This window comes from Schistocerca piceifrons, chromosome 6 (assembly GCF_021461385.2).
Source record: "Schistocerca piceifrons isolate TAMUIC-IGC-003096 chromosome 6, iqSchPice1.1, whole genome shotgun sequence".
Classification (NCBI taxonomy): domain Eukaryota; kingdom Metazoa; phylum Arthropoda; class Insecta; order Orthoptera; family Acrididae; genus Schistocerca; species Schistocerca piceifrons.
In genome coordinates, this window is record NC_060143.1 from 108,744,756 (window position 1) to 108,888,934 (window position 144,179).

Genomic DNA, 144,179 nt, shown 5'->3' on the forward strand with positions numbered 1-144,179 from the left:
GTCTTCCACATTTGTAAAGCAGAACAAAGAGGTTCGTATAGTCCATGCACCTGTTATGTTGTAAGGAGCGTGCCAGAACTCTCCATTACACTGAAAACAACATCGTCAACTTAATGCTATTCTTTGCATTCTGTAAGCACTCAGATATCGATAGTAACAATCGGAGGGCGAAACATGGGGGCGCGATTCTAAGCATTGTTCTGAGACGGGGTCTGTCTGCGAGAGTGGAAGCAGTAGTGTCGTCGAAAGCTCGGGGACAGAAGACGTGTCACGCTGCCTTCACGTCGGTGATCGCAGATCTTACCACACTCAAGGCCTGATTTCATTTACATAGCCATGACAGATTTAGACGGCTTAGCTACGCTTGAAGATGGAATTTAAGGTAAAATTCGCAGGCATAGAGCAGAAGCATTTGCAGGATTAGGATCGTGATTGTTAGTCCGAGTTTGCAATAAGCCCTTGTTTTGCTTGTCAGTTAAAGAAGCCTCATTATCCTCCATATAATAATAATTATTCTCCACATCTAAATAATACGCTGTGGTTATTAAATGTTTATGTAACTTTGAAATTGAAATAATTTGTTAATCTGGCATTCAGCCATGATTGATACCTATGTCATTGTCATTGTCAGTGTCTATTATTTATGAAGTTTAAGACAGACTTAATTTATAAAATCCCTTCTCACAAGTTATTTAGTAGTTATCAGGACCCAAACAAACTCCTTTTTATTAAATTCATTCTTAGTAACAATAAGCGTCAGCTGCTGCTACTGCGAAAATGGTTGCATATACGTTACAATGTTGTATAGAGATCTATCCACAGGAGCAGCACTCAGCTCGTTGCTTCGTATTTCTTGAAGTGAAGCAGCACGAAACTTACTATCGGGTAGCAGGGTTGCCACATTTGACACGACAGTAGTTATGACACTTCAAACAAAAGGTAATGGTGATTATGTCAAAAAATAGCTAAATGTTCAAGCTGTAAACTGACGTAAACCATTTTAGAAATAAACAGGTCTATGTACCTATAAAAATGAGAGACCTTACTTTTGGGATTACCGTGGAAATTTTAAATGAAGTACCTTAAGCAAAAAAGGGCGATAATAGTAATAATAAGTACACTTTACTCAAAACAGTTAAATCTTAAATAGATAAATTTTCATCTATAAGGCTATTTAATTTGCTGTACGTTTCTTTCCCCCAAAATGGCAATAAAAATAATGTAAGAAAACCTCACTAAAAATTTCGATTAGTTAAAATTTCATCTCGGAGCATTATTTTTGCGATAGATACGCTTTGTCCAAAGTAGCGACAATAATCAAGATACAAAAACTTGTACGGAAAATAATCAGATTCTAAAAGGCTACATTTTAATCTCAAAACTAATTCAATTTATACTGTACATTTCGTCCGAAATAGGGATAACAGTAATAATGAGAATTTACTCAAATCCTTGAACTCTTAAATAGTTAAATTCTCATGTGCAGTGCAGATTTTGCTGTAAGTTTCTTTCGCACAGAATGGCGTTAATAAGGACGGCACGAAAATTTATTTCTTATAACAGGTTTAAATAGTTAAGTATACATCTCCGAAACAATCAACTTTTACCTATAGGCATTGAAATAGCAAATTTATCGGATTATAGTATTATAATAAACGGATATAATGAAACCAACGGCCACTCCGAAGGCCTACCAAACACTTTAGCACCAGGATGTGACACCATCAAGGCTCTGCCCTTGACAGGCTACTGGGAATTCCAGAGAGGGGCCATGTATATAACATGCTAATGTTGCCCGTAAACAACCAGTGAGTGCCGAGATACAAAGCCAAAATACACGTAGGTGTAATTAATATGCATACATATACAAGATATAGCTCTGGGCGAAAGCAAACCCAGTCGACGATGGGTCGGGCACAAGCGACAGTGAGCACGGCTGCGCCACAAGCAAAGAAACAAACAAGGCCGATACACGGCACAGGAGTGCAAAGGGCACGACGTCAGTACCTGAATTCTCCTTACAGACAGACACAAGTTAGTTGAAATTAGGAATGTGCATTGAAAATCGTCTACAACAGCCGTCAAGTTAATGGTTGTATCTCACACAGTGCAGGCCAACAAAAAGGGACTGGAGCCAAACATTATTCAGTACCCCGTCGGAGGTTCAAGTCCTCCCTCGTGTTGTGTTGTCCTTAGCGTAAGTTAGTCTAAGTTACTTTAAGCTAGTGTGTAAGACTAGGGACCGATGACCTTAGCAGTTTGGTACCTTAGCAATTCACACACATTTGAACATTTTACAACTGTGGAGTCAACGTTTTGCTGCAGACGTAACAGAGCCTTATAGCCTCGCAGCTATGGATCCCGTCAGAGCTGGATCCAAAAATTCCGTGACACTGTACACAACTGAAGGGTTGCAACACTCAACTTGAAGACATTCCCCACACTCATTCCACAGAACCAGCGTCCAGCATCTCGAGGGTAAGAAATATAGGCTGCCAGCGCAACACACTAGCCACCATGCTGAAAACACTGGGACCCGCCACGCCGGACCACCACGCCATACAGCCCAACCGAGACGGCGGCCGGAGAGCCTCTCTCGCTCTGGTGGTGCTCATCGCAGACCCTGGCGGAATAAACACCAGAGGAAGAAGGAAGGGTCTGCTGCTCACCGGTGTCCATTGTCAAGTCGCTTTCGGCTCCGAACTATCTCCCTGCCTGAAAGGGCCAGTAGCTGGCTCTACAGACCTATCGAAGCGCGCAACGAAAAGATAGCACAAATTGCCGAACCGAAATGTCGCACACCAACCACTCGGCTCAAAAGTTATCAAAGACAATCTCATATTTCACTGCCTGGACTGCGAATTTCTTAATACGAGAGGCTTCGAAAGTAAACAAGTTATTTAGATAGTTTAGGATTCCCTGATAAACGTTAGCACCATCCTCAGTAAATTTGTCCTTGTCTGATTTGCTCAATCTCTTCAGGTTTTGATTAATAAAGAAAGGAAAAAAGAAAATGTAGTGTACTGCCGGGAACAAGGACACCCAGCGTATAGAAATTTTTCGTAAAAGAGTTGATTATTCTCTTTCAACGAAGTCAGTGATTTTTTTGACTTCAAGAGTTTCCTGCCTAGAAGATGACAAATAGCTACAGACTTTCAGTACTGTACTGTCTGCGTACATTTTAATCATTTTGCATGCATTTTAATTGTATTGCGAACAACTTCACAGATACTATTAGATTCAGTTATATTATTATTTAACATTTTGAACAACCTAGTTATGTTTCTCTGAGTTCACCGCTACACTGTCTATTCCGAAACGAGATGTATCAGAAACTTCTAAACAGAGTTCATCTGAAATAAACTTAAGTTTTGCGACAGCTGCGTCAGCTATTTCATTACTATCGTCATACACTGAAGAGAAAAAGAAACTCGTACACCTGCCTGATACCATGTAGGGCCCCCACGACCACGCAGAATTGCCGCAACACGACGTCACATGGACTCGACTAATGTCTGAAGTAGTGCTGGAGGGAACTGACACCATGAATCCTACAGGACTGTCCATAAATTCATAAGAGTACGACGGGGTGGAGGACTCTTCCGCACAGCACCTAGCGAGGCATCACAGATATGCTCAATATTTTTAATGTCTGGGAAGGTTGGTGGCCAGCGCAAGTGTTTAAACTCGGAAGTGTGTTCCTGGACCCACTCTGTAGAATATCTGGACGTGTGGAGTGTCACGTTTTCCTGCTGGAATTGTACAAGTCCAACGGAATGCATAATGCGTATGAATGGATGCAGGTGATCAGACAGGATGCTTACGTACGTGTCACCTGTCAGTGTCGTATCTAGATGTATCAGGGATCCCATCTGCACACGGCCCACTCCATTACAGATGATCCACCAGCCGGAACAGTCCTTTGCTGACACTCAGCGTCCATGCATTCATGGGGTTGTCTCCATACCCGCACACGTCCACCTGCTCGATACAATTTGAAACGAGACTCTTCCGACCAGGCAACTTGTTTCCAGTCATCTAAAGCCCAATGTCGGTGCTGACGGGCGCAGGCGCAGCGTAAAGCTTTGTGTCGTGCAGTCATCAAGGGTACACGAGTGGGTCTTCAGCTCCGAAACTCAAATCGATGATGTGTTGCTGAATGGTTCGCAAGCTGAACTTTGTTGATGGCACTAAAATCTACAGCAATTTGCCGATGGGTTTGTAATTCCGTCACTTTCATCGATCCTCTTCAGTCGTCGTCGGTCCCGTTCTTGCAGCGTCCTTTTTCGGCCGCATCATTGTCGGAGATTTGATGTTTTACCGGTTTCCTCAAATGCACGGTACACTAGTGAAATGACCGCAAGGGGAAAACCCTAGTTCATGTCTACCTCGGAAATGTTGTGTCTCATCGCTTGTGCGCCGACTATAACACCACGTTCAAACTCACTTAAATCTTGATAACTTGCCATTGTAGCAGCAGTAACCGATCTAACAACTGCGACAGAGACTTGTTGTCTCGCAAAGGCGTTGCCGACCGCAGCGCCTTGCTTAGATATCTCTTTATTTGAATACGCATGCCTATACCAGTTTTCTTGGCACTTCGGTGTAGAAGCTTAGTAATTTCTCCATCACTTCTGATACCTCAGAAAAATGCTTTGTCGATGTAGGAAACCGCATATTTACGTTTATTGGAGGCATGCCAATGGTCTTGACGCAGTGGCATCACTGGTTCCCGTCAGAACACCAACGCTAAGCTCTGTCGGGCTCGGTTAACATTTGGATGGGTGACCGTTAGGGTCTGCTTATTGCTGTTCTCGAGCAGGAAGCACTAAGGCTTCTGAAGCCGATAGAGGAGCTGTTTGATCGAGAAGTGGCGGTTCTGATCACGAAAACTGCCCATTACCTGTCCGCATCCGCACCTAGAAACAGCTGTCAGCTGAGGATGACACGGCGGTCGGTCAGTACCGTCAGGCCTTACTAGGTCTGTTCGGGATATTGTAGGCAGTAGGCATCTGTTGAAACAGAAAAATATGCCATCTTTTGATATTGCGACCAGACGAAAGGACGTTCCCCTGTCCATAACTGTGAGTTTTGTGTTTGCTGTGTGAGAAGGCTCAACTCATCAAAATAGTACACATAAAACATTAGCTCACTTTATCACACAAATGAATGAAAGATTTACTTAACTTTGACACAGTTCTCTGCCACAGCATTCCTTGATAATTTACAACTTTCATTCACTGTGAAAAAGTCCACTAAGTAACAAACTGTTTTCTTGTGGTGCAATGTTCGACACTTATATCAGTGCAAGTTCATCTGAAACTTTACAGTTACACTGTGATATTGACTCCAACAAGAGAGGTGTAGAAGTGGGTAGCAGTCTTGCGTGCTCGACGCTATCTATATTGACCTCGGTGTGTAGGTGCTGCAGTGCTGGGAAAGTCGCGTGGTCTCCATGTCAGTGGTATCGATTCAGTTTACTGACTCTGGTGTGATACCACGATCTCTGGACGATACCACATTTAATTAATTTTATGCGAGATTAGCGAATGCAGCGCCAAATCTTCTTGTACCAGTATCACGTCTACAATGAAGTTTTGAACTTAACTTATACTGGACTGCTGCTAGTAGCATGCTCCACTCGACAGATGCTGGGTGGCGATGCCAGTGTTACGCTCTGGAGAACATTCATTTCGGCTTCCAATGACCCTTGTGTTATTATCGAAGGAACCATCACAGCCATGGATTATGTGAACAGTTTTTCAGACCACCAATATCCCTTGATGCTTGATGTCTTCCCTCACAGCGATGGCATCTGCTAGCAGGATAACAGTCCATGCCACAAGGTCATCATCATGGTATAGTGGCTTCAGGAACAGGAACAGGATAGTTTACCGATCTTCATGTCTTGGCAACCAAATTCGCCTGGTCTGAATCGATGTAACACTTGTGGAGTGTTATTGTGCGCCCAGGTCGCTTCGACGAGGCACTGTCCCGTTATTTATGGTGGCCTCATGACCTGTAGATGTCAGGAAACCTTCCACGGTTGAATCCGCGCAACGCGGAATCGTTGTCTACTGCGTTCCAAAGGTTGCTAATGGCGCTGTCAAGCAGGTGGTGGTAATACTTTGGCTCATCATCATGTATGTGTAGAAGAGTTATTCTTATGCATGATAGTACCCGCGAAAATACTGTACTGTGGATCTAGTTATAGTTGTAACTAACTAACTAATACATGGGGCACTAGTGCCCCAAAGGAACAATACCATTTCATTTGCGTGCCACCAGGTCTTGTGTATCTGACACGCGAGGCACCTCATCTCTGACATGTTCTGGCCACTTGGTTTTTAATGGACTACCATGTCATGGTATCCTCTGAGTACTCGGAGTAGGAGAAAATCCAGCGCGTGTGAACTCTGCTGCTGTGAATACGAGTATAATATGGCGATGATAAAATTCGCTGTTAAGTACAGTTTAAGGTATTGTTGGATGCAGTCTGCTGTAATTGTGACTTTGTTGCTGAGTGATTGTGCAAATATAGGCATCTGTGGGTTCATCTGTGGATATTGGTTATAATAATAAATTCCAAGTTAGAATCTGAAATACAGTGTCAATATTGTTATGCAATATTCGCCATATTGTATTAATTGCTGTGGCTGGAAGCGACTGCAAGAGGTGGCTTTTGTAAGCATGAATATGGAACAAAATTCTATCACAACAATGGTGGAACCATCCAATACTTGATTTTAAGAAGCAAAAATAGAAGAGATAATTTACTTTCTGAAACTCAAAATCTGATGTGTAAAGATGCTTAGTGATTAAACGTAGTTGTAAACACAGCCACATAAAACCAGCTGGCATTTGCAGATTACATAAGAGAATATTTATTTTATCAGTTAAACAATACTTAGTACAGATATATTTAGTGCACACCTTTTCAAAATTTTGTAGGTAAGAAGTGTATTGGCATTTGACATCAGTGTTCATCATTAGTCTTTCTTATTTTTTTTACACACTGCAGTTGTTTGTCAGAAAGATAAGTTAGTTTGCGTCCTTTTTTCGATTTCTGATTGCCACAATTTGTGTTACTTTCTTTTTTTACATTTCTCACATAGAATCTTCATAACTTTTGAATATAAATTGGCACTGCTTTGCTTTTCCAGATTACAGTTATTCTGTTTCTCTCAAAAATTTTCAGCTCAAAATTACCGTAATTTTCATCAGAATCAAACCACTTACAGCCTTGGAATTGAATCCCATGCTTCTTTACAGAGCGTGAGGGAACGATGCGGGAGAATCGCACCACCATACTAGGCAAGGTCCTAGTGGAGGTGGTGCGCCATTGCCATTCTCCGACCGTAATGGGAATGAATGATGATGATGAAGACGACACAACAGCACACAGTCATCTCGAGGCAGGGAAAATCCCTGACCCCGCCGAGAATCGAAGCCGGGACCCCATGCTCGGGAAGCGAGAACGCTAGCTCTGTTATAATGTTGCTTGTAAACGTTCTTTTTTTTCAAATTTTTTACCAGTTCTCGAAATTTCTGTGTTTAAATTGGATATTTCCGAGAACACCCGGGCTAGTCTGCATTTGTGTAGCCAATAGAAAGCTCTTTAAAATTCGTTTAGCAGTAAAATGATAATTATGTTTTAAAATTAAACTATAGAACACTGGTAATTTGTGAATGTAATGTACTGAAATTGCAATTTACATTGTTGTTGACATAACATGCTGTAGTTTTAACTTATAGCATGTTCTAGATACGGAAAATTATAATGGATAGAAGTAATTATTATTAAAGTCAACATGTTAAAAAAGTGTTACGGTAATACGGAAATAATCTAAAACATAGATTGCAGATGTTTTAACTGTCTAGAACCAAGCAGATTTTCTTATCAGTATAATATTAATAACTTGATTATGGAGTACTAATCTTCTGCATCAGCATTTATTTAATAGTTCCTTATGAGTCGTTAATTAAAATAAACACCTAATCGCTGACATTAGTGATGAAACTAAAGGATGTATCCAATCCACCTAGTGTGAAGCTGGTTTTATTTTATATTTTCAGTCTGTCTTCCAATATTCCTATCGCAGAGGCTATGGAAATTTCACCAGTATTTTTACATAAAACCAGAACAAATCCCGCAGGGACAGAAGATATAAGGATATCATCTAAAACATGCTTATTCACAAATTATTTCTAATTTCAATAGGCTCTGCACAGGCAGGCAGATGAGTTAGCAATGGGACCTCCCTGATCCTCTTATTTGCTGAAATGTTTATGGATAATTTTGAGCAAATGTTTTTAAATAAACAGCCTCTTTGTTCTAAAATACAATATTTGACTAAATATTTGGATGATGAACTGTACCTGTGGACAGGTACCACCTGACAAATAAATTTTTTTCAACATTTAAATTCATACCACGGTAAAATCAGAATTACAGTAGAGTTGGGAAGAGACTATCAACTTTTTAGACCTCACCTTTAACGTCAGTAAACAACAGCATTTAGTTAAGTAATAAATAAATGTAACTTCAAAGAAACACTGATACTACATAGTTCCCAGCGACCCTTAATACACAAACATGCAGCCTTCCTCTCCATGGTGCTCACAAACCAAACCAGAATAGATAATGGTTAAATAAATAGCACACAGCAATGATTATAGTCCTAGCCTAACAGGAAACATACTCCACAAAAAGAAGAGGCATAGGAAAAGATCAATCATTCATTATCTTCAGACAGCACAAAACTTCGTTGACAACAAATGAGCACTTGCCGGTAGGACTTCACAAGTTCTTGCCAGAAAACTAAAATCCAGTGAATACACAAAAGCTTTTTTACACAATGGATACGGTTGTCCACCTGTTGTTCAAAAGTAAGGATAAGATTCCTACTTTAGAACAGAGTGGAATTTATAGAATCTATGTGGCAAGTTATATGTAGGTCAATCAGGTAGGGCTATAGCTATTAGACTGACTGAGCATGAAAGGAGTTGGAGACTGAAAAACAAAGATTCCACTTATGCTCAACATGCTCTGAATGAGTGTCATTCATATGATGTGAAATGTGATGTTCCCCACAGAGGAACTTATAGCAGAAAACCAACATTAGTCGTAACTCTGGCCATTAATAATCACCAAACAAAGATTCATGACCTGGCCCTTAATGACAAAACACAGTTCCATCTTTTGCCCTTGTTAATTTCTTTCAGCATAATATAATAAACACACTCCATAGAGAGAGTTTTCTCCCCCCTCCCTTTTTCGATATATTCATCACCTTCATAAATTTGACCATATATCATAGTAGCATGTGTCATTACTCACTTGTTCAACATTTTTGGCTTATATATTCATATGGTTTTAATATTTCAATATACTTTAATATAAGATTTATTTGTTCAGTGTGTCTTTAGGTATTACATTATACTGTTGTTTTGTATCGATATAGTAGTAAAATATCACATATCTTTCTAAAACAGTCTTTGTACAGCTATGAGTTCTCGCTGAAGCTGTTTAGACATTCCGGTTAGTTTTATGTTATCTGTCGGTTGCCTAAGAAGCAGAAACCAGGTGTATAACAAACTATTACATCAACATTATTGTGGAACATTAATAATGTGTATTCAAATTGTTAATATATCCATGTTCCTCCAAGAACCGACAGAACATGCCAGCAAAAATATAATAAGTCTGGAGCAGTATATGGAGAAATATCCAGGTGGGACTAACGTTTTCAGTTTACTCATATTCGTCTATTCTTAGTCATATTAGATCACAATACATAACTAATGAGGAGGTACTGAATAGGACTGGGGAGAAGAGGAGTTTGTGACACAACTTGACTAGAAGAAGGGATCGGTTGGTAGGACATGTTCTGAGACATCAAGGGATTACCAATTTAGTATTGGAGGGCAGCGTGGAGGGTAATAATCGTAGAGGGAGACCAAGAGATGAATACACTAAGCAGATTCAAAGGGATGTAGGCTGCAGTACGTTCTGGGAGATGAAGAAGCTTGCACAGGATAGAGCAGCGTGGAGAGCTGCATCAAATCAGTCTCAGGGCTGAGGACCACAACAACAACATGTGATATATTACTATAGGAGCGCAAAAGGAAAAGATACAGCAAGTAGAGGTCCTAATCCCTTCAAAAGTACTGCCTGGTTATTAGTCTCTCTGAGTATAACACCCATACAATATAAATTACACATGAATAACACTTACATACATAAAAATTTACATACTGCAAATAACATAGTTCATATTAAGTAAGGAAGGAGAAAGAAATATGTATTTATAAACATGGCAGAAAAAATTCCATCTCAGCTGTTCTGGTGCACTTTCTTTTCCCCACCAGTTTTCTTTCTGGTTTGAGTGGCCCACCACGAACTCTCTTGTAACAATTTCTTCACCTCCTTTCTTCGTATCAGTGCTTCTTATTTTAGCACTTCACTTTCTATACCAAACATCTCAATTGCTTCTGTTATTTTATGATTTCCGTACAATCCGTTTCATTTCCATACAATTCCGTGCTTCAAACATAAATTTTCTGAAACTTTTTCTTCCAGTTAAGGCCTAGGTTTGACACTAATAGATTTCTGTTCACCATGAATGCCCTGTGTGGGTTTTGTTTTTCTGCGGTAGGAGAGTTCACTTCATCTACTTAGTGTTCCCTAGTTTTGGTGCAAAGGTTATCACCAATCTCATTCTCTTACTTCTCCTTAATTTCGGTTTACTCCGAATCCATAGGGTGTGGCCTTTAGGCTGCTCATCACATTCAAAAGGATTATCAGACCTTCCTCTCTTCCACCGGGGACAGAAATGCCATCAGTGAATCTTATCATTGATATCCTTTCAACCTTAATTTTCAATCCACTAGTAAACTTTTCTTTTGTTTCCGTCGTTGTTTCCTCAATGTATGGATTCAGAATTAGGGCTGAAAGGCTGTATCCCTGTTTGTTCTTGGTCTTTCATTCTCTTCTTTTCTCTCTTTCTTCTGGTATATATTTCTGTATAGCTTATATTTCTCTATTGCTCACACCTGCTTTCCTGAGACTTTCGATATTGAAGCAATTTACATTCTCGAATGCTTTTCATATAACGACAAATCATATGCAGATGTCCTTGTTTACCGATGTCTTACTTCCATATCAAGTGCAACATCAGAACCGAGTCTCTGATGCCAAAGCGATCAACCTCCAACAGATGTTCAGTTTAATTTCTATTCTTCTATATATCATTTTTGTCAGCAATTCGGATGCAAGAAATGTTAAGCTGATTGTGATAGTTCTCGCACTTATGCGCCATTGAGATCCTTGGGGTGATGTGGACGATATTTTTCTGAAAGTGTCATGGTACATCTCCAGCCATAATCAACGTGAAAAGTCATTTGGTTGCCACTTATTCTAATGATTTAAAATATTCGGAAGGAATGTTATCCATGTCTTTCACTTTATTTACCTGCAGTTCTTTCAGTGTTCTGTTAAACTTTAATACTGGGTCCCCAATGTCTTCTCTACCAACTGCATGTCTTCTTGTCTTAGGTCATCAGACAATTCATGCTTCTCGAAGAGTGTTTTGGTGTACTTTCTCCATGTATCCGCTCTCTCCTCTGAGATTACCTCTTTTGTGTCCCTAATTCCCTTATTAAAGTAACAACCCTTATGTCACTTGTAAGTACTAGTATGATGAAAATTACATTTAACTCCTTATCGGAAGAGAGTCTAAACTACTATTTAGATATTTTTGAGCAACATGAAATATTCCGTCATACTTAGCTGCTCCTCTACATTCGTTCCACAAATTCAGGATTATTAAATAGTAGATTACTATTAACTTATTTCCTCTCACATGTTGTAATAAATGGAGATCAAGCCTGCTAGCTCAGTACATAACTTCAGATTGCACTTTCGTGAAGGCAAGAGAAAGGAGAAAGGTTCTGCAGTTTTGTTGTACAAAGAAAAAGCAGGTCACGAAAACAGAGAATTTTGTAACTACTTAGTTTGCTGAGAATGTATACCTTGTAAATCACGCCTCAGTCTGCTAATAAAACTTAGTCCGTGCGTTATATTTAGCTGAATCCCTCTGCAAACAGTGAAACGACGACTAAAAACTTTGCGACTCCACATAAAGTAAATACCGCAAGTCTTTCCCGTCTCCGTTCATCTTCTGAGAAATTCTAATTACAGTGAGAGCTGTGCACTGTCAGAGTATCACTTAAAATTAGCTGTCACGGTTTCCCAACGTTGTCTTCTTTTTCTGTACAGATCTACGTAGTTGTACGTTATTCTGTAGAGTGACAAGTGCTGCGTTTTATTTTCATTGAATATGCCGTTCAAGAGACAAACAATCAAATAACTCTTTGTTATACCAGTAATATGTCGCAAAACAAATTACCTTATTGCCACCGTATTCACTGGGAAAGACGCTATTTCCAATACTACGTAAAAAGAAACTTTTTTACGTGAACACTACTCAAACTGAAATTAGTGACCTTTTGAATAAAATGTCTATTGAAGACAGTAAAAACCAAAATTACTTGATACAGTTTACTGACTTAGGTATAATGAAATTGAAAAACGACGATTAAAAAAATACTGTTTTTTGATCCATTCACTTGTAGACCAAACTTACTTACTTTCTAATAGCCTAAACCAAGTTTAGAAACTCTTAAAAGATTACAAACAACAGCGATCATGACTCTTTCAACAAATACTGAACTGTCGGAATAATGACCATATCAGCTGCAGCATTACAAAATTTGCCAAAAGAATAATTTTCGAGTTTGGTTAGGAATTTAATCGAGAATTATCGAAAAGTGAGATAAAACTAAGAAATTTCTTAGCCTCTAAAAATTAGTCAACAGGTATAATGAAATAAAATGCTCCAACTCTGTGAAAATGCGGCTAAAACACCGAGAGATACGTTAAAGTAACTGCATCTATAATGTTAAATTTAGGCCAGTTAAAGCAGGAAATAATCTAAAAGGCATGTCGAAACTGTGTGTACTTTCGTATTATTACTGCATATCTTGTGAATCAAAGACGTAAGAAAAAAAGTGAAACAATACTTCAAAGTAATAACTGAAGAGCTATTGAAAGAAACAATAAAACAATGGTTCGATGATCAAATATGTTGTCCAGAGTTTTGAAGGAAAGAAGGAATGAGTAGTTGAGAAGAATGTAAATTAGTATCTAAAGTACAATTAGGTGGAGAAAACAGATGAGGTTTAGGCATTCTCTTCTCCTATAGGCAAATTTGTACAGAACAGTAAAATAAAGATGTATGTATCACATTAACGCAAAGAAAGTAACTTAATTCAAGAGAAACAGGTGAGAATGTAGTTGCAAAGCGTGGGTGTTTATGAAAGTGGAAGTCAGCATAAGGTAAAAGACGGGCTAAATTGGAAATAGAAAGTAGTGAAAATACGATTCAGCAATGGAATGTTAAGAAACTGTCAACGAATAATGTATGGATAAACAACGTGTTAAAATAATGGTCAAAAACTGTTTCAGAATAGTCAACATCTTTTCCAACAGACTAAGACAGCCTTTGCGCCGCCTATCGGGGTGAAGGAAGGTAAATACGGAAACGCCAAAAACCCAGCCCATTTCATTGCCTAATGCGGTGTAGAAAACAGGTTGGCAATCAACGCAGCTTCCAGTCGTCTCATACCCTTATGAAATAAACGTCCCGTATAATTTTCAAAAGAATCATATGCCATTCTTCCTGCTACACTTTGGCAAGTTCAGTTAACGATTATGGAGGTGAATATTTCTCTCCAAAGTAGACCACAAAGGCTAAAGAGTACTGACATATGGTATCCCTGGTGGGCAGGGGAGATGCGACGATTTATCTCTGTACTCAGGAAACCACTCCTGTACAATGCGAACTGTGTGGTGAGGATCCTTGTCATTTTGGGGTACAGCATCACCAGCTGATACTTGCAAAGTATTGGGAACATTGCACCAGTGGCATTCGTGGCCATATACAACAGCGCAAACTACAGTGTTGGCCATTATTTGCATTTATGTTCAAGCATTCATTTTTCTCGGTGTTCCCACGTTTTATTTCCAATCACAGAAAGAGTTAGAACAAATCGACGACAAGGAAAGACATCAGTGCAGAGGAGTAAACGACTTATTGAGTCGGTGTAATGGATAAAGTTTGAAATAAGCACAACGTAGAATGAAGATGTCAGTGTGCACAAAGGAAGCTGTAAAACAATACAGCCATGGTAGAATCACGCTGCAGAGCTGATTGACAACTAACTTGAAGCGGGCTTGCATTTGAATGAGGATAAATATAAGGTGATCTTCAATTTCAGAAGTTTAAAGGGATGAAATACAGGGGCGGAAGATTATATAGATGTACAGGAACAGTAGTGCCGCCTTAAGAGGAGAAAGACGTGGAAGGGAAGCAGAAATTAAATCAGGTAATACTGAAAGAACTACATTACGAAATTAGATACTAAGAGGACTAGATGAGTTTTACTTTTTGCCAAGGAAAATAACTGAAGACTTAAGAAGCAAAAATTCTACCTAGTAATTAAAAGACAACTGATTCTCGAAAAGAAATTAATGAATTTATCATCTAAAGTAAGATTTTTATATTTTCCGAAATCCTTTGGGGAAGTATTTGTTCAAAGTGAAGAGAACAGAAATGTGTCGATACAGAAGAATGCTGAAGATAGGTATATCGGAAAACTATTGGAGGGGTACTAAATCTAACTGGGTCATTTTCATATCTCAGTACGCGTAAAAGAAGTGATCGGTTAATAGCACACATCCTGTGGCGCAAATGTATAGTTAATTTGGCAAATGTAAGGGAATGTGAGGTGTAAATATTGTACACTGATATGAAATTTTGACTGGAACAAGTTACTTCAGTCAGGCGAGGCTTTTAGTAGTTACACAGAGAAAAGACGTGGATGGAATCGACTTGCGTGGACTGCTGCACCTAACCAAACCTCGGATTGATGTGCAAAGGCAATAGTTTCTCGCCATAGTACCAGAAAAGAAATATCCATGTAAACAACAAACCGAAGAAAGAACATCCGGCCACATGCTGTCAGAAGGAAATCTCTTAAAAACAAGAAAAGATCCAAAACATAGCATTGTAGACAATATAACTTACCACGACTCTGGCAACATAAAATAATGAATATGTGTCAGTCCCCTGAAAACCTATTCATCAGTATTACCTGAATGTAAACTTTTCAACATCATCTGCGTCTTTGCTGTGGTAGTGAAGCCGTGGGTACTTTTTGTAACTATGTTTTCGTTCTCCATTTTTACTCTAAACTCCACCGTAGTTGGTCCCAAACCCAGATGAGAAAGGAGGAGGGGGTGGAGTAACACCTCTTTTATAAACCTTGGTTCACCTGGCCCGAATGATAGCACTTCGTCAGGGTCCTTCGTGGCGAAGACAGCTGCTGTCGACGGGGCAACGTGGGACCAGGGGCTCTCTACAATGACTCGAAGAGCAGAAGCAGCAACTCTCTCTGCCGCGGTTTATTTAACAGAGATCAAAGGGTGAGGCAGGTCCCTTAAGACCTGGTCGGTACTCTACCAAGGAGAAGGTACTTTGATTTAAAACCCAGGCCCCTAGGGTGTGGGTTGTGGGATGGGCTGATTACCCATCGATGTAAAAGAAAAAATAAAAAAAAATAAATCATGTTTCATAGGACTCTAAGGAACAAGTTGGATAGTTCTTGAAGTCGACGATAAGACCATGATAAAGAGAAACGAATAGACGTTAAAGATATATTTGGTGTTCATGATATGTTGTGGGGAGGTGCCTGAAATATAAGAGAATGTTTTTAAACAAAGGAATTGGATGTTACAGAAAACTTGAAACAAAAAAATAATATTGCTGTAATAACAGACCCAAAGAAGAAACTGACAGGAACAAAGAATTTAAATAATGGCACATTACTTTACCGTGGAGTCAAGCAAAGGAAACTAGCAGTGGGTGGTGTATGTGTTCTTATACATGAAAAATGTAAAATAAAGACAGATTTTTATGACTACATAAATTAAAGATAATAACTGCTAGATTCAGAATTGATAGAAGGCATTTATGTATCATAAGACTATACGCACCTGAAGGAGAAACACACGAAGAGTCTGCAATATTTTATGAAGGGCTGGAAAAACAAGTAAATAAATATAACAATACTGATCATTTTTTAATATTAGGAAATTATTAGACTGAAATCTAAGACTTGGAAAGCTACCAATACTAGATACAGTGCGCACATGAGGTAAAATAACTGTAAATGAAAATGGCAAGATATTAAGAGATTTTCCTACATTTAATCGCCTAGAAATTACAAATATCTGCTTCAGATAGAAAGACATAAACAAATTCACCTGGAATTCAAGACATTCATGCTCAGTAATTCCCTATGTAATAGCTAATAAAAAAAGCTCTCAAATTTGATAGAGGTAATGATACAGAAGTAATGATATAAGCTCTGGTCACTTCCTACTTACTTCTAAGTTAGAAATATGGGCAAGATGGAGGAACAAACAAAGACAAAGAAAAACCATAGTCAAAACTTGAAATATAGAGTTCATCTTCTACGTGAAGGAAGCATAAGGAACTTATATCAACAAATACTCACACAGGAGTAACAAATGGTCGAAACTAAAGACAATATTGAAGAAGAATTGGGAAAGTTGAAAACAGCTAGGGAACTGTAAAAGATCAAACCACAAAAGGTTTTGAAAACATGGAATAAAGAAATAGCTAACAGTATTATAGAAAAGCAAGTAAAGCGTGATTTCAAAACATGGAATACAGAACTAGCTAACAGTATTAAAGAAAAACAAGTAAAGTGTGGCAAATAAACATAAAGGAAATAAGAAGAAGAATTTAATAAAAGCTGCCATAGGAAATCCTGGGAAAATTCATTGCTAATGTTGAACATGATATTCGCAGAAGACAGATTATAGCGTTTAAACCTATGAAGCATGTGAATAAAACGGGGAAAGGCACTGGAAACATTAATATAACAACATAAAATCAATGAATACACCATTACAGAACTTTAGGGTATGATGAAGATAGTGAATTTAGTTATAATACTTTATAATAGCTCTGCAAATGAAATAGACATAAAAGAACTAAAGGAAGCCTTAAACGTAACAAAAAGTAATAATATAATGGCCTAAATGGGATTAATGCTGAATTAAACAAATATGTAGGAACCATCGCAGAATTTTGCTTTTTTCAGTTTTTAAATATCTAATGGAAGAACTATTCTGTGCCTGAAGAATGCAACGCAGCTAATTTTGTTCCAGAATTAAAAAAGAACAGTAGGAAATACACAGTAAATTACAGAGAATAAGTTTGCTAAATAAAGGATATAAAATGTATGGCAAAATTCTTAATAAAAGGCTACAACTATCGCTGACGTAATAATCTCAGATGATCAAACGTGGTTCAGAAAGGAACGATCGTGTAGTGATAATACGTTTGTAATAAGAACAGCTACTGAAAAACGTCGGGAATTTGGTTTAGAAACGCTTTTAGCATTTATCTGATTTTGAGGAAACCTTTAATAAGGTAAAATTGTCACTTTGGTGGAAAATATTGGAAGCAGAAGGTTTTTTCCAAAACATCTTATTAATGCCATAAAGAATGTATATGGAAATACAAAAACTGTTGTAAGTTCACGTTCGAAAATGTCACATGATATTTTAATAAATGAAGGATTTCGATGAGGGTACAGTCTCCTACCCGTTTTATGTAATTCATATATTTGCAAGGTTGTTACGAAGTGGAGAGATGAAATACACTTAGGGATTAAACTAGGACCTAGCGTACCATTAAACACCCTGTTACATGCTGATGACCAGAACGGGGAGCAGGAACGGAAGGTAACTTACAAAGGGCAGCATGCAGATTCAACCAAAATTCAATATATTACGACTTAACTTTATCTGCAAATAAGGCAAAGATAATGGCATTCAGAGGAAGGAATCCAGTCGGATAGAAAAAATAGCGGATGAGAAAATCTTAGAACAAGTATCCCACCTCAGTGATGCAGGATGCGATATTAGGTTTAACTGACGAAGACATTGAGAAGAAGGTTAATAAATATGTACATTTACATAAATACTCTGCAAACCATCATACGGTACGTGGCAGAGGGTACCTTGTACAACTACTTGTCATTTCCCCTCCTATTCCAGTCGCAGATACAGCGAAGGAAAAGCGACTGTCTGTGCACCTCCGTATGAGCCCTAATTTCTCGCATCTTATCTTCGTGGTCCCTGTGAGCGATGTATGTTGACTGCAGTAGAATCGTTCGATAGTCAGCTTCAATTGCCGATTCTCCACATTTTCTCAATAGTATTTCTCGAAAAAAATGTCGCCTTCCTTTCAGGAATTCCCGTCTGGGTTCCCGAAACATCTCCCGAACACGTGCGTGTTGTTCTAACCTGCCGATGACAAATCTAGCAGCCTGCCTCTGAACTGCTTCGATATCTTCATTGAATTCGACACGCTACGGATCCGAAACACTACAGTAGTACTCAAGAATAGCTCGCACCATCGTCCTATATGCGGCCTCCCTCGCAAATGAACCATTCTTTCCTGAAATTCTCCCAATAAACCGAAGTCGACCATTTGCCTTCCCTATCTCAGTTTTCACATGCTCGTCCTATGTCATGTCGCTTTGCAACGTTGCGCCCACATATTTAAACGACTTGACTGTGTCTGTCAGGGCACTATTGGTCGGCCGGAGTGGCCGTGCGGTTCTAGGCGCTACAGTCTGGAGCCGAGCGACCGCTACGGTCGCAGGTTCGAATCCTGCCTCGGTCATGGATGTGTGTGATGTCCTTAGGTTATTAGGTTTAATTAGTTCTACGTTCAAGGCGACTGATGACCTCAGAAGTTAAGTCGCATAGTGCTCAGAGCCAGGGCACTATTAATATTATATTCGAACGTTACAGGTTTGTTCTTCCTATTAACCTGAATTAACTTACATTTTTCCACATTTAGAGCTAGCTGCCATTCATAACATCAACCGGAAATTTTGTCTAAGTCATTTTGTATCTTCCTACAGTCACTCAGCTTTGAGACCTCACCGTACACCAAGCCATCATCAGTAAACAACCGCAGGTTTCTGCCCACGCTATCCACCAAATCATTTACGTATAAAGAGAACAATAGTGGTCCTATCACACTTTCCTGGGGAGGTCCTGACGATACCATTGTCTCTGATGAACATTCAACGCCGAAGACACCATACTGAGTTTTATTATTTAAGGAGTCTTCGAGCCACTCACATATCTGCGAGCTTATTCCATATGCTCGTACATTCGTTAACAGCCTGCAAGATTAGACAACTTACCACCAGAATTTTATAAATATGGTGGACCAAACATTACGAAGCCACTGTTTGTTCTAACTTCAAAGATTTGGGAGTGCGAAGTAATTCCACAAGATTGGAAAGATGCCTGCGTTTGCAAGATTTACAAAGGCAAATGTGACATTTCTGACTGCTGTTCTCACAGGGGAATCTCTCTTCTCTCTGTAGCAGGTAAAGTCCTGGCTCACATACTCAACAACCGGCTAACGCACCTTGCAGAAAAAGTGGTACCAGAGACCCGCTGTAGCTTTCGCCTAAACAGAGGCACAGTGGATGCCAAATTTGTTGTCAAACAAAAGCAAGAGAAAAGCTTAGAGCAACATCAGCCTCTCTTCAAGTGCTTTGTTCACCTGACAAAAACTTTCGCCCGAGTTCCATGGGAAGCGCTCTGGATTATATTAAAGAAAATCGGCTGCCCTGACAAAATTATTCACTTGATTAGACAGTTTCATGACAACATGAGAGCAAAAATCCACCATGAAAACGAGCTTTCAGACCAGTTTCCCTTGACATGCGGTGTAAAACAAGTCTGTGTACTGGCTCCCACACTCTGGTCACTTTATTTCGCAGCTGTTATGAGAGATGCGACCAAAGCCTGCAGTGATCAAGTGGGTCTTGCCTCGCGAACAGACAAAAGTGTCTTCAACATCTCTCGCTTCAGAACAAAAAGTCGTCTAAATAAAATATCTGTCTTAGAAATTCTATACGCAGATGACGTATGCGTGATGGCTAATTCTCCTGAATCTCTCCAAACATGCATGAACCTGCTAAATGGCTCCTGCAGAAGAATTGGATTAGTCATAAGCATCACCAGGACGCAAGTCCTTCTACAACCACTAAGGGGTCCCAATACGGACGACTGCAGTATTAAGTTGTACAACAAACATTTGGAAAACGTGTCACACTTTAAATATCTAGGTAGCTAAACTAGTAGCGACAACAGCCTGACAACAGAAACTGCAGCTCGTATAGCTAATGCAGCCTCAGTTTTCGGCGGACTGAATCACCGGGTATGGAAATCACATAATCTTAGATTACAAACTAAAATTACGGTCTACAGAGCAATAATTTTACCAACTTTACCCTAAGTCTTGGAAACCTGGTGCTGTTATAAAGGAGGCTAGACACCTTGAAACGTCCCCTTTGAACAATTTATACACGACTGTGCTTAACCTGACACACAATGTTTTTAGCGCAACGCAATCTGACTTTCAAAATTCCCTACTAAAGAATGGCCCCGACTAACGTTAAACTATACCTTTCGCAAATCACTTACCTCACAAAAATCTCCGCTGCTCAAGCTACTGCAATACAGCGAGCGCCACTACTGCCAGCTAAATAAAAGATTCAAACTATGGAAGGCACTAACTACTGATAGGGATAGTTAGCAAATGAAAGATATTAATAGAGAACAAACAATGTATTTACCTTGATATCATCATGTATAAATATACCAGTTCATGACAAATTACAAATCTCCGCCATCTCTCTCCCCACATCCACCACTGCTGGCGGCTCACCTCCAACTGCGCAACGCTACGCGCTGTTCACAGCCAGCTGCCGCTGCCCAACACTACAATGGCAGACAACAATGCAAACTAGCCACAGACTGCACACAGCACAGCCAGTGATTTTCATATTGAGCGCTACGTAACGTTGCCAATAAGAAAACATAAACAGCCTACTTACATAGAGAAAACATAAACAGCCTACTTACATAGCCCCCATGCTCCCCACAAAAATTTTTACAAATTGTTTTGGGCAGTGCCCAATACAGATTTGAAAAAATTTTTTCATAATTACAATAACAAAGATATCAAATGCACACACTTATTGATACAACGTTGGTCAAAAGCTAAAATTTTGTCACAGTCCATAAAGACAATCCTGATTCATCACAGTAAAATAGCAGTGTTTTTCTCAAAGTCTAAGCAGTAAAAGAAAATGCACACAGAAGTAGTGGATTTCCATGCAGTCTTGAAGAAGTAGTGTTGTCCTTCCAACGGAAAGACAGTGCTGGCTCTTGACATGCTGACAGGTAATGGGCCACAATGGAGCAAACCCACAGCAGAGTCATTCGAAGTTTTGAAGAGTATTGGTAGGTAAGTCATCACAGAGCGGACCCACTGTAGTCCTGGTAGGGAGTATGGTATTGGTGGGCCACCAGAGGTGCAGACCCACTGCAGTCCTTGTAGAAATAATGGTATTGATGGATCATCAAAGATGTAGACCCACTGTAGTCCTTGAAGAGATGGCCAGCAGCCATCTGTTGTGACTGTGCAGGTGCACAATTACCATTGAAGAGTCTTGCGGATAATATAGCAAGTCCATAAACCACCACTTGTGCACTCACAAAGTTTTTGAAATTGTCCTTAGAACCAGCAATGCTGTTATCCAGTCCCTTGCTGAGTTATTAACACACGTGCAAACACTAACAGTCCCTACTTCTCATATATTGTCCACATACTATGACCAACAGAAACGTGTGCAGTGAAATGTAACTAACAAGTTAATAATGTCATGAACTGGTGACAATTACAATTTTATAACATAAGAATACAATTACAAAGGTACAAAATACATGATTAAAAACATAATAATACAGATAACATTTGTAGTACAGGCTTTACAAAAGAATAGAAATAAACATATACATGAGTGTTACAAAAATAGTGACATAAGTACATACATAAAATAATGAGAATAGTTTTCGAAACATTAATTTCACACATGAACATTGAAACAGAACAGAATTGTAAACAACTTTACAAAGAAAATAACATATTATTAATGCAACTTATATTTGAGGATAACAGTATTCCTCCTCATAGTGAATATAGCTTAGTATTAGAAGAGAAAAAAATTCTATGAAACAGTACACAGAGACAGGAAGAAAACAAATACTCAAGGGTACACAAACACATAGTGGGATAACACCAATAGGAAAGGACAGGGTTCGTTTTCAGTGTAACATTTGGTACTGCAGTCCAACCCAAAACTTCATATATCTTTCCTCTTATTTCATCCTCTGTTTCCACCAAAAAAAATTCTATCTAAGCATGCTTTCTGTATTTATATGTTCACACATTTCTTACCTCAACATTTATTTCCAAGAAAATCCTACCTAAACCTGTTTTATGTACTTTTTTCGTATTAATTCTCAATGCATTTCTTCCAATTCATCGCAACTCATTCTCTTATATAGTCTACCCCCTCTTAAGCTAACTTAAATCTACTGAGCTCAGATGCTAAACTAAGGGACGAGGCAATGCAGCATCACATAACAAATCAACACAAACAGCAATGCAAAAAATGCAAATTGGCAAAGCTAGCAGCATAAATGAGCAAAAGTCAAATTCAATAACACTATGCCTGGCAAACAGCAGCAACTTATACCTAAACATGACATAGCGCAAGCAGAAAAAATATTACACTAAACAACAATGCAGATAAGGGAAATGTATATTCACATCTTAATGTCTATGTAATTAAAGTGGTGCACCACAAGAAGTTATTCTACCAAAAAGTTATCAATTACTTGAAAAGAAAATTATGAATGCAGTTACTAGTTCCTTCTTATTGTTCTTTCCTTTCCAAGTGCTCCTTTTTTAAAGAATGTGGATCATAAAATAATTATTTAATAGATCTGTTGACAGAAAGTGTTCACATTAGCAAATGCATTTCATTTTATAAAAGCAATGCTGCAACACAGCTGGAAACCAGATATCAAGTGAAATAAGCAATTACGCAAACCAAAGCATAAAAACATCATTCAATAGTCATGTGGCATTTCGTAAGTCAGTAGCTCTCAACTCTCATAGAAAGACACTTGTCATTATCAGGTTTGCAGATGTACGAATATTTCCCATCAATTCATAAGCATTTCAGCAATTAGCACAAAGTGCGAGTAATCATATGTTTTCAAGTAACGAGGGTGTCGCATTAGCGATGAAAGGCACACCCTAATGGCTTGTTCTCCAGGTGTTTTCCTGTGCTCTGAAAGGCACGCGCTAATGGCTTTTTCTCCAGGCGTCTGACACAGCTGGGTGCCCACGACGCATTATGTGTAGGTGGTCCGTTAACTTTCTTACGGAAATATTTACGACAGCCGTTTCCGCTACAGAGACAGTCGCATATAAAGATATTTCACAGGTCAAGAATTTGCGTTACAAATCTGTAGAAACAAAATGCTATTGATATAACAGTGTCCAAAAAAAAATTTTCGTCTGCATTGTAATACATTCACGCATTTACGCACATTTCATAACTCTTAAAGTACGATTCTTGGTTTCCAACAACCTTTTCCACAAATCAGAGTCCCTAAACACTACTCATTATTCCTTACCTCATTATACATAAACATATTCGTCGACACTTCTTCAATATTTCATCATGAGAAATACGTAGCATAATAAACATTCCTCAACAACATAATACACATCGTCGTCGTAATAATAACATCATAGCACCTCAGTCAAATCTCAAAATCGTCGTAACTTCCTCCAATAATTTCCAAGCCTAAAAAAATTCTCTGCTCATGTCAAAAGTGTCAGCTGCCTCAAACGTACTTTAAAAATCATGAATCCATACCAAATACATCATTCAAAGCTCTCATAGTATCACAATGGTTCCAAAAAAAAATATGAACAGTTTACAAAGTACAGACAAAATACAGTTTCATAAGTGTGAAGTTATCCAACTGTGTAATTACGTAAACATCTGTCACTGATATAGTAAAAGCGTTTGTCTGTCTCAGTTAAATGATCAGATAGCTGTGTAATTATGTGTTGGAGAAATATGGTACCGATGTGTAAAGTTGTATAAGCAAATACCATATTAGCTAGGGTTCCTTGTGGTTGCCACACACATGGTACACAAAGTAGGCATGTACCCCCCTGAGGATACTGCTGGCGGCTCACCTCCAACTGCGCAACGCTACGCGCTGTTCACAGCCAGCTGCCGCTGCCCAACACTACAATGGCAGACAACAATGCAAACTAGCCACAGACTGCACACAGCACAGCCAGTGATTTTCATATTGAGCGCTACGTAACGTTGCCAATAAGAAAACATAAACAGCCTACTTACATAGAGAAAACATAAACAGCCTACTTACAACCTCTCATCTTCGCTGTCTGAGATCAATTCTCCGCATCATATGGGAAGACCGTGTTCCAAAAACGGAGATTTTGCGTCGCGTGAAACTGCCTGTCATTGAGGCTCTCTTAATGAAACACCATCTGAGATGGAGTGGCCATATTATACTTATTGACGACAGTAGACTTCCCAAAGCGGTGTTCAACTCAGAGCTCTCGTGTGGAAAGCGGCGGCAAGGTGGCCAACACCTGCGGTATAATGACACCATCAAACGTCACCTCATAGCTTGTGGCATTCCGAGCAAACGTTGGGAGGAGCTTGCATTGCACGCGATCAAGTGGCGCTCAACTGTGCACAAGAGTGTGGAACAATTCGAACATATCCGCCTAAAGAACCTGGACGATAAACGAAGCCTCCGCAAATCTAAGCCCAACCCTAATTACATCTATACGTTTAACTCCACTGGGCAACTGTATTGCACTTCGTACTACCGGATCTTCAAAGCAAAGCTCGGTTTTGCAAGCCACATCCGAGTCCGCCACAATACGGACTAAACGACTGTCGGAGTCGCTGTCGCCGGACCCGGCCAGGAGGACATGAACAGCCTGCGATGGGGTGCCGTGTCAAATGCTGGCGGAAATCTAGGAATTTGGAATCTGCCTGTTATCCTTCATCCATAGTTCTCAGTATATCATGTGAGAAAAGGGCATGCTGAGTTTCGCACGAGCGATGCTTTTTAAAACCATACTGATTCGTGGACGTAGGCTTCTTAGTCTCAAGAAACTTTATTATATTTGGACTGAGAATGTGTTCAAGGATAGTGGAGCAAACAGAAGTTACAGATAGTGGTCTGTAATTTTGCGGGTCCACTTTACCAGCGGAACATCTCGAAGATCTTTTGGATGAAAAACAAGAAAATAAACAAAAATGAAATTCTATGAAGTTATGGCTGTACCTACTCTGCTATATGGTTCCGAATCATGGACAATGACAGATAAAGAAAAATATCTATTTGGACTGAGAATGTGTTCAAGGATAGTGGAGCAAACAGAAGTTACAGATAGTGGTCTGTAATTTTGCGGGTCCACTTTACCAGCGGAACATCTCGAAGATCTTTTGGATGAAAAACAAGAAAATAAACAAAAATGAAATTCTATGAAGTTATGGCTGTACCTACTCTGCTATATGGTTCCGAATCATGGACAATGACAGATAAAGAAAAATATCACGCATACAAGCAGGAGAGACGAAGTTAGTGAGGTATGTAAGACGCTGTAAGAAAATGAATAAAATAACAAATGAAACAATAAGATAAGATGTAAAAAGCTTTCCAGTTCATGAAAATATAGATGCAAGATCATATATTATCGGCCGACAGGGAAGAAAGAACTAGATAGTCCTCGTTAAACATGGATGGATGAATGAGAGAGACCGGAACAGGTGATTACAACATCTAATCCTTGGTAGGAGATTATTATTATTATTATTACTCTCTTGACTAACTAGGAGTTCTAGTAACCCTCTTAAACACACATTTTAATGCGGTTTTTGCATCCTCATCTGCCTCTTCCAACATTAGTGGCGTTACCTGTAATCACACGTGCCTAATTGTGAAGAGCTTGCCCCGCAGCTACGGTACGCGTAAACCGCGGTGCCTTGCTGCGTAGTAAAGCTATAATAGAGACAGTGCTCGAAGTTCCCAGGTTCAGAAACGGCAGTCGAATGAGGCGATTGTCTCTTCAGAATATACGGATGGACTCGGTTATATGCGGTGAATACGTAAAACAAGTGGTGAGAAATCTGGATTTATTGAACGAGTTCTGGTAAAATGCGTAGCGGAAAATCACATACAACATGCTTCTTCGAATATTTTTAAAGCTTTTGGTGTCATTATCATCAGGAAACTACAACATAAATTGAAGAAATTCAGAAACTAATTTATAGGAGTTGTTTAGGGAACTTACAGAAGTTGTTTGTGGTAATTATATGGCAATTTACGGTAGAAAGATGACTCTCCTCTAGCGAAACACTATTAGGAAAATTTGGTGAGCCAGCAGCCGAGAAAAGCAGTGTGATAGTTGTGATGCCCCTTCGTATTTCTGTTGTGGGGATATCGAGAGTAACACAAAAGGGAGTCGACATGCACAGAAGTACATCGTTTCTTTTTGCTAGCTCACTACGTTAACGGAACAGGACATGAATCGACCAGTATTGCTACGAAGATCCTCGTCCACATGTTATGCACGGGTTTGCAGTGTGAAGCGTTTCACCGGCTCCTCAAATTACCCTTGAGCGTTAAGGACATTCGTAACCTACTTTCACGTTGAGCAATAGTGACCAGGGGATCATGAAACGAATGGTAACGCTTTCTGGTAACTTTACTGAAAGACGTGACAAGAGCACAATAACCTTATCTTGAAACTCTTCCATTTGGTCCGTGTTTGCATAGAAAAATAACAATATCAGAATTGAGTTTGCCTTCATGCAAAACACCTTGTTATTGTTTACTTATTTATTTCCCTAACTAGATTCGCCGACAAATATACTCTTGGGGCTGCGGTAGTGTTGTGGAATCCAGTTATTTGGTGCGTACTGGGCTGTTACTTAGTCATTCGTGTACTCACATTCGTTGGACGGCATGTAGCTGATTCTGATTGTTTATGATCAAGAACATTACGCCATTTTGCTGTTCGCGTGTGTCACGAGAAGTGTATCGCATGTTTCGAGAAGGCTATGAAAATGTAGCCGGAATTACGACGGTTTCTGCTCCTTACTTATGTCTCTTTGTGTGATGGGGAAGTGGATCTTTTGCGTGTGTGTGCTTTCTGTTCTATGTCCTTGGTCATTTCTCTCAGAGCGGTAAAGAGTGTGTTGTTACAAAGTGTTGTGTTTTCGTTTATCACATTATTCCCTTCCACTAGAGCCTTTTGTATGTAGTAATTTTCTTCTGTTGTTAGCTGTCAGTATAGTTGTTGCTGTCTTTCGGAATGTATAGATCGTTTCCGCTGTTAGTGGGGTTATTAATTTTTGTTCATTAGGTGTTCTGCGAAAGTTGAATGTGTGTGGTCAGTCTTCAGAGCTCCCATGTCTTCTGTGTACCTTGTTTTGAAGTGAGCACATGACAGCTCTAACGAGTGAGACAGTTGCAGATGACATGATGTACACTGAGAAAAAACGGCAACAGAGAAAGCACAGAAATATGCCACAAACAGCGACAATAATTCATAAAAATTTGCCATAACATACAATAAGTAAGGTAGTATGAAAGTATCCACAGAAAACTTTATTTTACGACATGAACAGTAAAAATATAATAATGTGTTAATGTGTTTGTATAACCGTGCTATTTTTCTGCATGTTTTAGATTAAAGAAAACCCACTGATGATGGTGATATTTGTCGCCGAAACTAGTTGAGGAAATAAATAAGTAAACAAATAACAAGGTGTTAACATGAAGTCGGACTCAATTCAATATTGTTGTTCTTTTATGATAAGACCATGAAATTTGTTTTCTTAAAAAGGAAAAAACATAACTATGCAATTTTTCATACTGTATAACAGATATCTATGAGATCAATTGAGTGATAAAATGTGCAAAAAACACTCGCGCATGCCAATAATGGAGAAACGAACAGCAATCCATTGTGAAAGCCATCGTTTTATTACAGCAGATGTAGTTTTAAACTGTTGTATAGTCACCTTCAGTGCATTTTACCACAGGTGACACTAGTCCAAGTGTGAGGTATAAACAATATTGGTTGCTATAGATCGTACACATATTGCCAGAGAAGGTAGTATTCGTCAAAGCTAGAAAAGAGTTTTCCCCTGTTCAGTAGCCACGCGTATTTCACTTTTACAGTTTCAGTGCCTATTTTAATAATAGTTACCGCATGTGACATGAGCTGGTTAGCCCGTGATTCATGTAATATTTTCTTTTATGTAACCAAGTAACATCATGTACTTCTGAAGAGGACGTTCGAAATATCAGTCAAATTTAAATAAACTGTGGGTTAATGATTGGCCGTTTACCTTGCTGACTGAAGTTTACTTATATTCGTTTTTAAGCGTCATGTTGAAGATGATGAATTGTTTGCATTCTGTTTGTTAAGTAGGAGGAAACGATAGTATCGGGAGAAACGATCATCAAATAAAATAAGGGAACTCAGAGTTCGCACTGAAAGATAATATGGGTTCGTATTTTTATTTTTTATTTTTTTATTATTTTTTTACGCGCTGTTCGAGATTGGAATAAAAGAGAGCTATTGTGAAAGTGGTTCGATGAACGCTCTGCCAAGCACTTACGTGTCATTTGCAGAGCATCCATGTGGTTGTAGATGTAGAAGTATGATTTAAACTATCAGTGTGCAAAGCCATCAGTTCCATAAAAGCTTAGATCCTCCAGCAGTGTATCACGATCTACACAATCAAACATATTAAAAAGATCTCAGAGTATACCAGCTGCTGATATTTTATTATCTAAAGCATATATCAGTTTGTGGATGAATGTGCAAATAGCATTCTCACTTATGTAACCCTTATGGCATCCGGAAATTTTTTTTTCAAATGAAGTGTAACACTGCTCTTGAGTGCACCATTTTTTCTGATATTTTAATAAGGAAGTCAATAAAGAAACCGGCCGAAAATCAACTGAAACTTTTAGTCATATTTCTTACAATGAGTCTTAACAATTGCACATTTTGACCTCTCTGGAAAAATACCATGTGCGAGTGACGCATTACATATGTTAATACGGACATTATTTATTAACTTAGGAGAACGTTTCAGAATTATGTTCGAAATTCCGTCAACACCATATGAGCTTTTTTAGGATTTTTATAATTATTTTAATTTCAGTGAAGGGTGCCGGTGCTACTTTCTGTTGCTCAAACTTCTGCAGAATAAAAGTTTTTGTATATTATCTTGCTGCTTCATCTGAAGCATTTAATCCTACTTTTGCTGCTACATTTATGAAACAACTTAGAAAGTACTTCCAGTTGATGAAATATCAGTCGCAAGATTGTCAAGTAGTTTAACTTACTATTATGCTATCTTATTCAGTGACTGGACTGGCCCGTCTTCCGTTGACGGTATCCCATACAGTTTTAATATTATTGTCAGTGTTATTAATTTCTGTCAGGATGTGAGTACTTCTGGGCATTTTAATGAGTTCCTTAAAATATAACAGTATGCAGTAAAATCAGATCTCGACTTACTATGGCCTTTATACAAATTTCCCTCTTACCCTCATACTTGAGTGCTGCTCAAGTGGATGGGAACTGTATTGGGTCCGAGTAACAAGGGGCAACAGGAGTACAGAAGGGCCACGTAAACGACCAGATGGTTCGGCAAGTGGTAGACCGTAACATGACTGCTGAGGCACATAGGTGCATCTCACGTGAACATGCTCAGATAACTCTAGGCAAGAAAAATTAATATTCTTCAACTCACCTACGTGTCTATTTCGTAGACGTCGCGTAGATTACACCAAGAAAATAGCAGCTAACACACATTCGTACAAGAAGTCATTCTTCTCACTTTCCATCCATGGGTGCCATACACAACCACGTTTACAGCTGCACCTACGTTCATACTTTGCAAACCACTGTTAATTGCATGCAAGAGGATACTTCTTATGTGTATTACAAGCTAATGTGTCATCCCACTACTTTCATGTATGGAACTAGACACGAATTACTGCTTCAACCACTTTTATCGCGTTTATAACACTGATCTTGCTTTAGCTGTCCCTCTGACTGTGATACCTCGGTGTTTCTAGGACATTTCGACGTTCCTCACTTAATAGTGGTGAAAGTTGTGTCACAGTTTTCAGTCAGAGTCGAGGGGCATAAGTGCAATCCTCATTATAAAACAATTATTCACTCATACCCGAAGCGCGTGGACAATGCTCGTTCTTTTATCTGAATTCTTAATATAACAGTGAGAGTAACAAACTTAACTGCGCAAACGGGTAGCCTACCCATGTAAACATTGTAGCACACTGTAAAAGATTTTGGACTCTGAGTCTTGACTGAGAGTAACAGCTATTTATGTCCACTAAAGTGTGAGGACAACGAAAATAAAAACTAGCAGGGAACCAATTCCTCTAAAACTAAAACGATATTACAAAAGTAGGCTGACACTGTCTGGAGGTATCAAAAAGAGTGGAAACCGTACGTAAAAAACCATATCAAGGTCTGCTCATTGGGGCATCTCACGATTTCATTTTAAAATGACACAAATTATAATTAAATTAAGCAAAACAACTTGTGTGATACAGTAAGCTAGTAACGAGCTGCACGTAATATGAATCGCATTATCACAATTGCATCACTTGAATTTCACCAAAGTTAGCAAAGTGAGCACTCATTAGCACCAGTCGCAACTGGTAGACGGGTGAGCCTCATCACGGGCAGCGATCGAGTGGCCTACCATACTGGTCCAGAGCAGAAGCACTCAGAATCTTAATTCATGGTCCTCAACCGCCTAACTTTCGAAAATACTGTATCTCTGGAACTTGTCAATGTGACGCACGAAATGTCGCTTATTTCATGAAAAACTGGAGAACGCTGCAAAACCTTGTCACTCCTGGCGAAAAAATCTCACCTTTAAAATATAAATGGTTCGTACTGGGATGGAGCAATGTCCCATCTATTGGTCAGTTTCTTCGTGGCAAGCATAGTGGCTGGGTGACTGAGTTCGATAGCGGAAGCAATGGACCTCTCCCACGCTGTTGTGGTGGCGCCTTGGTGGGCCATCCTTTAACGTCCGAATGGGATAGGCAAGAATTCCGTGCTCATTTGTCCTCTGGAGATGGTAGTGACGGCACGGTGCCTTCTGCTCAGCGATAGACGACGCGCCGGCTCTGACGATAAAAGCACGAAACAGGTCACAGCTTCACTTCCTCGATAACGGCCCAACTCCCAGCGGACCTTCGCCCTTCCGAATGAGAGTCACTAACCACCTCCGGCCGACAAAGAGGACTCGCAGTCCACGCTGGGATAACATCTTCCCAGTGAGAAAAAGCAAATCTTTCGTCCTAGCAAATATGCACACTACGCTCTAAATAATAATAACCTTCAAATGGTGGCAAAAGTGAATCAGTATCGGAAAGGAATATTTGACGATCATGTCACAATTTTTTGTCATTTTACAACTTCTATGGGATAGGCAACGCGTAAGTGAAGGTGTCTGCTGCTTCAGTGTTTCCAGAATCTCGGTGACACTCTCCTGCTGGTCAAACAAATTTGTGACGAATCCATGCATCCTGCTCTCAATGCGATCAATATTCCATGTCAATCCTATCTGCTACCAGGCCATACACTTCAGCAACATTTTAGGGAGGATCTTACGAGTCCTTTTGTAAGCAATCTCTTTAAAAGAGTGATTGCACCTTCCCAGTGTTCCATGTGCTAAGAAACCGATGTTCACCTACAGCTAACGAGTAAAGTGGTGCAATAGTTAGCACAGTGGACTTGGGTTCCGACTCTAATAACCTCAATGTCGACGTTCCGTTAACTTTACTCTCTCTGTAACCCCACCCCCACCCCCCCCCCACCCCTCTCCGCGGCCGGCCGAAGTGGCCGTGCGGTTCTAGGCGCTACAGTTCGGAGCCGAGCGAACGCTACGGTTGCAGGATCGAATCCTGCCTCGGGCATGGATGTGTGTGATGTCCTTAGGTTAGTTAGGTTTAATTAGTTCTAAGTTCTAGGCGATTGATGACCTCAGAAGTTAAGTCGCATAGTGCTCAGAGCCATTTAAACCATTTAAACCCTCTCCCCCATCCTACAGATGATCCCGTGAGATGATTTCATTTCATGGCCCTAGTAGCATTACAAGCAGCCATTTCTATGTGTTTATTAGTTCGAGTTTTGACTTATTGATATTACGGACAATGTAATAATAACATCAGTGTTTCCACTCTGCATCGGAGTGGCCGCTAATATGAAACTCCCTGGTAGGGTGAAACTGTGTATCAGACCGAGGCAACTGAATACTGTCTGATCTCTCCAAGCACGACGGAGGAATTGTCCGCACAGCTTTACTGCAAAATGAATTTTGGAAACATCTCCAGGCTGTGGCAGCTGATACGAATTTCCTGTTAGATTAACAAATGTACTCCGGACCGGGATTCGGAACCGAGAACTTTTCCTTTTCTTAACATCAATGTGTTTTGTAAAATACACAATTTTAAGTTTCGGAATCTTTAAAGCAATTTCATCTTTGTGCTACATCGAAATGTTTGAAGATCTTATTTGACATTTGTGCAGTTTTTCTTAGATTTCACTAGAGTGAACCACATCATCTACTTGAAGTCTGATAGTATTATTAACATTGTATGCAAGTCACAACGATGCAGATTTTTGTAGAAGTAGACAGGAAGTTCACCTAGTGGTTACAGCATAAATTCACGGAACATTTATATACGCACCACATTTCTGATACGTCTGCAAATTCTCCATTGCTTTACGACTGTAATTTTCCGGATAATAACGCCGGTTTATCGGTCGTATAACACACACTCCATTGTTTGAAGCGCAGCCTAAGAGCAGTCGGCTCATCCGAAGCTCAGTTCTACAAGATTTCTAAGTCTTTAATGTTACCAGCACTGGACGACTCTGCATAAAACCCGAAAGTTTCTGTCTTACGTCGACACAGGAGAGCTCCAGTCGGCAGCGGAGAAGCACAGCTAATTCTGCAAACTCTGCCTCAAAGTTTCGAGGCTGGCGTTCCAAAGTTGGACCCCAAGTTGCGGATAGCGAGAGCCCATTAGCTTTTAACACTGCATCGCGCATTGGCAACTTTCCGCTCGGCGGCTGCTGAACGAATGGAGGCGATGCAGGCGGTAGCGTTGCCGGCTCATAAAGGACGCCGCGCCTGGCGTGCAGGCAACCCTCCTCATTGCGCGGGCCTGCGGCCGCGTCTGCCGACCGGGCGCAGGCCACGGCTCAGCGAGCAATTAGATGCTGGAACAGACACTCAATACTATCAGCGTTAATTATCGCGCAAACTTTGGTCGGGCAGAGCGGGCAGTGCGTAAATGAGCTGCGACGAAGCTGGCGCCGCCGCTGTAGTCGGTATTTTGTAAACAGCACTAGTTGGGGGGGGGGGGGGGGCAGGGGGGGGGGGCGCCGGTGTCGTAAGCTTCGCAAAGGCACTGCGAGCCTGTATAGTGCACTTGTCTAAAGAAGTACTGGTTGTTAGTGTTCAGAAAAGAGATTGTAATTCTCAAACTGTAACCAGGCATTAAAAGTGTACAAGGAAACAGTGTGGAGGGGTGTTCGGACGCAGATGATGATAATGAGCCGGAACCACATTCTGATGACTAATCTAACCACTGCCATAATGTGTTCTATTCGAGTGTACAGATACTTAAAAACACATCAACAAATTTATTGGCATTGAAGCCCAAAAAGGAATGCGTTGGCTCGTCTACTGTCGAACCACGCATGATCATTTGGCAGTAGCTTAGTGTAGCAAATCCTCCCCCCATGAACCATGGACTTTGCCGTTTGTGGGCAGGCTTGCGTGCCTCAGCCATACAGATAGCCGTACCGTAGGTGCTACCACAACGGAGGGGTATCTGTTGAGAGACCAGACAAACGTGTGGTTCCTGAAGAGGGGCAGCAGCCTTTTCAGTAGTTGCAAGGGCAACAGTCTGGATGATTGACTGATCTGGCCTTGTAACTATAACCAAAACGGCCTTGCTGTGCTGGTACTGCGAACGGCTGAAAGCAGGGGGAAACTACAGCCGTAATTTTTCCCGAGGGCATGCAGCTTTACTGTATGATTAAATGATGATGGCGTCCTCTTGGGTAAAATATTCCGGAGGTAAAATAGTCCCCCATTCGGATCTCGTGGCGGGGACTACTCAAGAGGATTTCGTTATCAGGAGAAGAAAACTGGCGTTCTGCGGATCGGAGCGTGGAATGTCAGATCACTTAATCGGGCAGGTAGGTTAGACAATGTAAAAAGGGACATGGATAGGTTAAAGTTAGATATAGTAGGAATTAGTGAAGTTCGGTGGCAGGAGGAACAAGACTTCTGGTCAGGTGACTACAGGGTAATAAACACAAAATCAAATAGGGGTAATGCAGGAGTAGGTTTAATAATGAATAGGAAAATAGGAATGAGGGTAAGCTACTACAAACAGCATAGTGAACGCATTATTGTGGCCAAGATATATACGAAGCCCACACCTACTACAGTAGTACAAGTTTATATGCCAACTAGCTCTGCAGATAGCGTCTTGAAAGGAGGATATAAGATGAACATCAACAAAAGCAAAACGAGGATAATGAAATATAGTCGAATTAACTCGGGTGATGCTGAGGGAATTAGATTAGGAAATGAGACACTTAAAGTAGTAAAGGAGTTTTGCTATTTGGGGAGCAAAATAACCGATGATGGTCGAAGTAGAGAGGATACAAAATGTAGACTGGCAATGGCAAGGAAAGCGTTTCTGAAGAAGAGAAATTTGTTAACATCGAGTATAGATTTAAGTGTCAGGAAGTCTTTTCTGAAAGTATTTGTATGGAGTGTAGCCATGTATGGAAGTGAAACATGGACGATAAATAGTTTGGACAAGAAGAGAATAGAAGCTTTCGAAATGTGGTGCTACAGAAGAATGCTGAAGATTAGATGGGTAGATCACATAACTAATGAGGAAGTATTGAATAGGACTGGGGAGAAGAGAAGTTTGTGGCACAACTTCACTAGAAGAAGGGATCGGTTGGTAGGACATGTTCTGAGGCATCAAGGGATCACCAATTTAGTATTGGAGGGCAGCGTGGAGGGTAAAAATCGTAGAGGGAGGGCAAGAGATGAATACACTAAGCAGATTCAGAAGTATGTAGGTTGCAGTAGGTACTGGGAGATGAAGAAGCTTGCACAGCATAGAGTAGCATGGAGAGCTGCATCAAACCAGTCTCAGGACTGAAGACCACAACAACAACAACAACATAGTGTAGCAATAAACACAGGTGCAGAGATCTGGAATGACATCAGTCTTGAGCGAATCCCAGATTTGTGAAGGCGGTTGTAATTTAACAGGGACAGAGTGTCTGTGGGGGTGGGCTTTTCCTTAACTTCTACTTTAATCTAATTGCTCTCTTTCATTTCTATATTTTTCTATCAATGTAATTGTAGAATTTAGCTGTAAGTGATAAATAAGGTATGGAATACAGAATATAAGATTACTTTACAAAGATGTAGAGGAAATATAGATGAACTGTTTGGTATAGGATTTTTGTGGTCCATCAAATTAGCGAAAAATTCAAATCGGCATAGAGAAGCCACCTAAACAACATTGCATGAGCGATACGCAAGATTTTAGCTACCCTGTCTCCTTCTTATGCTACCGGCTATGTTGGTTCTTGAATATCAAAAACAACTATTACTTGCACCTACAAATTGTAGATTTGACGTTTGCGCAAACTTTTCCTCAAGACTTTGTGAATTTCAGCAGCGAAAGATTAAAGTTCAATCGTTTTCTTCCTCTGGCCTTCTCTTACTAAGAGTCCACTATGTTTGTAGGGGGTTAAGTTCAGATCTAATTGTAAACTTAATTGATTTTTGCATTACGTTTAGAAACGTCTATTAAGGCCTTCTTTGTTAACCTGTATCAGCACGCCACCGTACTTAGTCGTATCCATTTGCAAGCTCCTCAGCAATTTTTGCGTTCCCATTAGTTCGAGCAGAAGATATCGGTAGTAAGCACTTTTGTCCGCTTCTAAATTTCTGATGCCGTCAGTAACAGGTTTTGAACATGATCCTCACGGGAAAGATTAAGTTACTGATTTTAACGTAAGAGAAATGTTTAAAAATTTGGCCGAATTAAATCGGTAGTGTTAGAGGGCCAGATGATATTCAAAATCTCACATGGAGCGCATACTCTGCAACTTGGGCGGTTTGCAGAGATATGCGAAATTGTTCAGGAGAATTATTTAAATTCAAAATGCAAATACTTGGTTATTTTCTCTATTTAAAATGTGTATACGAAATGGTTTTAAATAAAAGTATTTAAATACAAAATGTAAAATATGTTTTCTAAAAATACCATTATTAAAATAAAATACCTTTAGTCTGTGAACTTTTATTTCACTGGTTTGACACCAATTATTTTTCAAATAATTCATCTTTCATGTTCCGCCTCTGTGACCCCATTATCATTCCACCAAAGGAAAATAGTCTTCCAGCCGGAGCAGAGCTTCGTAAACAGGTATTATATATACGGAAATTTTTTTAACAGGTGGATATCTCTTCAGGGAATCTAAATTATTGTCATTATCTTTTAAGTATATTATTGTTTCCAGATCTGTTGTTGTGCTGGCACTCTCACTGGCTACAGAAGAATCAGAGTCGCCAACAAACATGTAACAACACTCACTTTTTTATCAGAACGATGCAAGCTATTCCCGTCTTCTTCTACTAGTTTCATCATACGGCTTCTGAAATAAAAGTTTCCTTAATCCATTCTCTGCTAGCACCGGTATCCATTACAGTCTGAAAATAGGATAGGATAAGGATTCTAATACGCCATCTTCTGCTTTCGGCTCCTCTAATTTGTGTAATCACACAAAACGCCTTTTAAGACTTTGTTTGCTAACTTGTATCAGCACGCCACAGTACGTGGGATTATGCATTTACAAGCTCCTTAGAAATCTTTGCGTTCTCATTACTTTTGGCAGAAGACATCCGTAATAAGTATTTTTGTCCGCTTCTAAACCATTGATGTCGTCGGTAGCAGGTTTTGAACAGCTCATGTATTCGTTACGGAACTGTATTTCAGTTTATTTGAAAGCTGCTAACCCCAGTTTCCTTGAAGTTTGATTTAGAGTAACTTTTAGTTTCAGTAGGTCATGAATAGATATTTAGTACGTATTCCATTGTGTTTGTCATGTATGAGTAGGGGATTTATCAGCTGATTCTAAATGTTGAGTAAGCGTAAAAGTTGGTAGCATTTCTCCACAGCCGGCTGGGGTGGCCGAGCTGTTCTAGGTGCTACAGTCTGGAACCGCACGACCGCTACGGTCGCAGGTTCGAATCTTGCCTCGGGCATGGATGTGTGTGATGTCCTTAGGTTTGTTAAGTTTACGTAGTTCTAAGTTCTAGGGGACTGATGACCTCAGAAGTTAAGTCCCATAGTGCTCAGAGCCATTTGAACCATTTTTTTTTCTCCACAAGTTTAACGAACACAACAGATCCACATAACAGAGATTTTAGTCACCCATAATATACTCTCCGTCGCTAATTACAATGCTGGGGTATATTTTCGATTTTGCGACTGTAAAAAACAATGTGGTTTTGAGGCCGGGAACTCGTCGACTCATCTTTGGAGTGCAGTTCCATCCGGAAAGGCAGTTCCCTGAAGGACGTTGGACACAGAGCGGGAAAGATGAATAAGGCCGTAAGATCAGGTCAATAGGGAGGGTGCGGAATGACTCTCTAACTCAGCACCTTTATAGTGTTTATCTCTCTCTCTTTCTCTCTCTCTCTCTCTCTCTTTCTCTCTTTCCCCAGCGCAGCCGAATGCGCTCGGGCTTTATCGTGGAGTAGCATCACTTCTCGCAGTCTTCCTGGTCATTGTTCTTGACAGCAAATATCAGCTGTGATGGTCACACCTCGGGGAAGCAATTCGTAGTACAGCACACCATCGCTGTTCCACTAGTTGCATGACGTTATCTTTTGTGGATGCGCAACATTTTTGCAGTGGGAGCCTCTGCTTCCTTTGCTATTCCTTTCTTTCCTGATGTTAATATTAAGACACTATTTCTCGTCACTAGTAACAATGCAGGGTTTGGTTTCGTGTTATTCAAGAGTAAGCAGCGATGCACATATAGCCGCCAATTGATTTTTGTGATTAATGGTTTAGAGCTTACGGTATCCGTACACCCAATTTTTGAACCTTTGCCGTTGTAGGAAAATGTCACACGATGGTGTAATGATCGCAATCCATCAGACTTGTCAGTTCACGAGTACACCGATATGGATCATTGGGGATTAATGCTTTTAAATTATTTCTTCAGACACCGAAGGTCTTTCTGAACATCAAGACTGACTGACGTCGAAACAATCCTCCTTAAAATGAGAAAACCATTTTCCTGCGTGTTCTGTCCAGTGGCGTTATCCCCATACACGACGGAAATGTTTCTGGCTGCCTCCGCTATTGTCGCTCATCTATTGAACTCAAAAACAGAAGAATATGTCGGAAATGCTACGATTACTCCAATTGATACTCCATTTTCTACCATCCATAGCTCCACTTACTATATCCAGATAAGAAACGAAAACACCTAAACTCAAACAGCAGCAATGAACTACAAACAAAAAAATGGCACTCGGTAAGTAAATCCGTACCAATAGGAATACCAGCATGAAAATCAGAAACAGTAGGCACCAATACACAACCAAATACATTTCACAGACCTCAGGAGACTGTGATCACAGATTTCAAAGGGCTTGACATTTTGACATAGCTGCATCATAAAATTTTTCCTGTGGATTACTTTGGGATCTGGACTTAAACATATCTCTTGAAGCAGTTAAATGTAATGTGTTTGGCCTCACTCCCTACTTCCTTCACTTCCTTTTGAAGTACCAGGCGCCATCACACGATTTCAGTACGTTGTACATCAAACAAAGAGTAATGGTAAACATAAGGTATGTGTTCAAGCCTAAACGCCTCCTCTAATAACTAGAGCCAAACACATTCACTCGACTGGTACACCTTTGGCGCTTATTGCGGATTTTCTATCCGATATGGAACTATTTTTCTTTAAACAAATGTCTCATTGAATGAACAAAAGCTACGAGGTATGAAATAAAAAAAATCGAGAGTAGTATTTGTCATTATACAGATACAAAATACCTACATTTCAAGAGTTTCAAATAAAACAGAAAACGTATTTTGAAGAAAAGTCTTTCAAAAGCAGAAAAATGGGTGTCTGTTGTGAAAACAACAATAAAAATAAACTGCACAACTGTACTACGAAGTGCATGGTATAAGATACTTTTATTCTAGCATAAATTTCGGTTACTTCTAAAGTGTCATCCTAGCTTGTATAGGTCTACGCATCTACCTAATGTTTGTGATACATTAAAGGTACACTTAATACTTTCGGAAATAATTGAACTTTGAGTTATTAAGTATGTGTAATTGTAATATCTTGGGGCTACTACTTCCACGGTGATAAAATTTAATTTCATAACTAAGTGAAGTTATTCTTGTTAATTTTACGAAGTCCCGACCAATGTAGCAAGGCGTAATGATTCTGTATCATATGACTTAAGTCTCCCAGAGGTCCAGCATTAATCATTTTGTCTGCACCGAATATGGGTGATACAATAAACTGAAGTAAAATTGTGACCTGACAATAATAACAAAACATATGTTATATCGGCTCTTCGATCTCGTAATGCAGTAGAAGCCGCCAATGATCTCCGCTGCCTTTAAATTTGCTGATCGTAAATAATTTCTTATATAGCATTGTAGGATACTGATTAGGGGCTATTCATTTCGCATTTGGTTATATGATACGAGCCTGTAAAGCTGGCTTTCTTAATTCCCGGACTGCAGTTATTAGAATCAGAATCATACATGTACTCACGCTAGCGTCTCTCATAACAGAGTCCCCGTTGATCGCTAATTTTATATGCATGTGATCCGCTTATCTTAGAGAAACTATGTGTCGCAGAGTAAACACTACGGAGTAAACAAATGACAGTAAATTGGCATGGAGACAACAAACGATAAAATGACGGGAACTAGCCAAGACTGTGATATTCTCCTCCACCACTCCCAATGCCATTTTCACAGCTTCCTCTAGCCTGCTCTGAGTGCCCAAAAATAATCGTTGTTCGTGCCCTGAAAGACTGCTCCTTAACTAACTACGCATATTGCATTCGGGACTCAGGCGTAAGTTGCGAATCCAACCGTCTGTTTTGACCGATGACGCAAATAGTCTATGATGTGTTGTGGGACGTCAAGGTGACGAGTTGTCTTTGAGTCGAATCATGTTTGCAGATGGAATTTTGTAGTATTTGGTGGTATTCTCTTGTTTTCGGTGCTTTTTCTTCGAAGTGGTTTGTTTGATATGTTATTTAGTGAGTTATATGACTTTGTGAATTGTGTGTGTCAGGTTGTTTGTCTCAATTTGTCTCAATTTGCTATTAAGTTACTTTGACTTTGCGTATTGTCGTTGGTGGACCCCTTCTTGTGTTTGGAATTATTAGTGAAGTGTGTTTCGTATGCTCAGAGGTTTACTATTATGTTCTTTACTTCTCAGTCATGCAGATTACAAAAATTTACGAATAGGTCATTGCTCGTAGCAGTGGGCGAAGACGTGTTGTTTTCGATGAAGTTCCTGCAGTTTTTGGACTGATTATACACTATTTTGTTTTGTCTTATTTTTTAAGTTGTGTGTGTGTGTTTGTTTGTTTGTGTGTATGTGTGTGTGTGTGTGTGTGTGTGTGTGTGTGTGTGTGAGAGAGAGAGAGAGAGAGAGAGAGAGAGAGAGAGAGAGAGAGAGAGAGCGTGTGCATGTGTGTGTGTTTTGTGTGTTTGTATGCACGTGTGGTTGCCCATCTTAGATTTATGTGACGGCGCATTTGTGTGTTGGGTTGTGGTTGACAGATATAGTGTATCTTGGTTCACCATCTCTGCGTATGTTACGTTTTTCGTATGCCATTTGTGAATGGGTTTTCGTTTGTTGCACTGTGGACTCCGTTTTAGGTACTTATGGTAAGCAAGGTTTGGATGACGGATCTGATGATTTGAGTGTGATAGTATTTGGTACTATGAGCTTTGTTTTGGCTGCCATATAGGTCAAGGATAATTCGCTGTAGCGGGTTTTGGAGTTGTATATGCGTTAATGATTTCGAGAGCTCCGTATGAGCTACATATATCAATTGAAATTTGCGGTGCTGGGTTTTCGAATTTTGTGTGCGTTACTGGTATCGTGGTCTTCGTTTCAGATGAAGCGAAATTTCCGATACCAATAGCTTCCGTTCTGCACTTCTTATCTGTGTTGACTGTTGAGAATTTGGAATCTTTGGTGTTTGGATTAAAATTATTTTGGAATGGTGCTGTTACTCTTTCTGTCGTATACTTAGTTTGACCCCTCCCAAACCCCCGCTTCTTCTCGATGTTTTCCCATTAGTTTCATTCTATTACTGGACTTAAATATTTCGGTGTTATTTACATTTGCTCGCGAGTGTAAACAGTGATGTTATCGTCGCCATATTATATACGCTTGGAAGATGGGCGTCCACCATCTTGAAGACGGCGTGTGTCAAAGCAAACCGTAAGAATCGTAACTGCCCCTTTTGTCGCCTTCGACAAACAGTGATCGACTTGTACACGAAATTCCTTAATTGTACTTCACGGCATCTGGTCACACAAACTTCATCATAACTGGTTTCGATTTATTAGCTAGTCATCAGATAATGTGCTTTAAAAGAACGTCATAGGTCGATAGTAAAATGCCAGGAAACCAAATTAAAAAATGAAATTAAGTTCTACACGCAACTATAAGCACATGGATATGTTGTGTAGCAGCTCGTCATACTATAACTCAGCTGATCGGAAGAGATGGTGATAATGTATTTTGATGTACTGTGATCGGATTGCTGGAACTGAAGGCTGGAGTTAAAGACACAATAATTCACTATTGGCACCTTTCCCGAATTACAAACATAAGTAAAACATATCTACAGTGTCGGTATAATACGTCAACTTTAGTCATGATAATTAAGTTCCACACATAACTGACGTGATTAAAGATGCCCCTTTACTGAGTGGATAAAGTCGTAAAGAGTGATACACTCGTAATTATTCGATCTGGTAGCCGCTCAGGTATGATTCGTAACAGATCTTCTTTGTGTCTGCAATGATTTTCTGTTATTAACTGAGCAAATTTCACATTTGTGATTGTATGTAACGTTTGAACTCATAACGATCATGCAGATTATTCCCAGTAGAGAAGCCATGTAACATAATCGTGAACTCTGTTATGGCTTATACAACTTGACTGTTCCTACTTGGTAACACGTCATTACCACAGAACCCCTGTGCTGATACGGCGAAACAACTGCTGGTCTGGAATTCTCGTGGCAAATTTATCTTCTTGAACCTGAAAAGAAACGATTACGGAAACGGAATTCCTCTCAGTCGGTACAGTTCGTGTGACGTGTCCTTGAACTAATGAGTGAGGTGAAGGCAAAATTATTTTGTGCAGGTCATTAGTGGAAGGTCTCATGGTTTCTCAGTCCCGCCATCATAAAAAGTACACTTCATTTAATGAGACTTATCATAGGAACGAAACACAAATAAAGATAGGAGATTTTCTTTTGACTTGTGATTATTAGCCCCCAATGAATGTAAGTGTGTTTACGTAGGAAAATAAGATTAACATTACGTGAATCTCGAGGTACACACGTCGCTACTCGTCTGGGTATTCGTGAAATGCACATAGCGCAAAACCACTTTGGTGAATGAAATATCATTTTACAAAATTCAGTTACTAACAAATACAGCGTGTAAACGGTAAGGATGCTACACTGCATTAATCGTAATCACAATTCGTTCTACCTTAGTAACTATCACTCTTTACTTTCCCAATATGGCTCACCAAGTCGTAAATAAAGAAAAGAATTTCCTTGTATTGCAGTGGAGAAATATTACGTATAATCCACAGTATCGTTTCACGAATGGAAGCTGTAGCTACCTTCAGATATTGCCCTTCGTGTTTCTCAGTAAAATTCAATACAGTCACGGCAAAAGACCCACCACATCAAACATAAGCAAAAGTACGATTTCAGCTCAAAAGGAATAGAATGAAGAAGAAGGCTTTGATCTCCTTCAAATTTGTATGCCATTTCTAGTATCTCAGCGTCTTCAATTCTCATTAACTGAGACTACTACCCCCTGAAAGATCTTAGGCAAGATAAAATAGTATAGCAGACACATCACTGAGTATACGGTAAATCGATAAGTGGGCAGAGATACGACAGCAAAGACTGCTCGCCTGTTGTAGACGTGTGGGATCATAACACAAAGCAAAGCACTCCGTCATCAGGCCACAAGTGGCCCATCGGGACCTTCCGACCGCCGTGTCATCCTCAGATGGGGATGCGGATAGGAGGGGCGTGTGGTCAGCACACCGCTCTCCCGGTCGTTGCGATGGTTTTCTTTGACCGGAGCCGCTACTATTCGGTCGAGTAGCTCCTCAATTAGCATCAAGAGGCTGAGTGCACCCCGAAAAATGGCAACAGCACATGGCGGCCCGGATGGTGACCAATCCAAGTGCCGGCCACGCCCGACGGCGCTTAACTTGGGTGATCTGACGGGAACCGGTGTATCCATTTAGCTATCATATTTTTTAACTCTGATTCGGAAAGAGGGCCTCTCTCTTTATTCCTTTAATGCGTCGATACTCATGAAGTGCAGCGGCACTATTACTGTTGTTTTTGATAAAACAACATTGCGATTAAAGCTCTGCTCACCTTCTCCCAACTCATGTCGACTATCTGCAGTTGTAATGGACACAGATGTTCGTGTTTCGAAACTACGTCGGTACTACTAGCACCGGCGCTTATCTGCAATTCATGACACTACCGCAACAAACGACGCAAATCCAGCAGCGCACAGTCTTAACATCATTTCTATAAATCTGGGTACCCATACGGTAAACATTTTTCCGTCTACACTGTCTCAAGATATTGATTATAACCACATTGCATATGGGAGTTATAGACACCTTTTAAGCACTTTAATATAAAATTATTTGAAAGGCAAACCCTTCTCATAATAAATCGTTTTAAAAAATTAAAAGAGACTGGAAGCTACAAATGCATTAGAAGCAAGTTAGACGACGACCTCCTACGGAAGTGATTAACGACTGACGAACTGGTCACCGGTGGTAGCAAGGGCCTACCCACTAGTTAATATGAAAGAAATGTAAATTCAGACTACAATGAAGAGCCAACGAAACTGGTACCCTGCTTAATATCGTGAAGGGGCCCCGCGAACACGCAGAAGTGACGCAACACGGCGTGGCATGGATTCGACTCATGTCTGAAGTAGTTATGGACAGAACTGACACCATGAATCCTGCAGGGCTGTCCATAAATCCGTAAGACTACGAGGGGGTGGAGATCTCCTCCGCACAGCACCTTCAAGGCACCCCAGGTATGATCAGTAATGTAATAATGTCAATGCCTGGGGAGTTTGGTGTGAAACAAAGCAAGCGCTGTATCGTGTGTGAGATACAGAGGCGAGCTAATGTGTCGGGACTTACCCCAGTTTACTGCTAGTAGCGTCACGTCACCTTAACGTGGCTGCGCGTATCCCACAAGTATTGCACCAGAATTCAGTACGAAATTAAAACTCAAAATTTATGTTTAAATCTTTGTTAAAAAATAGTTTAGTGTTATAATGTTCCAAATATCAAGTCTTTATGTTCTATACTTAATAGTTTACGTAAAATGCCGTTTTAAGAGAAAAATAAGTGGCCCTAAATAATAAAGCTAGAAAGCCAGAATTTGGTCAGAAGGTGTCTTCAGAAAACATAAGAAAGTGGCGCAGGTTCCCAAAACCATAAAACAAAAATTAATACCGGAACCTAAGTTTTTAGGAAAAATGAAAAGCGCTAAATATTATCCTTAGAAACACGAAAATTTGTTTTATGCTTCGGTTCATCGCAAAAATTGTAACTGAGAGACCACATTAAGCTACCTTTTATAGTTTTTGAGTAATTAAGTAAAAATCAGTTTTGTAACTAAAATATACCCAATAGTTGTAGATTAAGTACATATAATTTTAATGATAGGTTAAAGGGGATGATAAAAGATACCAAATGATAGACCTGTACCAAATTTGACAATTGTAGTATTAATAACAGCCGACATAATTGTTAGTAAAGGTATGGTTCAGAGGTAACGATCTACCGTCAGTTCCACTATAAAAATTATAGAAGGCAAAGTTTTCATTGTAGTGAGCTGAAACCTTTTCTGTGCTTTCAAACAGCTTAACTGTATACAAGTAAAAATTAAGAAGTTTCTGAGGTAATTTGTAACATGTTATTCAAGATTATGTGCCACAGAAAGCGGTCGTTCGGAGGCTGCTGCAGTATGCAGATAGCGTAGACAACAGATGTTCCCTCGGCCGTCCGCTCCGGCACCTATATAAATACAGCCCGAGAGGCAGTAAAAAGGTTCACTTCGCATTCAGCTACTGTAAGATCCACGTCTGTTAAAGGTCGGATCACGCTCTGCCTCGGATGACGTCAGAGCCGAACAGTGCCGAAGTACATATTTTGCAGTAAAAAACTAATAGTGAACACCGTTCTGGATCGCTTAGAATTCGCCAAAGTAACTTAGTGTGCCGTCCGTGTGAATTACAATTTAGCGTGGCAAGTGGTCATTTTATTTCAACTTTATGGGCGAGCATTAATTTTGAACATTTATTGCAAACTTTCAATTAAATAAATTTAGTCAGGGTGATAGACAATCTGGTAGGAACGTACCGTAGAGGTCGCCTCTGAACTGCTAAATGTGCCGTTAGAATAGAAAGACTTGCTTTCAATTGAAAATAGTGAATTTACAAGTGTTATATGTGAGAAACTCTACGTAATATAACTACTGAATGGAACTTTATACTTTTATGTAAAATCATAGTCCCACAAAGAAATAGGAGAATAGAGACTTTATTTCCAGTGGGCTGGACCAGAATGTGGCCGGCCGTGTAGACTGGAAACTAAGGTCAAAATGTTTCCCTTCGTTTTATGGCTGACCACTAAATTAGTTGCCAGGCTCGCGTGAGCAAGACAGTGTATACAGCTTCAACAAACCAATATAAAACTAAATTAATTCAACCCGCCGCCCCACAGCTGGCCAGCAGAAGTGTTCTCGTGTCCACTCTGTAGTTATTTCTGGACGTGTGGAGTGTCCCATTGTCCTCTTGGAATTGTCCAGGTTCGTCGGAATGCACAATGGACATGAACGGATAAAGGTCATCAGATAGGATGCTTACGTATGTGTCACCTGTCACAGTCGTACCTAGACGTATCAGGGGTCCCATATCTCTCCAACTGCACACGCCCCACACCATGACAGCCAAGAATGTGGCCGGCCGTGTAGACTGGAAACTAAGGTCAAAATGTTTCCCTTCGTTTTATGGCTGACCACTAAATTAGTTGTCAGGCTCGCGTGAGCAAGACAGTGTATACAGCTTCAACAAACCAATATAAAACTAAGTTAATTCAACCCGCCGCCCCACAGCTGGCCAGCAGAAGTGTTCTCGTGTCCACTCTGTAGTTATTTTTGGACGTGTGGAGTGTCCCATTGTCCTCTTGGAATTGTCCAAGTTCGTCGGAATGCGCAATGGACATGAACGGATAAAGGTCATCAGATAGGATGCTTACGTACGTGTCACCTGTCACAGTCGTACCTAGACGTATCAGGGGTCCCATATCTCTCCAACTGCACACGCCCCACATCATGACAGAGCCTCCACCATCCTGAACAGTTCCCTGCTGACATGCAGGGTCCATGGATTTATTAAGCTGTCTCCATACCCGAACACGTCCATCCGCTCGATACAGTTGGAAGCGAGACTCTTCTGTCCAAGAAACATGTTGCCATTCATCAACATTCCAATGTCGGTGTTGACGGGTCCAGGCGAGGTGTAAAGCTTCGTGTCGTGCAGTCATCAAGGGTACACGAGTGGGCCTTCGCTTCCGAAAGCCCATATCGATGATGTTTCGTTGAGTGGTTCACACGATGACACATATTAATGACCCAGTATTGAAATCTGCAGCAATTTGCCGAAAATTTGCGCTTCTGTCACGATGAACGATTCTCATCAATCGTCGTTGGTGCAGTGATTCCGAGATCTGATATTTTACCGGATTCCTGATAGTCACAATACACTACTGAAATGGTCGCACGGGAGAATACCTACTTCATCGCTCCTGTGTCCCATCGCTCATGCACCGACTATGACGCCACGTTCAAAATTCCTTAAATCTTGATAACCTGCCGTTGTAGCAGCAGTAAGCGATTTAACAACTGCGCCAGACACTTGCTGTCTTATATAGGTCTTGCCGACCGCAGTGCCGTATTCTGCCTGTTTACATATCTCTGTATTTGAAAATTCGTGCCTATACCAGTTTCTTTGGCGCTGCAGTGTAACAACTACTTAGTGGCATCTACCAAACTACTCACATTATTTCAAACTTTAATGTATTTTTTTGTCTCGCATACCACCCACAAAATGATGAAAGGGAAAAAGTTTATTGCGCACTGCATTTTCCCAGTTTACGTAGCAGTACTTCAGCATCAGACATAACGTTCTAATTTATTACTTCTTTGTCACTAAGCCTACGCACGAAATACTTTGCTATCTATATATACGATTGAATTCACCTGCGAAATTATATCATTGTGCAACACGTAGTTGAGGAGATATGACGTCATAAACAATGAGACGCATGAAAGACTTGCATTTGCATAAACCTTCATTTGGCAACATTGCTCTCATGCAACATGAAACTTGCAGTCTGTTTTATGCAACATGTTTCAAACCACGTGTTTGAATGTGTAATGGTGCTTTCAAGCAATTTTTAAGTTCTGCTATTCTATTGTCTCTGGTGAAAAGTTTCGGAGTACATCTTTAGCAGACGTCGTGCAATGTTATATTTTTTCGATACTGCGGGCATTGTTATTTATTGTGTAATGAAAACTGCTTTATAAACTGAAAGAGGAAGTGTTGTAGGTGAGTTGTTAGACAAATGTGTCCGCGAATTCTTACCTGGGTCTTTGTATATTTATTTATCATTTCTGGGAAGTGGAACCCTGAGTTTGAGTGTTGGATGGACTACAAGACTAGTAGAAGAAGAAAATAGCTGCTGGTGGTTCAGTGAATGATGTACTCTATTGCCAGTATTGATCACTGGCCGCAGTAGGGGCGAAAAGGGAAGGTGCAGACTCTGCCCTCAGGGATAGTCGACTACAAAAATCGGAAAATATGGAATTCATACAACTGAGAAACAGCCAAACTTACAAATTTCATTTTCACATACTTGATGAATAGTTTCGGGTCGGCGCCCTTTCCAAGTTTTCCACGTAGTCAAAATGGTATTTCCGAAAATATAAGATACAAGATGACAAACATATACGTACAATAAAGTGCAAATGAAAAGTTGCAGAGCATGAAATGACATTTGTAACTTTGGCTATTTTTACGTTTTATTAATTAACACAAATTTCTGCCCTGCAATTACTCGAGATTGCTGGAAGTTCGTAAATGTGAAACCGTTGTGTGCTCCGTAAGAAAAAGGAATTGTTTCAAGAAATTTTTAAAACATTTGTAAAGTAATTAGTATGAAACGCATTTACACACAGGAGTTCGAGTCTTTAAAATATCTGTCGTTTGTCTGGTGTTCTCTCAAGCGCTCTTCTATTTGTCCTAAATTATTAACATGTTTTTAACACAGCTACTTGGTATACAATAAGCTGCGCCAGAAGTGCTGGAGATATCACGACAGCAACAGAATGCTATGCCAAGAAGTGCAGTAATCACCGTGCCGTGAATTAAACGGCCAAAGAGGTGTTTCATCGATAACAAATGTTACCATCAGACCACACCGACAGATAATTTGTACGCGAGAGAAAAAAAAAAAAAAGAATACCTCTCTTCCTCCCCAGCGAATCCGTTCTCCTGTAGAACCTCTTCATCCCTCAACCTGCCTTCAGAGCGCGCCTCAGTCTTCACTTTTTTGCCTTTCTATTACGACCGAGAAAAGACTAATAAACACTCTCATTAAAACCGCCCTCTTTTGAAAAGAATAAATAATGAGGTGTAGACTTTGTTCCATCGAACCTCGTTAGATCTGGAAGGAACTTTGGGGCACCGACCTTGCGGCATACCCTGAGAATAAGTATTATCCAATTAAATTGAAGAACACAAATAATTACTGCAGTGTTCTGTTCGTATATGTCGTGATAGGCGCACTCAAAATGCTGCTCTGAAATTCGAGTGTCCATTACATAAACTCTGTCACTTTACAACTTAGTTATGTATGGAGCCTCTACGAACTGATAAAACGCTGTAGTAGTTCTTGTCTATAGATTTTACCATGAATCACCTCCAGTTTTCTCGATCGGTCCGACTGGCGCGCGAAGGACGTAGACCACATTCACATCCTCACAGACGTGAAATGACACATCGACTGATCCACATCATGGAGTTACATGAGCATTATTTAAAAGTTTACCTACTCTACTAGAAGAACTACACTGTGACAACGAATAATAACACGTGTGACTGGCTTTCGAAGTTTTCCACCGTCAGCAACATGCTACGACGCTTTGCAAAATCCGGTATTCTTACGTCGCCTTTATTACTCCTAACATGTGCAGGACGAAGAGGTCCTGTTTTGCCTTATGCAATCGATGAAGCTGCAAAGGTACTTTGGTGCGAGTATCTCCCGTTAGGGAACGACGTTGACATACTGGGTGTAGACGGTAACTGATTACAACGCTTGACACTGATGTAGAGTCAACCTATACGAACAATTAGATGCAAGACACTTGTGGCCAATGAAATTAGAAAACACTTCAAAATGGCCTAAAAAATCTACTAAGCTTGAGTGCTTATGGGTCTCGTGAAATTTTCAATGTTTTCTCGATTTCTAATCACCAGCTATTAGTCCGTAGCAAATAATGAACGGAACTTCTTGTGTTGGCAATATAATATAGTTCAATTTTGTACTGCGATAGGTTTTCGCTGGATGCCAAGGTTTGAAAGTTATTCAAGAAAAACGAACGAAAGTCGCCTTCAAATGTCCCCTTTACCCCACACTTAACACACTCAGCTCGCGCTTTGTAGTATGTTGTTCATGACTCATACCTGCCATTGTACAAAAATGTGAGACTATAAGAATTATTTACCATATTCGATCGTTTATGGTGTTCGCTGACTCGTCTTTTAGCCACCGAATTAGTAGGCCATTTCCTTAACATTATTAATTTAACTTTCCAATAGCTATAATAAAAGATGATGATGATGATATTTGGTTAGTGAGGCACTCAACTGCGCGGTTGTCAGCGCCCGTACAAATTCCCAGCCTTTGCTCAGCCCAATCACGTCAGGTTCATGAACGGCGATGAAATGATGAGGACAAAGGGCTATTATAAATGCTATGCAAAAGTTAATTATGTCTACACTTCGAACTTCGATCTAAACAGAAGCCTTACAAATACTGTACTTTCACTGTAAGAAGGCCAGAGAAATCGAATTATTTAATCATTAATTGAATGCGTTAAATTCCACAAAATCGTGGGCTAAAATATACACAAACGTCAGTTTTAAAATTTGTAAGTGGACGACTAAGCCGATGGCGAAATAGCCCACTCAACGAAGACCAGAAAAGGTGGAATATGGGAAATAATTCGTGTACTTGAAAATTTTTGTACAGTAGTGGATCAGCGAACGTTAGCCTTATGTTTTTTTTTTCTTGAATAACTCGTAAAACGTGACCTATAGTGTAAACGTATACCAGTACAAAATTAAGCTATTTTAAACTTCTTACAAGAAAAGGTGCAATTCATTTTTTGTTAAGGATAATAGCGTGCGCGTAGAGGACGAGTGAATATTGTAAGCCTCGCCAGACGCGCATACACTGTAGCTTATGTAGTTTTTATAGACCAGTTTGAGGTAGTTTCCCGTCTTGATAAAAGACAGGTGTCTCATATCGAATTGTTCGTGTGCGTTTACTCTACACCACTTTGGGACGTTGTAAACAGTTGTTTGCACACTGTACGTGACGAGGATCTCTGCCTTCTCCTCCCCCCTGCCTCACCGTCCAGCTGATCCGTTATACGTTATCATATCGAAGTCAAATCGATTGGTATATTTTCACGGCGATCCAACTCGCATGTAGGCAACAGGTGTAGGGCGTACTACACCCCTTGTCTTTTAATAACTTCATGCTCGATTTTAGCTGTAACTGTTTTCCGTTCACTATTGCAATTACGGATGTTGCGCTATTTTCAAGTATAGCAGTTGAAGTAATATTATCCCAGGAATAAGTTACTGGTATGTAGGTTGAAGTCGGTCAGTGGGACAGATATAAAAGCATAGGAGACGCTTAAAAGCAGAACAAGGACTAACTATGACTGCAATATTGTGTTCAAGGACAAAGGTAAATATTTTATATTCACCTTGCTTCCTTTAGCTTTATCCATTCATCTGGATTTTGTAACCCAATACGCTCTACAGAGTGCTTGCTAGATCATCAGATGTGTCTCCAACCGAGAACATATGGGGCATCATCGGACGAGAATTCCAATCATCGACGAACAGTATTAACCGTCCCTGTACTGACCGACGAAGTGGAACAGGCATTGAAATCCATCCCACAAACTGACGTCCGTAACTTGTACAACACAATGCAACCACGCTGATATGCTTGAATTTAACATTTTGTCGGCTTCACCGGTTGTTAATGAACCAGCATGTCACATTTGCAATGGCTAATATTGCGCTTTCATTAACTTGTGATCTTGCAATGTTAGTCGCTTAAATATGTTACCTAGACAAATGTATTCCAGTAATTTCATTGCTCTAAATCAAATATATTTTGTTATTGTGAATTTCTTCCGTCAGTGTGAATGCTTGTAGCGTCAACGCTTAAACATCAGACTGACTTCTCATGAATTGATGTAGATATAACTTTTATCACAGATTAAAAATATTTTCCGTGCCATCAACTAAATTTCGTGCTAAATCTGAAATCTACTGAACGTCACTTCCGAAGACAGCACTAGTGAATCAAGTGCGCGTGTTTGACTACTGGCGAGATTTCACAATTAGAGATGGCAGCTATGTATCGTAATCTTGGAAATATCGTTATTTGGAAGAAATTACTCCAATATTTATTCATAGATATTAAACATTGATAAATCGACTTCACCATTGCATTATCCGATTTCATAATTGTAGCTTCTATATACTTTTACTTGAAACTGGATTTAGAAATCGATCTTTTGTACGTCCTGTCACACTCAACAAAACGTAGTTTTATTATTTACATCAGGCTGATAAGTTCCTGGGTTAGGCTTCAGTGACCTTTAGTGGCTTCTAGAATTTATTCCCATCATATCTTTGATCTTTCCACACTTCTTCTTTCGTTCCTATTCGAGGCTTTCGTTAGTCTCCTTTCACTCAAACGTTCTAGAGCATTTTCTATTTTTCATGTTTACGTTTACGTTTATATTTGCAACTTTTCTTTAATTGTTTCTGAATCGATGCCGTTTATAACATCCTTGTACAGACCCTAGAGCCTTCATTTCCACTGCTTCCAGGTGAATTTCATCTCTGATTATCCATGACTCACTTCCATGAAGTTGTGTAGGGACATTAAGCTGGATGTCCTTCTCCGTTTTGTTTCTTGACGTTCTTCTTCTGGCGTCTCATATATCTGAACTTATTTAATTTAATGTCTACGTCTCTGTTGGCAAAAAATAAACCCAGCGTGGCCACAGCTTGAGAATTATTCTGTTAGTTGGTTCTTGATCATTATTTTGGCGTTTAGGCAGTTCCTTCCACAGAATGGCATCACCATTCTTTTTTTTACGGAAATATTTAGTTCACATTGAGCTTAAAACGCACCTTACATAACACTCTGTGCAATCCATCTTCTGTTTTATCTATCAGCAGCAGTTCGTCAGTAAATAACGCAGCGTTAATAAATTCGCTTTGTCCTTGGTTAATACCAGACGTTAGAAGTACACTTCTTCACATGTGATTTGTGTCATCCGAGTATGTGTTTAACAGAATAGGAGAAAGACTATAGCCTTGTTTTACGCTTTAATTTATAATTAGTACCTGCTGTTCTCTTCTTTCCGCAGGACTAATCGGTGTGTCTAAAAGATGAGATCGACAGGAAGTGCAAAATGGCTAAGCAGGGATGGCTAGACGACAAATGTAAGGATAAAGAAGCATGTATCGCTAGGGGTAAGACAGATACTGCCTATAGGAAAATTAAAGAGACGTTTGGAGAAATGAGAACCACCTGCATGAATATCAGGAGCTCGGTTGGAAAACCAGTCCAAAGAAGGTAAAGCACAAGGGTGAAAGGAGTACGTAGATTGTCTGTACAAGGAAGATGTACTTGAGCTCAATATTATAGAAAGGAAAGAGGACGTAGAGGAAGATGAGAAGAGAGATATCACACTGCGTGAAGAATTTGACAAGGCACTGAGAGACACTAGGCCTCGGGAGTAGACAACATTCCGTTAAACCTACTGATAGAATTGAGACAGCCAGCCATGACAAAACTCTTATATCTGGTGTGCAAGATGTATGAAACGTTCGAAATAACCTCAGACTTCAAGAAGAATATAATAATTCCAATGGTAAAGGAAGCAGTTGCTAACAGGTGTGAACATTACCGAACTATCAGTTTAATTAGTCAATGGCTGCAAAATTCTAACACGAACTCTTTACACACGAATGGAAAAACTGGTAGAATCCGACCTCAGTTAGGATTTCGCTGGAATACACGAGGCAATACCAACACTACGACTTATCTTAGAAGCCAGGTTAAGGAAAGGCAAACCTACTATTATAGCATAGGTAGACTCACAGAAAGCTATTGAAAATGTTGATTGGAATACTATCTTTCAAATTCTTTATGTGGAAGAGGTAAAATACAGGGAACGAAAGGCTGTTTACTATTTATCCAGAAACCGGATGGCAAATATAGTCTAATAGTTACAGGGTATGAAAGGGGAGCAGTGGTTGAGAAGGGTGTGAGACAGGGTAGTAGCCTATCCCCGAAGTTATTCAATCTGTATATTGAGCAAGCAGTAAGGGAAACAAAAGAAAAATTGGAAGTAGGAATTAAAACTTCGAGGTTTGCCGACGACATCGCAATTCTCTCAGAGACAGCAAAGGACTTGGAAGGTTAGTTGAATGGAATGGACAGTATCTAGGAAGGAGGATATAAGATGAACATTAGCAAAAGCGAAACGAGGATAATGGGATTTAGTCAAATTAAATCACGTGATGCTCAGGGAATTAGATTAGTAAATGAGACTCTTAACATAGTAAATGAGGTTTGCTATTTGGGAAGCAAAATAATTGATGATGTTCAAAGTAGGGAGAATATAAAATGTAGACTAATAACGGCAAGAAAAGCGTTTTTAAATTAGAGAAATTTGTTAATATCGAATATGGATTTAAGTGTCAGGAAGAGTTTTGTGAGAGTATTTGTATATGTGGACGATAAATAGTTTAGACAAAAAGAGAGTAGGAACATTTGAAATATGGTGCTATGGTGCTACAGATGAATGCTGAAGTTTAGATGGGTGGATCACGTAACTAACGAGGTGGTACTAAATAGAATTGGTGAGAAGAGAAATGCTTTTGAAGAAGGGAGCGTTTGGTAGGACACGTTCTGAGGCATCAAGGGATCACCAGTTTAGTACTGTAGAGAAGAGTGGAGAGTAAAAATCGTAGAGGGAGACCAAGAGATGAATACAGTAAGCAGATTCAGGGGGTGTATGGTGCAGTAGTTACTCGGAGAACAAGAGGCTTGCGCATGATAGAGTAGCTTGGAGAGCTGCATCAAAAGCAGTCTTTGGATTGAAGACTACAACAACAACACACATCGGAGTGTTCAAATGTAGTCTATTTGTTGCTGCTGTATGATATTTGGAGCATCTATGTCTCTGTAAAATTTTCCTTATTACTAACCTCTCTACCTTGTCGAGCGCAATCGACGGCTGTAATACATATCGGATACGCATTGATAAGCCAAAACATTGTTCCCAATTTCCACTGCAAGGCTGGATGCCTCCTGGTGGCGTTGCGTACACGTGACGCAGTGAGGTAAGTATGTAAGCAGAGCTGAGATGGATGGGAAATTAATTTAGCGAAGATATGGGTTGCAAATGGAGACATCCACTGACTGCGTAATGGCAAATTATTATTACGCAAAGTCTGTGAACGAGTATCTCGGAACGGCGAAGCAGGTAGGATGTTCACGTGCTACTGTCGTGATCATCTACGGAAAGAGATAGAAGGACAGTAAAACTACCACTAGGTGATAAGTGTTTGGACGTCCACAGCTCTTCACAGAATGTGGGGTATAAAGCTTTGCCTGCTCTGTAAAATAGGATAGATGGTGATCTGTAGTACCTCTGATGAAAAAGCACAATGCTGATAGAGGCTCAAGTGTTTCGGAGCGCTCCGTTCCATAGTACATTGTTGAACGTAGAGCTCCGCAGCATATCACCCCTGCGTGTTCACCTGTTGGCACAGCGACATCGTCAATTACGATTATAGTAGGATCATTGAAACCGTGTCGGCTCGTTGGATGAATGACTTTTTCGCTGCCCCAGGTCGATGTTGTCTTCATAAATGCCGTCATCGAGACGAATGGCGGCTCGAAACGTGTAGCGCACTACATACGCGGACTGGTGAGAGCAGTATTATGCTATGGGCGACATTGTCCTGCGCTTACATAGGACCGGTCGTAGTAACCGAAGACACTATGTCAGCTGCAGGCCACCTGCATGCCTTCGTTCTTGATGTCTTCCCTGACAACGATGTCATCTTTCAGTAGTGTAATTGTCCGTGTCTCAAAGCCAAAGTCGCCCTTCATTGGTTCGCGGAGCATGTTAGTGAAATCGGGTTAATGTCTTAGCCACCAAATTCGCCTGATGTGAATCAGATGATCGCATGCTGGTCGCTATTGAACGCCATCACCACGTGCACGAATCAGCTGCCAGTTTTTTACGGCAGTTACATGACTTGTACTTGGACACCTGGTGCGACATAGCTCCACAAATCTGCCAACGAACTGTAGAATCGTAAGTACGCAGAACAGTGATGTATTGCTTTACAAAGAAGGCCCAACAAGCAATTAAGTAGGTGGTCATAATGTTTTGGCTCATCAGTGCATGGAATCAGTGTATGGCATGCAACAGAAAATATTTGAAACATTTCACAAAATTATCAGTATTTACAAATAGTCATTTGAGACTAGCACAAACAAGTGATACCAGTTTTCTAAGAAGACGTGTCGAAACTCCACATTTTGTGTGAGAGAACGGGTTTTTGTTTCATCCATGTCAGCTGCATTCTTGTTTCCAGACCTCAAGCACCACCCATGCTTCACTGCCATGTAGCTGGAACTAAGAGGGGGAGCTGAAAAGTAATGCCTCCTAATGCTTTACGTAAAAACTCTTAGAGTTTCTTAAATAAAACAAACTTTATTAACATTCTATACTTTTATTTTTCTCGTCTGGACATATGGAGTCCTCTGCCGCTAGAGGGCCACGAATCGTAGCGTGTAGCACGGCGGTGTGTAACGTAACTTTGTCTGTGCCTCCGAAACATCGTCCTGTAATCGAGTTTTGAATTCGAAGAGTTCGTCCTGTCATGGAGCACCAGCACCTTCAGCATATGAGAATGCCAGAACGACCAACGAGCGCTATGACATTTGCAACAATCCGACGCCTCGGGTTCATTGTCCCGACTTGGCCCCATCCGACTGTCACTTGTTTGAAAAAAGAACACCTTCGAGGGCTTCTCTTTCATAGTGATGGAGCGGTGTAAATAGATGAGAGGTTGTGGCTCCGTGAACAAAGTCAAACGTTCTTCAGTGACGGTATCAACAAACTGATCTCTCCTTGGAAGGAATGTATTCGTCACTGGGGTGACTATGTTGAGAAATAAATACTTAGACGAGAAGAATAAATATGTATTACGCCAATGATGTTAGTTTTATTTAAAAATCATTAAGATACTTCACATAAGAAATTAGGAGGAAGTGCTTTTGAGCACGCCCTCTTATTAACAAAAAGTTTTCATAATTTGTTTGTTTAACATGAGAATTTTCAGGTCTAACTAATGTCATACCAAGCATTGTGATTTCACTATTAAACTGTTTCCTCCAATCACAAATTGCACACTCACCCATTTTATGCCTGATCACAAGCTTACAAGTTCTCTTCTGGAGGATTTCGTCAGCATGTGTAGGGAACACACCCATATATTTCTCTGCCTATTTGCGCTACCGAAGGTTTGTAAACAAACATTTTGGATCCAAATTTCCTATTTTTAAAGGCCTGCAGCATCATCACATAGTCAGAAGAAACGGAAACGAGACGACTGTGAGGCAACATAATTGTTTTAGTTTACTACCTCCAACATACTGTATGTACAGATAATACTTGTCATTTTGAATAGCGATAGATGTTTTCTGTAAACAGCGTTAGACTTCTTTAATACACTTAGAAACGGTACCGCGAAACTATCAAAATCAGCTGTAACGTATGTCACTAATCAGCAACTAGTTTCGGTAAAGCGACTTACTTCAAGTCACGAATATCATAAAATCAAATTAAAGGAAGGTTCCTAGACTTCAAGTAGATAATTGTCATTTGCAGCATGTCACTTGCCCATGCGTCCACTATCCTACACATTTTTCAGTCATTCACTAAATACAAGAATTCATCATTCATTACACAATTTAGCATGTTGTCACATTAAAGGCATATCATAAAAATCATAAGTCACCCGAAGAAAACAACATGTTTCGAATTCCACCTGTCATTGCCTGACATTGTGTAAGTAGGCTGTTTATGTTTTCTTATTGGCAACGTTACGTAGCGCTCTGTATGAAAATCACTGGCTGTGCTGTGTGCAGTCTGTGGCTAGTTCGCATTGTTGTCTGCCATTGTAGTGGATGTGGATGTGAACAGTGCGTAGCGTTGCGCAATTGGAGGTGAGCCGCCAGCAGTGGTGGATGTGGGGAGAGAGATGGCGGAGTTTTGAAATTTGTAAGACTGGATGTCATGAACTGCTATATATATTATGACTATTAAGGTAAATACATTGTTTTTTCTCTATTAAAATCTTTCATTTTCTAATTTATGCTGCTTGCTTTGCCATTTATATTTTTTATCATTGCTGTGTGTGTTGATTGTTTTGTGCTGCTGCATTGCCTCGTTCCTTAGTTTAGCATCTGAGCTCAGTAGATTTAAGTTAGCTTAAGATGGGGTAGGCTATATGAGAGAACGAGTTGTGATGAATTGGAAGAAAGACATTGAGAAGCTATAAGAAAATGTTTTGGCAAAAAAAGTATTTTGTTAGAGGATATGAGCAAAGAAGTAGGGTTTACGGACAACAGGTTTACGTAGGATTTTCTTGGAAATAAATGATGAGGTAAGATAATGGAAAATACATAATGAGGTAAGAAATATGTGAACATATAAATACAGAAAGCATGCTTGGATAGGATTTTTTTGGTTGAAACAAATGTTGACATAAGACGAAAGACCTATGGAATGGTCGTATAGCGCTATATGTGCGTCTTGCTGTAAGATAATTCTGTTGAAGTGTCGTAGTTATCGTCCTCTGTAAGCAAAGTTCTGCTGAAGTCAATGTACTCACCTCATCATAAACAAAAGTGAGATGCTTTGCGTATAGATATCGTAGTTATGTTTATTGCCGTGATGAAGAAAGTACTATAATGTAACGTATTATTGTGCTACGAAAAAGGCTGTATCATTGTAGCTATACCACAAAAGTTACTACTAAAACATGTTTTACTTTCCAGAAGAATTCAGAAAACCTGTGCAGATATAAAACAGATACACCACAAAAACAACATTGTAAATTGTCACTCATTAGTGGCGTCGTGATAAAATCGTGTAGCTGTCACATAAACTAACCACTGTGTCATCTGGTATCTCACAGAGAGTACTTTAAATCCAGAATATATTTTCAAGTAAACCAAAATGTTGCATTAAAATCTCATTAGCAGTACTGGTAAATGTTCTAAGTATGTGAGCCTTATAGTTGTTACGTAATCGTGCAACTAACTAGCAAGAAAGTACACACACAATAACACTGTGTCGTCTGTTCACTATAACAATGCATTCGTGATTTCTGTTTAAATACGTTCTCTTGGTTCTTGACTGGATATTTGACTTCAAACATTGTTGCATATTAACAGATTCTAAGTCTGACAAAGCATACTAGTAATGTAAAGTGAAAAGTTATATGGGAAAGACAAAGTTAAAAAGCAGATTATCTTTCACTAAACGGTTTTACATGTGAAATGTGGTGTAAACCTTTACTCTTCCTAGTTCGCAGAGTTCCAACTTCAACGCAATTATCATGTGGTATACGTCGGATTCTGTAAGGTCCATTGTAAACTAGAAAGAATTTGTGACTCAAGTGTTTCTTCTTATGTGACAATGAATGAGCTTTAATGAGAACTTTCTGACCAATATATAATTTCTTTGCATTTGCTTTACCGTGTTGTTCTCTCCTTTTGTCTGCTGCAGATTTTATATTTATAATAGTCAAATCAATTATGTCTTTGTGTCGAAGTTTACGTGTATTCGGGAAAGGTACATGCTCTCTGATTCTGTTCGGTGGTTCTTCATTCTTCAGTACAAGAGTAGGTGGTAAAGCAGTGGAGTCATGAGGCATTTCATTCAGCACGTTTTGAAATAAGTGTAAATATATGTCCATGTGCTGATGCTTTCTGTTACAATAAAGTCTGCAAAGCTTATTGATTTCTTTCATAATCCGTTCGGAGGGGTTACAATGTGGTGAGTACAATGAAATAAAAACACGTTTGATTTTATGATTCCGAAGCATGCGTGACCAAACAGCAGATCCGAATTGCGGTCCGTTATCTGAAATGACTTTACTAACGTGTCCAACTTCACGTAAGAAATTTTTAACAAAGGCGTTGGATACAGACCGTCCAGTGGCTTTGCGAAACGGAGTGAAAGAAACAAATTTTGAAGTAAGTTCAACGGCGACTAGAACGTACGAAAATCCATTTGATGTTCTGACAAGGGGTCCCAAGAGATCAACAGCAGCAAATTCTTTTAATTTAGAAGGAATGATAGGAAACAACGGAGCACGATGTGAGATAATAGATGGTTTCGCCTTTTGACAAAGTTTACAAATAGACAGGACTCTTCGAATTCTCTTTTCCATATTGTTAAAATAACAAGTTGTCCGAAGAATATGATAACATTTTCGTTGACCAAAATGTGCGTAGCTGAAATGAATGTACCAAATGAGCTTATTAACAAATCATCTGGAATGCAAACTAGCCATAGCTTGTCATCTACAGTGCGGCGTTTGAAGAGTATGTTCTTTCTAACCTGATAATAATGTCGAATCTGTGTGTGTGTCTTTTCATGCCATTTGCTCTTGATGTCTTTCCAAATCGGATCTTTATCTTGTTCATGAGCAATGTCCTTTAAAGATGTGGTGATGAAGTTTTCAAAGGCGACTTTCTGAATGTAAAGAATACTAAAATATTTCTCGAGATGGCCTTCTGTGTTACTTTTCTCAAGCCCAGCCGGTGCGCGTGACAGTGCGTCCGCAACAATGTTCTCCTTGCCGGGAATGTACACTATTGTGAAGTGGAATTCTTGCAGAAACAATGCCAAACGTTTTAACCTGTCATGATTTAATTTTGAAGACATAAGAAATTGTAATGCACGATGATCACTGTATACTTTTACGTGCTTACCAGAAAGAGAGAAACGCAATTTGTTAAATGCCCAAACGATAGCTAAAGCTTCTAATTCAGTAACGGAATAATTTTTTTCAGATTTTGTTAGCACTCGGCTAGCAGAAGCAATGGTTTTCTTAACAGTAGTGTCATTTTCTATGGCTTCTTGAAATAAATGGTCACCAAGACCGACTTTAGAAGAATCTGTACTAAGGCAGAAATCTTGTGACAGATCTGGATGAGCTAGTATTGGCGCGTTAAGTAACGCTTCTTTCAAAGAATTGAATTCCAACTGTGCTTGTTCGTCCCAGTTCCAAATAGTATTGATTCCAGTGAGAGAACAAAGTTTTGGTGTAACTAAAATTTGCATATTCAGAAAACGACAGTAAAAATTTACGAGACCTAGAAAACTGCGGACTTGTATTTTTGTCGAAGGAACTGAAATGCCTCTGATTGCTTCTAACTTTTCAGGATCCGGCTGAATGCCTTCAGAAGAAATAATATGTCCCAAAAACTTCACCTTTGCCCTACCAAACTCAGACTTTTCCAAGTTAACTGTAATTCCAGATTCTGCAAAAATATGTAACACGTGTTGAAGATGCCATTGTGTTGTTCCTATGAGGCTTCTGCTATCAGAATATCGTCCACATATAAGGTGATGTGACGTTTTAAGAACTCAGGTAATATGGAATTTAGCCCGCGAATGAATGCTGCCGAAGAAATGTTCAAACCAAAAGGAAGTTTCCGAAACTGATAACAAACGCCAAAACAAAGGAAAGCTGTGTATTTTCTACATTCTGGATGAAGTTCGATCTGATAAAAGCTGGATCTGAGATCAATAGAAGACAACACTTTTACACCATGAAAATTCTGAAGAAGTTCTTCCAACGTTTGCGGCCTGTCTGTTTCAAGAATGATGATAGTAGTGGAACGTGATTGTAAAATCTCAAAAAGGTCCTGCCTATCACTGTCACTACAATTGTCAATTGTTTGAATTTTATTCTGAATTAACTCATTAGTTTCAAAGATGCCGTCGATATCACCCCTGTCAGTACTTGCACAGTGATCGTTAGTGTCTAGTTCCGTATAAAATTCCGAACTGTTGTCTAACAGAAGGTAAAGCCGATTAAATTCCTCGTCATTGTTTGAGAGCCAATCTTCAAATTTCAAAGCTATTGACTTACCTTCTTTCTCTAAACTTATTTCAGCATCGTGAAAGTTTAAGATTGCTTTGTATTCATTCAAAAAGTCTACTCCAAATATAATTTCCGTCGACAACAATGGGACAATAAGAAAGTTCATAGAGAAGCTGTGGCTTTGACAACAGAATTCTAAGTCGGGTTTGTTGGCGTACATCTACACTTTTTCCAAAGATTGCACCTTGTAATTTAATCTTACGTAACGGAAGTGTGAGGCAATCGTTCGATTTGTTGCATTTGCTAAAGGCTGTTTCACTAATCACTGAAATGGGACTGGCAGAGTCAAGTACTGCCGTAAATTTTACGTCATTTACTGTAATGTGAATCACAGGATATGCAATGTTGTTATGTTTTACGTCGTGTTCCTGGAGTTAGATGTCCCTAATGTCTTCCATTTTTACGTAATTCCTAGCTACGGCAGCTGCGTCGTCAGTTTCATAAGTACGTTTAGTGGCTGCCAGCCGTATGAGTCATTGCCTATTGTGTCTTTGTTGGCGCGCGTTGTTATTGGGAATTGGAGACCTAACTTCTACAAATTCACCTTGTCGAGAGGGCCCTGCTCTGTTTGAATCCTGCCAGTTCTGATGCGATTCAGGTCTGTCGTTACGATCATATCGTCTGTCGTCATGTCGGTAGATTCCATAGTTTCTTTCTTGTTGGTCACGTGGTGGAGAATTTCTCTCTGAATCGTAACTGCGTGCTGGACCGTTGCATCTAAAGTTATTCTTTCTCCCTTGATGATAATTATTTTGGTTCCCATATTGTCTGTTTCTCTGATTGTCTCTGTGATAGTCATTACTGCGGAGAGGTGATCTTTCCCTGTAATTATTACTACTCTGCCAACGGTTGTCATATGGGTGGTGTCTGTTTTGGTCACGATTTACGTTGTAAGAATAGCCTTGACGTGTATTATTTCTGTCATCACGGAATTGTGACAGATGTGACCTGTAATTGTTGTGCTCCTGTTTTCTCGTTCTGCGATTGCCAGTGCAAATTTCCGGTTCTTGTAACAGTCCCTGAAAAGCTTCAGTGTCGCCTTTGCAACGTCCTGCTAAAATAATATGTCGTAAATGTTCAGGCAATTTGATTAAGCAAATGCGGATGCGTTCTGAGGGGCTGTATGGGTTTGAAAGATACTGATTCATATGCAACATGTCTTCAAAATGTTTCATAAGACTGGAAAATTCAGATTGTTCGAAACGTTTCATCATTATGATGCTATGTTTTACTCGGTCTTGTGTAGCTTGAGACCAATACGCTGAGAGGAAGGCGTGATAAAATTCTCCTTCACTGTGGCAATCGTGAATGACCGATCGCATTCTTACAGCTGGTTCATTCTGTAAATAGCCACACATAAATTCTAACCTGTGCTCCAATGACCAGTTGGGAGGAAAACAATGAGAGAATTGATGAAGCCATGCTTGCGGATGAATGTCGTTGTCAGAATTCTTAAATTTTTTGAATTTACGTGTAGTAATGAACAGCTTATGGTCAAAATCATGGTGTCGGTGAGTCGCACATAGCTCATTGTTACTTCGTTTCGGCGGTTCCATCTCAAAATCCAATGCGCCTTGCCAATTTCTTTCATAATTTCCGAAGTGTCCTGTGTTATTATTTTGTGGTTGTTCCGTATTTCTATGTCCCTCTTCCCGTACTGGAGCGCGAGTGTCCTCTGAAATATGTAATTCTTGTATTACTTGTGCCAACTGATCTTGTACTTCCCGGATTTCTCTTTTATACTGTGTATTGATTTGATTTTGATTTTGTTTGAATTTTCTAATTTGTTGATACACTTCAGTGTCCGTGAAGGCTACAGGTCTTGTGTCATTCAGATCATCATCTACCTTTGTAGATAAGTTAGTGAACTGATCTGAAAGTTCGGCTACTTTATCCGTTAGTGAAATTATTTCCTCTGTGTGTGTTTCTGAACCAAGTTTCAGAGTGTCCATTTGTGTAGAATTCGTATCTACTGTGTCTTTTAAGTTTTCCTGAGTTTTTGCTAGCTGCATAACCGAATCGGTAGATGCAGCTGAGTCAATTTTAGCTTGCAAGATGTCGTGATTTTCATGAACAATAGTTTGCAGTTCCTTTATGGCTGCTTCGTGATTCTGTAATGCATTTTCATGACGCGAAAAATAGGTTGGAAATGCTCACAAATTTGTGTTTTTACGTCATTACAGACTTTTTGACATTTCGATTCGATTTTATGTAACACAGTAGTTAAATCTTCACGTGTTTGTTCAAGCGTGGTGTGAAGATTTTGTTCCATTGCGTCTAACTTTTGAAGACTTCGTCTCATTTGTTTCTGATTTTGTTCAAGCATTGTGTCTAACTTTTGAAGATTCTGTTCCATTGTGTCTAACTTTTGTAGCCTTTGGCCCATTTGTTGCATTAACTGTAATAACAATGCACTGGTGTCTGAAACATGTTCTTCAGTGCTTTTCGGCAGTGAATTTGCACCGGCAACATTCACATTATGACAAGCGGAAAATGGGTCTTGACTCATTTGAGAAAACGGTGAGAACCCAAAACCTGAGTCTACAGTATTTGCAATATTGTGTCCTGTCATTTCGGAATCCTGAGGCGAGCTTTTGCCGACGGATCGATCGATAATGCTTCCCTGTTCACTAATTGTTCCACTGTCTACACCATTATTTGCCGCCCGCTCCATTTCCCTATGCACAATTACCAAATTACTACTTTGAATGTTTGTTAATTCATTACACAGTGGTGCTCATAAGCTATGCTCATCGTCACTATTATTTCTCAGTTTACTTTGGAGCCTAGTGTTACGTTTTTCACACGCCATTATTGTCACAATATTTCACACGATAACACAGAAAAGCACAATTTGAAGATCAAAAATAAAAGAACACATTAACATAGCACTGAAAAAAATATCTAGTTAATTGCAAGCGCAGCTGCGAAATACTTGGTGCAAATTTACATGCATGCCACAACTGTTTTACTGTACAACAATGAAAGACTGCAACTACAAAGGAGATTCTCTCTACAACTACGCGCTAGCAATAAACTAAAGCTACACTAATTACACAAACTACAAAAAAAAAATCAGAAAATTCCAGTGAGGTATCTTCGGCTAAGGGTCGACATATGGAACATCCCCTTTGAACAATTTTACAAGACTGTGCTTAAACTGACACACAATATTTTTTTTAGCGCAACGCAATCTGACTTTCAGTAATCCCTACAAAATAATGGCCCTGACTAACATTAACCTATACCTTTCACAAATCACTTACCTCACAAAAATCTTCGTTACTCGAACTACTGCAATACAGCGAGCGCCACTACTGCCAGCTAAATAAAAGATTCAAACTACGGAAGGCACTAACTACTGATAGGCATGGATAGCAAATGAAAGATTTTAATAGAGAACAAACAATGTATTTACCTTAATAGTAATAATATATATAGCAGTTGATAACATCCAGTCTTACAAATTTCAAAACTCCGCCATCTCTCTCCCCACATCCACCACTGCTGGCGGCTCACCTCCAACTGCGCAACGCTACGCGCTGTGCACGTCCAGCTGCCCAACACTACAATGGCAGACAACAATGCGAACTAGCCACAGACTGCACACAGCACAGCCAGTGATTTTCATACAGAGCGCTACGTAACGTTGCCAATAAGAAAACATAAACAGCCTACCTACAATTGGTTGCACCGGCCAGAAGAGTAGGTTGCATTCAGGCCGCTCAGTTACTGACCTGGGACAGAACTGAAAATATCTGCCGTTTTCGACTGACGTCTGTCGTTAGCCGAATCGTCCGATATCGCTTCCACTGTTACCGCGGCCTGACGACAAAGATTGAGCGTCGTAGGAGCTGATCGACTGCTTGGCGTGCTTATTACGGTGGGATTAGAAATCAGCGGAGACTTTACCCCGATGTTTGGTATCTGAAGCAGATTGAGCGATTTACTAAACAGCTCCTGCCTCAATAATACAATGGAGACTTATCAACAGCCGAAACATGAAATTTTGAAATGACAAAAATTCCACCGTTGACTGTACTTATTGTTTATTTTCCACTACTGACCTGTTTCACAAATAATTTTCTATCACCTAGGCATCTATCGGAAAGAAGGGGATGAAACCAATATGACGGAATGCCACTAGCTTCATCGAATCCACGCTTTGTGATTATTGATAACTTCTTAAATTATGAGAACATCAACACTTTCACTGGAGTAAGTTCTCGTATTTCAGTGACTGAACATATTCCACATTTTGTTCACTTTCATCTGTCTCGGCGGTAGGAATCCAAGTGCGAGAAGCGTGATAACCTTAAATTCGGTCTGTAGATATTTCTGGTCGCTGATCTTGCAGGCGTATTGGGCCGCATATTTAGCCACTCATACGTACAGAAACCGCGCCACGTTCTCTTAGAACGTTCCACCGTTACAAGCGCTGTACAGGTTATGAGTTATAAACAAAACAAAAGCGTCTGGCTGGCTGCGGCTATGCAGAGGATGAACGCTGTAAAATGTTACTTGTCCTTGTTTAAGCTTCATGTCTGTATTTTTGATGTGAGAAATTGAAGCTGAAAGGAACAAGACACACGGTCAGATTTCGCTCCGTAGGTCGTCAGAAGAAAGGTAGCTCGGTGGGCAGTTAGCTACATGTTCCATAGATAGTTTCAACGATATTTTAAACGATAATTTTACGCGATTTGCATGTATATGTAGTTTTAATACTACTGAATATATTACTTTGCAGCCCTACTCAAGCATGTAAGCTTAGAAAGTATGTCTGCTTTTTTAAAAAAACAGGTTGCTCGTTTTTAAATAAAATTTCCTTTATGAAATAGGAGTTATTCAGAAGATATTATTTTAGTTTGCGTATAAAACATGACGTTAGCTGTATAAAGAATCCTTTGAAAAATGTTCACTGTTGAGGGTAAATACACACAGCGTACACAGGGCGATGTGTGAAACTGATAGCGATTACGCGCTTCCGCTGCAGATGCTGCAGATACCGTGTTGAGCTGAAAGTGGTAACCAAAGTACGGAGAAATATTCTTCGGGGCTCTGTTGCATAGCAATCAGATTGCTTTCAGTTCTGAGATATGTCCAGGTACTATTGTGGATTTGAATGATCCATGAAGTGACTTCTTTTCCGAAGAAAACATCGAACTATTTCACTAGAACTGAACGCTCCCGTCGGAACTGTTCTCAAGCTGGTGTTTATTAGTAAATCACAATAGAAGTATATCGCTGGGTGTATAATAACACGTACCTTCTTGAAATGAACAATATTTTATTGTTCTATTAAATGATTTCCTTCCATATACACTTATATTTTACAATGTGAATCAAAAACTCGCAATGGCGTCGATTTTTACGTCACAAGAATGGCTCTCCTCTCCTAAAAATTTTTTTTTGCTCTTAAGAAGAACAAAAGTTCTATCTCCTCAGAATAATTATGTGAGCGCTGACCGCCACAGAGTAATAAACAATATCTTTGTCTCTCTCTCGCACTGTCACAGCAAGTTACGCTGCATGATACATCATACCCGTCTGACGTATTACGTTACTCGACAAATGATCAAATACTTTTGTTGCAGCATACTGAACGCCTCTCCCATAACATGAAGTTGGTTTTCGGTTGCTAGGTGGGGTCGCTTCAGAGATATGAAGGCCAACTTACTTTTTTTGAATGGGATGTTATAGTTTAGTACTTGTTTTCTGATAGTGGCTGTCGAGACGAATCCAATGATGTGTAACAGTAAGGTGTTTGAAGGCCAACGAAGGTCACAAACGTAGCATGAACGTCCGTTTGCAGAAGATGGGATTTTACGCACCGTGCTCACGGGTATGTCTAATGTTCGGGCAATTCTCCGTGCACTACACGTTTACACATCACCACTCGTCTCCTCCTGCATTGCTGTGGCCACTGTTTCCACCGACGTCGAATCAATTCGTTTCCTCCCTCTACCATGTTGCATATCAAAAGAACCCGTCTTTTCAAATTTCCGAATCATTTTCTCCAGACCTACGGCAGTCATCGGACCAACGCCTTTTTTTTTAAACCCTCCGGTGTTCGGAACTTCTGCAGAGCGACGTATGCACAGTCATCATTCTTGTAATACAGCTTTACAAGCAAAGCGCTTTCCTGCATTAAGACAGTCATGGCGAACGTCGCAGACGCGAATGGAGGAAAATCCGCGTATTCGGCGTTTTTATACCAACTTCAATGGGTCGTGCGCATGACAGGTGCTTGCATTTATGTATTCTGAGACATACAGCGCCATCTATTGGTCAGTTTTCACACTATTATTTTTCTTCTGCAATACGCTTTCCCCCTTATCCGATAATATTCCTTAGCAATTTGACGTCATTCTGACCAGTGGTGTTATTTCTATAGCGTTCTGAAAGTTTAATTTTAATCATCCTGTGTGTATGAGTAGAAGTGGAACTAAAAGTGAACCTTGTGGGACACCCACAGACATTTCTCCCGTCATTAAATTTTTCTCTTCTTCCAACAATGTTGGAGTTGGTCACCAAAACATTTTGCATTCTGTTTTTCTTAGGTATGCTTCAAATTCCTTGTCTCAAAAACCATAAATACTGTACATTCCAAAAAACTGAAGTCTGTCTAAGAACGCAACATCATCTACATAAATAAACACCTTTTAAGTATCAGAAAAATAGGAGCCAGTTTTGTTTTACTTAGTGCTAGTAATATTTGGTGAGTCTGGAATCCTCACTGTGATGCACCAGGTAAATTGCTTCTACTTAATTGTAATTTTTCAATGTTGTGAAGAAGACGGCAGGAAGGAGAATAGGTGACATTTATTTCAGTCTCTCTTGTCTGCTTTCTTATGACATATTTAAATCTGTCTGCGAAATTCCCTGTGCCAATGGTGAATTATTGAGTTAGACAACTCTCAAGAAATTTGTAAGTGGAGTTCCGTTAACATAAAAGGACCATTTGGTTTTGAGGACATTTATAATTTTACTATATGTTGACACTATTTCTAGTTGCTTGAAGTTTTGTTGAATGAATCACTTTTGCGTCTACTTTTATAAAATGATTTTGAAAATACTTGCTCCAATTCGATACAGAAACATCCAACATGGGTTACCTAAACCCATTTTCAAATCGTCCTGGGGGACGGAAAGTTAAAATTACAATTTATCCCGCGAAATGTTACAGAAATTATTGAGTGTATATAAGTATATAGAGAACATATCGCACCAGCATATCCGTACCAGAGAGACAAAACAGTATTTTCCGATAGAGCATATAAACCACATCAATATTATACATATATGTATAACAAAGTCCAACATGATGAAAATTCATTAAAATACTCGCAGCTCATGAATTATCAGCTAATGCACTGACATTCAATGTATTTCTGATAGTATCTTGTACACTGACTTGTTGTCTTGCTTCCCATTTCAAATTATCCCAAAGGGTTTCAGTCCTATTATTTGCGTTACCAGCTTCTGTCATGCATGTTACTGGTCATTATAATCACTTCTAAAATACTACACTTTTTTTTTGTAAAATGCAAGTAACGTCAGATATTGACTTCTTCCGGGTCTATGACAATTTACTGTTCCTCTTATGTCACTTTAGTTATCAGAGCTTACTTGTTGTTCTTTTTTTGTGGATTTTCTGGTTAATTTTGTTAGGAAATAGACTTTCAAATATTAACGCTAATTTATTATGAAATACATTGAATTTCACAATGGTGTATGTTTCCATATGTGCCTCACCTCATGTAACCATGTTAAGTCAGTCTTCAAATATTTTATGCTGGTGTCATTAATGAATCTCACTTCTTCTTGTGAATACATCTCAGAACTTTAGGGTGCCACACTCTATATTTGCATTACCTGTGAATCATGATCAGATAGTCCATTTTCAATTTGGTACTCGGTAAATGCTCAAGCTCTACCACTGTCGATACAAAGGTTATCAGTCAGGGTCACTGTCGCACATGAGTTAAAAAATTAACTGACTGGGTCGTATCTAGCAAGCTTGCATGGGCATGGAGATCGGGGGTTGTTGACGTGTGAACAACTTTATTCCACTCCGTTGACCCAATCACGTGACTAGATGCTCCTTGCACTTATGTCCGTGTGTGGCACCGTTGGTTGTGAGCGGACTGCTTAGGCCATTCTCTGAGCGTCTAGCTACAGCATATACAATAAAAATAGAAGTAGTAGCATAACATTCAGTGACTTTACAATGAGCACTTAATGAGTAAGTCTAATGTGGCCGAACACTTTCATTTCTACCGTGTAGACTCTTGATAATCAAACGATGATTTGAAACATGAAACACTAGTAAAGAAACTGCAGCATAGGCGTGGTGTTGGTGAATAAATCGAACGGTGTTTGTCTCGATGTAGCACAAGTTACAACAAATAGTATGGAGAAGAATGTGGTGAGATAAGCTCGGTGAACACTCTTCATTCAAATTTCAGAATATTTCCAGATTTCGAAGCTCTTTGTAAAACATAATTGGGTCAAAGCATCCATTGGCCCTTAAAGGCCACAATATCTGGTTGGAGAATGAAAACGATTCATTCAAATCTCTACATAGTGTGGACTTACAGAAATCATCTGTGCTTTTATTATTTCAAGGTAGCCTTCTGTATCGTGTCTATACGTCCTGTTGATCTGATAAAAACCTCTCAGTAAAAAAAACTTCTCAGTACTTAGCATCGTACTAAAATCTACAGCTTCAAGATTTGTGTCTAATGAAGATACGTTCTGTAATTTGTCTCTACAGTAATAGTACTTATGCCTTGTTAAAGCTATTCAAAACAGTTCGAGTTTATTAAGAGAACTTGCTCGTTTACGTTTATTCTCGTGCTCGATTGATTTGACATAAAATGAATTATGCTGAAGTATCTACCGCACGACTTATAAGTAACAGCAACCTGCAATAACTGAGGCTTGAATATTATATGTAACAGATTCCATAATGCATTTCATATGCATCACACGCTTTCAGAACTTGGCTACAGTTTTTATTGTATTGGTTTCACCCTATCAGACATTGCTGTATACATTCCCAGAATGAAACTGGAGTCAGCGGATTTTCCCTAATGGTGTGTCTTGCTCACGAAATGATACTGACACTTCACGTTATTTTGAAGAGATATACGCATTTATATCATTAGTGCAAGTATAGGAAAAGAAAAGATACATTCAAAATATCCAAGGATACCATACTCCACAGCCTCGCATGACGATTGAATCATAACGAAGGATTTTTTAAAAAATTTGTATACCTTAATTGTGTCTGTTTTTTAAGTTATCCAAGTTTCATTATGCAGTTAACCATTTTCGAGTATGTTTTCAGTAACATTACATAAGGTATTTAGTAATTTATCGAAAGTTCTTACAGCAATGAAAGCATTTTATGACTGCTCACTGGATTTAACATTTACTTCTCGTTTTGCGTTACAGAGTTTGAGATCCTCAGGCGACGAAGTTGAATTTCAGTTTATCAGCTTTAACGTCAGCCTTTAATATTACGATCACTTAACAATTATTTTATTGGAGCCAACGCCTAGATTTTTAATAGAATGTAGTTACTATCTTTTAAAACATATTTTAACAGTCAATGACGTTTGAAGCATCCCCAACTCTCTTGTGGTTCCCTTTTTTAGGTACTCCACGTAGACGTCTGCCCGTAGATACGTATCGTCGGTAGGTTATCCGGCTTTACTTCCCGACGTGATAGCGACGACTCTCCGATGAAGTGCGGGCCTTGTGTTTTGCTATTACTGCGAGTCTTGTAAATATCGCTTTTATTTAGTAATTTGCCCGGCTAAAACTCTCCCCTTTTATGATTAAGACAGCCTGCGCCACCTTTGGGAGGGAGTGGGGACGTCAAAGAGAGTCAAAAGTTCATATACAGCAGTCCGTAAAAGACGTAAACGTTCACTTCAGTTAGCGTGTTAGTTAATGCCTACGCTTTCCGCTAGATGACTTACTGCTGAATAGCTTTGGTTCCGTAAAACCTTCACTGATTAGTACTAGGTAAATGAAATAGGTACAACACTCTTGTATTTCACTTTCACTCTATATTCAAGGCTTAAATGGTGATGGATGATGGTCTATTTAAAAGGTTCCTAGCCTGGAGGAATCTAAATAGTCCGCAAATGCCGATATGCACTCACTCTACGTCCAGATTCGCAACTAACGGCACACGACACTTTCAAAAAGCCCACACGTTAATATCTGAATACCGGTACCTCTGAATTCACTCGTATCAGCAGATAATTTGAGTCTCTGTTGTCTATACGTCCGTAAAGATACAATCTAGCACTAAAGTCCTAAAATCCCTTTAATAATCCGTTGTTACCAACAGTCAGAGATCGTACACTACATCACTTTTAACCTCCGTAATATTCTAACGGTTTATCATGAATCTTAACACGATAAATTCCAATCTAATTATTGTCTCGCTGACTGACACGAGTTCCCCGCGCTTTAACGAAACAATCAAGGAAAAAAGGCGGCAGTAATGACGAGCAGGCCTTTTTGTAGGTTTTCCATCACAAGAGTTTAACGTCACTGCCTTCTCCATGACGGAGCTTCCGTGGCTTTGCTGTACTTAGATGTTAAACTACTTGCTGATATACTATAATTTTGATCTGCAGTTACATAACTCTGATTCTACACTATTTTACCCTCTAAAAATTCTATTCTTAATTTTAAATTATTCTTTCTATAGCTTTTATCACTGTAAACTGAACCGAGGTGTCACACGTTCTATTAGTCAGCTTACTGAAGAATGATGGAAAAAATATTAAAAGCACAGTGGTTCGTCTAGCGTCATATTTTAAAATCCGGCTTCTCGAAGCAATTCATTTTCTTTTCTGTACGATGTATGAAGCAGTCTGAGCGTAATCTGTATAATTTAAATTTATCAATTATTGCCACCTTACGCTTTCCAGTGTGTCAGATTCAGTACCTGTCGAGTCTAATTTATAATTTTATTTTGTACAGACTGAGGAGATCAAGACTTTCAGATCAGCAGTTCTCAGTCAACTGTTTGTGGCAACAGGGCTTCATGTTGCAATATGTTCATTCGTCATACAATGATCTATTAAGTTCTATAGTTGATTCGCTATGAGATTTATAGTGACTCTTTGGTAAGAGGTCTAACAATCGAAAAACCTGTTCATAATTCAAGGTAATTGAATCATTTCACTTTTACCACCTCTGGCGCGCAAAAATAATAACCTATTTAGTGGACTTCGTTGAATGTCTCACAAAAATTTTCGAGAGTCCTGGTTCTCTAAATTTCATGTAACTAAACGCGAAATATTTCGAGGGGAATGTTTGTAACAAGCTCACTGCAGGTCTTTCTAGGGTATTCGAACACACTTCCCACATATGGCACAAAATTGCGATGGAAAATGTAGTGCAATCAAAGACAGAGAACAGTTCAAACATCTCTAAAAGAAGTTAACATCCTATTAACCATACTGGAACTTTGAGTGTCTTCAAATTGTCGTCCATCCATCTTCATTCGTAGTAAACTGTCTGGTGCCACAATGCAGCTGAAATATAACTACATCTGCCCCATACAGCTATTGTAATAGTTCTCAGCATGCGCTGCTAAGTTCTGGTTTGTGCATAACCAACTCGTTCACCTTTGAATTAATGGTTTCCTTAGAGTTTAATGTTTTTATTTTCCTCTGTTCTTTATCTTCCATTAAACCTGTGGGCTGAAATATTATTTCCATCTCACAGCACCAAGTATGAAATGCTTCAGATTCTGTACACTGCATTCAGTCCCCCATCCTCCGCGTCATTCACAACTACACGTACACACACGCACACACACACACACACACACACACACACACACACACACACACACAAACATCTTTAAGCATCACTGTGGTTCATCCATTTCCTCCAGTATGAAATATGAAGCAATAGTTTCCAGTAAGAGAAATCCATATTATGTGACATTGCCAACCGAAATAGAGATTTGTGATTGCTTTCATTGTTTATTTAATAATTCTGGCTTCACGACTTTATTATTTACCTTTTTATCTAGAAGAGTAGTTCACCGCAGTTTCCCATAACCTCAAGTACAAATACCACATATACCCTTTCATCTGCTCTTCTTCCAACCTTATTCACTTTCAGCATTTCCTGTCAGTTTCTTTACACATTTACTATATAGAAAGTAAAGAGCAATGGTGAAAAGATCTTCTATCAGTTTCAATGTAAGTTTGACATTAACATCTTCCCATACGGAAATATATGCATTTTATCTTAGCAGTGACTTAAGTACTCGTCTTGATGAGACATCTCTTCAACCTCAGGAAGAGCAATGCGTTAATGGCTCAAATGGTTCAAAATCAAATGGCTCTAAGCACTATGGGACTTAACAGCTGAGGTCATCTTTCCCCTAGACTTAGAACTACTTAAACCTAACTAACCTAAGGACATCACACACATCCATGCCCGAGGCAGGATTCGAACCTGCGGCAGTAGCAGCAGCGCAGTTCCGGACTGAAGCACCTAGAACATCTCGGCCACAGCGGCCGGCAGCAATGGGTTATTTACCTTATATTTTCCCATAAATGCTCCTACAACTGTCGGTAGTATTCATTTCATTTGTAAGCTCGGAACCAGAAGTCACGGTAATTTCCTTTTCTGTTAAAAATCCACACTTATTTTTGTAAAACACTTTTAAAACTTTTCTCTATATTTACTGAAAATTGGGACTGTTAATGTTTCCAGTTCAATTGTTCTTACAGCCAAGTGTTGTTTCAAATGGCAAATATCTAAAAGAGTTGTACAGCAGGGGGCTAGGTCTGAGGTAAAAATGTAAGTGGTGCTAAATTGCATATATGAGACCCAAAGCGAAAAGGGACCTTTTACCGGAGAATTAAGCTTTTCAGTGCAAGCAAGATACCTGTTTTCGTTTCTTTGCATATTGTTGTAATTTACTTCATTCTGTAGACACACATATCGATTTGAAAGTTGTTTCAATCCCACAGGAGTCAATAATACCATTAAAGTAATCGATGTCAGTCTGCTGAGACATGATCTTTGCCATTATGGGGAAATAACAGTGGCCCCTCTTCTAAACATCGTAGCTCGCAACAATTCACAAAATAGTATGTCCTAAATTTTATAGACGTATTATTTTGCTCATAATAGCTTTGTATAAGAGAAGAACGTTTTATGAATACAATAATGTCAAACAACTCAAGTGCTCCCTTGTATGTGAGAGGTACAATGGCCTGTGGTGTAAATTTGCAGCTCGCAGCTCTAAAACGCCAACTGACAGCTGACGTTACTGAAGCAACGAGAACCTATATATATAGCAAATGTTTGTTGTTGCTTCTAGCAATGAAATAGGTAAAGTTACAGTGAATTGATATGAGTGGCTAAATGTCTTGGCGAATAGTAATGCTAACACAGTACCTCACATAACTAAATATATGCACTTTGAGTCGATCGATAGCCACTAAGATAGTGTACATTGCGAAATGGACATTGATGGAAATGAATTTGCGCACCGTATGGACCCGATGGGTGTCCTGCTACAGTAATTCCAGCAGGGATGACAAATCAATGGGAAGATTATCTATTTAAAAATATCAGGACCTATTGCAAAGATGAATGAAAAATATTCTGTGCCCTGAAATAGAACAGAAGAACCTGAAGTAAGTGACAATGAGGATCCTGAGGAAGGCCCTGACCAGCCAGAGAAATCAGAACTAAAGAAGAAGGGGTGAAAATGCTTAAAACCATTCCAGAAACAAGTATTTTAGAAGTAGAAAATCAATTGTTCTGCTACTACAATATATGGGGTTTCAGTGATAGATTTTTGTGGGTTTTGTCAGTTAAGAATTTTAGGTGATTGAGCCCTGCGCACTGGCTTCGTAGTCAGAGCAGTGCCTCTCCGGCCATTAATGATCGTCCGTGGTTTAGTCTTAGGATCAGAGACCCTGGTCTGAGGGCCTTTGCTGGACGACTATGTAAGCGCACGCGGTGTGTCGCTTGCTCTCGAGTCCCTCAAGTTTGGTTCCGCGGTGGTGCGAGGAAACTCCGCGAGGTGGCGGCACACGCGGCTGCTGACAGAGTGAGAGAGCGAGCTGTGATTCTGCGGAGCCAGCCCGTGGTCGCTGAGTAAGAGTCTCGCGTCTAAGGGGCCAGTTTGTAAACTAGTGTTCACAAACAGCGGTGACCGTTTGTCAGTTTCTGTGGTCCATTTTTTCAGAGATGGTTGCGGACTCGGCCTCTCGATACAGGATCTCAAATCAAACAGCCGTGTAGTTTCCAAAACTATTTTATTTGGCTACCAGTTTCGGAAATTTACTACTCCATTTTCAAGCCGCTGACCAACGTGTAGGAAGATTCCACGTCGGTTCTGGTGACCAGCATTCCAGTACTGTTATTTGTAGATTTTTGCCGACCGGCAGGTGGTGGTTGAAGTGACCGCTACAGCGAGCAGAAGTCTACAAATACCAGTATTTGAATTCTAATCCCTGTTTTGCCCAGAACCGACGTGGAATCTTCCCACACTTCGCTCAGGGGCCTGAAGATGATGTACTAAATCGCCGATGCTGGTAGCGAAATAAAATGAGTTTTGAAACTGAACGGCGGAAAGTTGTTTCATTTGACATCCTCTTTGTTAGTTTGGTTGGTTCGGTAGCTAAAAGGCTGTTTAAAGCTTCATTATATCCCATAGCCTGGTTACGGTTGAAGTACGAGTACAGTTCTGCGACCGGATTGCCAAACTGAGCATATATGTTATGAAACAGCTGGCTGGTCTAAGAGATGTAATGTTAGTAGTTTTGCCCACGTTTTACTGTCCAAGTTTCTTTCTCCCGTTGAGGAATATCTTAACTTCAATTGGCTGTAACTTAGTATGCTGTTCATATTTAAAGAACTAGCATGTGCTGCTGTTTTACCATACTTCAGATGTTTTTTTTTGCTTTAAAGAGAGTTCCTTGTACTCAACCATTACGTAAAGATTTACTGGGTGGATTATCAATGAATTGTTTATAATTCTGGTACAGTTAAGTGCCTGTTGCTTCTCGTAAACCGAGGTGCTGTTTGTGAACTAACTGTTGACTTTCGGAGTGCGGGTGGAACACAGGTAACAGGCTTAAGTTGTTGGCACTGCTGCTGATCCGGAAAAGTTTCATAAAGTGCTCCAGCCCCGGTCAAACAATTACTTCTGACTAGATGTGTCTGGAAGTCACTCAAATTGTTAGATTGTTAATCTGGAATGGGAGGGAGCGATCATCTGTTGGCTTAATTAACAGACGGCCAAGTTAAAAGGCTAAAATGAAATGCTTTTGTGGAGTAAAACGGCAAGAGATAATTGTAATACTTGCAATAACTTTTCATTGCTAACTTTTTGTGTGTGTTTGCGTGGGCTACGTATTCTTGTGCTGGTATTAAACATCTTAATTAAGCGCTGTGACATCTTGTCTATGGCTAGTGCTAACAGGATTATGTTTCAGGTATAGTAAGTTAGGCTAACCAGAAGGGCAAGGCGTGTACTAGCGTAAAGAGGAAGCCAGCAAGTGCACTGGAGGACAACCCATTTATAGAACTAATACCAATATTGTGGCGCATAAACCCCTCCCCCTTCCCTTCTCTCTCTCTGTCCAACGGGTTAAGTAGCGTTATTTATTCCTTGGTTCTCAATAGATTCGTAAGAATTGTATCTGTTGTTTAATTGAGTTCCTAGAGTGATTTCTGGAGTCAACCGTTTGTGAAATAATGAATGGTAGTTATGTGTTTCAAGGAGAAAGGTCATACTCGAAGGTTCTTGCAATTCTTTGTAGACTTTTTTCAATATTATTTAACTGTCAATCAAAGTTGTAAAGTTAATAATGTTCTTTAATGCCGGTTTTTAGAGTTCGGTTTAACTTTTCAGAACTGAACATCTCTGTTCATGTGTTTAAAGTTTTGAAGCGACTAACATTGAACCTACTTTTAAGGTATGCTTGTAAAGTGGCTCGATACCTTACCGCTCCCCTCCCCCTCCTATGTTTCGATGGTTTTGGGCCCTTTAATGGCTTGAAAATAAAATTTTTGTCTAAGAGAAGCTACAACACAGGGTAAAAACACAATATTTTATCAATAAACCTGTGGAGGGTACGCCCTTTCAGTGTGCAGACAGTTTATCTGCTTTCAAACTGTTGTGTATTATAATGAAGTATGTGCGAAGGGATTAACCACTTAATGTGTTGTGTTACTTTAAAAAAGTCTGTACAATTTGATAAAGGACATTTTGAGGGTAGCACATATGCTGAATTTGTTTCTTAAATGAGTTAAATTAAACGATGGTGATAAACTTAAACTTCAGAATTCATTATCTCAAAACACACATTTTTCATCACCTGTATTCAACTAGTGATAACTCGCTCATATTGAGAAATAGAAATCTGTTTCTTTAAGTTGTTCAGGATTCAAAGCTCAGTTTAAAAATTACAATAGCTCAGAATCAAAAATTTTGGACCAGAGGTCACTTTTCGCTTTCCGTCTCACATATAGTTTTAGAATTTATGGCGCTAACCTAGGAATGCTGGCTAAATTCTTACCATATAAGGCACTATGAAACATAATTTTTTCTGGAAGTGTGCAGGGAAAATATGCTATTTGCATTTCAATCGTGAGGCTTAAAAAACTTAGGCTCAAATTCATTACCCAGCATAACGCTGCTTTTAGCGAAACTGTTTTACGCTAACGACGCAGACAGAATGGAAGAGTTCGCAAATTAAAAGGAACTGCTCGACAAAGACAGCTAAATGCAATGACAATAGCACTCGGCAACAAAGGTCCGGTGAAGCGACATATTTAATGCTGCGAAGTGAAACAGAACTTGTAATTGGCGATTAAATATTAGAGCTGCCCGGAAAGGACGGCAAGGACAGACCACCGACTGTTCACGCACTCCGGGCTGGTGCCTCAAATTGCAATCCTTCCCACACCAGGCCCTGTCTCTCTCTCCCTCTCTCTCTCTTTCCATTATTACTGTTCTCTTCAGTTACTGCGGAAAACAATGTCAGCAAAGACCGGCGTTCATTAAAAACGAGGCCGTCTTCATTATTCCGAGCTGAAATTAAAGAATCTTCTGGGGATGGACGAGGCGCGGTGAATGAAATGAAAAGCCCGAAACGCGAACACGAACGCCAGTGCCAGCACGCCGCGCCCCTGCCCCGTTTTGAAAAGGGCCCGCGCTGAATATTTCGTGTATGAAAACCGGGGACTGGCAACGGGGCAAAGAAAAGGGAGGGAGGTGAATAAAAAAAAGAAGGGAAAAAGGAACCCGAACACGGGTCTGTCAAGCCTACGTCAGCGCCACGTCATCCCACGTTTTCATGTAGTGCGGCGATGTGGTGGGGGGAACACGCCTCCGCGCCCGCCTGCGAAGCCCTGAGCCATGGGCCGACGTGTGGGCTGCCTAAGCCGGGAGCACTGCATGCGGTTCTCATGTTGACGACGACTAACTAGCCATCTTCTATAGCAGTCTCAAAGTAGCATCTTCCCTCTGTTTCAGTCCATACCAGTCAGAGGTGATTCTTTATTTTCTGGGACAAAATAGTCTAGACAGGTTATTACGTTTCCATTTAGTACGAAGTTTCGGCTACTGCCATCATCAGGTGTAACCACAGAACCCCTAAAACTATGTTCAGTACTGGTTGTCAAAAAATGTGTGGCTAAGAGGGGCATCAACTGAAGTATATTATGTTCAGCACTAGTTGTCGAAAAATCAATATCTAAGTGGTGCATCAACTGAAGTATCGCTTAAGTTTCTTTTTCTTTACCGTAATTTCATCCCCTTCGACCCGTGTGGAAGGGGGATGGGCCGTCAGCGGCATAAAATTCCGCTCTTCAGCCAAGGGCTTTAAAAATATAACAAACACGAAAACAATTATTACTAAAATGTGAATAGTTTAAAGATGTTTCTATTAACTATAAAAAGGATGAATTATGTTGGTGTTTACATAAAACATTAAGAGTGTTGTTTTTTAAATAAAATCGAGTGACTACAAAATAAAAAACGAAACATGTGTACTATGCAAGTTGAAGGTGGAGGGGGAGAAAGCAACGGGAAGGAATTATTGATTTCAGGTGCATCGGGACTTTATGCAGCATCAGCTCTGACGAGTGAAAATGTGGGCCATAGCAGGAGTGGAACATTTGAGCTTCTGTTTGCTAGCCAACCGGACACAGTGTTTAGCGCCGTTGCGCAGATTATTTGATCACGCCTCTGGCCGGCCCACATTTTCACCAAGCATCGCCTACCAACAGTCCCCCATCCATATCGCCCATAACCGCTGCTTTGAGATCCCCAGAGTAGGTCGAACATACCTGTGCTGGTAGGAAAAGTTTTGGGGAGAACATAATGTTCAATGGATTCACGGGTGTGGGCATAAAATGTTGGGGTCCGCCAGGTATGTAAGTATGGCAATGACTGTAGGTGTTCGGATGGATAGTGGGAAGACAGAAGCTGGGGAGGTGTTTGGCATGCAGGTGGAGTACTGGTATCAAGAGGAAAAGAATGAGGGGAAATAGAGAGGGAGAAGGACAGGAGAGTGTGACAGGTGGCAAAGAGTTACAGTTAGTAGCACTGGTGAATATCGACGTGGTTCTGTGTTGGAGACGTAGTCTGTGGAAGCTGCATTGGGGCAGGATATGAAGTGTGTGTAGGTATAGGTACACTGAGATGTGTTTGTAAAGGCGAAGCAGAACACAGGGATCGGTGGTCAGAGGGATATTATTGGAATCTAGTCTGCGGATGGATTGGGATGTGCTGAGGTGTTCAGTGAGGCTGATTAGGGGTTGGAATTTGATGAGAAGCTAGAGGATTCACGTGTATGATGGTAAATGTACGCGGATCGTCAGGCAAAGTGTTTAACGTTTAGAGATTTGGAGGGATTTATAGTTCTTTGATGGGAGCGGATATCCAGGCACGAGTTCTTGTGACGATCCAGTAGACGAAACATATAATATCATATTGGGCCACAGTGAGCACGTAGAAGTGATGGAGGGAACTGACACCATGAATCCTGCCGGGCTCTCCATAAATCCATAAAACTGCGAGGGAGTGGAGATCTCTTCTGAACAGCATGTTGAGAGTCATCTCAGATATGCTTCATAATGTTCATGTCTGGGGAGTTCGGTTTCTAGCGGAAACTCAGAAGACTGTTCCTCGAGCCACTCTCTAAAAATTCTGAACATGGGGGGTGTCGCATTGTCCTGCTGTAATTGCACAAATCCTTCGGAACGCACAAGGGACATGAATGGATGGAGATGATCAGACAGTACGTACGTGTCACGTATGAGAGTCGAATTTAGATGTATCAGGAGTCACTTGCGACTGCAGTTGCACACAACCCACAACATTACAGAGCTCCACCAGCTTGAACAGTCTCCTGCTGACATGCAGGTCCATGGATTCATGAGTTTGTCTTCATACCCGTACACGTCCGTCCGCTCGATAAACTTCGAAACTAGACTCGTCCGACCAGGCAAAATGTTTCGAGTCATCAACAATCCAATGTCGATTTTGGCGGACCCAAACGAGACGTAAAACTTTGTGTCGTGCAGTCATTCAAGGTACAAGAGAGGGCCTTAGGCTCCGAAAACCCGTACCGATGATGATTTCGTTGAATGGGTCGCACGCTGACACTTGCTGATGGCCCGGCATTGAAATATGAAGCTCTTTGCGGAAGAGTTGCACTTCTGTCACGTTGAATGATTCTCTTCAGACGTCATTGATCCTGTTCTTGCAGGATCTTTTTCCTGCCGCAGCGATGTCGGAGATTTGATGTTTCACAGGGGTCCTCCTATTCACGATACAGTCTTGAAATGGTTGTACGGGATGCTGTGTCCCATCGCAGACTATAAGACCACGTTCAAACTCACCTAAATCTTAATAATCTCTCATTGTAGCAACAGTAACCGATTTAATAACTGTGCCAGGCTCTTGTTGTCTGTTTACATATCTCTGTATTTGAATACGCATGCCTATACGAGTTTCTTTGGCGCCTCAGTGTGTTAAGCAATCCACGTGGCTTTATTTGTAAAAACCAATAGAGATCGAAAATACATTTAAGGAATTCTTTTCTTTTTGCATGCTGCAGTGTCTGCGCTGAAAGCTGTAGTGTGACGCCTTACATAGTGAGGTCAGTCGCCTCCTAGATGGCGCGCATAACAGGAACTGCTTTGTGCTTCCACAACTCATTAAAACAGTCAAATCAATTGCCAGTAGTTACGTAGGCCTCCATAGAGGGCGGTTAACCCGGAACTATTTAATTCATCGGCCAAACAGACCGCAGTTGCACATTAATACGCCAAGCACTGGCTTTAAATGGCGGCACCGCGACACTCTACCAGTTGCACTTCCAGCTGCTTACAGTGTTTGGACAGTTCTCATCTGCAGTCATCGGCCGACCATTTCTAATCGTCTGACAGTTAACGTTTAGTGCCGAACTTTAATCAGAGCGTTTTTCTACTGAAAGAGAGAACACATAAGCAACCCCTAAGTGCAGTGCGTACCGAATTTCAATTAGAATTGTTGTCGTTATCTACTGTCTTACTTCAAATTAGTTTCATATTGTTAAAAAGCAGCGCCTTCTAACAAAACTAAAGCAGGGGACATTTTGATGTACATAATTTTAATAAATTATTTTTCATGTTTCTCATGTGTTGCCGCAGTTATTCTGGGTATTCTCCTACCTATGTAAGGCATCTGACCGTGTGAATCACAATATTCTTCTGAATAAACTGAAGAATTATGCGAATGATTGTACAGTCAAGCAACCGATACTGCGATAACCACCCAAAAGAATTCAGAAAGCTGTGTTAATAAGTCACTCAATGTAGTCCAAGGACATTATTGTGATTGGTGAGAAATCGTGTATGTGGTTCCTCAAAGCTCAGTCTCTATTCTAAAACCTACTGCACTTATCTTGACTTCGCTGCTTGAACTACTTTTAGTATCTCATTTCCAACTCTGATTCCCTGAGCATCGTTTGATTTAATTCTGATACACTCTGTTGGCTTGTTTTTAGCTTTGTTGTTCATCGTATGATCTCTTTGCAAGACATTATCCATTACGTTTAACAGGTATTCCCTATTCAGCCGGCATGAGTGGCCGAGCGGTTCTAGGCGCTACATTCTGGAACCGCACGACCGCTACGGTCGCAGGTTCGAATCCTGCCTCGGGCATGGATGTGTGTGATGTCCTTAGGTTAGTTAGGTTTAAGTAATTCTAAGTTCTAGGGGACTGATGACCACAGCAGTCAAGTCCCATAGTGCTCAGAGCCACTTGAACCATTTTATTCTCTATTCAAATTTCTCTTTGGTTTCTTGATCTGCTTGCCCCGTGTACAGACTGAATATCATTGGGAATAGCCTACGACCCTGTTTCACTAACTTCCCGAACAGGGGCTACTTTTCATGTTGTTTGACTCTTACAATTGTATTCTAGTTTCAGCACTAGTTGTAAAAACCTTTCGCTCACTGTATTTCACCCACGCTATCTTCCAATTTCATAGAGCTCGTCAGGCATTTGATTATGTATTGACGTACTTCATGACGATCTGTCACTTGAGAATGGCGCAACAAGCTGGACAGAGCTTGCAAATAAATAAGTTTAATAACAGTGTACTTCTACGCATTTCTTTCTTTTAGTAAACTAAGGGATATTATCGTCAGGAGGGAACAAAGTAATTCTCAGAGCGGTAAAAAAAGAAAAAATCTCGATTATGTCGTTATTATAAAGATCGTACAGAATAGCTGCAATATAATTATCAGCTTTCTTCCACGAAAGAACTTTTTCGGCTTTGACTGCCATTTTCAAGCAGCCTGCAAATTCAGTGGTAGTGAGATCATTTCCGTACATAATACGCCTTGCATATTGTAAGGATGCTTACCTCTAGGTGAACTTGAAATCCATAACACATCGATGTCACGTAACTGCTGATGCTGAGTTGTCGGTAAAATTACGTAATTGTGATATTACTTAGACGTTAAATACACGCCTGGAAATGGAAAAAGGAACACATTGACACCGGTGTGTCAGACCCACCATACTTGCTCCGGACACTGCGAGAGGGCTGTACAAGCAATGATCACACGCACGGCACAGCGGACACACCAGGAACCGCGGTGTTGGCCGTCGAATGGCGCTAGCTGCGCAGCATTTATGCACTGCCGCCGTCAGTGTCAGCCAGTTTGCCGTGGCATACGGAGCTCCATCGCAGTCTTTAACACTGGTAGCATACCGCGACAGCGTGGACGTGAACCGTATGTGCAGTTGACGGACTTTGAGCGAGGGTGTATAGTGGGCATGCGGGAGGCCGGGTGGATGTACCGCCGAATTGCTCAACACGTGGGGCGTGAGGTCTCCACAGTACATCGATGTTGTCGCCAGTGGTCGGCGGAAGGTGCACGTGCCCGTCGACCTGGGACCGGACCGCAGCGACGCACGGATGCACGCCAAGACCGTAGGATCCTACGCAGTGCCGTAGGGGACGGCACCGCCACTTCCCAGCAAATTAGGGACACTGTTGCTCCTGGGGTATCGGCGAGGACCATTCGCAACCGTCTCCATGAAGCTGGGCTACGGTCCCGCACACCGTTAGGCCGTCTTCCGCTCACGCCCCAACATCGTGCAGCCCGCCTCCAGTGGTGTCGCGACAGGCGTGAATGGAGGGACGAATGGAGACGTGTCGTCTTCAGCGATGAGAGTCGCTTCTGCCTTGGTGCCAATGATGGTCGTATGCGTGTTTGGCGCCGTGCAGGTGAGCGCCACAATCAGGACTGCATACGACCGAGGCACACAGGGCCAACACCCGGCATCATGGTGTAGGGAGCGATCTCCTACACTGGCCGTACACCACTGGTGATCGTCGAGGGGACACTGAATAGTGCACGGTACATCCAAACCGTCATCGAACCCATCGTTCTACCATTCCTAGACCGGCAAGGGAACTTGCTGTTCCAACAGGACAATGCACGTCCGCATGTATCCCGTGCCACCCAACGTGCTCTAGAAGGTGTAAGTCAACAACCCTGGCCAGCAAGATCTCCGGATCTGTCCCCCATTGAGCATGTTTGGGACTGGATGAAGCGTCGTCTCACGCGGTCTGCACGTCCAGCACGAACGCTGGTCCAACTGAGGCGCCAGGTGGAAATGGCATGGCAAGCCGTTCCACAAGACTACATCCAGCATCTCTACGATCGTCTCCATGGAAGAATAGCAGCCTGCATTGCTGCGAAAGGTGGATATACACTGTAGTAGTGCCGACATTGCGCATGCTCTGTTGCCTGTGTCTATGTGCCTGTGGTTCTGTCAGTGTGATCATGTGATGTATCTGACCCCAGGAATGTGTCAATAAAGTTTCCCCTTCCTGGGACAATGAATTCACGGTGTTCTTATTTCAATTTCCAGGAGTGTATGTTTTGTCAGTAATGTTGCAGTTCTCTTACTATGACGTTATATGTTTACAAAGTAGATACGAATACAGAGAGATGGTGTTCTATGCACACGAGAAACCATCCACAAAGAATATTAACCGAACATACAGATTTCGAACAAAAACTTTACCGAAAAAAGTTTGTTGAAATATTGGAACACGAAGAGGGTTTTATAACAAATAATACACAACAACTGAAGCAGCTTAAGTCGAAATTTAACTAGTGATAAGTAACATCATCTCTGCCTAATTCCATATATTTTCTAAACATATAATATCATAGTAACAGAACTGCCACATTACTTTCAAAACCTATTTGAGGCATAACAAATATTATAATAACGTGAATTTGCCGACAACAGAGCACTGAGATTTACTAACAGTATCAGTAACAAATCAATGTAATATGTAAGGCGTATTATGTACGTAAACAATCTCACCAACATTGTACTCGCAGGGTACTCTAAAATAACAATGAAAACCGAAACAGAGATGTCGTGAAATAAAGACGGATTATTGCTTTATAGCTATTCAAAATGGTTCAAATGGCTCTAAGCACTATGGGACTTAACTTCTGAGGTCATCAGTCACCTAGAACTCAGAACTACCGGATAATCAAAAAGTCAGTATAAATTGGTAAACTGAATAAATTACGAAATAATGTAGATAGAGAGGTACAAATTGACACAAATGCTTGGAATGACATGGGGTTTTATTAGAACCAAAAAATACAAACGTTCAAAAAGTATCCGACAGATGGCTCTTCATCTGTTTTGAATAGCAATAATTAGCATACCAAAGTAAGACAAAGCAAAGATGATCTTCTTTACAGGAAATGCTCAATATGTCCACCATCATTCCTCAAAAATAGCTGTAGTCGAGCAATAATATTGTGAACAGCACTGTAAAGCATGTCCGGAGTTATGGTGAGGCATTGGCGTCGGATGTTGTCGTTCAGCATCCCTAAAGATATCGGTCGATCACGATACACTTGCGTCTTCAGGTAGCCCCAAAGCCAATAATCGCACGGACTGAGATCTGGGGACCTGGGAGGCCAAGCATGACGTAAGTGGCGGCTGAGCACACGATCATCACCAAACGACGAGCGCAAGAGATCTTTCACGCGTCTAGCAATACTTTTTTCTTTGGTTCTAATAAAGCCCCATGTCATTCCAAGCATGTGTCAATTTTTACCTCTCTATCTACATTATTCCGTGGTTTATTAAGTTTTCAAATTTATACTGACGTTTTGATCACCCTGTACTTAAGCCTAACTAACCTGAGGAGATCACACACATCCATGACCGAGGCAGGATTCGAACCTGCGACCTTAGCTGTTGCCCAGAACCACTCGACCGAGAGGACGACGGTTCAAAGCCCTATCCGACCATCCAGATTCAGGTTTTCGTGATTTTCCTAAACTACTTACTGCAAATGCCAGAATGGTTCCTTCGATAAGGGCATGGCATATTTCCTTGCTCAGCCTTAACCAGTTGGAGTATGTGCACCGCCTCTAGTGACCTCTTCGTCGACGACACGTTGAACTTTCATCTTCCTTCCTTCCATTCCTGCTTCCTGATATTTAATGCAGTCTGCCCGTCTTCCATTAAGTCATCTTCTCAATCTTATCTCAAACGATAAAGACACAATTTTGACCGCACCTTCTCTTCACGACTGCCGGTTCCGATCTGTCTTGCAGATCATTTTCAAGTCTCGCGCCGCGAGGTGCAATTGTCAACAATGGTATAAAGGGTATAAAATTCGTCATTTATATACCATTCATAGCACTACCAGCGGGAAATAGGCGAATACATTCTTCTTTATTTGAAAGACTCTGACTGAAACGTGGTGTACCAGCTGCCTCACTCTACCTTACTCAGTACCTTTAAAAAATTTCCTAAATTTGTGATATGACAGCACGTTCGTGCTCCTTTTAACCCGAAACTTATCTCTCAATAAACTACCGTAAATATAACTCGCTCACATCCACTATTCCATCGCTGTAAGTCGCTCATCTCTAATCCACTCCCACCTGATCAATCTCACTCGCACACTCAGCACAACTCATTAAGTCTTGGTGTCTGACTGCCACTGTCTCCAGTTTCAGAGCACAGCCACAGTCTTCGTTCTGTCCTACTACTACTGTCTCTCCTCACTCTCAATGTCTACCTCTTGCTCTCTCTTACTGCTACTGTTTCATTCATTCCTTCCCCTGCATCTGTGTCTTCTTACTGTCACCATCTTTCTCTTTCTCTTTTTTAGTGTTATAGTATCTCATTATGACTGTGCCTCAGCCATTTCTCCCTCCATCTCTTTATACCTCTCCCACTACCACTGTCTCCTTCACCCTTATCCTATCACTGTTCTGTCACTGTCGACTCTGTTCCGCCGTCACTGTGTCGGTCTCTTTCTCTCACAATGCCACCCTTTCATTTGCTCTTTCTTTACTGCAACTACTGTCTACTATGGTACATTACTTATTACATTTCCGTCTTTTCTCCACTCCAATTGTGTCCGTCTCTCACAGCATAAAAATCATGTAAATATGTTTGCATGCTAAAATTTTTGAGAAAAATTTTGAAGGAGCTCACGAAGGTGGAATGAGGCGGTTGGTACTCCACTTTTGAGTCAGAGCCTTTTACATGCGACCATATTCGCATTTTGTGCGTTCCGATTGGAGGGTTTTCCCACTGATTATCTTCTTTTCCTCCTTATATGGAAAGAACGTTATGAGTGAGGAAAATTTTGATATTTTTCGTGAATGAAATTGAAATAACACAAAACTAATTTGACAAATGAGTCCGGAATTTACGTGGAGAAAAATTTTGCAAGTGCTTCGGTACTACTACATTGGGTTCCCAGAACCATTGTGATGTTATATCAGACATTTTACAACATATTACTTCGTGCCTTGTCACTTTATAACTACGTTTTCGCCTCACATCGGATTTTACATGCACCTTGGAATCGGATAAAGGTATCACGAAAATTTTCAAGGTTCTTTGGAATTGGAATCTTAGAAATATATAGTGAAAGTTTCAGGCATTTGCTGTGCATAGCCGTCTTGGAATCGCTGCTCTGATTTGCTTTCCAAAAATCACCATTTTGTGGTGTTTCTTGATAACGGAAAAAGATTTTTGAAAACATGAAGATGGCGTTTCTCGACAGCGATTTGCTGCCTTTATTTATTTTAGATATCCACTGCTGACGGCGAAAAAAACTTTGCAAACGCTTTTTACGGCTTTTCTCAGGAATTTCCCATGAACTAAATGGTGCGCCATAATCCCTTCAAGGCGCTCCATAAACTACATCCCATACAAAAAGAACCAATCGATTTGCTCCATTTCATTAAGCTGGATGAAGTTTTAATATTTAGACTTTGACCGCGTACGTTAGGATTGTTACAGAATTACGGTCCTTCAGTTGGATACACAAATTGTTTCTTGTCCAAGAGCTACCCAGAATACTTGACCATGCCAATAGAACACGAGGTATGAGCCTTGGCCAAATTCCATTTTTACGGGTGGAGAGCTTCGTACGTTCCCACCTTTCTTTTCATTATATTCACAATCACTACTTCTACTGCAGTATGTTGTCGGAGTCAGTTCTTGGTTTTCTTGTCTCTCCTGTTATCAACAAGCATCTACCTACCGATAACTGAGCAAGTCCCCTTTGTTGAATGGTTTCCACATTGAAAGTTCACGTCTGTTCTGCCACAGATCAAAATAAACTAATATTTTGCGGCACTCGAGCAGTAATGATACAGGCTCAGAAAGCGGTAGCGATATTGTTTGTGTGACCCATAGGTTTCGTTTTTGGGCTACTGCGATGCAGCGGGTCCCAACGAGAACACCACTGGTCACAGAAAAGAGACTGCTTCGTCGTGTGTTGCTGTTAGAGACGCTTCAAGCTTTCTGAATGAATTTTTCACTTTTCAGCGGACTGTTAACAGATATGAAACTTCCTGGCAGGTTCAAACTGTACGTGTGGCCCTTGCCTCGAAATCGGGACTTTTATCTTCCGTGGGTAAGTGCACTGCCGACTGAATTGCCGAAGCATGGCTCATGAACCGTCTTCGCAGCTTTACTTCCGCCAGTACCCCTTTTCCTACTTTCCATGGTCACGATTTCGAGTTGCAGTCTGGCACACAGATCTGTACTACCATCGAGTTCCGACTCATCCTTTGTCCGTTGGTATTGATTTTATGCTACTGGCAGTCTACCATATTTTCAGCCATAGACTTAGTGTCGATCTTGGCATGCGTGTACTATATGGTTACAGCGCTGACCTTCCTAGATTGTGTCAATCTATGACACTGAACAAAGACTGGTTGCAAACTGAAGCTTGGTTTTGGAAAGCCTGTTAGATTTACAAAAACTATCGCAGGTGAGTTTTCCTCTTCTGTTTATTTCTATTGCTTTCTGTCCAGTCATATCAGTATTTTCTCCAAAAGCTGGTTTTTCTGTTTTTGAAAATCAGCAAGTAAAATTATGTCTTCTACAACCGTTTTCAGTGAATGTATATTTTCAGATAGTGAAATTCGAGACAACCTACAATTATCGAAACTCCGCAAATATAATATGCCGAAATCAGTGTTTTGTAATAGAGATATGGCATCATGTTGACGGCGAGTGTTCATAAATATCTGAAAAATCTTGCGCGACGTTGAGCGAATGCGCTTCAATGGGAATGTGTGAAAGTCCGTTACCAACTACAGTGGGAATGAAAACAAAATTGAGCAATAGAACTGACATTGAGCATAGTTCAAAATGTGCACTGACTAACACCAAAACCGAATTAGAAACGATAGAAATAAGCAGCACTGTGTATCTCATTGACTCATTATTTCTTGGAAAATAACGAAAGTTTTAATAATTGTTCTTCCATTATCATTTTGAAAAAATACTTTTTAGAGTCTTCTTAGGAGCAAAATTCTGTTTGGTTCTTGTAAGTGATCTCCATCATGATCAATGGTCTCATAAATCTTGGGGACCTGTAATCTAATTCATTTATTTACTTCAGTTTACATTTAATTTCATAAACGATTTTCCTTACGACTATAGTCTATATTGTTCTGTTTGGTTTATAATTCTATAGATTTCCAGCTAATAATGCTTTTTCATGTTCCTGAACTGAGTGGCTTGGTTCAAATGGCTCTGAGCACTATGGGACTTAACTTCTGAGGTCATCAGTCCCCTAGAACGTAGAACTACTTAAACCTAACTAACCTAAGGGCATCACACACATCCATGCCCGAGGTAGGATTCGAACCTTTGACCGTAGCGGCCGCACGGTTGCAGACTGAAGCGCCTAGAACCGCTCGGCCACACTGGCCGGCTGAACTGAGTGGTGTATGTATCTTCAATAGAATATGTTTCCTCAGCTTTTCTAGAACGTTAAGGTAAACGTTTATCAGCTTATGCTCTCCAATTATATATCATCCAATTTATTAAACTAAAACAAAAGAGAATTTTTTTATGTAATGTCATTCCGTACATTTGATTCATTAGGCAAAAGCACTCCGTCTTGAGAATACAAGTGGCCCATTGGGACCATCCGACCGCCTTGTCATCCTCAGCTGAGGATGTGGACAGGAGAGGCGTGTGGTCAGCGCACCGCTCTCCCGGTCGTTATAATGGTTTTCTTTGACCGGAGCCGCTACTATTCGGTCGAGTAGCTCCTCAATTGGCATCACAAGACTGAGTGCACCCCAAAAAATGGCAACAGCTCATGGCGGCACCATGGTCACTGATCCAAGTGTCGGCCACGCCCGACAGCGCTTAACTTCGGTGATCTGACGGGAACCAGTGTATACACTGCGGCAAGGCATTAGGCAAAAGACAGAAAAGAAATGTATTTTCTGGAACTCTAGTAGGTTTCTGAAGTTGGAGTCATAGTACACCACCGATTGCATTATGATACGAGCCGAACAGTAAAGAATACAGCAAAAGACTTATTGATATAATTAAATTGCAAGCAGATGACAGCCTCACTAGAGCACTTTGTGTACACTCCTGGAAATGGAAAAAAGAACACATTGACACCGGTGTGTCAGACCCACCATACTTGCTCCGGACACTGCGAGAGGGCTGTACAAGCAATGATCACATGCACGGCACAGCGGACACACCAGGAACCGCGGTGTTGGCCGTCGAATGGCGCTAGCTGCGCAGCATTTGTGCACCGCCGCCGTCAGTGTCAGCCAGTTTGCCGTGGCATACGGAGCTCCATCGCAGTCTTTAACACTGGTAGCATGCCGCGACAACGTGGACGTGAACCGTATGTGCAGTTGACGGACTTTGAGCGACGGCGTATAGTGGGCATGCGGGAGGCCGGGTGGACGTACCGCCGAATTGCTCAACACGTGGGGCGTGAGGTCTCCACAGTACATCGATGTTGTCGCCAGTGGTCGGCGGAAGGTGCACGTGCCCGTCGACCAGGGACCGGACCGCAGCGACGCACGGATGCACGCCAAGACCGTAGGATCCTACGCAGTGCCGTAGGGGACGGCACCGCCACTTCCCAGCAAATTAGGGACACTGTTGCTCCTGGGGTATCGGCGAGGACCATTCGCAACCGTCTCCATGAAGCTGGGCCACGGTCCCGCACACCGTTAGGCCGTCTTCCGCTCACGCCCCAACATCGTGCAGCCCGCCTCCAGTGGTGTCGCGACAGGCGTGAATGGAGGGACGAATGGAGACGTGTCGTCTTCAGCGATGAGAGTCGCTTCTGCCTTGGTGCCAATGATGGTCGTATGCGTGTTTGGCGCCGTGCAGGTGAGCGCCACAATCAGGACTGCATACGACCGAGGCACACAGGGCCAACACCCGGCATCATGGTGTGGGGAGCGATCTCCTACACTGGCCGTACACCACTGGTGATCGTCGAGAGGACACTGAATAGTGGACGGTACATCCAAACCGTCATCGAACCCATCGTTCTACCATTCCTAGATCGGCAAGGGAACTTGCTGTTCCAACAGGACAATGCACGTCCGCATGTATCCCGTGCCACCCAACATGCTCTAGAAGGTGTAAGTCAACTACCCTGGCCAGGAAGATCTCCGGATCTGTCCCCCATTGAGCATGTTTGGGACTGGATGAAGCGTCGTCTCACGCGGTCTGCACGTCCAGCACGAACGCTGGTCCAACTGAGGCGCCAGGTGGAAATGGCATGGCAAGCCGTTCCACAGGACTACATCCAGCACCTCTACGATCGTCTCCATGGGAGAATAGCAGCCTGCATTGCTGCGAAAGGTGGATATACACTGTACTAGTGCCGACATTGTGCATGCTCTGTTGCCTGTGTCTATGTGCCTGTGGTTCTGTCAGTGTGAACATGTGATGTATCTGACCCCAGGTATGTGTCAATAAAGTTTCCCCTTCCTGGGACAATGAATTCACGGTGTTCTTATTTCAATTTCCAGGAGTGTATAATGGAGCATACTAAGTTACGTGATTTCGGTTGTGCATCCATTTTAAGTTAGTTGTTACACTTAACGTAAGATTGAACAGGTAATTAGCTACAACTAACAATAATTACAGTAACTAACATATATATTACAGTAATTCTAAACGGTTGAATGTAGAAAGCAATATGGAAGGTCAAAATTTAACACACAGCTTAACACACACGGGGGTCAAGCGGGTTTGTATCCGGCTGGACAGAAAGGAACAAAACATTGTAATGGATGTCTGGTCACGAACACTCAAGGTGAAGTGCATGTACATATACCGGAGTTACAGGAGAGTGAAGAATCTAATTTAATTTCCATCTTGTTGCCGAATAAAATATAATGAGTTAGATGGGGATGGACACAACTGAGTAAAGTTGAATGAAAGACATCAGGAAAGATACGACAGCAACAGCAACAAGAAAAAAGGCTGTGAACAGCAGTGTAGAACAGATCGAGCAGAAGGAAAGTGACAGAAGAGCGTAGCTACACGGATACCAGGATAATTCCACAGAATCAGAGGGAACCGGGAGATGCGAGAGACGGAAGACAAACTGAGGAGAAACTTGCTGTGCTGAATAAGTCACGACACTATAGTGCCGAAACTAATTAAGTAAATCAAACATTTTTACAACGTCAGTTCTGTTACCAATATGATGATCACAATTTTCATAGTATAGCGTTAGTGGAAAAATATGATATATTAACGGAAAGGCATGGTAACAAGCACCAAAACAATCTCAGTTGGTGCTAGGAAGAACGGGAGAAGGTGGGAAGAATAGATAATGAAAAGAAAAAAGTTCAGATGCAAAGGACAGAACTGAAAGGAATGTGGATAATGAAAACTGCGAGAGTGTGACAGAGATATGGTTCGCAATTGGTAGTCACCGAGAGAGAAGTTGAGCCGATGGAGTTTTAAGCCATTTGTGAATGCAGCATGGTTTAGCGACAGATGAAAGTTACTGAATAGTTTATTCCACTGATGGGTTTCAAATCCGAGAAGAAATGTGAGCAAAAATTATTTATACATAAGTAAGTTACAGCTGGTGCGCACTGTTGTGGAATAAGAGTAGATATCAGTTTGCAACTATTGGCATTGTGACGCTCACTTACAAAGAAACTGAAGAAGAACACTGAGGATAAGAAAATTACATCACATATCTTCAACAACTCATCTTTATTGAGCTCAAGAATGTGGTACCCGTATGGAAAATATTTATGAGTATCCGTAGTGTTTGACAATCAGTTGTTGAAATATATGTGGGGCCATCAGAAAGTTTCCGTTCGAAGTCCGTCCAGAATCAATAAGACAATCAAGAAAAGTCGCAGTGAACAGGCAAACATCGTACCGATTTAGAAGGTTGAAGATATACTTCTGGTAAAACGCCGTGTTGTGCTGCGTGAAGAAGACCGTAACTGCCTGCTGCCCATCCTCGTCCGACAGGAAGCGTCGAACCTCCAAGGCCTTTTTTAAGGGACTGAAGGTGAGGTAATCACGTGGGCAGAGATCAGGACTATTCTGAGGGTTCCAGAGTGTCTCCCACTGGAGTTGTCGTAGCTTCAGCGTAGCGACGTTTGCAGTGTGGGGACGTGCTTTATCATGAAGCAGCAGCTGTTCTTGTTGCAGTTTTTATTCCACAACGGTGGCACATTCTTGAACTCTGAGTATTTGGGATCGCCAACAGGTCAGATTAAAAGAAGGTACCGAAGAAATTCAGAGACGAGCTGCTGGATTCGTTACCGGCAGGTTAGATCAGCACACAAGTATTGCGAGGATGCTCTGTGAAATGAAGGTGGAATCACTGAAGGACGTTAAACATTCCTCATACACAAATAAATAAAAGATGTTATGTGGACATGTGTCCTGAAACGCTTAATTTCCATGTTAGATCTCATTTTAGTTTCGTCAGTACGTACTGTACTTCCTCGATTCACCGCCAGTTGGCCCAATTGAAGGAAGGTAATGTTGACTTCGGTGCTTGTGTTGACATGCGACTCATTGCTCTACAGTACTAGCATCAAGCACATCAGTACGTAGCATCAACAGGTTAGTGTTCATCACGAACGTGGTCTTGCAGTCAGTGCAATGTTAACAAATGCGGAGTTGGCAGATGCCCATTTGATGTATGGATTAGCACGGGGCAATAGCCGTGGTGCGGAACGTTTGTATCGAGACAGATTTCCAGAAAGAAGGTGTCCCGACAGGAAGACGTTCGAAGCAATTGATCGGCGTCTTAGGGAGCACGGAACATTCCAGCCTATGACTCGCGACTGGGGAAGACCTAGAACGACGAGGACACTTGCAATGGACGAGGCAATTCTTCGTGCTGTTGACGATAACCCTAATGCCAGCGTCATAGAAGTTGCTACTGTACAAGGTAACGTTAAACACGCCACTGTATGGAGAGTGCTACGGGAGAACCAGATGTTTCCGTACCATGTACAGCGTGTGCAGGCACTATCAGCAGCTGATTGGCCTCCACGGGTACACTTCTGCGAATGGTTCATCCAATAATGTGTCAATCCTCATTTCAGTGCAAATGTTCTCTTTACGGATGAGGCTTCATTCCAACGTGATAAAATTGTAACTTTTCACAACCAACATGTGTGGGCTGACGAGAATCCGCACGCAATTGTGCAATCACGTCATCAACACAGATTTTCTGTGAACGTTTCGGCAGACATTGTTGTTGATGTTTTGATTGGGCCCCATGTTCTTCCACCTACGCTCAATGGAGCACGTTATCATGATTTCATACGGGATACTCTACCTGTGCTGCTAGAACATGTGGCTTTACAAGTACGACACAACATGTGGTTTATGCACGATGGAGCGTCTGCACATTTCAGTGGAAGTGTTCGTACGCTTTTCAACAACAGATTCGGTGACCGATGGATTGGTAGAGGCGGACCAATTCCATGGCCTCCACGCTCCCCTGACCTCAACCCTCTTGATTTTCATTTATGGGGGCATTTGAAAGCTCTTGTCTACGCAACCCCGGTACCAAATGTAGAGACTCTTCGTGCTCGTATTGTGGACGGCTGTGATACAATACGCCATTCTCCAGGGCTGCATCAGCACATCGGGGATTCCATGCGACGGAGGGTGGATGCATGTATCTTCGCTAACGGAGGACATTTTGAACGTTTCCTGTAACAAAGTGTTCGAAGTCACGCTGGTAAGTTTTGTTGCTGTGTGTTTCCATTCCATGATTAATGTGATTTGAAGTGAAGTAATAAATGAGCTCTAACATGGAAAGTAAGCCTTTCCGGACACATGTCCACATAACGTATTTTCTTTCTTTGTGTGTGAGGAATGTTTCCTGAAAGTTTGGCCGTACCTTTTTGTGACACCCTGTATATATAAATGCTTACATATAAATGCATACAAAAAATTTTGTTTACAGTTGCTGCTGTCTTACACAGTGATACTAATATGATACGTAATAGCTTGTAGATGTATTTAAATTTAAAAGTGTATTTAGATAAAGGAAAAAGAGATGGAAATTTAGCTTAGTTATGATGTGACAACTCTTCCCTTTATACCTCCTGCGTGCATGGTTACGTCTGTTGTCTTGGCGGTATTGTCGTTGTTGTGCTCTTCAGTCCGGAGACTGGTGTGATGCAGCCCTCCATGCTAGTATATCATGTGCAAACTTCTTTATCTCCCAGTACCTACTGCAACCTACATCCTTCTGAATCTGTTTAGTGTATTCATCTCTTGGTCTCCCTCAACGAATTTTACCCTCCACGCTTCCCTCCATCACTAAATTGGAGATGCCTTGATGCCGCAGAACGTGTTGTGCCACAAATTCCTCTTCTCCCGATTCTATTCAGTACCTCATCATTAGTTACGTGATCTACTCATCTAATCTTGAGCATTCTTCAGTAGCACCAAATTTCGAAAGCTCCTATTCTCTTTTTGTCTAAACTATTTATTGTCCATGTTTCACATCCATACATGGTGGCTACACTGCATACAAATACTTTTAGAAAAGACTTCCTCACACTTAAATCTGTACTCGATGTCAACAAATTTCTCTTTTTCACAAACGCTTTTCTTTCCATTGCTAGTCTACATTTTATATCCTCTCTACTTCGAAAATCATCAGGTATTTTGCTCCCCAAATAGCAAAACTCCTTTACTACTTTAAGCGTCTCATTTCCTGATCTAATTCCCTCAGCATCACCCGACTTAATTCGACGACATTCCATTATCCTCTTCTTGCTTTCGTTGATGTTCATGTTATATCCTCCTTTCAAGGCACTCGTCTACTACTTTAAGTGTCTCATTTCCTAATCTAATTCCCTTAGCATCACCTGATTTAATTAGACTACATTTCATTATCCTCGTTTTGCCTTTGTTGATGTTCATCGCATATCCGCCTTTCATGACACTGCTCATTCCGTTCAACTGCCCTTCCAGGTCCTTTGCTGTCTCTGACAGAATTACAATGTCATCGGCAAATCTCAAAGTTTTTATTTCTTCTGCACGTATTTTGATTCCTATTCCAAATTTTTCTTTTGTGTCCTTTACTGCTTGTTCAATATACATATTGAAGAACTTCAGGAATAGGCTACAACTCCCTTAACTCCTCACTCCCTTAACAACCACTGCTTCCGTTTCATGCCCGTCGATTCTTATAACTGCCATATGGTTCATGTACAAATTGTAAATAGCCTTTCGCTCCGTGTATTTGACCCCTGCCACCTTCAGAATTTGAAAGAGAATATTCCAGTCAAACTTGTCAAAAGCTTTCTCTAAGTCTACAAACGCCAGAAACCTAGGTCTGCTTTTCCTTAACCCAGCTTCTAAGGTAAGTATTATGGTCAGTATTGTCTCATGTGCTCCAGCATGTCTACTTAATCCGAACTTATCTTCCCCAAGGTCGGCTTCTACCAGTTTTTCCATTCGTCTGTAATGAATTTGTGTAAGTATTTTGCAGCTGTGACTTATCAAACTGATAGTTCGGTAATTTTCATACCTTCTTGACGGTGGTAATACTTAATTTCATGTACCGATTAGTTACGTTATTATTCCTGAGATACTACTGCGGTAATTTACAGCAGCGGAATTTGAGGCCGACTGCAGAACGATTCTACTGCTGCCACCATACATTTCCCTTTAGGACCACGAAATAACATACGAGAAATTATGGCCCGTACAGTGACTTTTAGACAGTCGTTTTTCCCTTATTCTGTTTGCGAGTGGAACAGGAAAGGAGATGACTAGTAGTGGTACGCGGTACAGTCCGCCACGCACCGAACGATGACTATGCAAATGTAGATGCACGGATTACACCAACATAATCTGGGTCGCTCAACAAAGTCAACATAGAACAATATGACCCATTACGTCCGGAATGACCATCGTACAGTTGCATCAGTTAACATTTGTTCTCTGAGTGACAGTTTCCAGACTTCCTGGCGCCTCTTTTCAGTAGCTAGGTGTAATTTTCCGCTAACAGAGAAAGCTCCCCACAGAAGTGAAGCTGTCTGTGCAGCCTGCGAGGTCACGGTCCAAATGGCCGTTGGCGTAATTAAGCTGTGGGCGTCACCGCGCAGCGACGCAGGTTACGCCACGCACAGTAAACAAACGACTGGCGCCGAAGAAGCGCCCTGCGCTGGCGCTTGGCCGCAACGGCGCTGTCCGCAGTACCGGAGGGCCATTGCGAGCCACTTGAGGGGCCCGGGAGGTGCAGGGCTGCGCGTGACAGAACAGGGGAGCGCCCCGGGCTGAGGGGTGGGGGCCCAGGCCTACCCGCCATTGAGGACCGCTTCCTCGGCCGTTCCCGCTAACAGCGGGAGAGGACCGTGGACCAGTTCAGCACAAAGCGCCACAAACGCATCAAGCTAAGTGGGGAGGGAGCCGCTGCAGCCAGCATGGCCAAGTTGAGAGGCTGTTAGGTGGCAGGGAGAACACAACGTTTTATTTGCAGCACCACTATATATTACCTCGCTGAAACAATACAATTCCAGTACTATGCTAGTCGTTAAAATTGCAACAGTACGAAGTTTGCAAGCAACGAACGTTAAACTGACATGACGTGCCGAAATATGAATAGTTAGCATTTCAGTATAGGTAGAAGTAAAGCCTTCTGCGCTCTGTATACAGGGTATTATAGAAAGTATTCTATACTTTGAGAGGGTAGTATGAACAGAAACAGAAACAGATGTTCAGCGCCGGCCGGGAAGGCCAAGCGGTTCTAGGCGCTACAGTCTGTAACCGCGCGACCGTTACGGTCGCAGGTTCGAATCGTGCCTCGGGCATGGATGCGTGTGATGTCCTTAGGTTAGTTGGGTTTAAGTAGTTCTAAGTTCTAGGGTACTGATGACCTCAGAAGTCAAGTCCCATAGTGCTCAAAAAAAAAAAATGTTCTGTGAACATCGAACCTAAAGTACACGTCTCATAATCGGCGAACACTTGTTCGGCGGGAGAGGTCTGTTTCACAGTGCGAAGGTAAACAAGTTCTCGTAAGTCTTAAGACTGCACTTCAGACCACATTTTCATTGGACATTTTTTCTTGTTTTGGTATGTGCTGCCACCACTATGAAAAGCATAGAGCTTGCAGTAGAAGACAAGCGTTTCACAGCACACAAGATCAACAAGCGTTCATATTCGTAGTTCTTCAGGTATGCATTTCAGATCCCTAGTTTATTGGGTATTTCTTGTCTTGTTTCCGTCCATACTAACATCACAAAAGACACGAAAAACCATTTTCCGACGAAAAATTTCGCAGCGCATTTCTCGTTCAGAAATCGGCATTTGACAGTAGGCTGTTTGCACAAATGAATTAAACACATTAGCTGCTAGTTGGCATTCATTTATATCAATGGGGCAAGTTCCCGTGTGGGGTTGTTAGTACCCCCATCGGGCGCCTCCCCAGGTGGCGGATAGGGGAATGCCTCCTAGATATAGGTGGTACTGGGGAAATCAAATACCCAGGGCGGACCAAAAACTAACGAAATGTAGCGTCTGAACTCCTAGAGGAGCGGCTACAAACAGCGTCTGTTCTCCGTGTTAGGAGCGGCTGAACACACACTCTGGAACTTACAATCCCAGTTTTAACCTCGGAATGGCCCAAAAAGCCATCTCCCTCTTGAATTTCAAACAACTATGCATGATGTCAATTTCTCTAGATAGGACTACTCCAGGAGGTAACCAATCCTCCGCCGCTAACAGCAGCGCAATCAGGCCTAAGGATTCTGGAGAGCCTGAAGCACCATGTCGTTCAAGAAATTCAAAATCCTTTAAACTGAAGAAAAACAACGTACATTTCTTTGGAATCCTAAATATTAACTCGCTCTTGAAGCCGGGAAAACTGAAGCAGCTCACCAAAGTCTTGAAGGTATATAAAATCCAAATATGTGCACCGCAGGAAACCAGATTTACAGATGAAGATTTAATGGATTATGAAGGATACAGGATATTTAAAGGAAAGAAAGGCTGGAACCCATGTGGAAGAGGCCTTCCCCACCTTGGAACAGGCTTCATCGTGAAATCTAACTGGGTAAACTCAATAACCGACTTCCAGTCACCTAATGAACGCTTGTCTTTTCTCACATTCCGCGCCCTAAATAAAACCTATACACTTATTAATTGCCACGCACCCATCAACAATGACAATAAGAAAAACCCTAAGAAAGCAGATACATATTGGGAATCTCTAGACCACGAACTTTCTAACATCCCAACATCAAATGTGAAACTACTGCTTGGGGACTTCAATGCACAAATAGGCCAAAAAAAAAAAAAAAAAAAACAGTAGGAAACTAGCCGGCTCACAAAAGGACAAACAGAAATGGAGAAAGATTAATAGAACTATGCAAAGGTCATAACTTAAAATTAATGTCTACAAATTTCAAAAAACCTCCTAAGAAACAGAAAACATGGAAATCATCAAACACAAGTATTGGAGAGTTCCAGATAGATCACATAGCCATCACACACTATAATCAAAAAGAAATAATGAATGTGAGAGTTCGGAAAGGGGCAAATATTGTAACTGACCACTACTTATCGATAATCAAATTAAATTTCATACCACAAAGAAAGAAACAAATACAAAACAGGAAAACTCAAAAGATAGACGCAAACATCTTGAAAGGAAAAAGAGAAGAATTCTGTCAAATCATAGTAATATGTTCGGATAAATGGGATGATATAAAAGAAGGAATGATAAGATCTGCTCAAGAAGTCGCAAAAATGAAAAAGAGAAAGAAACACGAATGGTGGGATGAGATATGTGAGGAAGCAATAGAACAAAGGATGAAGGCATGGAAGAAATGGCACTCAACCAAAAGTGATAAGGACTACCAGGAGTTCAAACAGCAAAGATCTTCTACAGCAAAACTCATTAGATAAGTAAAAAGACTATTTGAAAAGAACCAACTTACACAAATGGATAAAGATTTTAAGAGAAACAATAACAGATCCTTTTACAGCACATTCAGACAGAAACTACAAAAATATGTAGCACCAAATCTGTGTTTTAAAGATACCAGTGGAAAACTGGCAATGAATAATGAAGAAAATTGTGAAATATCAGCAAAATATTTTGAACAGCTCCTCAACTGTCAGGAACCTATTGAAAAATTACCAGCCAACACCCCAAACACAGTAAACAATAATTCTGAACCCCCATGCCTCATAGAAATCAGAGAAATCATTAAAAACCTTAAGAACAATAAAGCACGAGGGGAAGACATGATAATTGCAGAAATGTGGAAAAGTGTGGATAATACAACTCAAGAAAAACTACTGGGAATAATCAATGAGATTTGGAGAACGGAACGTATACCGGAAGAATGGAAAACTGCATTAATCCACCCCATCTTCAAGAAAGGGGATAAAACCGATGCAAATAACTACAGAGGGATATCTTTACTTCCGGTAACGTATAAAATTCTATCTAAGGCCCTACAAAACAGATTGGAGAAACAACTTGATCAAGAAATTGGTGAATACCAAGCAGGCTTTAGGAAGGGAAGATCTTGTGTGGAGCAAATTTTAAACTTGAAGTTAATTATTAAATATAGACGATTAAGAGGAAAAGACATCTTTATCACGTTTGTTGACTTCAAGAATGCATACGACTCCGTTGACAGAACAACCTTGGTTAACATCCTTAGGGAGTTTGGAGCAGACAAGAAAACATTCGCAATCGTCAAAGAAACACTTACAGATACCTATGCAAAAGTAAATTTCCGTGGTGAGGTATCCAGACCATTCAAAATCAGAACAGGATTAAGACAAGGAGATGGGTTGTCACCTACCCTATTGAACTGTGTGTTAGAAAAGTTATTATAGAGTGGAGGAAGAAAACGACTGAAGAAGGAATACAAAAAATCATATTAGGAAGAATAAAGGATGGATTAGAAGTAGATTGCCTCGCTTTTGCTGATGACTTAGCGATTCTGGCAGGAAGTTTGGAAGAAGCAGTCAAACAGATCAATATTCTGAATGAAACAGCAGAAAAAGCAGGACTGAAAATCTCCTTTGAAAAGACAGAGTACCTAACCAATGTAAAAGAGGCACCGAACAATATGATTACAAAGTATGGCCAGATAAAGAAGGTTTCTAATTTCAAATATTTAGGGAAAATCATCCAGCCCAATGCTTCAGATAAAGAAGGAAATAAAACAAGAACAAGCAAAATGCAAATGGCATTCCAGCTAACAAAGAATGTGTACAACATGAAATCAGTATCAATTAACGCAAAAATAAGGCACTACAACACTGTGATTAAACCAGAGTGTCTGTATGCATCTGAATGTTTAGCAATGAACACTAACAAGGAAATGGAAGCTATAGCAAAAAAGGAGCGAAAAATCATTAGAAGAGTACTTGGGCCGAGGTTTGAGAATGGGACTTGGAAGCTTAGAAGTAATAGAGAAGTGTATGACAAAATTGAGAAAGTGGGAGATACTATGAGGAAGAGAAGAGTAAGCTTTTACGCCCATTTGAAAAGAATGAATGATGAAAGGCTGACAAAGAAAATATTCATGTTTCTTGACAAGAACCCCAGAACCCAAATTAACTGGTTCAAAGAAGTCAAGGCAGACTTAGAGGAGATGGGTATAGGAGAAGATGATATAACCAACAGAGACTTAATGAGAGACAATATTCTACATTTTGAAGGATTTGAAGTGAAGAAGAGGAGAACTGGAGGAACAGTGTGGACAGAAGACCGAAGGGAGCAGCACAGAGAGAGGATGAAGACATATTGGCAGAAGAGAAAAGAGGAGGAGCGCAATAGGAGAAATGTGCATTGAAAAATAGTTGTTTAACGCGGTCCCTAGACGGCCAAAATCGGAAAAAAATGGGGCAAGTTGAAAATTTGTGCCAGACAAGGATTCGAACCCAGGTGCCCTGCTTACTAAGCAGATGTCATAACTACTATGCCATCTGGACACAATGGTCACCACAACTGCGAGCACTACCCTAGCACGTCTCGTACCAGACCTATAATCTCAGCTTACAACATGCACTACTGATGTGGTACCGTTGCTCATCGGCGTCTTTACTTACAGCATCTCGCCACTTCCCGCAAGAGTAGAACTTGGTTTGTATCTGCAATGAAACGATCATTGACCATAACCACCATAATTACGTGTACACTACGTGACAAAAGTATCCAGACACCTACCTGAAAATGACTTACAAATTCGTGGGGCCCTTCACCGGTTATGCTGGAATTCAATATGGTGTTCGCCCATCCTTAGCTTTGATGATAGCTTCCACTCTCGCAGGCATACGCTCAATCAGATGTTGGGAGGTTTCTTGGGGAATGGCAGCCCATTCTTCACTGAATGCTGCACTGAGAAGAAATATCGTTTTCAGTCGGAGAGACATAGCACGAAGTCGGGGCTCCAATACGTGCCAAAGGTGTTCTATATGATTCAGGTCTGGACTCCGTGCAGGCCAGTCCATTGCAGGCACGTTAATGTCATGTAACCACTCCTCTACAGGCCGTGCATTATGAACAGGTGCTCGATCGGGTTGAAAGATGCAGTCGCCATTCCCGAATTGCTCTTCAACAGTGGGAAGCAAGAAATTGCTTAAAATATTACTGTAGGCCTGTGCTGTGAAAGTGCCACGCAAAACAACAAGGAGTGCAAGCTTTCTCCATGAAAAACACGATCAAGCCGTAACACCATCTCCTCCGAATTTTACTGTTGGCACTACATACCATGGCAGATAACGTTTACCGGGCAATCGCCATACCCACACCCTGCCATGGGATCGCCACATTGTGTACCGTTATTCGTCACTCCACACAACGTTTTTCCACTGTTCAATCGCCCAATGTTTACGCTCCTTACACCAAGCGAGGAGACGTAGGGAATTTACCGGCGTGATGTGTGGCTTATGAGCAGCCGCTCGACAATGAAATCCATTTTCCTAACTGTCATAGTACTTGCAGTGGATCCTGATGCAGTCTGGAATTCCTGTGTAATGGTCTGGATAGATGTCTGCCTATTACACATTACTACCCTCTCCAACTGTTGGCAGTCTCTGTCAGTCAACAGACGGGATCGGCATGTACTCTTTTGTGCTGTACGTGTCCCTTCACTTTTCCGCTTCACCATCACATCGGAAACAGTGGACTTAGGGATTTTTAGGAGTGTGGAAATCTCGTGTACAGACGTATGACACAAGGGACAACCAATCACCTGACCACGTTCGAAGTCCATGAGCTCCGCGGAGCACCCCATTCTGCACTCTAACGATGTCTAATTACTACCGAGGTTGCTGATATGGAGTACCTGGCAGTATGTGGCAGCACAATGCACCCAATGTGAAAAACTAATGTTTTTGGTGGTGTGCGGACACTTTAGACCACGTAGTGTTTAAGTGGAGTGGTATTAGCTGAAAATTAGGGTTGGATGAGATATGTGCTAGGGTATTCGGTGCAGTTGTGCTGCTACAGTGTCTGGATGTCGTAGTGGTCAGCACATCGAAGCAGTAAGTAGGAGATCCGGGTTCGAATTCCAGTCTGGCTAATTTCCAACTTGTCCCATTGGTATAAATCAACATTTAATGGTGTAGAAAAATCAAACAGCTACAGCTGTCGTTTAGATGTTATTTATTGTGTAGCTACCAGTTTCGGCGCTTCAATGCACCGTCTTCAAGCTTTAGTTGCTGTTGAAGAGGTTATCACGATCCTTAAATACGATACATCAATGATCAACGTAAATGGTTTATATAAAATACCTGTAACTGTGGTGTCGTCTCTCCAAACAACTCTCAACTGTTGGAGAGACTACATCACAGTTACAAGTATTCTGCTTAAAACAGTTATGTTGGCCGCTGAAGCATCGTATACATGGATCGTGATACCGCTTCAGCATCAACTAAGGTCTGAAGATGGTGCACTGAAGAACTGAAACTAATAGCTACACAATAAATGATGTCTTACAGACGGCTGTAGGTTTCTCATTTTCTTACAGCAGTGAACGGCTGTAGTCCCCAAGACCTCTAGCCACAAGGATGGACACATAAAAAGCCATTTAAATGTCTTTGATTCTTTTGTGTCTGGAAGAACAGACACCATATATATGGCTGGTTTTTTGTTGTAATATAGCATTAAGCCTTGTGTGAGAAGGTGATATGACAATCAGCACACGTCGGAACTCTGGCACATCAACGCCAGCCTGAGTCGGTATCCTATGACTGTTATGTGTACGAGAAATCGATGCTTTCAGGAAAGCCATACTCAACGTCAAGTACTAGCCCAACTGTCCCAAGCGACTAGCATCCGAGAGGACAGACGTGTTGTTCTCTTGACTCTGCAAGATCCTACAGCCACGATACCCGTCTTGATTAAGGAAATATATTCCTTTGTATCAAGACAAATAACCGCACGAACAATCTCTAGAGCAAGACATTAGGATGAAAATTTTTGCGGTTTCACTTGTTGTGTGAACAAAGAGAGGCGTACCACGATACTGGACACAGTGATATAATACATCATCTCTTCAGATTAGTTCTGGATCAGTGTGCAGCACCGCGGTGCAGGTGTAAGCGTGCAGAGACTCCGAGGAAAATGCAGGTCTTTAGATCCCTCGCATTTAAGGGTTCGTAATGCACGCAGGAACATTGTAGGACATGAACTCATTGCTAATGTCTTTAAGGAAAGGCGTCTTTTCTCTTCGTGTTAATGCGTATTTCTTTCATTTACCCTCTGCAATATACTGTAATGGTTTTTCCTATGTACCAGCATGGTCTAAGTTTCATCGAGCAGTGTTACTTGGCAATGACACATCATGCGAAACTTACTTTCGTATTTACGTTTTGGACAATAGTGTACGTTACCAGTTTCTAACAGGTGTCTCACATAAACGACGACGTTTTCAGTGCTATCATCTTTAGGAAGTAAATCCTGTCGGTTTTTCGGGACTGATATTCAGTTTTCTAGAAAATATCTCAATGAGGAAGTTTATCTAAATATGTTTTAGTTTTCATGTTCAGTGGCGTACAGCGGTCTCATGATCAAATAGTGCGATTCATCACTCCTTTTGCTTAGAAATCCCTTTAACGAGAGAAAATGGATGAGGGCGCCACGGAACTTGATCCCGGAGAGATCCCTCCTTCGATGGGTTTAAAGTTTCTGTTCGCTTTATCAACGAAAGGGCAGAATCTGTTGATTCTTATAAGTAAATCTGCCATTTTATTTCGGTATTGATTCAGTTGCTTTGTAATGTGAGATGGATTCAGTATTGTAGCCCATGTCCTGTCAGGCGAATGGTTTATTGTGTGTTCCTACAACTAGAAAGGAAGCCGAATTACAGATATGGTGTTCTCTTGGTATGACTGGCTCGACATATTTTGGCACCATAGACGGATATATATTGCTCCTCTGTTGGAGTGAGGTACCCAGGAAGCTCTAAAATATAAATTTTCACGGCCGGCAATGTGACAATAAATCAAATGTTCTGGGCTATTATGCCGTCGTCGGATGGATTTTTCTTTGAAACCCAACGTTTCCTCTCCAACTGCGGAGGACGTTTTCAAGAGGGATCGTAGCTTCCGATTCACTGACTGCAATAAAATTCCGCTGACACGTGTTTCTTGCGCAGTGGCGTGACGTTACACGCTTCGAATTCCAGGCCGCACTAGGCCATTCTCGGTTGCCGTCGTCCACTGCTGCTGCCACCTGATGTTGGAAGACTCGTACACGTCTTCTTCAGCACCGGATTCCAGATGTCATGTGCTCCTGCCCACAAATACACTGAATCTTATAGATTCTTGATTTTTCCAGGGGTTTGCGAGCAACCTTGGCCAGTTTTAGGTGATGCTGTACCCTCCGAGTTGGTCTCCAGATTACCACGATGTTCCGCTCTCCCAAGATTTTTCCTATGCGATCAGTAACAGAGCATTGCAGTAATCTAGAAATCCAAAAATGTTTCAAATGGCTCTGAGCACTATGGGATTTAACATCTGAGGTCATCAGTCCTCTAGAACTTAGAACCACTTAAAACTAACTAACCTAAGGACATCACACACATCCATGCCCGAGGCAGGATTCGAATGTGCGACCGTAGCGGTCGCGTGGGTCCAGACTGAAGCGCCTTGAACCGCTCGGCCACACCGGCCGGCCTAGAAATCCACCAGGAAGGTAAAGCATCACCAAAATTGGCCAAGGTTGCTCGCAGTCCGCTGGAAAATGCAGGAATTTATAGGATTTCGTGTGGTTGTGGGAAGGCGTATGTGGGTGCGACAAAAAGAACGGTCAAGAAACCACTAGAAGACCACAAGCGTAACTGTAGAATTGGAGACACTGACAGATCGTCTGTCGCGGAAGGTGCTGTGCAACCAGGAGACTATCACCTTCATTGAGATAGGACTCAAGCACTGGTAGCCACAAGATGATACCACGAAAGGCTTTATAGAGAGGCCACAGAAATTGTTTATCACCCCACGAAATTCTGTTGGAAGGAGAAGGACATGAAATGAATGACGTCTGGATCCCTGTGATGAACACGATACAAACGAGTCTTCCATCATAGGGTGGTAGCAACAGTGGAGGACAGCAACCAGCAACGTCCAATTGCGCCCAGATATTCAAAGCATGTGATGTCCGGCCACTGCGCAAGAGCACGTGTAAACGGAATTTTGTTGCAGTCAGTAGCGAGCCAGGAAGTTGTCGAAGATCAATCATGATTGTGAGAGTAAAGTGTGTGTTTAGTGGTGCTATTGGAATGGATCAGTGTGTGTACGTGTGTGTGTGTGTGTGTGTGTGTGTGTGTGTGTGTGTGTGTGTGTGTGTGTGTGTGTGTGTGTGTTACTGTGATATCGTACTGAAAACGAAACACCAAGATTCGCAGAAACGCATTTCTGCCATCCTGACATCACAATGAAAGTCTTTCCAGAATAACTGAAGCACTGATAATGAAGTCGTGACTTAGAAATTTATGTTGACGATGTAGTAAGAATATTGAAAGACACTAGACAGTTTTATCGTTAAGTTTTCCATCAAACGGGTATTGTTCACCATGCAGTGGTGTCTCTGGATTTTTGTAATGACTATCAAACGGTATGAAACTTCCTGGCAGATTAAAACTGTGTGCCGGTCCGAGACTCGAACTCGGGACCGTTATCTTTCGCGGGCACGTGCTCTACCGCCTGAGCTACCCAAGCACGAGTCACTCTCCGCCCTCACAGCTTTACTTCTGCCAGTATCTCGTCTCCTACCTTCCAGACTTCACAGAAGTTCTCCTGCGAACCTTGCAGAACTAGCACTTTTGGAAGAAAGGATATTGCGGAGACATGGCTTAGCCACGGCCTGGGGGATGTTTCCAGAATGAGATTTTCACTCTGCAGCAGAGTGTGCGCTAATACGAAACTTCTTGGCAGATTAAAACTGTGTGCCGAACCGAACTCGAATTCGGGACCTTTGCCTTTCGTGGGCAAGTGCTCTACCAACTGAGCTACTCAAGCACGACTCGCGCCTCGACCTCACAGCTGTACTTCTACTGCCAAACTTCTACTATCAAACGGTAATTCAAAAACTATGACACATCAAGAGCTGATAGGTAACGTGTTGTCGCGGCTCTTTTAGTTTCAGTGTCAGTCACCCAGCTACCCCGCAGATCCTGCAGGCCCACACCGTCTGGGACTGGGTGAACCACTGCCGCCGTGGCAGGAGGAATGCAACGCGCGGCTGCCTACCTTTGGTTTGCCAGGAGCTCGGCCTCTTCATCATCTGCCCCTTATCTGGCCACCTGATAAATTGTCCGCCCAAATAATTAGAGCGCCGGCTAAATCCATTCGTTTAGCATATTTAATTACAGCTGCTGTGCGGGCGATAACATCTCGAATGACTTAAGGCGCGCTCATTACACGCCCCTCTGTGTTCGCTTCTCTGCACTGGTGGCGCACTCAGCCACACACACACACACACACACACACACACACACACACACACACACACGCACACGCATACAGCTTGGCAATTTTCACCCTATCTCCGAACTCTACGCTAGCTTGCTTACATTAATTATGTCCACTAATCGTCGATTATGAACTGGATAACCTCTTTAGACAATTAATATTCGATAGATCTCGCACCCATTTTAACTCAGTACTACAAAATAAACCAGGGTCATTCACTCGACTTACTGTAAATCTGCTGCATCGACCCTACTCCTTTGCCTAGTCTGTTCCTTTTTTATGTAGTACTATTATATATGTACAAACAGGACTTGACTGGGTAGAGTGAAAATAAGGTAATAACGTTGTTGATAACTAAGCGCGGATAATGCTACCTAAATTAAGTTTACAATCGTCTTGGCAGTCGTTTTTAGTTTTTTTCTATTCATTGAGAGTACTGTTCTATCAAAATTAAATGTTATCATTTTCCCTCCTTTACAAACAATACTTAAGTGAAATTAAATTGCAGTTTCTCGATAAGAAATGAACTGTCTTTTATGCATTTGTAACCACTGAACTTAAACTTTTTTCTTGTAAAGAAACTAAAAGTCTTAATGTAATAAGCAAAAACACAGAAAGTTTACTTCTTCATTAGTAGCTAAACAGCTAAACTCACGTTCACTAGTTAAAATACACTGAACAAGGGCCTTCAGAGGAGATTAGAAGTCTTAAAATGTAGAGCATTTGGAGACAAACATTTGTTCCTTCAACGGGCAAAAAGCGTGAAAAGATACAAACGATTGTTGTCCCGTGAATAACTCTCATAGTTCTTCTAAAAACAGATCCGCTATATACACAAAACCCTTACCAGAAACTAACGTTTTCCATTAAAACAATAATATCAACAAAAGTAAATTTATTGAATAAATAATTATCTTCTTGTATTTATGTTTACCTGGAATTCACCATCAAAGAATAACTTGTTCTGCAGCACTACTAAATGTTCAGCGCCCTCTGCCATTAATTTTAAACGTCTCACTACAGGATTAAAGACATCAGACGACTAACCCAGAACTGTGCCGTTCAGAGGTAGTGCTATTACCCATCCAGCCACGACATACTCTTGCCCACCATCCGGTGAGGCGTAGAGTTTTAGTCTTCCATGAAAAACGTGCGCCCATCTGCAGAGTGGATCAATATTCCTTATGGAAGCTAAGAAAAAGGCACAGAAGATTAGACACTATAAGGGATTCAAATACTCCTTAATTGAGCCACTGAAATTCGAAATCCTGTATGGAGTGCATTTTTACACTCCGCTACGGCCACAGGTTCGAATCCTGCCTCGGACATGGATGTGTGTGATGTCCTTAGGTTGTTTAGGTTTAAGTAGTTCTATGGGACCGATGACCTCTGAAGTTAAATCCCATAGTGCTCAGAGTCACTTGAATCATTCTTTACACTCCAAAAGCTCAAAATAATACTTTTCTGTGCTACGACTGATTTCGGCGTAGCGTCATCATCTGGTAGCCATAACAGCTCAAGATAAGATATGCCACGTTTTCATCATGACAATGAATCTCAAGCATATGACTAACACCGTGGAGCTATTGAGCCTAGAGTATGTGGCGACATAGTCCAGCACTCAACACAAAGTTTACTATTGGATTTATATTATCTTTTCTAACTCTGACCTTCGAGCTGAAATATCCATGTACACACTGCCAAAGGGAAAAAAAGCTATGAGTGAAGAAATGGGATCAGCTGAGAATTGAATACTGGATTTGCAGTCTATGACCAACCAAACTCATATACTTGCCGGTTTCTCCTCAACAAGTTGTGTATTCTATTTCGCAACATAAATTGGCACAGTACTTTTTCAGTACTACCTACGACTGCAATCGAAGAATAAGACAGTTCCCACCCACACTATTTCCAGTGTGTCGAAATTCACTCATGTAGGAAAATAGATTTGATTTACTTTATCGTACAGACAAGTTTCATTAACAAACAATTTCCCACACTATCACGCAGTCTCTTGAGCACAGTGCTGACTGACAGAATCCACTCAGTTTAACGTAGGGGGTATGTACACTGAGGGGTGACAAAAGTTTTGGAAAAACTGCTAATGTCGTGTCGGATCTCATTATAACCGGCGTACTGCAGCAGCTCGACGTGGCATGGGTTCAATAAGTCGTTGGAAATCACCTACAGAAATAATGAGCTCTATTTACAGCCATAATTGCGAAAGTGCTACCGGTCCAGGATTCTGTGCTCTAACTGACACACAAATTATGCTCTAATTGACATACAAATTATGCGCCACAGATGTTCGATGGGAGTTATGTCAGGCGATGTGGGTGCCCAAATCATAGCTCAAATAGTCCAGAATGTTGTTCAAATGAATCTTGAACAACTGTTGCTCGCTGACATGGCGCATTGTCATCGTTGAATGGCTGCAAATGATCTCAGGCTAGCCTAGCAGAACCATTTACAGTCAATGGTCGATTCATGTGGACCAGAGGACACAGTCCATTCCATGTAAAACACAGTCCACACCACTAAGGAGTTATCACCAGTTTGCACAGAGGCTTGTTCACAAACAGGATCCATGGCTTCGTGAGACCTGGGTCATACTCGAACCCTGCCATCAGCTCTTACCGACTAAATTCGGGACTTACCTGAACAGGTCACGGTTCTCCAGTCGTCTAAGGTCCAACTAAAATCCTCACGGGCCCAGGAGAGAAGCTCCGTACGATGCCGTGCTGTCAGCGAAGGAACTTGCTTTGGTCTTCTGCTGCCATAGTCATTAACGCCAAATTTCGCACCACTGTCCTAATGGATGAGTTTTCGTACGTCCCACATTGATAGCTGTGGTTATTTCACGTTGTGTTGGTTGTATATTAGCACTGGTAAGTCTACGCAAATACCGCTGCTCTCGGTCGTTAAGTGAATGTCGTCGGCCTCTCTGTTGTCAGTAGTGAGAGATATTAATGCCTGAAATTTGGTATTCTCGGCATACTCTTTACACTGTGGATCTCGAAAAATTGAATTTCCTAGCGATTTCCGAAACGGAACGCCCGTGCGTCTTGTTCCAGCTACAATATCGCGTTCAGAGCCCATTAATTCCAGTCGTGCGCCCACAATCACGTCGGAAACCCTTTTACGTAGATGATCTGCTTACAAATGACACCTTCTCCAATGCACTGCTCGGTTAACCCTTGAGTACGCGATACTATCGCCATCTGTATATGTGAGTATCGCTATCCCATCACTTTTGTCACCTAGATGCACACACGCCAAAGGACAAAGAATACGTACAATGTTATATCTTTGAAAGCCCTTAGTGCAACAACTGTGGGAGAAACCAACCGTTTAATTCGGATATTCTTTGAATGTGATTCGTAGGTACAGTTCGAAATGTATTCCAAGTATTTTCATCTGAGCACACGATTAGCGCGATGTTCCTACTTGATTGAGCACCTCAAGTTAAACATGCCAAATGTTTGTTATTCCTCTGACTGTTCTGGTCGCACTGCGCATACATTAATTACAGTTGCATAAGAGGCAATATTAAAGGATGTAATCTGTATTGGGAGCTAATATGGAGACAATATTAGCACTGCCAAAGCACTATTTTCAAACCCGCATACTTTGGCAGCTAGGTACGAACATACACACAGATCAGATGAGTCATTACAGTTTACAAAACTGGAGACAGCGGAATTGTTATTATTATTATTATTTGTACTGGTGGGGCCACTGTTGCTCCCTGCATCTTCACTTATGCATTGGATGTATTCCAGATTGGTCTTGTATGCTTTAGCTCCCTACAGTTCATTTAGTATCTTTCCTTGACGTATTAACAGACGCCCGGTCATCTTGTTCCTTTTACGCTAGCGTTGTCTCTGCTCACCGATTCTGCAGAAAACCTCCACGACGCTTATCTTGTCAGTCCACTTTATTTTTAACATCCTTCTCTAGCATCAAATCTCAGATGATTCGATTCTCTCCTTTTCCACTCCCCACAGTCCCCGATTCACTACCAGACAATGCTTTGCTCCATACGCATATTCTCAGAAACTTCTTTGTCAAATTAAGGCTTTTGTTAGATACTAGTAGAGTATTCTTCGCCAGGAAGCTCGTCTTCTCCTTTACTGTCTGCTTTTTATACTCTCATTCTTTCGTCTATCATGTGTTATTTTCAACTAAAGGTAGCAGAATACCTTCACTTCGTCTGCTCTGTGATAAGCTATTTTGCCTGTATTTATCGGTAAGCTCATTACTGCTACTCTTTATTACTCTCATCTTTTGTCAGTTTACTCACAAACCATACTCTGTACTCTTTAGACAGTTGATTCCACTCAGCAGATCTTGTAATCACACTACCTTTAGTGAAGCTTATCATGAAGCTTATCACAGATATCCTTTCACGCTGAATTTAAATCCCACTCTTGAATCTTCCTGTTACCTTCGTCATTGCTTCTTCAGTGTTTAGGTTGAAAGGTGTAGGTGAAAGATTACGTCTATGTCTCTTTTTGATCCTTGCACTTTGTTGTTGGTCTTCATTTCTTGTTGTTCCCTGTTGCTTCTAGCGCAGATTGTATGCCCTGCTGTGCCAAAACATTATGATCATTTCTTAATTGCTTGTTTTCTAGTCTTTGGAAGGAAATATATCGCTGACTTTGCGTATCTAGGATCCGACAGTTTGTTGGTAGGTTTGTGGAGATATTTACAGGTAGTGTGTTTCGCGTGAATAACGTGCCCCATGGTAACCTAAATGGGTTCCATAGGATTTACATCAGGCGAATTTAGTCACCGAAACATCAACGTGAGTTTGCTGTAATGCTCCTCAAATCCCTGAAGCATGATTCTGGCTTCGAGACACGGACAATTAGCCTTCTGAAAGAAGAATAAAGTGATGCAGGTCGTTCGCCGCTGTCACAGCGTCTTCGATTACTACCACAGGTCCATGCAAGCGCAGGAGGATGTCTACCGTACCATAATACTGCTAATGACAGTCTGCGTCTGTGGCGCGCTGCACGTTTCGAGCCGCCTTTCTCCTCGATGACGGCGTTTGTGGAGACGACCATCGACCTAGTGGAGCAAAAGTGTGATTCACCCAAAGGGTCGACACGTTTCCGTTGGTCGACGGTCGAATCCAAATGCTCCCGTTCCCACTGCAACCGTAACTGACGATGTTGTAGGACCAACACGTGAACACGTACGGGAGGTCCGCTGCGGGGCTCCATGATTAACGCATACTATGAAAGGTGTGCTGCAAAACACTTGTGCGTGAACTAACATCGTGCTCTTTAGGCAGAGGTGATACATATCACCATCTATCCTACTTTACAGAGCAGGCAATCTTCTGAAGGCCACGTTCTTTGAAGAGCCATGTCGTCCAAACATTTAGCGCCTTCTGGTAGTCTGACGACAGTAGCACGTGAGCATTCGACCAGCTTCGCCGTTTGCGAGATGCTAGTTCACTGACTCTGGGTAAGAATAGTCCACCCCTTTGACAAAGTAGTTTATCTCAATGGATTTACCCATTTGCAACCCATATCTTCGCTAGGGTGATCCCCCGTCCGTGTCTGCTCCGCTTTTGTTACCGCACCACGTGCCCGCAACGCCACCTGGCGGCATCCAACGACGCGATGGGCTGTGGCCATCTTACTCGGATTTTCCGCAGAATTTCGAACATCTAGCTCCCTTTTATGCTTTCGAAGGCGTTTTCTAGTTCGACAAATCCTATGGAGCGTCTTCACTGTGAGAGGTAGACAGTTGCAATCCGCCAAGTTGTTTGAAAACTGCGTATACTTCGCTTCAGAGTGAAAACCTCATTCCAGTGTGGCGTTATAATTTTGTTAATTCTTTTTTGAGACTTTGTGAACCAACACGGCCTACGGTCAATATTTCTAAAATTTATTTGGAAATTCAGAGTGTTTATTTTGTAGTGTGTTACCTAGATCTTGCTTATTACCTGCCGGCCTTGTGGCAGAGCGGTTCTAGGCACTACAGTCTGGAACCGCGCGACCGCTGCGGTTCCAGGTTCGAATCCTGGCTCGGGCATGAATGTGTGTGATGTCCTTAGATTAGTTAGGTTTAAGTAGTTCTGAGTTCTAGTGGACTGATGACCTCAGAAGGTAAGTCTCATAGTGTTCAGAGCCATTTGAACCATTTGTTTGTTACCTAGATCGTAGATTTTCAAAATCTCATCCCAGACTTGGAACGTCATACATAGCTTCAGCGGTGCTACGGAGCACTTGTTGTTCGTCTTGCAGAAATAACGTTCACTCACCTTGCGGCGAATTTCTTCTTCTGTAGTCAGTCCACACCCGTTACCTGTTAGAAAATGGGTGACGTTTCTCAGCTAGAGAAAATTGTTGCGTAGACTAGCTGTATTACTCGCCTTTACGGGTTGCATCAAATGTATCCTGGCATCGGGTTAATTTATCTGTTGAACAATAGTCTTTGAGTGAAAAATCCAAAGTATTCTTAGTCGTTTGTTACAAAAACACCGCGAAATACGTGCTAAGTTACTGATTCGGCACTCACACGCAAGCACAGTCACTCACAACAGCCAGCCATTGGTATCCAACCGAACCTTTTACCGGAAAGATCACAAAACTGCTTGTCTGTGACCGAATGCTCCCTCAACTATCCCACAACTCCATCCCTCTGAACGTGCAGTACTAGGTCCGACACTTACAATACCCCACGTGGATTTTATTTGATTCAAAAGTCACGTTTCACAATGTAAGGTGGGCATGTAGTTTTAATTTACATAAGTTATTGATGTGAGAGAGAGAGCAAGTTATGTTACTTTAAACAATCTTTGGTTTTGTTGTTGCAAAGTCTTTGCCTCTGCACAGCTTTAAAGTTTCTTAGTTGAAGCGTGGTAGGTGATGGGCGTATTCTATAGCGCTATGTTGACTAGTGATTGTGTCTGTTAGTTGGCGAAAGATTGATTGTAAAGGATAAATCAGATGTACATCTTATAAAGCGAAGAGAATACAAATTTTGAACAATGTTATCTCTTATTGAAGAAACTGTAGAAATGATTTTTGGGAGCTAGTTAACTAGGTTAACTAGCTCAGAGCTGAGAGAAGGACCATCCCACTTCCCTGAGTCGCGCATTAACGTATTAACTAATTAAGCTGTTCGATATTTTAGAAATTCTCTGTTAATATTGTACCTTTTTTAAATCATTGTTCACTTTGTTGAGCCTAGTATTTTTCAGATCTGTATAATGTGTGAAGATAACGCAAAGTTTTTACTTCGACTTTTCGAATATAGGTTTCATTCTAAAATTGTTGCCTTGGTATATCATTTCGTAGAAATAGTTACTCTCCCCATCCCACTGATTATCATTAGGCATTACCACATGTGGTATGCACAGTGGAAATTTTATTTAGAAATAGAAATCTAGCTTAGTCGCTGCCTGCTTGCTGTTTGCTGTTGTGTCTTCGAGAAATCTGCAACAATTGTCTCAAGATGTGGCGTAAGTGGAAATCTTGTTTAGAGCCAGATGATTATTGCACATCAATTTCGGGTTTAATATAAAGACAAGTTGCATTCAGACCAGTTACAGTTCAGTTCTAGATAGGTACTGTGTAGTCAAAGTTAGCATAACATCTGAGCTAAATTTCAGATAGAAGCAATTATTGTGTGGATGTTACAACACATAAAAACAGGGCTTCCATGCGTTCTTCTTTCTCGCTCACTCGCGCTCTCTTTGCGCCACCCAATCGTCACGTTTATCCCATAATTCCTACTCAGAGCCCCTATACATACATCAGATCATGATGAAAGTTGGGTCCCGAACTGGGTTTCGACTTCACAAAACAGTTATTTAGATAAAAAATACGTACTGTTCTCAGATTTGCTATGAAGCATCATAGCCAATCTGATATTAGCATTAACCCGTGCAATCTCACGTCTTTTACATTTGTCCAGTAACAACTTTATAGTCGTTACGAGCAATTCCTTAGATGAACAGCTTATAACGCCCACAAATATCAAAATAAGTCCCGCTTTAGACAGCTGAGTTATTGAAAGATGATTCTTGTTTTCCACGATACCAAAAAATGGCGAATTGCTCTTTGCAAGTTTGCCCTGAGAGTGTGATTCACTCTCAGTGCAACCATAGTTCTCATGATAATGTACACTCATTTAATAAATGTAATAATATTAATTTATTACATTATTCTGCGTTCACATCTTCATTATCACAACCAACAAATTATGTTCAATGAATGTAACATTCACAGAAGATTGTTTCGTTTCCAAAATAAATTGTTTTTGAATAAGAATTTAACACTCCACAAGATGCAGACATCTTTTGGACATCCCTGTCACTATTGGGAGCTGCTATCGGATCGGAGTGTACTTCTACCATGCTGTAATCATCACTCAGTAGATACACCGATCAGCCAGAACATTACGATCACCGACCTATTATCGATATAAATCCGTGCAGGCAATAGCAGCATCATCTGGCAAGGAATGACTGCTAGTCAGACACACGCATAGTGCATGTAGTATCAGTGACCATACAGTCCCTGTGTAGAACGGCGTTGTCTGAGTTTGACCGAATACAGATTGTGATGGTCTGGAGGCTCGGAACGAGCATTTCAGAAAATGCACCACTTGTCGGGTGTTAGAAGGAACATCATACTTTACTGCTGGGCAGAGTACTCGTGCAAGTGTGTCTGAACACACGGTGCACTGAACACACCCAGCGATGGGCCTTCGCAACCGACGACCCACGCATGTTCCGATGTTCCCACCACGACATGGGCAGCTGCGAGTGAAATAGGCAAGCGGCTACCGTCACTGGACATTGGCGCAGTGGCAGAGCGATGCATGGTCTGACGAATCCCGACACCTTCTTCATCATGCGGATAGGAGGGCACGAATCCGTCGTCTTCCAGGGCAACAGTTCCTTGATACCTGTACTACAGGATGAAGACAAGCTGGCGGCGGCTCCATTATGCTCTGTTGAACACTTATTCATGAGTACAGTGTAGCTTGAGCAAGGCACCATGACGGCCTAGGAGTATCATACACTGGTTACAGACCATGTACAGATATTCATGACGATCATGTTTCCCCAATTTGCCAGATTTGAAGTCAATCGAACACATTTCGGATATGATTGAACTTGCCGTCGGAGCTCATCGCTCCCTGCTCGGAATTAACGAGAGTCAGGTGACCTGTACGTGCTGATTTGGTGCCAACTGCCTCCAGCGGTCTACCAAGATCTCATTGCTTCCATGGCACGATGCATCACTGCTGTTATTCGTGCCAAAGGTGGACTTACTGGCTGTTAGGTAGGTGCTCATAATGTTCTATCCGATCAGTGTAAAGCTGTCTGCTCGCTACCGGCTGACTTCCGTAGGCACGAGACAAGGAGCTACGCCTCAGTAGAAACGCGATTGTAGATGTGAGACTACGAAAGATTGATGGAGAGAGAACGCCCTAGCGACTGATTCGACGCCTCCACGTAAACCCCCACCCGTCAAACAAACTTCCTCCCAGTCCAGCGAAGCGTGGTCCTTTTGTGCCCTTGCCCTGCACCCTTTTTGGTAATTACTCGCAGCTAGGCGTCATTCAAGAGGTGCCATTAACAGCTGTTGCAGCGAACGGTGTGCGCTTAATCACTCCCCACGCACGTGCCGTACTGGCGCACGCTATAACGCCTGCTCATTCCGAGTCGTGCAATGTGTGTAAGTACAGCTGCGGTGGAAAGTGCTCTGTGTAATAAGTTTCACCACTCCACAATCCAGTGCCTGAGATGAGTGGCATCCCTTCCCTGAAACTAATCTGTATGGCTCTGATTCTAAAAGGTTACACCAGTTGCTGAGAAATTTAATTACCTGCTGCGTACTTACTCGGCACTGTTGCGTATAACGTATTTCGGTCCTCTGCCTCGTCCTCTGCGTCCTCTATTCCGAACTTGTCAACGTATTTCCCGATATAAAATGCCTGACAAATAATGTGAAGCAGTCTGAATGGGGGTGGGAAACGTAAGGGAAATTCACACGTTGCGACAGTATGTTAAGCTGTTCCATTGACTACGAAATCGAATGAACGTAGAACTTGGCAGTATGAGACACTTATCAAAATGACGTTTCACCGGATGTGATCTGCATGCATGCACTGATTCGGAAGGGTAGAATAAAGCCGTTGTATACTCTCCAGAAGCAAGCTGGCCCACAACGTACTGTTGTAATTGGTCCTTTATGTCCTGAATACTGGCGGTGGTGTGGAGTCGACTTCCAAGTTAGTCCTACAGATGTTTCATTTCGGACAGATCTGTGAGCCTTTCTGGGAGTACCTCAACATGACGTAGACAGTTCACTGAAACACATGCCGTACGAGGATTTTACAGTTGAAAAATCGGACAGCTGTACTGTGCTATCAGATGTAACACACGGGATTTCAGGACGTCCGCGACATACAGTTCCACCGTCAGAGTTGCCTCAGTCACCACCAGCCCTGACCTGACGTCATACTCGATGGCTCCCCACAGTATGACGCCACTATACCTCTCCAAAAGCTGGAAAAAAGAAACCTCGGCCCAGGTCGCCGCCATACTGGCCGATGGTGATCATCCGTGGTAGTGTACAGGCGCGATTAATCGACGAACACAGTGCAACGACATTCATGAGTGATCCATCTTTCCTGGACACAGCACCATTCCAGAAGCAGCTATTTATGTTGTTGTTTTAGAGTGGGTGGTAACTTCTTATCCTGTCTGCTACTATTATCCTCCCAGTGATATGGGAATTCAATTTTCCACCGAGACTATTACAGTTCTTTGATGGCAGGCGCAAATGTGAAGGGTTTACGATGTGCTCAGTGCACAGCACGGTGATCCTCTCTCGTGATGGTCAGATGTGGTAGACTGGAACTTTGATGAAGGATGCGCCTGCCCTCATGTTCGCATCCAGCCCGACACTGGGCCACTGTAAAATCGTAATGTCATGCAACTATGGGAACTGCATGACTACATCAATCGTCTGACCGGAGAGTCACGGAACGAGGTCCCTTTCAAATTATCCATGTCAGTCAGTACGATCGCTCAATATCTGCTGCTGTTCACGCCCCTTGAAGACTCTATCATGATTTCTAATAAGACTAGAACAAACAGCGCTAATGCAACTTGGGGGTCGTTCTACTTGCCAGAGAGAGATGCAAGTCCAGTAATTTGTGTCGTGCATGTACGAGGTTACGTCGACATTCGACCATGTTCTCAGGATGGTTCAGTTTTTGTCACGTAGTGTGTAACCATTTTGTCATGGACTTCCCCTTGCTCTTTCCCAAGCCATGTCACCTTAGCACACTTCCCTTAGAACGTCTTCGTCGTGTGAATTTCCCTTTCGATCTCTTCGCTTTACGGTAGGTGACGGCAGTGACACACGCAGGTGATAGCTGCGATGCTACCTGCAGTATGCGTTACGTCTGAATGCACGTTACCTTGCCACGTAGCCACGATTATGACTTTCAACAGGTGGCGGAGTCAGAGCGGTACTGAGGCGACGATGCGCCCTCGGCAGAACTGCCGAAGTTGCTCGACCCCTACCCCTCCTCAGAGAAACCACATTTCTGCAATGCTTTTCTATACATATTCAAGAAATTTTGTAATTTTGAAGGCATGTTTAATAAAGCTGAAGCGTTATTGAAAAATATTACTGAAATGAGCTATCAACAGAAAATTTTTGGAGACAATAAATTAAATATGTCTTTGCAGTAGATAAATTTCAAACTCTATAGGCTCTCTAAAACAAACTGAAAGTAAAAGAAAATCTGTCTCAGTGTTTGCAGCAGCGACTGTATTTGAGTATGATACGAAGTATAGAGCATATTTTACTTCCTTCTCATGAATTAGTAATGAGCATTAACTATTAATTCCAAATAACAGGAAAAGCACTATAATTAGGTGTTAAGAGAACATCACTATCCACATAAAATTTTACTTTCCATTGCCTCTGAACGAAGCAAACTCATTGCCTAAGTCATCGTGTTGTGTTCTATCGACAGGATAGCTGAAGGGATAGTCCGCTTCACCTACATTAAACCGCAAGTAACATTTTATTATCTTTAATTTCCTGAAACTGTGATGACAAGATACTGCAGTCCTTGATGTTTTCACAAACATCCACAAACTATTTCGATTTTTTGATAAGCATATCGTAAACCCTACTTGAATAAAAAGACAAACTTCCGTTATCCAGCTTGAAAACTGTGTCAGCGCTCCTCAAGTTCCTTCGTCACCCTTGGTATCTGAGTGGTCAGCGCTACGGAATGTCATACCTAACGGCCCAGGTTCCATTCCCGGCTAGGTCGGAGATTTTCCCCGGTCAGGGACTGGGTGTTGTGTTGTCCGTATCATCATCATTTCATCCCCATCAGCACGCAAGTCGACGAAGTTACGTCAACTCGAAAGACTTGCACCAGGCGAAAGGTCTACACGACGGGAGGTCCTAGCCACACGGCATTTACAACAGTTCTTTCTACTGGAATTCCAAAGCCGCTATTTTATCAGTCAGTCGAACTGAGTCGATATTTGTGCTGTGTTTGGCACCAAAATCTGCTGTATATTTTGCAAAATAAGACACAGACTATTCATTTAATCCGTCCCCAATATTAAATTAAAATTAGATGAAATGATCTGTTGTATGTAAGACCTGTTATGCTGTTCACCTACCACGGTATCAAATAGGTTGAAGCACACCAGCTTAAACCATTTGATTACAAGCCTCACGTGACAGAACTTTTCGCAAAAATTGGAAGCCTTTGGCAAAAGGCGTATTAAGTTCAGCACCCGTTCGACGACCTAAGATATCGTAATGGCAAAAACTACATTGTGGAGCTTGATGACTGGGTAGGGGGCAGCTATATAAACCACGAGAACTGTTGATAAAGAATCCACGTGACGTCTTTTCCGTGGAAGTCATTTCTTTGTGATGCCACTTGGCCGAAATACACTACCGACTATTACAATTGATACACCAAGAAGAAATGCAGATGATAAACGGGTATTCATTGGACAAATGTATTATACTAGAACTGACATGTGATTACAGTTTACGCAGTTTGGGTGCATAGATCCTGAGAAATCAGTACCCAGATCCACCACCTCTGGCCGTAATAACGGCCTTGATACGCCGGGGTATTGAGTCAAACAGAGCTTGGATGGCGCGTACAGGTACAGCTGCCAGTGCAGCTTCAACACGATACCACAGTTCATCAAGAGTAGTGACTGGCTTATTGTGACGAGCCAGTTGCTCGGCCACCATGGACCAGACGTTTCCAGTTTGTGAGAGATCAGGAGAATGTGCTTGCCAGGGCAGCAGTCGAACATTTTCTGTATCCAGAAAGGCCCGTACAGAACCTGCAACATGCAGTCGTGCATTATCCTGCTGAAATGTAGGGTTTCGCAGAGATCGAATGAAGGGTAGAGCCACGGGTCGGAACACATCTGAAATGTAACGTCCACGGTTCAAAGTGCCGTCAATGCGAACAAGAGGTGAGCGAGACGTGTAACCAATGGCACCCCATACCATCACGCCAGGTGATACGCCATTATGGCGACGACGAATACACGCTTCCAATGTGCGTTCACCGCGATGTCGCCAAACACGAATGCGACCATTACGATGCTGTAAACAGAACCTGGATTCATCCGAAAAAATGACGTTTTGCCATTTTTGCACCCAGGTTCGTCGTTGAGTACACCATTGCAGACGCTCCTGTCTGTCATGCAGCGTCAAGAGTAACCGCAGCCATGGTCTCCGAGCTGATAGCCCATGCTGCTGCAAACGTCATCTAACTGTTCGTGCAGATGGTGGTTGTCTTGCAAACGTCCCCATCTGTTGACTCAGGGATCTAGACGTGGCTGCACGATCCGGTACAGCCATGCGGATAAGATGCCTGTCAACTCGACTGCTAGTTATACGAGGCCGTTGGATCCAGCACGGCGTTCCATATTAGCATCCTGAACCCACCGATTCCATATTCTGCTAACAGTCATTGGATCTCGACCAACGCGAGCAGTAATATCGTGATGCGATAAACCGCAATCGCGATAGGCTACAATCCGACCTTTATCAATATCGGAAACGTGATGATACGCATTTCTCCTCCTTACACGAGGCATCACAACAACGTTCCACCAGGCAACGCCAGTCAACTGTTGTTTGTGTATGAGAAATCGGTTGGAAAATTTCCTCATGTCAGCACGTTGTAGGTGTCGCCACCGGCGCCAACGTTGTGTGAATGCTCTGAAAAGCTAATCATTTGCATATCACAGCATCTTCTTCCTGTCGGTTAAATTTCGCGTCAGTAGCATGTCATTTTCGTGGTGTAGCAATTTTAATGGCCAGTAGTGTATCAATGTGACGACAGCGTTTGCACTCTCGACCAGAGGGCAAGGCTTCTTCTAGCAGGCAGAAGATAGGAATACGAGCGGTAGGAGAAGTCATCTACTCTCCCAGTTAACTCTTAAATCGGTTTTTTGTCAGTTTTTGCACCCTCTCTGTGACTGCGCCATTGTCTGGTGCCTATCTCGCCATGGCCTTGGTATGGCCCAGGTCAGTAGGTCGTTACTATCCCTGTGCGCTCTGTAGATGTCCCTCTACCTCGCTGTTCGGTTTCAAGCACAAAGCACAGGTATCTGAAGCTAGTAGCGCTACAATGACATGGATAAAAGGATGTAGTACCATTAATACATATCGTTTGTTTAGAATATAATCTGCTTTTATTGGTTAAAAAGGACAAAAAACCGAAAACTGTTATTAATATACTTTCATAAATATGACTCGCTGCACTGCGCTAAGTCGTAAAGGTGAAACCGCACTCTTGAAAACAATCAAACGCTCTAACAGTGCAATATTTTACCAAGTGCATAGGTACCTCTAAACACTTCGACATATCATCTTGAAGTGACCTCTGACCGACGTTACATCAGCTCAGGAACCTGAAACATCATGCTGCTTAGGTTTTTGTTTTTTTCACAATTAGTAGTCATGGTTTTAATGATAAACTACCAATTAACTTAAGAAAACATTATATGTTGTGATGTAGAAAGACAGATAGCGTCTAGGTCACTTTTTATATTTATATTGAAAGCCTATTTCGAGCCCCTATGCAGGTTATCCTCAGATCCAAAATTTAATTTCTGCGATCTTCAACTCGTCAGCGTGGTGAAGATTCGGATATTTGCTTCGGCTTGCTGCGATTGCCACTAATCAGTTATTGGATCTGAGGATAAACTGTAAATGAAGGTAGAAACATGTATCTCAATGAAAGATTAATAGTCACCTATATGGTATCTGCCTTTCATCATCATTTTAAAAGTGATCACAGTGCCCTCAGGTGTCATGTTTTCAATTATGATAATACTTTACGGGATGTAAAAAGCTACTTCTACAGGTGCACCGCCTCCCTGCTAGGCGTCGATGAAAATTTTGACATCGATGGACAGCGAAGGCGTTCAAACTTCCGTGTGATACGTTTTAGGTATTTATAACATGGATTTCTTTTTACTCTCGGAGATCAAGCGTTTTGTGTACGAGAAACCGATAGATGCCTGAGAAGAGTTGGTTGCCCTTTTGGCCGAAGCTGCAGCCACTATTCATGAAACACCCGGTTGTTTTGTCCTTGTCAGACTATTATTAGCGTACAGATACGAGTTGTACATTAATATGACGAGGAGTTAGCTGGACTTCCCCACCTGATTCGTGCGAGTGACGCCTAATGCACTGCTTATTCCACTAACAACATCCAATATTAGCGTACGTCGAGGGTCTGGAGAAAATTACCCAAAGTTGAAACATATCCGATATAAAGTCCTTGTCTGGAAATACGAACAAGTGTTCGGCGGGCTTTGTTGGGCTACAAGTCGACAATGATACCAGTTAAAAGGTCAATTTTGTACTTTGTTTGGACTTTACCTTGCAGGAACGCATATTATTGCGCTGGTGTGACTACCTCTGTCCACTCGCAAAAGAAAGGTGAATGAGCTGGTGGCACATAGAGGTGAATTCAAGTAGGCTTTTGGAGTTAAGATCAAGCTCACAGCATGTCTGTCGTATCCGATAACTGACTATGCTGTGACTACTTTTCTTCACAGTTCTGTCCGCTTCAGCAGTTCATTTATAGTGTTTGATTGCAGGAAAGCAAGAAATTAGCTCCTTGTCCAACCAGAATTTCTAAATACACTCCTGGAAATTGAAATAAGAACACCGTGAATTCATTGTCCCAGGAAGGGGAAACTTTATTGACACATTCCTGGGGTCAGATACATCACATGATCACACTGACAGAACCACAGGCACATAGACACAGGCAACAGAGCATGCACAATGTCGGCACTAGTACAGTGTATATCCACCTTTCGCAGCAATGCAGGCTGCTATTCTCCCATGGAGACGATCATAGAGATGCTGGATGTAGTCCTGTGGAACGGCTTGCCATGCCATTTCCACCTGGCGCCTCAGTTGGACCAGCGTTCGTGCTGGACGTGCAGACCGCGTGAGACGACGCTTCATCCAGTCCCAAACATGCTCAATGGGGGACAGATCCGGAGATCTTGCTGGCCAGGGTAGTTGACTTCCACCTTCTAGAGCACGTTGGGTGGCACGGGATACATGCGGACGTGCATTGTCCTGTTGGAACAGCAAGTTCCCTTGCCGGTCTAGGAATGGTAGAACGATGGGTTCGATGACGGTTTGGATGTACCGTGCACTATTCAGTGTCCCCTCGACGATCACCAGTGGTGTACGGGCAGTGTAGGAGATCGCTCCCCACACCATGATGCCGGGTGTTGGCCCTGTGTGCCTCGGTCGTATGCAGTCCTGATTGTGGCGCTCACCTGCACGGAGCCAAACACGCATACGACCATCATTGGCACCAAGGCAGAAGCGACTCTCATCGCTAAAGACGACACGTCTCCATTCGTCCCTCCATTCACGCCTGTCGCGACACCACTGGAGGCGGGCTGCACGATGTTGGGGCGTGAGCGGAAGACGGCCTAACGGTGTGCGGGACCGTAGCCCAGCTTCATGGAGACGGTTGCGAATGGTCCTCGCCGATACCCCAAGAGCAACAGTGTCCCTAATTTGCTGGGAAGTGGCGGTGCGGTCCCCTACGGCACTGCATAGGATCCTACGGTCTTGGCGTGCATCCGTGCGTCGCTGCGGTCCGGTCCCTGGTCGACGTTCACGTGCACCTTCCGCCGACCACTGGCGACAACATCGAGGTACTGTGGAGACCTCACGCCCCACGTGTTGAGCAATTCGGCGGTACGTCCACCCGGCCTCCCGCATGCCCACTATACGCCCTCGCTCAAAGTCCGTCAACTGCACATACGGTTCACGTCCACGCTGTCGCGGCATGCTACCAGTGTTAAAGACTGCGATGGAGCTCCGTATGCCACGGCAAACTGGCTGACACTGACGGCGGTGGTGCACAAATGCTGCGCAGCTAGCGCCATTCGACGGACAACACCGCGGTTCCTGGTGTGTCCGCTGTGCCGTGCGTGTGATCATTGTTGTGCAGCCCTCTCGCAGTGTCCGGAGCAAGTATGGTGGGTCTGACACACCGGTGTCAATGTGTTCTTTTTTCCATTTCCAGGAGTGTATTAATGAAATCAACAAATATCCTTCCCCACAATTATTCTAACAATTGCAGACTGTGCGTATGCCCTCGCCACAGGGGACAGCTACGTGTCTTCGGAGTCTTTCGCGGCACAATGCCTGATTACAATCTTCTCGGTTTACAGGTCGTATCACATCAAACAAAATACTCGAGCTTTCGATTGCTGCTCAACTTACCTTCCCATGGCTTACTTCGGCCCTCTCTGGAAGGTTAAAGACGCTGCTATCATAACTGTATAACGGGACACCGTCTCAGCCTTCGTAGTCGGTGGCTTTTCACTCTTTGTGACGATAGTGCAGACTACTATCAATAGCTTCAGTTTTTTTAACCTAAAGTGACGCGACTTTTAGGCCGAGAAGATTTTACTCAGGTAAACAACTGTGAAAAATTCAGAGGTATATATCTCACTGATAACCAATAATGGGCCATGGAGAAGCTGTGTTGGAGCTGCTCATAAACTTAATTAAGACTCGCCGTGTTGAAAGTTCGTAGAAATATGTTATTGTGATGACTGTGTTAACGTTTGAATAGAGAAAGGAAGACTTTAGCTGAAAAAGGAAGTCCCATGTTCATCTTGGTAACAGCTAAGTGGTCTAATACTACAGCTTGAAAGGCTTAAGTGGTACTTCGTTGTATGCAGTCCACTGTACTTTACTATGTATTATTGTGAGGGACCAAACAACAAATAATCAAATAAAATTACGTTCGAGAACCTAGGTGGCAGTGTTATTGTATCAGAACCTTCGTTATCCAATTCATTATGGAGTAGTCATTGGTTTGACGAGGAGCAGTGGGAGTAGCAATATTACTTCTACTGCTACTACGTAACATGCATTGTAAGTTGAAGCCAAAATTTTGAACTGACAATTTATTCATCAGGCTTGGTAACTTTCTGTGGATTATAATCACATTTACAAAGTGCTTTCACCTAAAATGTGAGTATATGGAAATATGAAGACATAAACGCCAAATAACGTAAAGATTATTTAATTTTGTGTGTTACATTACAAAGGCAATGTGTAGCTTTTTGCTCAGAGCACAGGACGATTAGTTGGCACTGAGTAACAAATAAGGAAACTGAGATACTATTGGATGCTTGAGAGTGAAAGGAAAAACCATTTCTAGACGTTAACTGGGATATGTACGTATGTATTGTGTTAGTTAACGAGCATTTCGCTCTTATTTAAATATATGGCTGAAAGAGTCAGCCTTCAGGACTTGTGAAACGAACCCTGTCGTCGAGGGCCAGGTGCCACAAAGAGCGCAGATTCGCCACGAGATGGGAAATTCTCAGGCGTCTATTGTGCTGAATGAGGCCTAAGTGGTGTAGCGTGCAAGTGAGGAACACGAGAACCTACGTCATAGGGAAACCCTGCAGAAGCATTTTGTGGCCAGGGAGACGTAGCAGTGTTAGATATGACGGACCTAAGATCGCCCATAAAGGGAAACATCTATGAAAACTATTTAATTCTGTAGTAATTCAGGGAATGAAGCCACAGTAATTTTAGTCTACCATCCTTCACAAATGTTCATGGTGATCCCAATAAAACTTGAATGTTAATCGTATATGAAACAGTTTAGGATTTACAATTAAAGTGAAATTAACAATTTTTGTAACAAAGAAGTCAATGCTAAAATCTGAACGCTTTGGTCGATCTTAACGATCGATATTTCATATAGAAGCGCATCATTAAAATGAAAAATGTTGTAAATATCAACTCTGTAACTTTAAATGGTTCAAATGGCACTAAGCACTATGGGACGTAACGTCTGAGGTCATTAGTCCCCTAGACTTAGAACTACTTAAACCTAACTAACCTAAGGACTTCACACACATCCATGCCTGAGGCAGGACTCGAGCCTGCGACCGTAGCAGCAGCGCGGTTCCGGACTGAAGCGCCCAGAACCGCTCGTCCACAGCGGCGGGCTGTAACTTTATTTGTTTAAAAGATATAGTAAATTTAAAAGATATAGTAAATTTAAATTATCAGTAATTTCAGTTAAGCATCTGATCACGATTTCCTTCACACAAAGTAAATTGAACGATGACGGCATGACACCTTATTGAATCCTTAGGTAATAGAATACTTGTAAAGTTTAATGCATAAGAGCTACTTTGTTATTTATTTATTTATCAGAAATCACGTTGGTGCAAGGCTACTGGTCATGGTATTCAGAGCTACGAAGGAAATTGTATTGGTTTTGTGTAAAAGAATTTAACGTTTATTATGTAATGAACATTATTGTTATTTTATTTAGAACGTTAAAGTGGTCTGGTTTTGGTTATTTAAATATTTTAAAATGTAAAATAATCTAGAAAAAGCTGTAGTCAATCATATGAATGGTTTCAGGAAAGGGAACTGCCCTAGTCAATTGAGCGACGATGTTTGACACACGGGGCTGCGGCCGGAGACTGGCAGATGGACAGTGCTAGTGCAGACGCGAAAGCGGACAGTTCGGCTGGAGACACCAAAGTGGACAGTTGTGGTCTAGACACCAATGGAACGGTTCGGATTGAGACGCGAAAGCGGACAGTCGATCTTTAGGTAGCTAGGAAGTGAAACAGTTTAGAAAATTTCGCGTTGTGTGGTATCGCGGGAATTAGTCTCTGGTCGGTGAGCAGAGGCGTCCCTGTTGTGAATTCTAGCTTTTCGTGTAAACAACGAGGTTGAATATTGGACTTGTGTTTCGCGATGAGATTGTGAATGATCGAAGTGTGTCAAATGGATATGCGCTCGAGTGTAACAGTAACTCTAGAACGACCGCTATTAGTTTGCATTCTGAATAAACATTATTCTAACCAAATCGCAACTGTGTGGCCTACATCATTTATGCGTCGTCAGTTTAGCTCCCGATATTATTATTACTGTTATTATACAGGGTGATCCAAAAAGAATACCACAACTTTAAAAATGTGTATTTATTGAAAGAAACATAATATAACCTTCTGTTATACATCATTACAAAGAGTATTTAAAAAGGTTTTTTTTCACTCAAAACCAAGTTCAGAGATGTTCAATATGGCCCCCTCTAGACACACGAGCAATATCAACCCGATACTCCAACTCGTTCCACACTCTCTGTAGCATATCAGGCGTAACAGTTTGGATAGCTGCTGTTATTTCTCGTTTCAGATCATCAATGGTGGCTGGGAGAGGTGGCCGAGGCACCATATCCTTAACATACCCCCATAAGAAAAAATCGCAGGGGGTAAGATCAGGGCTTCTTGGAGGCCAGTGATGACGTGCTCTGTCACGGGCTGCCTGGCGGCCGATCCATCGCCTCGGGTAGTTGACGTTCAGGTAGTTACGGACAGATAAGTGCCAATGTGGTGGCGCTCCATCCTGCTGAAATATGAATTGTTGTGCTTCTTGTTCGAGCTGAGGGAACAGCCAATTCTCTAACATCTCCAGATACTGTAGTCCAGTTACAGTAGCACCTTCGAAGAAAAAGGGACCAAAAACTTTATTGGCTGAAATGGCGAACAAATGTACAACTAAATGAAACTTTATAGCTCCCTTAATTCGCCGACAGATAGTGCTTAGCTCTGCCTTTTGTCGTTGCAGAGTTTTAAATTCCTAAAGTTGTGGTATTCTTTTTGAATCACCCTGTATGTTATATTTTTATATTTCGTAAACTTGCCACCAGCCAGACAATTTAACCAATTAATTTAGGGCGTGTAACGCGACACGTGCGGTTCAAACCCAAGACGAGTTTGAGCCAAGACATTTCGACGAAGAGCAACCGCATGTGATCCCAAACATCTATTTGATATTAGCTCGCAAATGCAAAACTGGTTTCAAAGATTTTACATCAGTGTCTTTCTGAAGACGTTGGCATAGATTTGAATATCAGAAACTGATAAAGCAAGTCTACACAATACTAAAAGTTCAATTAATGACTAGCGATAGGTGAACATGTGCTGGACGTGTGGTCATGGGGTATCGTCTTTGAGTCATAATCAAAACGTCTTCGGTCCCATCTTCCAATTCCGCAGCTCCTTATATTTTGATAAATAGTGAGCATTGGCACCCGAAGACTTCCGGCATAGGAAGTCACCCTCATTCTGCCAAAAACCTTGTCATGGAGGGCGGAGGAGTGGACAGAGCTTCAGTGAACTCTCTCGTCCTAGGGGTGGGAAACTGCCCCTGAAGGCGGGAGAATCAACGAAGATCAATAGCATGAGGATGCAGAAGGCAGTGGAAACCACTGCATTAAGTCAAGTAACATGTGTGCACAGGACATGTGGGCTGTAATTGAAGAAGCGTGAAGATGATCTCTCCTTTAGCGAAAGATTCCGGAATAGTCCCCCACTCGGATCTCCGGGAGGGCACTGACAAGAGGAAGGTCACCACGAGAAAAAGATTGAATAATCAACGTACCGTAGCTATTTTTGTGTAATGCAGGAGTGGCCCAGGGAAGTGCGATACGACCACTTTGAATAACATTCTACGAGTAGGGGCGAGGAATGTCAGAAGCTTGAACGTAACAGGGAAACTAGAAAATCTGAAAAGGGAAATGCAATGGCTAAATCTAGATATAGTAGGGGTCAGTGAAGTGAAGTGGAAAGAAGACAAGTATTGTAACTCTTCAGTCTTTCCTGTTGTGATCTTGACATGTGGAATAATCGGGTCTACTGGCGGATGTATGTGTGGCTCTGGCACAATTTTTCGGCCACGTAACTCGTTGCCTTCTTCAGGTGCTACCTGAACTGCCATATCGGAATATCTTGTCCAGTACTGGACTAGATCCTCCATTACGGCAGTCTCAGGTAGCACCTGAAGAAGGCAACGAGTTACGTGGCCGAAATATTGTGCCTGAGTGACACAAACATCCGGCAGTAGATCGATTATTCCACATGTCAAGACTAGTATTTCTGCTCAGATGAGTATAGGAAATACCAACAACAGCAGAAAATGGTAGAACTGGAGTAAGATTCGTTATGAATAGGACGGTAGAGCAGAGAGTGTGTTACTGTGAAAAGTTCAGTGATAGGGTTATCCTTATCAGAATCGACAGCAAACCAACACCGACAACGACAGTTCAGTTATACATGCCACCATCTCAAGCTGAAGATGACAGATAAAGTCTACGAGGATACTAAAAGGGTAAAGAGTATGTAAAACGGGATGAAAATCTAATGGCCATGAGGGACTGGAATGCAGTTGTAGGGGAGGGAGTAGAAGAAAAGATTACAGGAGAAAATGGGCTTGCGACAGGGAATGAGAGAGGAGAAAGACTAATTGAGTTCTGTAACAAGTTTCAGCCAGTAATAGCGAATACCGTGTTCAAGAATCAAAAGAGGAGGAGGTATACTCGGAAAAGGCCGGGTGATACGGGAAGATTTCAGTGAGATTACATCACGGTCAGTCATAGATTCCGAAATCAGATATTGGATTGTAAGTTGTACCCAGGATTAGATATAGATTCCGATCACAACATAGTAGTGATGAAGAGTAGACTGAAGTTTAAGACGTTAGTCAGGAAGAATCAATAAGCAAACAAGTGGAATACGGAAGTACTAACGAATAAAGGAGATACGCTTGAATTTCTCTAAGGCTGAAGATACAGCAATAAGGAATAGCTCAGTAGGCAGTACAGCTGAAGAGGAAAGGACATCTCAAAAATAGGCAATAATAGAAGATGGAAAGAAAAACATAGATACAAAGAAGGTAACTGCAAAGAAACCATGGATAACAGAATAAATACTTCAATTAATCGATGAAAGGAGGCAGTACAAAAATGTTCCGGGAGACTCAGGAACACAGAAATACAAGTTGCTGAGGAAATAAATAAATAGTGAGTACAAGGAAGCTAAGACGAAATGGCTGCATGACAAATGTGAAGAAATCGAAAAAGGTATTGGAAGATACATTAGACAAAGGTGATGTATGTCACCAACGGCTTTCATTATGTACCCTGAGAAACAAATGGAAGAATATTAGAAAAAGAAAGATATAATTGTCGGAGGAGAAAGGATAAAGGTAGTTAGGTTTGTAGATGTAAAAGTAGGGGTCCTCAGTGAAGGTTCCTGGAATATTTGGCCACAGCGTTTGCGTCTAGAGGCTTCATAAACAACGTACCGTAGCTATTTTTGTGTAATGCAGGAGTGGCCCAGGGAAGTGCGATACGACCACTTTGAATCTCTATGTGCATAAACGATATAACGGAGAGAGTCAGCATCAGTCTGAAAATCTTTGCTGGTGACCCCTTAGAGTAAGGGAAAGTGTCTGCAGAAGGATGCCTCGGATGGAATTTCTATTTGATGTGATGAATGGCACCTTGCCCTAAAAGTATAAAAATGTAATTCATTGCGGATGCGTATGAAAAGTAGTCATGTACAGTTCCAATACAGTGTGAGTTGTGTGCTGCTTGACACACGTCGATTATATACGAGGGCTATTCTGGAAGTGAAAACGATCGGTCGCGAAATGGAAGCCACTGTGAAAATGCGACGAAGCTATTCATAGACGTTTTCGGCAGTGTCTCTAGTATGCCCATCGATAGCATCAAGACGCTCTTTTCAGCTGTGAGCGCACCGTGAGCGAGTGAAGGTGCCTAGAACAACAATGTCTCCCGCCAAGTAGGAGGGTCCGCTGAAAGGCTTCGCCTTAATGAATGCAGCCCACCTAACACAACTGCCACGCACTTCCTTCTCCATGGCAATTCTGAACCGCACTCTGCAGGGGCAGTGAAGACGCCTCTGCAGCCTTTTCGATGGGAAGTGATGATTACCCTAATTGGCTCGTCCTGAGTGTCATCTCTGTTCAGATGAAACGCTGTATACGAAGACAACACTTGGGCGCAGGGTACGCGCCATAGACCAGCGTAGAGAATTATCGGAAAGCACAGGCGACTACCTTCTATGACGATGTGGTTGGAAATTTGGTATGAAGCTCCGACAGGTATCTACGTCGGAGCAGCGACTATGTAGAGAAGTACCTGAAAGGTATAGCTAAATGCGCAAAGAAAACAGTTTTGATTTTGTCTGTGGTTTCCATTTCGCGACCGATCGTTCCTTACTCTCCGAACAACCCTCTTACTTAAACGCAACATTGAAAAGCTGTAGCCGGACGTGTTGGCCGAGCTTATCTAGGCGCTACAGTCTGGAACCGCGCGACGGCTACGGTCGCAGGTTCGAATCCTGCCTCGGGCATGGGTGTGTGTGATATCCTTGGGTTAGTTAGGTTTAAGTGGTTCTAAGTTCTAGGGGACTGATGACCTAGACGTTAAGTCCCGTAGTGCTCAGAGCCATTTGAACCATTTGAAAAGCTATGTGAAATGGAACGAGCAAGTGAGCTCGGTGTTAGGGAAAGAGAATGTTCGTTTAATTGGGAAAATTCGAAGAAAATGCAGCTAATCTATAAAGGACGCCGAGTACAGAACTATAGTGCGACACATTCTTGAGTACATTTCGAGTGTTTACGATTGTCAGCAAGTCGGATTCAGAGAAGGAATGGAAGCAATTGACGGGCTTGCTGCTAGATTTGTTACCGATAGGTTCGAAGAACACGCGAGTGTTACGGAGATGATGCGTGAACTCAAATAGGAAGCCCTATAGGGAAGGCGACGTTCTTTTCGGGGAACACTATTTACGAAATTTAGAGAATCGGCACTTTTGGATGACTTCAGAAGGATTCTACCTCCACCAACATATACGTTTAGCGTCAGGACCACAAAGAGACGATACGAGGGATTAGGATTCGTACGAGACAGTCGTTATTTCCACGCTCCATTTGCTAGTGGAGCAGGAAGGAGAACTAATAGCAGTGATAGCGGTTACCCTTTGCCAAGCACCATACGGTACCTTGCGGAGTATGTATGTAGAAGCAGACCTACCGAAGGCAACACAGTGTGGGCAAAGTAGACGCAAATAAGTATGTCATATGTTGATAGAATTTCCGTAGAAGTTATACATTGAAACAAATGAAACCACAGTGCTGTAATATCCAAAAGATGGCGTTTATAGTCTGTAATATTATTGGATTTCAGATACTTAGCAAATGAGATATTTGTCATATAAGAAAAGAACAGCCATTGGGCTCCATGTGATTAAGATTTATATTATTCTACATCTACATCTACATCTACATCCATACTCCGCAAGCCACCTGACGGTGTGTGGCGGAGGGTACCTTGAGTACCTCTATCGGTTCTCCCTTCTATTCCAGTCTCGTGTTGTTCGTGGAAAGAAGGATTTGGATGAATCAATCACACTAATCACATATTCACACACCTAGTTCGTAAAGATATTAAGCATCTCAGTGCATGTGTAAAGAGACGAAATACTTTATAATGTGCGCCTACAGCAAACGCGCGCGACCAGAGTTAAAATATTTCAAATAAACACTACGACCCGCTGGGCGCAGATATTTAAATCATTGCCACAGCGCTCGATAGCAATAAGCTGCGAAACATTTGAAAGAACAATCCATCATTTGTTAAGATATGTTCTAGAGACTTCATTACCATTTTACGTTTCGTCGGCGACTTGTTAAGACATGTTGTGTAGCACTGCTACAAGTTATATTTTATTTAGTGTCAAAAACCATGTAAATCACTAAGCAAAAACGCTTCGGTAAACCGTGTGAATCTAAAACGTACTTACGCGCACGCCAGAATATTTAATTTTTAAGAAATCTCGGACAGACAAAAGCAGCGATTGTTGAACTGCTCCATGAATTGCAGAAACATGAAAATGTAAGTTTTGTACTCATTGTATATTTGTTAATGTCTATTAATTTAGGGTCTTTGTACTTTGAGAATATATTCATACTTCACCTTACAGAAAATCTCTGCTTGTTCTTTTCTTTAAACACACCATGATTTTTCAATGGATGTAAGCTTTGTTACAGGTTCACTCTTCATCGTGGAATCTCGACTGTATTCGGGAGGATATTAATGTGTTCAATTTCCGATCTGACCACTTTTAGAAAATTTCACTGTTTCTCATTCATTTCCATTTTTCTTTTTATTATTCAGATAGGTGCCTTGGGTATTTTCATCGAAGATTCTGACCGCGTGAAGGCAATCCGGGTCAAAGGTCAGTCACGAAACCACCTTCGCGTAATCGAACCTTACGTTTCCTGAACACAATCGAGAACCGACGCATCGGCGGTCGTACATTAATTTTTCTCTGTTTGCAAGTCGTAACAAAAACGGCAAAGCAGAAGTGCCGTGAGTACGCAGTCTAGTGTTATAGTTTGCATTTTTATCTTGGCGGCAGACATTGCCAGACATTATCATCATCACTGTTACATTTGATTAAATGTGTGAGAATAGCAAAATCTATAATACTGGAAGTCGGACTGAAAGCAAATAGCCATGACCAGTGTATTTTCTCGCTAGTAACAGTTCTGTCTTTAGTGGCTTACTCTCTGAGCTGTGCAAATTATTTTCCCGTATGCGTATTTGCTGTGTGAAACGTACAATGCCCCCGTAGCAAGGGCGAGGTTTCGCCGTCATAAGGAGGCAGCTCAGGTCGCAGACTTTTTCCCCCTTTGTTGGCTGGCTGCACGCGAGTGTCTACGCTTTTGGGGTAATTAAGTGAAAGGCAACGCCCTAGCTCTTTTACATGACGCGGAGAATTTCTCTCATACTTGCCGCCCAATCCTTTCCTTCCTTGTGCCACCATATTATGATAGTGTTTGTGTGTGTGTGTCTGCGTGTGTATGTGTGTGTGTGTGTGTGTGTGTGTGACAGAGAGAGAGCGCGAGAGCTGCTTTCCTTGGCGCCTTTGTTTGAGGTGGCGCTCCGGTCTCGTGTGCCGTTGGCCCTGGCGGTAAATTAAGCCGCGTAGGAAGTCCGGACTGCGTCAGCGGCGCGATTCGCACCGCAGTCTCTGCTGCCGACTCCTGCGGTGCTCTTTCACTGGGGAAGGGTTGGCAGAGGGGGAGGGGGGAGGGCTGTTAGCTGGTGCACGCACTTGGCGCACACTTCCACACCGTGAGCCATCTTTGTGGAACGAATCCAGTTCCACTAAATGTACTCTGCTCACCCTGCAATACTATGACGACTTTCCACAAATACTACGTTAGAGAATCAAGTAACTTGGCACTCTCCCATCGACAATGAGATATTTCTTTTTTTTTTCTTCGGTTCTTGTAATTAAAATTCTTGACTTTCAGCTTACATCATACAGCCAACTCGTACTTCCATAAAATGTACAGACTCATTTTGATAGAGAATTAGTGTTAGAAGATTTATTTGTTTGCACACACACACACACACACACACACACACACACACAGGTTACAGGCAGCCCAGGACCGTATAATCGTAGTTACATCAAATGCCATGGAACAAACTTTTATACAGTCCCTTCTCAATGATATACTTGTATTGATCTTAGATTCGTATACCTGCGGCAACAGTGAGCCAGTACGTCGCGTTGAAAAAAGTCTCTGATCCTGTGTTGGTATCAAAGCGGTCACTCAGAATGGTTCAAATGGCTCTGAGCACTATGGGACTTAACAGCTGAGGTCATCAGTAACTTAGAACTACTTAAACCTAACTAACCTAAGGACATCACATACATCCATGCCCTAGGCACGATTCGAACCTGCGACCGTAGCGGTCGCGCGGTTCCAGACTGAAGCGCCTAGAACTGCTCGGCCACACGGCCGGCAAAGCCGTCACTCACTGGCACATTACCTTATGATGGAAAGTCGAGCTGCTGACTATGGGAGTGGTTTACATAGGATCTGCACTTGAAAGTTACCACAACCAAATTAACAAATGGCAGTGTCCACGGAGGTGACAAAAGTCATAGGACAGGCAGATGAACATATACAAATGGCGGTAGTATCGTGTACCAAGGTATAAAAGGGCAGAGAATTGGAGGAATGGTGGAGCTGACATATGTAATCAGGTGATTGACGTGAAAAGTTTTCCGGCGTGATTATGGCCGCACGACGGGAATTAACAGACCTTGAACGCGGAATGATAATTGGAGCTAGACGCGTGGGTCATTCCGTTTCGGATATAGTTGTGGAATTCAATATTTCGAGATCCACAGTAGCAAGAGTGTGCCGAGAATACCAAACTGCAGGCATTATCTCTCACCACTGACAACACTGTGGCCGACAGTCTTCACTTAAAGACTGAGACAACGGCCTTTGTGTAGAGTTGTCAGTGCTAACAGACAAGCAACACTGCATAAAATAACCGCAGAAATCACTGTGGAATGTACGACAAACGTATCCCCTTGGAAAGTATGGCGAAATTTGGTGTTGATGGGCTATGGCAGCAGACGACCGACGAGAGGGGCTTTCCTAACAGCACGAAATTTCCTGTATTGCCTCTCCTAGTCTCGTGACCCTATCGGTTGGACACGAAACTGAGGAATGGTCAGATGAGTCCTGATTACAGCTGGTAAGGCCTATGGTAGGTTTCCAGTGTGGCACAGACCCGTCTGAGCCATGGACCCAAGTTGTCAACAAGGCACTGTGCGAACTGGTGCTGCCTCCATAATGCTGTGGGCTGTGTTGGTTTGGAATGGACTGGGTCCTCTGGTCCAACTGAGCCAATCATTGACTGGAAATGGTTAGCTCGGCTGCATGGAGACTATGTGCAGCCGTTAATCAACTTAATGTTCCACAAACAACGATGTAACTTTTGTGGATGACAATGCGCCATGTCACTGGCACACAACTGTTCACGATTGGTTTGAAGAATATTCTGGAGAAATCGAGCGAATGATTTGGCCACCCAGATCGCCCGACATGAATCTCACCGAACATTCGTGGGACATAATCTAGAGGTCAGTTCGTGCAGAAAATCCTGCTCTGCCAACTCCTTCGCAGTTATGGACGGCTATCGAGGCAGCATGGGTCAATATTTCTGCTTTGGACTTTCAACTACTTATTGAGTCCAAGTCACGTCGAGCTGCTGCCTTGCGTTGGGGAAACGGACGTCTGACATGAAATTAGCAGGTGTCCCACGACTTTTGTCGCTTCATTGTATTAGCCTTTAGCATTCTCCATATGGATCAACATTTCTGCAGAGGACTTCCAACGACTTCTTGAGTGCATGCCACATCGAGTTGCTTCACTACGTCGGCCAAAAGGAGGTCCAACACTATATTAGGGGTATCCCATGACTTTTGTCAGCTTCAGTGTTTTAGCCTTTAGCTTATACCATATCGGCAGTTTGTTTTTACATAAAATGTACAGGAATTGATAGAAAATTAGTGTTAGAATATTTAGGCCTTTGCACGCTCACACAGGTTACAGAATAGACCAATACAGTACAATCACAGTAAAATCAAATGTGACAGGACACTTCTACAGTCCATAGTCAGTGATGTGTTGGTCTTAGATGCAGATACCTGTGGCCGCAGTTAATGTGTACGTCACGTTAAAAAGTCCCTGATGGCCAGTCGGTATCACAGCTGTCACACACTAGCACATTACCATATGGTGGTAAGTGCAATCACCGATTACAGGAGTGGTGATTATAGGATCTGCACCTGATAGTTACTCGACATAATGAATAAGCGCCAACATCAAGCTCTGAGAGCTTGTTTCGGAGCAATGCTCTCCGCCCCTGGCAACGCGCACGTGGTCGTTGGGCAAAGGGACACCCCCCATGCAAACGTCGAACCCCCGTCTAACGTGAGATTAATTGTCTTGCAATCCCGTTGAATGTGGTTGCAATTAAATCCTCTGTTGGACGTGGGCCCCTTCTTGCCTGTCACACAAGCAGGGGTACTTCTGTAGCTGATCGGAGTCAGTCGCCTCCACTCCTTCAGCAGTGTTGTCCACGGTTTGGAACGCTCAGCTGTACGTGAAACATTGCTGTAATCAACAACAACTGGGCTACGCTAGTCACACTTCGACCTTGTTCCAGATCCCAGATGGTTATTCCCTATGTGAAGTCATCCAGTTGTTGTCTTCGCGCCATATTATAACGATGAACACCACCACAGAGCACCTTAACTGCTCGCTAATTGGCAAACACAGACCTTTCTCGTTCCTTCAACTTGTTGCGAGTACAGCCCTTTTTAGCGCTATAATCCCTCTGACCTCATGCCATATGACGTCCAGCTTTCCGCGCACGGCTGGAAGTTCTCTGGTAACATGCCGCATCACTTTCATCCGTTTTCACCTAGTTCTTAGTACACTATGTGGTCAAAAGTATCCGGAAACCACGAAAAACATACGTTTTTCATATTAGGTGCATTTTGCTGCCACCTGCCTCCAGGTACACCGTATCAGCAACCTCAGTACTCATTAGACATCGTGAGAGAGCAGAATGGGGCGCTCCACAAAACTCACGGACTTCGAACGTGGTCAGGTGATTGGTTGTTACTTGTGTCATACGTCTGTACCCGAGATTTAAACACTCGTAAACATCCCTACGTCTACTGTTTCCGACGTGATAGTGAAGTGGAAACGTGAAGGGACATGTACATCACAATAGCGTACAGGCCGACCTCGTCTGTTGACTGGCAGAGACCGCCAATTGAAGAGGGTTGTAATGCGTAATAGTCAGACATCTATCCAGACCATCACACAGGAATTCCATACTGCATCAGGATCCACTACAAGTACTATGACATTCAGGCGGGAGGCGAGAAAAATCGGAATTTCACGGTCGAGCGGCTGCTCATAACCCACACATCACGCCGGCAAATGCCAAACGACGCCTCATTTGGTGAAAGGAGCGTAAAAATTTGTCGATTTAATAGTGTAAAAACGTTGTGTGGAGGGACGAATCACGGTACACAATGTGACAATCCGATGGCAAGGTGTGGGTATGGCGAATGCTCGGTGGACGTCATCTGCCAGCACGTGCAGTGCCAACAGTCAAATTCGGAAGCGATGGTATTATGGTGTGGTCGTGTTTTTCATGGAGGGGGCTTGCACCCCTTGTTATTTTGCGTGGCACTATCACAGAACAGGCCTACACTGATGTTTTAAGCACCTTCTTGCTTCCCACTGTTGATGAGAAATTCGGGGATGGCGATTGCATCTTTCAACAGGATCGAGCAACTGTTCATAATGCACGGTCTGTGGCGGAGTGGTTACACGAAAATAACACCCCTGTATTGGAATGACCTGCACAGTGTCCTGACCTGAATCCTATAGAAAACCTTGGGGATGTTTTGGAACGCCGACTTCGTGCCAGGCCTCACCGACCAACATCGATACCTCATCTTCGTGCAGCACTCAGTGAAGAATGGGCTGCCATTTCCCAAGAAACTTTCCAGCACCTGATTAAACGTACGCCTGCGAGAGTTTAAGCTGTCATCAAGGCTAAGGGTAGGCCAAGACCATATTGAATTCCAGTATTACCGATGGAGGGCGACACGAACTTGTAAGTAATTTTCAGGCAGGTGTCCGGCTACTTTTGATCACATAGTGAATGTTATGTTACTCTATCTACCTCATTCTTTAATTTTCCAGAGTGTTTTATCTTCATTAGCATGTTACCAAAGATACCATCGTTGACCTCAAATGAAACAATCTGTAGGGTTCGATGAACTAACGTTGTACAGAAATTTCACTTTGCCTACTCTGTCATCGATTGGATTCATCGTCACACAGTTTGCTCTACGGCCGAACCTCAAATTCCGCGTTCGTGAGGTGACGCTAGCCCACTCCCGATGCACTCGTCACCGTTGGGGAACATCAACAGTCCACAATTACCTTCTTGTAAATAAATGTTCCAATTGTCAGTTCTTCACATTGATATCAAGGTCAAATTCTTAACTATCTGTACTCTGAAACGACATATCAATATTCATCGTCTTTGTTGTCGGACGAATGTTGCTTCCATATAACATTGTCATAGCCACTCATTTGTCACATGCCATGTTTCTTTCTCTTCTTCTCTTGTTTTTCAGCTTTCTTTCTATCGTCCCGTGTACTGATTAATTTTTTGCTGACGTCTTTCCTACATTATTTCTGAAAACGATTAAGCGTCCCAGCAATTAAAGGAAGCCTCCGAGTCCAGTCTTCATTCAGTATTTGAAATGTTTAGGAAGCTCATCGTAGCCAGAACCGTTAACACATGCTGCGTCGTATGTGAGTTACAATTTTTTCTTATCGTCAGCATTTGCTGCAAAAACAGAGGTGCAGCGTGATTACCAGACTATGTGCAAACTTTCTGTTTCAGTTATTCAGAGTGTGTCGTGGAGTGAAGGCGTCTGCCAGAACCTGACTTCTTCGACATTCATTTTATCCCTACTGAGTAATAGCAACAAAGACCTAGTGTTACACTCCATGACCCATCCAGTACATATACATACTTGACACTACACAACTAATCAGAAGTATACTACAAACCATCCAATCCAGGTGTCCTACATTATTTCCGGTACTTTACACTCATCAAATAAAGTTTCGTAAGTGCTCTGTCACAGTGTCACATCTTCTCACTTCTGAACACCGGAACAACGCAGTGCCGAAACGTTCTAATGAATTCCGGTACATAAAGAATGTTCAGTACTGACAGACGCAACGTACAGAGTTCCTCTAGCTCTGACAAAAGATGCTTTCTTACCACCATACATTGACTTGAAACTGCATCAAAGACGTGAATCAAGGCATATGTCACTGTAAGCACAGAAGACGGTATTGACAGTAGAAAACAACATTGTTTATTTCCCTAGGTGTTAACGACGTATCTCATTGTTCACAGGGGAGATCCTACTACAGTAATCACTTAAAGCAGAAAAGTTTCATCCATTTCAATCCGCCGTCCGCAGCTCGTGGTCGTGCGGTAGCGTTCTCGCTTCCCGCGCCCGTGTTCCCGGGTTCGATTCCCGGCGGGGTCAGGGATTTTCTCTGCCTCGTGATGACTGGGTGTTGTGTGATGTCCTTAGGTTAGTTCGGTTTAAGTAGTTCTAAGTTCTAGGGGACTGATGACCATAGATGTTAAGTCCCATAGTGCTCAGAGCCATTTGAACCATTTGAACCAATCCGCCACATACGTTTCTATTTTGACAGACCATTACTGTATCTTCAGCGTTTATTTTTCATGTATATGTTTGGTTTAAGTGCGTTTTAAGCATAATTCTTTGTTGTTGTTGATGAGTATATTGTTGTTAATGGTGTTCAAAAAATGTTCAAATGTGTGTGAAATCTTATGGGACTTAACTGCTAAGGTCATCAGTCCCTAAGCTTACACACTACTTAACCTAAATTATCCTAAGGACAAAAACACACACCCATGCACGAGGAAGGACTCGAACCTCCGCCGGGATCAGCCGCACAGTCCATGACTGCAGCGCCTCAGACCGCTCTGCTAATCCCGGGCGGCGTTGTTGATGATGATGATGATGTATGTGACGTTGAGTGAGTAAGTGTGTGGGACCATGTCTTAGCATTTATGTTTCTCCTCACGAACAGCTCCATGGGGGTCGCCGGGATTAAGGGAGGATGCATGTAAAGTTTATCAAAAACGTTGAATTTTTTTTGCCACCACGTAGTTCTGTAGGATGTTGAAATACTGTATCCAATTTTAGAAGTTTATTTCGTGCTACAAATGATGTGAAAGCCCTCTATTTTGAAACACTGCGCAGTGCCACGCTCCATTTTCTACACGACTCTGTCCTTGTTTGCTATATTTCATCATTTCCTGCCCTCAGAGAAGACAGATGTAGAATACAGGAGGTTGTGAGCTCGTTTACGATTTATTATATTAATACAAACATGGTGGGACACAAAACGCGAACGAAAGCTTTAATAACCTCATTTAGAAGAGACGCCCAAAGACAACATTTTGCTCATCAGCTATTGTTAAAATTTCGTCTTATGATGCTTGTCTGACGTTCAGTGTTGTTAATGGAGGAAAAAATCAGGGTTCTTACGAGACTAAGATTTGATGCGGGTTGCTTCATTGGAAACCTAATGAAGAAGATTGACGACGTGCCTATAACTAGTTCTGACATTTTAGTGAAGAATATTGCCCGAAGGGCGTTGCAGAAGGATCGGACTTGAAGAAAAGAGCCACATGAAGACC